This window comes from Sus scrofa, chromosome 1 (genome assembly GCF_000003025.6).
Source record: "Sus scrofa isolate TJ Tabasco breed Duroc chromosome 1, Sscrofa11.1, whole genome shotgun sequence".
In the NCBI taxonomy this organism is placed as follows: Eukaryota; Metazoa; Chordata; class Mammalia; order Artiodactyla; family Suidae; genus Sus; species Sus scrofa.
In genome coordinates this window covers 66,194,351-66,338,529 of record NC_010443.5, presented here as the reverse complement: position 1 = coordinate 66,338,529, position 144,179 = coordinate 66,194,351, and the positions used below count along the sequence as shown (strand labels likewise).

At 43.4% G+C, this 144,179-nt stretch overlaps 2 protein-coding genes and 1 pseudogene across 5 annotated transcripts in view; all 3 read left to right on the top strand.

Annotated features, from left to right (window-relative positions):
• Positions 1-17,242, top strand: part of COQ3 (coenzyme Q3, methyltransferase) — a 25,801-nt gene extending 8,559 nt beyond the window's left edge. For both annotated transcript variants that reach the window (XM_021090298.1, XM_021090304.1), the window contains exons 3-7: positions 1,958-2,110; positions 6,360-6,459; positions 11,071-11,313; positions 14,289-14,448; positions 16,878-17,242. In XM_021090298.1, the coding sequence (XP_020945957.1) occupies positions 1,958-2,110; positions 6,360-6,459; positions 11,071-11,313; positions 14,289-14,448; positions 16,878-17,095 (874 nt within the window). In that variant the 3' untranslated portion in view covers positions 17,096-17,242. The remainder of the gene's footprint in view (positions 1-1,957; positions 2,111-6,359; positions 6,460-11,070; positions 11,314-14,288; positions 14,449-16,877) is intronic.
• On the top strand, positions 28,730-114,604 carry FAXC (failed axon connections homolog). 3 transcript variants are annotated; one of them, XM_021090292.1, is made up of 7 exons: positions 28,730-28,904; positions 29,660-29,781; positions 35,711-35,846; positions 47,335-47,531; positions 57,346-57,569; positions 96,704-96,820; positions 105,850-106,367. In XM_021090292.1, exons 2-7 carry the CDS (start codon positions 29,675-29,677, stop codon positions 106,137-106,139), a joined length of 1,071 nt encoding a protein of 356 aa, XP_020945951.1. In that variant the 5' UTR covers positions 28,730-28,904; positions 29,660-29,674; the 3' UTR covers positions 106,140-106,367. The 3 variants fall into 3 exon arrangements, with proteins under 3 accessions (XP_020945951.1, XP_020945944.1, XP_020945933.1); XM_021090285.1 differs by lacking the exon at positions 28,730-28,904 and adding an exon at positions 28,921-29,184; XM_021090274.1 differs by lacking the exon at positions 28,730-28,904 and having other exon boundaries at positions 29,413-29,781; positions 105,850-114,604.
• LOC100737862 lies at positions 63,175-64,269 on the top strand (annotated as a pseudogene).

The following is a 144,179-nucleotide window of genomic DNA, read 5'->3' as shown; positions in this document are numbered from 1 at the left end:
ATGTATTCATATATTATAAACCAATCTAACGTTGTGAAAAATATTACATAAAGTATGAGCTCTGTTTTCCAAATGCATGCTTCTACTTCTTGTAGTTCCTTTAAGATTGGATATATGTGAAATCATTCTTAGTCAACTGAGCAACCATCCATTGTGCATTAGTCGTTCATACTGACTGAGGCTTTGCATGAAGCATGAAAAGGAGGATAATATTAATAAGATCCTATTAAAGAAGAGTGACATTTAACTCTTAAAACAATAATAAGTAATCCATATAGAATGTATTGTATGTAGCTAAGAAAAACATAATAAAAATTTAAATGGCATTACCTATGCTAATGTAACAACCTATTTTCTTTTACCCAAGAACCTTTGTAGGATTTTCCTACTATGTATTTTTTTTTTTTTTTTGTCTTTTTAGGGCCGCACCCATGGCATATGGAGGTTCCCAGACTAGGGGTCTAATAGGAGCTGTTACTGCCAGCCTATGCCAGAGCCACAGCAGCGCCAGATCCGAGCTGTGTCTGCAACCAACAGCACAACTCATGGCAACGCCAGATCCTTAACCCACTGAGCGAGGCCAGGGATCAAACCCAAAACCTCATGGTTCCTGGTCAGATTCATTTCCACTGCGCCATGACGGGAACTCCCTTACTATGTACTTTGAAATGGAAGCTGGTATAGTGTCTGTCTGATCTGTTTAGTCCCTGTTTGATTCCACTTGAGTGTAAAAAAAAAAAATTGGGGGGTGAATTATAAACTTTTCCAGGCCTTCTCCTTCAGATTGTTCATTTGACAAATGTTTCCTGAGCACCAACTGTGTTTCAGGAACTGCACTAAAATGGTAAGCAAGACAGTCTATGCCTTGCCCTCATAGTGCTTATGTTCTAGTGGGGAGACATGATCCACTAATCACATAGCCCCACCAAGGAGCACAAAAGTTGTAAAGGACTTAAAATAGGGGACTATTAGGTGATATTCCATTTCAACTAAGATCTAAAAGATGAAAAGGGATGAATTAGGTGTGTACAGGAAGGAAGGGGGAATGTGAGAAGAATATTCTGGTCATTCGATGTCAGTTGACATATACAAAGTACCTGGGGAACGATCGAGCATGGTCAACTCAAAGAACTGAAAGAAGGCTCATGTGGCTGGAGTGGGAAAGATGAGGAAAGTGGTGGCTTTGAACAGGGAAGAAATTGGGAACCAAATACTTCAGAACATTGTAGGCCATGCTAAGGATTGATCTTTTTTCCTAAGATCACTGGAAAGCCATGGAAGCATTTTCAATGGGAAGATAGCATGATCATATTCATATTTCAGAACAATCCATCTGGGTGTGTTGTGAACATTTGGATCGGAGGGGGATGAGGTTGTAAGCAGGACGAAAGTTCAGGCAAGAGATGATGCAATCTTGGAACAGAATGATCAAGCAGTAGAAATGGAGTCAAGGTGGGGACATCTGAGTTCAAATTCTGGTTCTACCATGTGATCTCTTTGAGCCTTTCTTTATCAGTGCACTAGAGATAATAATAGTACTTACCCTTATAGAGTTGCTGAGAGGCTTAAATAAGATGATCTGATGTCTGACACATATGGAGTTCTTAAACAAATAATACCTGGGATTTAGTAGGTAATCAGTGAACAGTTACTACTACTACTACTGTTACTGTTATTAGGTGACCCCAAAGCTCAGGCTTTATAATTTCACTTTTGTTGTAACCTACTTCGAAAACAAATTAATTCATTTCATCTGTGAATCTATATGTGTATATTATTTATTTATAAGCTATATATATATATAAGGAATGTGATTATAAGAAAACTTGTTTTGAAGCATCAAAAATGAGCAATACATGTATTTGGGATCTAATAAATTGTAAATTAGAATATCTTTCTACTTAATACATTTTTTTAAATGGCAGTTTTTGCTTGACTTTTCCTTCTGACCTCTTAGGCTCCCTTGGATAAGACCATACAGTACTTCCCGGTCCACTGTAGACAGCAATGAGGTGAAGACCTTCCTGGCCTTGGCTCACAGGTGGTGGGATGAGCAAGGAGTGTATGCACCTCTTCATTCTATGAACGACCTGAGGGTGCCGTTTATTAGGTAACATTCCAGAAATCCTAGACCTTTTAAATTACAACTCTTTTCAATCATTTCTTTTTTCTTTTCTTTTTTTTTTTTTTTTTTTTTGTCTTTTCTAGGGCCGTTCCTGCAGCATATGGAGGTTCCCAGGCTAGGGGTCGAATCTGAGTTGTAGCCACCGACCTATGCCACAGCCACAGCAACGCTGGATTTGAGCCGAGTCTGTGACCTACACCACAGCTCACGGCAACGCCAGATCCTTAACCCACTGAGCAAGGCCAGGGGTCGAACCCACAACCTCATGGCTCCTAGTCGGATTCATTAACCACTGCGCCATGACGGGAACTCCTTTTTTTTTTTTTTTCATTTATTTTCTTTTGAGTTCACTTTTCCCATCATGGTTTATGCCTAGGTTCAAAATGCTGCATTTTAAGTTTGCTTTAGAAATTTGGGATGGGGTTCCCATTGTGGTCAGCGGGTTAAGAACCTGACTAGAATTCATGAGGATGCAGGTTTGATCCCTGGCCTCGCTCAGTGGGTTAAGGATCTGGCATTGCCACAAGCTGTGGCCTAGGTTGCAGACATGGCTCAGATTCCACATTGCTGTGGCTGTGATATAGGCCAGCAGCTGCAGCTGCTATTCGACCAATAGCCTGGGAACTTCCATATGCCACAAATGCGGCCATAAAATAGGAAGAAGGAAGGAAGAAATTAGGGAGATTGTCTTCATTGTTTGAAACTATTAATTTTTTAATAACATCACCCAAGTTCTAGGCTGCTTTCATTAAGTTAACTTGAAGTGCTTTTGGACATTATCAGTAAATCTGTATGGAGAAGGAATTAGGGTTCTATTGCATCAAGGTCATTTTATAGCAACTTTGACCTTTAGGCAGTTTATTTTATTTTATTTTATTTTTTTGTCTTTTTTTTTTTTTTTTGCTATTTCTTGGGCCACTCCCGCGGCATATGGAGGTTCCCAGGCTAGGGGTCCAATCCGAGCTGTAGCCACTGGCCTACGCCAGAGCCACAGCAATGCGGGATCCGAGCCGTGTCTGCAACCTACACCACAGCTCACGGCAACGCCGGATCCTTAACCCACTGAGCAAGGGCAGGCATCGAACTTGCAACCTCATGGTTCCTAGTCGGATTCGTCAACCACTGTGCCATGATGGGAACTCCTATTTTTTTTTTTTTTTTTGTCTTTTATAGGGCTGCAACTGTGGCATATGGAGGTTCCCAGGCTAGGGGTCTAATCAGAGCTGTAGCTGCCGCCCTACACCAGAGTGACAGCAATGCCAGATCTGAGCCACGTCTGCAACCTACCTCACAGTTCACAGCAATGCCAGATCCTTAACCCACTGAGTGAGGCCAGGGGTCGAACCTGCAACCTCATGGTTCCTAGTCAGATCCGTTTACCACTGAGCCACGATGGGAACTCCTAGGCAGTTCTGATAAAGGGAATACTACTGAGGAGTTCTTGTTGTGGCTAGGTGGTCGATGAACCCAAGTAGCATCCGCGAGGACGTGGGTTCAATCCCTGGCTCGTTCAGTAGGTTAAGGATCCGGTGTTGCTATGAGCTGTGGTGTAGGTTGCAGATGTGGCTCGGATGCCATGTTACCATGGCCATGGCATAGGCCGGCGGCTACAGCTCTGATTCGACCCCTAGCCTGGAAACCTCCATATGCCATGGGGGTGGCCCTAAAAAAGACCAAAAAAAAAAAAAAAAATGGTGGGGGAATACTTCTGAGACAGTTCAATTCAACAAATATTTTTTGGGAATTTACCTGGATTATATAAAAGTTACCAAGATATTCATCATTCAAAACAGTCTGGGGAAAAAAAAAAAAAGGGAGAGTTATTGCTGTGGCATGTCAGGTTAAGGATCCAGTGTCCCTGCAGTGGCTCAGGTTGCTACTCAGGCACAGATTTGATCCCTAATTCAGCACAGCCTTGACTGTGGCTCAGGTCACAGTTGCAGCTCAGATTCTATCCCTGGCCCAGGAACTTCCATGTGCTGTGGGTGCAGCCAAAGGAAAAAAAAAATACAGCCTTTGTGCCTAGAGTTTGCCATGGGACATAAAGGCAAGGCTCATCGGACTCCACTTAATCAAGGAATTGTTCATTCTGTCCATTTATTTATTTATTCATTAAATTGTTTGAGCAGCCCATATGGGCAAGGTACTGTAATAGACACAGAATATCAGATTCAGACTTTCCTCAAGGTACTTCCTGATTGGTTTTTGCTGATTTATTCAGAATCAATAAAGCAAAAAGAAAATACTGGCACCTTTTTTTTTTTTTTAAATCACTGAATTAGTAGATTGTTGAGACACTAAAGCAAAGAAAAGCAGAAATGTCATTCTGTTAGGCTAGATCAGTTGTTCTCAGAGTTAGCCCTAGACTAGCAACATCAGTATCATTTGTGATCTTGATAGAACTACAAAACTCTCAGGTATTACCCTGGACTTGCTGCTTTGGGGTGTCAGCAGCCTGTGTTTTAGCAAACCTTCCAACTATTCTCATGCACACTTAGCTTGAGAACTATTCTATTCAAAATACTGACACTATTATTTATTTATTTACTTAGGCCACGCCCACAGTATGCATAAATTCCCAGGCCAGGGATCAAACCTGTGCCACAGCAGCAACCCAAGCCGCAGTAGTGAAAACACTGGATCCTTAACCCACTAGGCCACCAGGGGAATCCTGTGGTACTAATTATTTAGATATTGCACTAAAAAAGACCACCCAGGGCTGTGCACATATGATTAAACTTTGGATTTTATTCTGATCATAAGTAAAACCATTGAAGGGGAGCCATATGATCTAAATTAAGATATAAAGGAGTCATTTTGGCCAATGCGTGAAGAGTGGATTGGACGTCATTTGAAATGAGACCTTTCTGTACAACATTCTGAAGTTATCTACTTAACCACTGTCTAGGTTTTTCTAGAAGTCCGTTTTTAATAGCAATAAAAGATATCCTAAGTTATCCTTATTATATATAACATTTATTTTAATGTAAGTATAATTAGAATTCATGTATAGTCCAATTTAAAGTTTTAGTTTACAATATTATTAGCTATATGTATCTTTGTGTGTATATGGATATGTATGTGTGTGGCTTACATTTGTGAATGTGGTAAAGTACTAGTATGATTATGTGATTTCTTAGAATTAAGTTTACTTGATTTGGATGCCTGTTTACACGATCATGAAAACACCACTAACTTAGATTAAAAGAGACTCAACTTAGAAGGGAATACAGGCAAATTCTGAAAATATAGCTCCCTAGTTGGCTTCTTCTGAGCCATGTAAAATAACCTGTTTGTTGCTGATATGAAATTGGTCTAGCAAGCAGTAACAACATAGCTAACAAATGTCTCAGGTGACATGACATCTCAAGTGAATAAAATTAGGTTAATCTCTACAGGATTGTTTTTAAAGTTTTTCTTTAGATTATTACTAACATAATAATTAAATCATAATTATTACTAGATTATTTCAAGTTTACTTTAAACCTCCTGCTTTTGATTACTAAAAATACAAATTAAGGACAAGCTGAGAATAAAAAAATCTTTTTGGAGTTCCCATGTGGCTCACTGGGTTATAAAGCCAACTAGTATCCATGAGGATGCAGATTCAATCCCTGGCCTTGCTCAGTGGGTTAAGGACCCGGTGTTGCTACAAGCTTCAGTGTAGGTCGATGACATTGCTCGGATCCCATGTTGCTGTGGCTGTGGAGTTGGCCAGCAGCTGCAGCTCCAACTCAACTCCTACCTGGGAACTTCCATATGTTGCAGGTGCAGTCCTGAAAAGCAAAAAAACAAAAAAAAACAAAACTTTATACTCCTCAAATCAATAGTCCATTTAAAAAGAGTTTAATAAATCAATTATAGTTTAATAAAAAATAAAATAATTATATTTAAAAGACTAAAAAAAGTTTAATACTGCTTGAAAATGACACATTTTTAAGACTTTATTGATAAAATTAGCAATTCGTTTTCAGGAGTTCCCGTCGTAGTGCAGTGGAAATGAATCTGACTAGGAACCACGAAGTTTCGAGTTCAGTCCCTGGCCTCACTCAGTGGGTTAAGGATCTGGTGTTGCTGTGAGCTGTGGTGTAGGCCGGCAGCAATAGCTCCGATCAGACCCCTAGCCTGGGAACCTCCATATGCCACGGGTGTCGCCCTAAAAAAACAAAAAGACAAAAAAATCTGTTTTTATATGTTTTGATTTGTGTTTTTTTTTTTTTTTTTTTTTTTTAAGAGACAATCTTTTAAAAACAGTTGCTAATCACCAGCCTGGAAAACCTTTGTCTGGGATGAAGATTCTTGATGTTGGCTGTGGTGGTGGATTGTTAACAGAAGTAAGTAGTTTATAACTTTCTTGCCATTTTTAACTGGGGAAAACAATTGAGAAGAAGTGGGCTTATGCTTCTTCTGTCTCTTTAACAAATAATATTGTTTATTTTAAATAAACAAATGTGTAATGTTATTTGCTTTTAATGTTTTAACTATTATAAAAGTTATACATGCTTTGCACATGTGGCATATGGGAGTTTCCAGGCTAGGGGTTGAATTGGAGCTGTGGCTTCAGGCCTACACCACAACACTGAAGCCATATCTTTGACCTACACTGCAGCTTGTGGCAGCACCAGATCCTTAACCCACTGATTGAGGCCAAGGATCAAACCTACATGACACTATTTCAGTTTCTTAAACCGCTGAGCCACAATGAGAACTGTTGATTTTTACTTTCTTAAAAACATATAAGGAGTTCCCGCTGTGGTGCAATGGGATCAACAGTGTTGTGAGAGCACTGGGTCACAGATTCAATCCCCTGCCCGGCACAGTGGGTTAAGGATTTGGCACTGACGCAGGCTACAGCTTAGGTCACAACTATGGCTTGGATGTGATTGCTGGCCTGGGAACTTCGTATGCCACAGGGTAGTCAAAAAAGAAAAAAAGTCTATACCTATATCTATCTATCTGTCTATCTATCTATAGAGAGATATTTATTTCAGAAAATGACAGAAATTTTTTATTCAAATTTCAGAAAAATTTTTTTACACGAAATTGAGGACACTGGTAAAAATAAACAAATGGGACCTAATAATACTTAAAAGCTTTTTCACAACAAGGGAAACCATCATCAAAGAAAAAAACAACCTAAGGAATGAGAGCTAGTACTTGCAAATGCTGTGACTGAAAAGAATTAATATCCAAAATATATAAACAGCTCAAACAACTCAATGTCAAAACAGAACACCCAATTTAAAAAATGGGTAGAAGACCTGAATAGACGTTTTTCTAAAAAAGACACATAGATGGCCAAAAAACACATGAAAAGATACTCAGCATTGCTGATTATCAGAGAAAGGCAAATCAAAATTATAGTCAGATTTTACCTCATATCTGTCAGAACGGCTGTCATCAAGAGAGTTCCCATTGTGGCTCAGTGGAAATGAATCTGACTAGTATCCATGAGTGTGTGGGTTCGATTCCCGGCCTCACTCAGTTGGTTAAGGATCAGGCTTTGTGAGCTATGGTGTAGGTCATAGATGTGGTTTGGATCTCATGTTGCTATGGCTGTGATTTAGGCCAGCAGCTGTAGCTCTGATTCAACCCCTAGCCTAGGAACTTCCACATGTCTTGGGTGCAGCCCTAATAAGGGGAAAAAAAAAAAAAAAGAATGGCAAACCCTGGTACACTGTTGGTAGGAATGTGAATTGGTGCAGCCACTATGAAAAACAGTATGGAGTTTCCTCAAAAAACTAAAAATGTTGGAATTCCTGCTGTGGCACAGTAGGTTAAGAATTTGGCTGCACTGGCTTGGGTCATTGCAGAGGCACAGGTTCAATCCCTCGCTCAGCACAGTGTTGCTGGAGCTGTGGTGTAGATCACTGCTGAGGCTTGGATTCATTTCCTACCCAGTGAATTTCCATATGCTCCGGGTGCGGCCATAAAATAAAAACAAACAAATAAATAAAAATTTTAAAAGACCTAAAAATAGGAGTTCCCGTCGTGGTGCAGTGGTTAAAGAATCCGACTAGGAACCATGAGGTTGCGGGTTCGATCCCTGCGCTTGCTCAGTGGGTTAACGATCTGGCGTTACCATGAGCTGTGGTGTAGGTTGCAGACGCGGCTCCGATCCCGCGTTGCTGTGGCTCTGGAGTAGGCCGGTGGCTCCGATTAGACCCCTAGCCTGGGAACCTCCATATGCCATGGGAGCGGCCCAAGAAATAGCAAAAAGACAAAAAACAAACAAACAAACAAAAAAACAAAAAAAAAGACCTAAAAATATAAATATTGTATGACCCAGCAATTCCACTCCTGGGTATATATCTGAATAAAACAAAAACACTAATTTAAAAAGATACATGCACCCCAGTGTTCATAGTAGCATTATTAACAAGAGTCAAGATATGGGAGCAACCTAAGTGACCATCAACAAATGAATGGATGAAGAAGATGTCTCTCTCTCTCTCTCTCTCACACACACACGCATGATGCATAAAATGGCATATTTCTCTGCCATATAAAAAAAAATCGCCATTTGCAACAACGTGGATAAACCTAGAGGGTTTTACACTTAGTGAAATAAAATGGACAATGACAGTTACTGTATGTTATTACTTATACATGGAATCTTAAAAATAAAGCAAATGAATGAATATAGCAAAACAGAAACAGATTCACAGATACAGAGAACAAACTAGTGGATACTAGTAGGGAGTGGCAGCATAAGGGTAGGAGGATTAAGAGGTACAAACTACGATGTGTAAAATAAATAAAAACAACAAGGATATATTGTACAAGACAGGGAAATAATAAATTTAAATGGAGTGTAATCTATAAAAATATTGAGTCACTATGTTGTATACCTAAAATTAGTATTGTAAATCAACTATACTTCAATTTAAAAAAAAGAATAAGAAAAAAAAAGTACTGGTCATTTGAATAGCTTTGGAAATTTTATCTCTTCTCTCCTTAAATGCACTGATAAGCTGTCCTTTTGCACTTGCTTCAGTGTCAAAACCTAACAGAATTTTGCCTGCTTTGGGGTTCTTTACTTCTTAGCTGCTCTAGAATACTTGGAAAAATATTCATTTTCCCTGTGAACAATATGTGCTTTAGCTTTATAGTAAATTTATACCCTGTAGCTCTATTTAGTAATCTTCTATCAACACAGTAACTTTTTGTTTCAATCCTGCATCATCATCTGACCTTCAAAAGATATTTTAAGCAACAGTATAGGATACAAATGTAAGTAAAGATACAGTATGATGCTTACTGTCAAAGTCCTTAACAGCCAAGTTAACAGTGAGGCTAACAGAGGCCTTTGATTCACAGCCAAGTTTCCATATGCAGAAACTGTGTTCTTCAGGCAGCAGTGGACTGGTTTCTTTTGAAACAGTTATGAAGTTTCAGGAAATGTAAAATATGTGAAAATATATTCCTTAGAATCAAGAATATGTGGTTATCAAATTATAAATGAATATGATTTTGTTGTATGTGTTCTATAATCTCAGTATAACAGATTTTATATCTCTAAAGTAAAAATAATTTGATTTATACTTTTAAATTATTGACTAAAGAGTTATAAAATAAATGTTATGCATTTTTTTTCTTTTTTTCTTTCTTTCTTTCTTTCTTCTTCTTCTTTTTTTTTTTTTTTTTAGGGCTGCTCCTGAGACATATGAACATTTGTAGGCTAGGGTTCGAATCAGAGTTGAAGCTGCCAGCCTATGCCACAGCCATAATAGCAATGCCAGATCCAAGCCGTGTCTGTGACCTACACCACAGCTCATGGCAATGCCAGATTCTTAACCCACTAAGCAGGGCCAGGGATTGAACCTGCATCCTTTTGGATACTAGTTGGGTTTGTTACTGCTGAGCCATAATGGGAACTCCAATGCTATGCAGTTTTTTGGGTTTTTTTTTTTTTTTTTTTGTCTTTTTTTTCCTTTTCTAGAGCCACTCCCTCAGCACATGGATGTTCCCAGGCTAGGGGTTTAATTGGAGCTGTAGCCACTGGCCTATGCCACAGCCACAGCAACACGGGATCCAAGCCGTGTCTGTGACCTACACCACAGCTCATGGCAATGCCATATCCTTAACCCACTGAGCAAGGCCTGGGATCTAACCCGCAACCTCATGGTTCCTAGTCAGATTCGTTAACCACTGCGCCACAATGGGAACTCCACTATGCAGTTTTGATTAAAATTAAGTCTGTGTTGAAAAACTTGGGCATGTCATCGGAAGTGGTTGAATATAAAAGTTAAAAGAAGAATTAGTTATGAAGAATTGTTTCTAGTCAGTCACAGGAGAAACTATGGAGAAAAAAATTTTCTTTAGAGAACTTGAATATTAGAAAGTTCTGCTCTTTTTATAATGACATGTTACATTTATTGTACTTTAAATACGTTAATACTGGAGTTCCTCTTGGGGCTCAGCAAGTTAAGAACCCAACTCGTATTCATGAAGGTGCAGGTTCAATCCCTGTCCTTGATCAGTGGGTTAAAGGATCCGGTGTTGCCATGAGTTGTGGGGTAGTTCACAGACATGGCTTAGATTTGGCGTTGCTGTGGCTGTGGTGTAGGCCGGCAGCTGTGGCTTCGATTGAACACCTATTCTAATTAACATGTGCTGCAGGTTCAGCCTTAAAAATAAAAGTTAATACTATACTGTGTGCCTATAAGTGTGTCTAGAGAATGTAGATAGAAATTTCCTCACTATTGTCAAGTTGCTCTTGATAAGTTTTTTGTTGTTGTGATTATTCTCATTTTTAAGCTTTTTTAATGGAATTTTCAAATGTGTACAAGCTAGAGAATTTGATATATTGTACTTTCACGTACTCACAACAATCTCCAATAATTATTCCCTCGTGCTTAGTTATATATTCTTTTTGAGAAGCTTTTTATTGCTAACATGGGTTCTATCTTCTTCCTGAGGGTAACAGCTTTTTATGCCATTAGCCTCTAGGGCGGCTTGGGGCATCAGTTATTGGAATTGATCCTGTGGATGAGAACATTAAAACAGCACAGCACCATAAATCATTTGACCCAGTCCTGGATAAGAGGATAGAGTACAGAGCATGCTCCCTGGAAGAGATTGTGGAAGAAACTGCAGAAACATTTGATGCTGTTGTAGCTTCTGAAGTTGTAGAACATGTGATTGATCTAGAAACATTTATACAGTGCTGCTGTCAAGTGCTAAAAGTAAGACTTATGGGGTTTACTTATTTTTCTTTTGAATGTAGTTGTATAACAATAAATGTTTGTAATACTCGAAACCAGGAATATTACTTCTGCTGGAGATTACTTCTACCTCTCAGCTTGCCCTGAATACCAAGGTTTTCCAGATCCAGTATCTTGATGTCCAGGGATCTTGAAAAATGTTGGCGCTGAACATTATAATACAAACCATAGATTTATAGTGGTATTTTTCCATTGAAATAGTCTGAATTAAATATCTAATAGACATTGAATGACAATTACTAAGAAATTGATTTGGATTAATACTTTAAAATATCATTATTATCATAAATTGGTTAGATAGCATTTAAGTCACTCTGAATATGTAATATGCGCAACAGTTTATCATCTCTGTTGTTTATATATTCAAGAGGTATCTTCCTAAGGTCACCAGCTAAAAGAGTTAAATGTGGCAAAATCCTTTTAACCCACTGTGCTGGGCTGGGATGGAACCCGAACCTCCTCAGCAACTCAAGCTGCTGCAGTTGGGTTCTTAACTCACTGTGCCACAGCAGGAACTCCTAAATAGAGCTTTTAAAAAGTGTCTTTTCAGAGTTCTCCTGTAGTGCAGAGAGTTCAGGATCCAGTGTTGTCACTGTGGTGGCTTGGGTCATGCTGTGGAGCAGGTTTGATTCCTGGCCTGCAAACTTCCACACGCTGCGGGTGCAGCTAAGAAGAAAAAAAAAAAATAACCAAAAAAAAAAAAATGGCAAGCAGATTTGTCTTTTAAAATCATTTAAGATTTCTAGGAGCATTGCAAAGGTAGTATGGTGTTCCCATGTGCCCTTGACCCAGTCTCCCCTAGTATTGATGAGGCAGATGGCACCTGGGGCACAGAGTGCAAGGGGGCGCTCACTCTTTGGTACCAGTCCTGCATTTACATGCCCCAAGAGTGCTTGCCCTCTTCAGCATCTTGCCCTTGGCATCTCACTTGCCTCACTGTTGTCCTAGCCCTGTATATAGCCCATGGGATATTTCTTAAAACTACAAAGTTTTTTCTTGTGTTGGGGGGATTAGATTGTATTTTTTTTTTTTTTTTTTTTTTTGGCCACACCTGCAGCATGTGGAAGTTCAGAGGCCAGGGATCAAACCCACGGTGCAGCTACAGCAATGCCAGTTCCTTAACCCGCTGAACCACAAGAAACTTGCTTTTTTTTTTTTTTTTTAATTTTATTGGGGTATAGTTGACTTACAAAGATGTGTTAGTTTCAGATGTACAGCAAAGAAAATAAGTTATCTTTGGTAGCCATAATTTTGGTTTCAAAAACCTTTGAGTCTGCTTCTGTTCAAAACTACAAAATTAACGTTGACGTTATACTATCAACTACACCATAGACTAAACCCTTTTAGATTTCATTAGTGTTTCTACTAACATCACTTCTCTGTTGGAGGATCCAAGCCAGGATTCTCCATTGTATTTAGTTGCCACATCTCTTTAGTCTCCTTCAGTCTGTATAGTTTCTTGGTGGTGTTTCCTTTTTTTTTTTTTCCTTCTCCATTTTCGGCCGCCCCAAGGCATATGTAACTCCAGGACCAGGAATCAGATCTGAGCCACAGTTATGACCAAAGCTGCATCTGCAGCAATGCCAGATCCTTAACCCACTGTGCTGGGCCGGAGATCAAACCCACGTCCTAGCGTAACCAAGATGCCTCTGATCCTGTTGCGCCACAGCGGAAGCTCCAATGTTTCCTCTTAATGAGTTTTATTAGGTTTCACTTCTATTTCCCAAGCAAAACTCCTCAATTATTTCTTTCTGTTTTATGTCTCAGTCAGTATGTATGGATGGAGGTTCTTTCACACAGATGGGAATACTTGCTTCATAGAATTTAAAAGTAATTTTTGCTTTAATAGAAAGCCTATTTTTAAAAAAAGAAATGATGATTGCTCACCACTATTTCCTTAGAATAAGATCTTGGAAGCACAGATTAGATATTTATAAGTGATTTTTCCCCCTTAGCCCTACTGAGATATAATTCATATATAAGTGATTCTTAATATGACAGAGTACTAGAGTTTTACAGAGAAAAGTTATAATGTGTAATAGTGTCTGATGTTTTGGTTTTAAAACCACATCCCAATATTTCAGGGCCTTCTCTTACTGCTTTTATTTTTGGTTTCGGGTGGTATTTGAGGTATAAATATATATTTTTCATAACTATATACATATCTTAATATGATTGTTTTGGAGGGGGTCTTCAGCATTTTATCCCCATCAGGTGTTAACGAAAATGTGTTAAAGAGGGAAGAGGCATTAATCTTCTTGCCATATGTGGGAGTAAATGTAGGAAACACCATAAATATAGTCATTGAAAGATGACAGACTAAACAATCCCATAAATGGTTTGCATCATCTAAGTACTTATCCTGATCTCTTTATATTCTTTATACTAGTGAAATCAGAACAACAACAACAAAAAAAACTGCTTTCCTACCTTAATCATTAATGCTTTTGTCTGAGAATACTTCTTGGCCTTGCTCCCCTTCATGAGCTGTGTGGCTATGTGCTATACCAAACACGTGAGACAGGCTTGACACCCAAAGAGAAAGTAGTGTTGATATATTAGGACATCATGTGGACATGTAACAAGGAATAGCAGCCTGACCTCATTTCTATATTTTTACTATGAAGTATTTGATAGGTGCAAAAGAATGTATATAATACAAACATGTCAGAGTAATGTATGATTTTAAGAGTTAGTTGTAAGCACTGTTGCATAAATTCAGTAAGCGCATCTGTAGTGAGCTGCCTATAACAATGAATTTCCTTAGAGAAAAAAAATACTGTTTGGTAAACTATATTTTATTCACACTTGTGTATTTTAACTGCACTTAAATTATATGGGAGGAAGGAGAAGGGTGGGGGAAGCCAAGCCTTTTTCTAACTGATACTCCTGACATTTAAAATTTTACTTCTGTACACACTTTTTTTTTCTTTTAGCCTGGTGGTTCTTTATTCATTACTACAATCAACAAAACCCAGCTATCTTATGCCTTGGGAATTGTTTTTGCAGAGCAAATTGCAGGTATTGTACCAAAAGGTACTCATACATGGGAAAAGTTTGTTTCACCTGAAAAGCTAGAGAGCATTCTGGAATCAAGTAAGTATTAATTTTTTTTCCAGTGTTCAAGGCCTGACTGAACCTTTAATGTACCTATAATTACTAAGCACATAATCTAACAATTAAATAGGCCACTATTCTTTGGATGTTTGTTTTCTCTCCCCAACTAGATTATAAACTGCTTGAAGTTAGGACTAAGTGTTAGATACCATTGTCTCTCATCCATGCCACCTGACCCAGGGCCAAGCAAATCATAGATGATCAAGGACTACTTGTTGACTGTTTAATCCTCACTTGTTCAAGGATGAGGTACAAATGTCTTTTACTTTACCTTTTTTTTGGCTGCACTCGTGGCATATGGATGTTCAGAGGCTAAGGATCAAACCTGAGCCATGGCTGCGACCTATGCCACAGCTGGGGCAACACTTTAACCCACTGCACCAGGGATTGAACCTGAGCCTCAGCAGTAACCCAAACCTCCACAAAGACAATGCTGGATCCTTAACCTGCTGTGCCACAGCGGGAACTCCTCTTGAGGCCATCCTTGAATCAGCTTATATTGCATACTATTTTTCCCAGTTCCTTCATAATCTGATTTGTTTTAATCTTGACACTTTTTATGTAGTGTTGTATGCTAGGTATAAGCATGCCTTATAGTATGTTTTCATGTTTTTAAACTTGTTTTTTGTTTTTTTTTGTCTTTTTAGGGCTGCACCCATGACATATGGAGGTTCCCAGGCTAGGGGTCAAACTGGAGGTGTAGCTGCCGGCCTATGCTACAGCCACAGCAATGCCAGATCTGAGCCACATCTTCGATCTACACCACAGCTCACCACAACGCCAGATCCTTAACCCGCTGAGTGAGGCCAGGGATCAAACCTGCAACTCATGGTTCTTAGTCGGATTCGTTTCCAGTGCGCCATGATGGGAGCTCCTATTTTCATGTTTTTAATCTCTTTCTGGCTATAAGCTCCTTGAAGGCAATACTGTGTCTCTTCTCTGTACTCCCTACAATGCCAAGCTTTGCTTTACACCTCGTGTTGAATTGCTCTCAAGTAATAACACTTCTCAGTTCATTTATTTAGTATTTGGTATTCCTTTTTTTTTTTTTTTTTTTCTTTTTGCTTCTTGGGGCCATACCTGTGGTACATGGAAATTCCCAGGCTAGGGATCAAATTGGCCACAGCCACAGCAATGCCAGATCCAAGCCATGTCTGCAACCTACACCATAGCTCAGGGCAACACCAGATCCTTAACCTACTGAGGGAGGCCAGGGATTGAACCCAAGACCTCACAGATACTAGTTGTGTTAGTTTCTGCTGCACCACAACAGGAATTCCTATTCCTTTTGAATACTTTGACTTATGTGTCTAATGCTTTTTGTTCATATAACAGTATATCAATAAACTTAATTTTACTTGGAATATCATCCATCTAATGAAATATAGTAATTTCTTATCTGCAAATAACCTTTTTGAAAATAGAGTATACATTTTTTTTCTATTTAGGATCTGCCTGCAGCATATGGAAGTTCCCAGGCTAGGGTCTGAATTGGAGATGCAGCTGCAGGTCTATGCCACAACCACAGCAATGCCAATTCCTAGCTGTGTCTGAGACCTACACCGAAGCCTGCGGCAATGCCGGATCCATAACCCACTGAGCAAGGCCAGGGATCAAACCTGCATCCTCATGGATACTAGCTGGGTTCTTAACCCACTGAGCCACAATGAGAACTCCGAGTAGATAAGATATTTTAAAGATGCTTTATTGGAATAATCACTTGTTGGCAGGTATTTTCTAATAACAGCTAATGTTTATCAAGTACTTACAAATTCCAAACTCTGTGCTAGGGTTTATGTTCTGCTGCAGTAAAGAATGAGCTATACAGGTGTTCCCACTGTGATGAAAGGGGGTTGGTGGCATCTTGGGAACTCTGGGACAAGGGTTCGATCCCTGGCCCAGTGGTTTAAAGATCCAGCATTGCTGCAGCTGTGGCTTGGGGTGAGACTGCAGCTCAGATTTGATCCGTGGCCTGGAAGCTCCATATGCCGAGAAGCGACCAAAAATGAAGAAAAAAAAGATGAGCTATACAAGGTTACAAAGTATTTGTACCATTGAGGTAGGAATCCTTTTTTAATATGGAGAGTTGCATGAGACTCTTGGCACTTGGAAGGTAAACATTTATTTATTTATATTATTTTTTTTCACTTTTTAGGGCTGCACCTGCAGCATATGGAAGTTCCTGGGCTAGGGGTCTAATCAGAGCTGCAGCTGCCGGCCTACACCACAGCCACAGCAACTCGGGATCCAAGCCATGTCTGCAACACCAGATCCTAACCCACTATGTGACGTCCAGGATCCAGCCTGCATCCTGATGGATCCTAGTAGGGTTTGTTACCTCTGAGCCACGACAGGAACTCCTGAGCATTTATTAAATCTCCTTTCTATCAATTTTTTTTTTTTTTCAGATGGTCTTTCAGTTCAAACGGTGACAGGAATGCTCTACAACCCCTTCTCAGGTTACTGGCACTGGAGTGAAAACACCAGCCTTAACTATGCAGCTTATGCTGTGAAATCCAGCGTCCAGGAACACTCAGGGCCTGAGTTTGCTTTAAAGGGAGAAAGAGAAGAGCTTCGAGCTGAAGCCTCCACCAATTCAGGTGTGCGTGAAGAGTTGAAGAAATAAATTGTTTCTAAGGACTGTAGTAAAACGGCTTGAAAGTCTCATGTTTACAGTAACACAAAATATACTGTTTGTCTTTTGAGACAAGATCTAAAGAAAGGAAAGTCAATAAAAACTAGATAAAGTCAATAAAAACTAGCTTAAATAAAAGCTTTTGTTATTTCATTTAATATCTCCCTTCAAGGGATTATTCTACAGATTAAAAAAGTTTGGTCCAGGTATTATGTGACCTAGTTTAAGTTTCTCAGCCTTTGTTATGTAATTAGAGTATACATATTTCACTTCATCTTACAGATTATATAATGTTTTTCCAGCAGGTATGCACATACATATATACTGTAATAGGTTTTAAAATAACGGAATCTATGTTGGAGTTCCTGTCGTGGCTCAGTGGTTAACGAATCCAACTAGGAACCATGAGGTTGCAGGTTCGATCCCTGGCCTTGTTCAGTGGGTTAAGGATCTGGCATTGCCATGAGCTGTGGCGTAGCTTGCAGACACAGCTCGGATCCCACATTGCTCTGGACCTGGTGTAGGCTGGAGGCTACAGCTCTGATTAGACCCCTAGCCTGGGAACCTCCATATGCCGCAGGAGCAGCCCTAGAAAAGGCAAAAACCAAAAACCAAAAAAAAAAAAAGGGAGTTCCCGTCGTGGCGCAGTGGTTAACGAATCTGACTGGGAACCATGAGGTTGCGGGTTCCATCCCTGCCGTTGCTCAGTGGGTTAAGGATTCGGCGTTGCCGTGAGCTGTGGTGTAGGTTGCAGACGCGGCTCGGATCCTGCGTTGCTGTGGCTCTGGCATAGGCCGGTGGCTACAGCTCCAATTCGACCCCTAGCCTGGGAACCTCCATATGTCGCGGAAGCGGCCCAAGAAATGGCAAAAAGACAAAAAAAAAAAAAAAAAAAAAAAAAGGAATCTGTGTCATCTATGTTCTTATTTATTTGGTTTTAGCTAAAGGCAGTTATGCTTCTGACTGATGAAAATCAAATACCATTTCATACCAGTTATATTTGGGAAGATAAATATATTTTTTTCCTGGAGTTCCTGTCATGGCACAGCGGAAACGAATCTGACTAGGAACCATGAGGTTGCGGGTTCAATCCCTGGCTTCACTCAGTGGGTTAAGGATCTGGTGTTGCCATGAGCTGTGGTGTAGGTCACAGATGCAGCTCGAATCTGGCATTGCTGTGGCTGTGGTGTAGGCCAGCACCTGTAGCTACGATTTGACCCCCTAGCCTGGGAACCTCCATATGCTTTGGGTGCAGCCTTCAAAAGCAAAAAGAAAAAAAAGAAAAGTATTTTTTCCTTTAAATTTTGCTTTTTTAGAAAGCAAATTTATTGTTAAGTTTATACTGAATTTGTCAAGAAACTCAGATTAGGGAATTCCCACCGTGGCCTAAAGGGATCGGCTATGTCTTGGGAGTGCTAGGACTCGGGTTCCATCCTGGGCCTGGCACAGTGGGTTAAAGATTGGGTGTTGCTGCAGCTACAGCTTAGGATCTGATCCCTGGCCTGGGAACTCCATATGCTGTGGGGTGGCCGAAAATGAAAAAACAAAAACAAAAACCCAAAGAAATTCAGATTATATTGGACATACTTCTCTGTACCGTTCTATGAATGTTTTGTGGTGCTCTCTCTCTCTTTTTTTAAGTAGAAAGGATTTCTTAAAAAATCAATTTAAAAATTCAGTTATGGAAATTTCCTTTTTTTGGCTAATATATTTGCAGTTAAAGGGACTGGCCTGAAGTATATTTTTGTGCTGCTAGAAGTATGTCATTCTTTGGCTTTTCCTGAAAGTCCAGAATGTATAAGGATTTTCATGGAGGATGTTGACCCATGATAAACAGGTTGAATGCATGTGACTCACGTAGAAAGCCAGCTTCTACTTTCTAGCCTTTCTACTTTTATTTTATTTATTTATTTATTTATTTATTCTTTTTAGGGCCACACCCGTTGGAGGTTCCCAGGCTAGGGGTCTAATCAGAGCTGCAGCTGCTAGCCTATGCCAGAGCCACAGCAACGTGGGATCTGAGCCAAGTCTGCGACCTACACTACAGCTCATGGCAATGCTGGATCCTTAACCCACTGAGCAAGGCCAGGGTTCGAACCTGCAGCCTCATGGTTCCTAGTCGGATTCGTTAACCACTGAGCCATGACGGGAACTCCAAGCCTTTCTACTTTTAAGCTTATATGATTTCTGTATTTTTTAATCAATGACTGTTGGATTGGACTCACCAGGCAAACACTTCCCAACCATCTTAGCTTATCATTTGTCTGTTCTCAGTGGCACTTCCAACAGGAAACTGAAATTTAAAGATTTAAAAAAGAAATTTTAACTTTGGTTTCTGATGTCTAATTAGGACAGGAATTCCCACTGGATTCTGTTTAAAAGTTTGATTCTTAGCCTGAATTTTAGTAGTTTTATTACCAAAGCAAAGCTTCTTCATTATATCTGTTAGGGGAAAAAAAATGTTGGTATTAAAGATTAATCTAATTATAAAACCAGAAACCAGAGTTTTGCTCTAGTGCGGCAGGTTGAGGATCTGGCCTTTTATATGCAGTGGCTGGGGTCACTGCTGAGGTGTGGGTTTGATGCCCAGCCCAGCACAGTGGGTTAAAGATCTGGCACTGCAGCAGCTATGGCATAGCTGTGGCTCAGTTTTGATCCCTGGCCCAGGAACTTTTATATGTTGTGGGTGCAGCCAAACAAAACAAAACAAAAGAAAACCACCAGAAACCATAAAACTCCTAGAAAAAAACAGAATCTTTGCCATAGATTGTAGCCATATATATATATGTATTTGCCTCCTAAAGCAAAGGAAACAAAAATAAATGAATGGGATCCAATTAAACTTTAAGTCTTTAGCACAGCAAAGAAAACCATCAAAAAACAAAAAGACAACCTACTGAATGGGAGAAGATATTTGCAAATGATATGACTGATAAGGGATTAATACCCAAAATATATAAACAGCTCATACAACTCAGTATCAAAAAACCAAACAGGAGTTTCCGTCGTGGCGCAGTGGTTAACGAATCCGACTAGGAACCATGAGGTTTCGGGTTCGGTCCCTGCCCTTGCTCAGTGGGTTAACGATCCGGCGTTGCCATGAGCTGTGGTGTAGGTTGCAGATGCTAGTCGGATTCGTTAACCACTGTGGCTCTGGCGTAGGCCGGTGGCTACAGCTCCAGTTAGACCCCTAGCCTGGGAACCTCCATATGCCGTGGGAGCGGCCCAAGAAATAGCAACAACAACAACAACAACAAAAAGACAAAAGACAAAAAAAAAAAAAAAAAAGAACACAAATAACAAATAACAAGTGTTGGCAAGGATGTGGAGAAAGGGGAACACTTGTACACTATTGGTAGGAATGTGGATTGTTATAGCCACTATGAAAAACAGTGTGGAGTGGCCTTAAAAAACTAAAAATAGAACAACCATATATTCCAGCAATTCCTCTCCTAGGTGTATATCCCAAGAAATAAAAACATTAATTTGGAAAGATATATGAACCCCAATATTCATAGCATCTTCATTTACAATAGCTAAGATATGGAAGCAACCCAAGTGCCCATCAACAGATGAATGGATAAAGAAGATGTGGTATATATACACAATGGAATGTTACTTAGACATAAAAAAAAGAAGGAAAATTTGCCATTTGCAACAACCAGAATGGAGTTGGAGAGTCTTATGTTAGGTGAAATAAGTCAGACAGAAAGACAAATTCTGTATATCACTTATATGTGGAATCTGAAAAATAAAACTAGTGAATATAACAACAAAGCAACAGACTCACAGATCCAGAGAACAAACTAGTAGTTACCAGTGGGAAGGGGAAAGGAGCAAGAGAAAGAAATACAAACTACTATGTATAATACAAATAAGCTACAGGCATATATTGTAAAACACAGGGAACATAGCCACTATTTTATAACAGCTATAAATGGAGTATAACCTTTAAAGTTGTGAATTACTATGTTGTACACCTGAAACATATAATATCGGACATGAACTATATCTCAAAAAATTTTTTTTTGAAAAGGTTAACCTAAGAACTGTGTAATGAAATTGATTAAAAGGCTGTCCCCTCAACAAAGTGCATTTATTTTAGAAAGAACACTCAGTTATTAGAAATATACATTATTGGGAGTTCCTGTTGTGGCTCAGTGGTTAATGAACCCGACTAGTATACATGAAGACACGGGTTTGATCCCTGGCCTTACTCAGTGGGTTAAAGTTCTGGCAGTGCTGTGAGCCATGGTGTAGGTTACGTACATGGCTCAGATCCTGTGTTGCTGGGGCTGTGGCGTAGGCCAGCAGCTTCAGCTCCAATTTGACACCCAGCCTGGGAACCTCCATATGCAGCCCTAAAAAAAAAAAAAAGGACGGAGTTCCCGTCGTGGCGCAGTGGTTAACGAATCCGACTAGGAACCATGAGGTTGCGGGTTCGGTCCCTGCCCTTGCTCAGTGGGTTAAGGATCCGACGTTGCCATGAGCTGTGGTGTAGGTTGCAAACGCGGCTCGGATCCCGAGTTGCTGTGGCTCTGGCATAGGCCAGCGGCTACAGCTCCGATTAGACCCCTAGCTTGGGAACCTCCATATGGCACAGAAGCGGCCCAACAAATAGCAAAAAGACAAAAAAAAAAAAAAAAAAAAGGACCAAAAAAAAAAAAAATATATATATGTATTATTGGGGTTCCCCTTCGTGTTACTCAGTGGTAATGAACCCAACTAGTATCCACAAGGATTCGGGTTCTATATCTGGCCCTGCTCAGTGGATTAAGGATCCAGCATTGCTCTGAGCTGTGATGTATGTTGCAGATGCAGCTTGGATCTTGTGTGGCTGTGGCTATGGCTGGCAGCTATAGCTCTGATTTGACCCCTAGCCTGGAAATTTCCATTTGCTATGGGTGTGGCCTTTAAAGGCATATATATATGCCACACACACACACACACACACACACACACACACACATTAAGTGATGGAAATTCAGGATGATTCAGTAATAGCTGATTCTTTGTTTCACTTTAAAATGAAAAGTGTAGGTCGAGGACACAGCTTGGATCTGGCGTTGCTGTGGCTCTGGTGTAGGCCAGCGACTACAGCTCCGATTAGACCCCTAGCCTGGGAACCTCCATATGCCGTGGATGCAGCCCTCAAAAAGACAAAAAGATAAAAAATAAAAATAAAATTCCGTAGAATAATGAGATGAAAATTTCATGCCTGTGTATAATCTAGTATGATCTTTTAGGCCAATTTCAACCAAATTCCAGCGGAAATTGACTCAGAAAAAACACTACAAGAAAAAAAAATTTTTTTTTTTATTTTATTTTTTTTAGGGTTGCACTCTTGGCATATGGAGGTTCCAGGCTAGGGGGTCGAATTGGAGCTGTAGCCAGTGGCCTACGCCACAGCCACAGCAATGCAGGATCCGAGCTACGTCTGTAACTTACACCACAGCTCATGGCAGTGCCTGATCCTTAACCCACTGAGAAGGCCAGGGATCTAATCTGCATCCTCACTGATGCTAGTCAGATTCGTTAACCACTGAGCCACGATGGGAGCTCCCCAAATTTTTTAAATGTGTATTTCTAGAGTAAAGATTGCCCAGGTGAAAAATTTTAATTTTGAGAACTACTTACTTTTGAAAAGTAGGAAACTAGCAATTAGGGATATGGTGGGGAATTTAATTTGCAAATCTTCCCTTAGGAACTCAGAGTTCATGAGAGTCCCCTGCAAGAAATAATGATGGAGTGGAGTTCCCTTGTGGCACAGAAGGTTGAGGATCCAGTGTTGTAATGGCAGGAGCTTGGGTTACTGCTGTGGCATGGATTCAGTCCCTGGCCTGGGAACTTCCACATGATCAAGAGCACAGCCAAGACAAAAACAAAAACAAAAAATGAGAAAAGACATAATTGTGGATATTTTGTAGCTGATAGTCCAGCAAAATAAATTGTAAACTTGCCTTAGGTCAAAACAGAGCAAGAATGTGAATTTGCTCAGGATCTTATATCTGGTGAGAGGAACAGCTGTGGGAAGCTGGGTTGTGGCCTTGACCTTGAACACCTGGTCCTCTTGAAGGGTGTGAGAGTGCTCAGTGAGGCTATAATTATAAAAACTACTAAACAGTTTAAGGTTGGCTTAGAGAGTTATGAGCACTAGAAGACCAAATCTTTCATCACTCCCAAGTTGTAACTAAAGATGGTAGGAAAGTTCACACTGCAAGGCAGGTGGGGACAAGGGAGAAGTCAAGTGGTATGCCTTTTTCTTTTCTTTTTTTTTTTTTTTTTTTTGCTTTTATGAGGGCCGCACCCACAGCATATGGAGGTTCTCAGACTAGGAGTCCAATTGGAGCTGTAGCTGCTGGCCTATGCCAGAGTCCCAGCAATGCAGGATCCGAGCCACGTGTCCAAACTACAGCACAGCTCACGGCAATGTTGGATCCTTAACCCACTGAGAGAGGCCAGGGATCGAACCTGAGTCCTCATGGATGCTAGTCAGGTGCGTTAACCACTGAGCCACGACGGGAACACCTTCAGCTTTTTCTGAAACTTCTTTAAGGAACGATGGGATCCAGCACACACACAAAACTCATAGAACCTGGAGGAACCTTTTAGAAGCAGAATTCCAATAACCATCCTGGTTAGGGGACTAAAATGAAAAGCAATTGCAATTGTTACTGAAGTTTTGGTCTTTCCCAAAGTTGCTATGTTCTGGAGAAAGTAAGAGTTACACATGTATGTAAAACATTGCTCTCTGTGCGTGTTCTGTATTTGTCCCTCAGGAGCCTCCGTATTGGTTCCCCAGTAATGACTTCTCAGTGACCCTTTTGACCATCTGCCCCAGTAAATAGACATGGCCAAGGCTGAAGGCTGTCCCTTAATTCTCTTCTTCCCTTTCCTGGTTATAGAACCCTTTATTTTAGCTACATTTCTCAACCTTCCTTGCACCTAGATATGGCCCTGGAACTCAATAGTGGCCAATGAGAAGTGAGTGGAAATGATAAGTGGTATGTGTAGCTGCCAGGAAGGGTCATTAAACAGAGTGTGCACCTTTCCTTCCCTTTCCTCCCTCCTGCTGGTTGCAAAAGAGACATCAGGACGAACTGGAGCAGTCATCCCAGACTGTGAGGTGGAGCCTTGAGACAAGGCAGGAGGGACAGCCTGATAAGGTGGTGGTGAGACTACATTGGGGTGAGGCTATTTCCACACTCTGGACAAAAGGGATGAGAGAATGAGAATAGCAACTTATTCAAGCTACCGCTGTTTGGCTTTTCTCTTACCTATAGCCAAATCAAATCTTAATTTGTCATAGTTTGCCTTGCCATAACATCCAGGCCTAGATGTTGATCCATTTATCGCCACTCAATGAGCAGGGATAAATAACATGAACCCCATGTGTTGAGTGGAGGATCCCACACAAAGGAAAGCAATGATTTAGGGATCCTGGTAGGAATGGCTCACTTTAGGTCTAGAGTGTCAGAACTACAGGAGAGAAGGTAACAAGCCAGACAAAGAGAAAAGACAGACAATCCCCAAAGGTTTGAGTCATTCTACAAGTTAACTCACCTGATAGGAGATGCAGGTGGAAAATGCCCAGTGCAGTGCAAGAAACTTGATTGGATTCTGGATAGGAAATCAAAAACAACAGCAACAATAAAACAGCTATAAAATATTTGCGAGACAATTGCATAAGTTTGAATATGCTTTGGACTAGATAGGTGATAACTTTATGGAATTATTAATTTTCTTTTTTTTGACCTGGAAATTTATTTATTATTATTATTTTTTAAAGTTTTATTGAAGTATAGTTGATTGACAATGTTGCGATTGAACTTTCTTTTATGTGATAACATTGTGTTAATGAAAGAAAATGTCATTCTTAGGAACTGCATATACTTTGGAACTTAGAACTGAAGAGTAAGATAGTTACCACTTACATTTGAAAAGTTTAAAAAATGAAAACAAGCTATATTGTTAGAAAAGGATAAAGGGAGAATGAGAATAGAGAAAGACAGATTAAATACTTTTCAGAACATCAAGAAAAGCTTTTTTTTTTAGGTTTCTGGGAGTGTGTGTGTGTGTGTGTGCATGCACGTGTATAAACACAGAGAAAATAAATGTAGAAATATGTTAATAATTGGTGAATTTAGATGTAGGGTACATGGTGTTCATTCCTCCAGCTTGTCTGTAACTTTGTAATTTTTCAAAATAAAAATTAGCAGAAAGTGTTAGTGAAATTATAATGTTAAATTGGCTTAGAGAAGAAATTCTACATGAATTAATGTAAAATTCTGTCGTATACTGCTTTTTAAAAAGGATTCATAAGTAATATTGGAGACTTATTATAATCATTTGTGTTTATGGAGTTTATGGAGTGCCAGGCCCGGTGCTAAGTGCTTTGCAAGCATTATCTCATTTAACCTTCGTAACAGCCCTGTGAGGTACGGACTGCTATCCACTCCATTTCACAGAGATTTTCAATGTGTTCAGCCTCATACAACTGGTACACAACCGGTACGATGCAGACCCAGGCAGTCTGACTGCTGAGCCCAGGCCCTTCACCTCTTTGATACTTATGCCTGGTGTCTTTGCCATCATGTGATCATTAGAGTAGTAGAATCCACACACAACTGGATTGACATTACTTATCTGAATTGTCTGTGTGCTTTGACATATGAAAGCATTAAAAGTAAACAACTTCACAATGTCTAGAGTCTGGGTAATTTGCCTCCATTCTCTGAGAGTTTCTTTACCTTTCTATGACTACACCAACTACATGGTACTGATTGCAACTTAATAAAATGCTTTAAAGACCCTGAATAGAATTATGGCCTCACTTTCTATATTATAGTTAGAGGTTTTACTATTGTATTAATGATAAACTGAAGAAAAGTGTTGAATTAAAATATTACACAGAGAGTTCCTGTTGTGGCTCAGTGGGTTTAGAACCCAACAAGTATCCATGCAATTTCAACTACATCTCTGATTCGACCCCTAGCCTGGGAACTTCCATATGCAGCATGTTATGAAAAAGCAATTAAAAACTTTCATACGCAGCAGGCCTAAAAAGCAATTAAAAAAATACTACACAGCAAAAGTATCTCAGTCAAGCAGAAGAGTTAAAAAAAATTTTATGTGATTTGAAACATCTTTTTTATAAGTGCTAGGGACACTCACGAGGGCTTCTATGCTGCTGCTGACCTGGAATACACAACACTGAAAGGCATCGAGTAAAGATTTAGAGAGACTGCTTAGTAACCAGGCACAAGGGTAAGTCATGCTTACTGGAAATTTTTTTTTAAACCCGGATTGGCAAGGTCCCTGCAATTTCCATAAAACATACTTGCATCATTACAGGCTTACAGACATTAGGTACAAAAATCTAAGAGTCCTAAGAAATCAATGGAGAAATAAAGATGGAAACAAAACCAAATGGAAGTGTTAGTATAGCCAACAAGTAATTGCTTTCATTAACTTACAATGTGACTCTATTAAAAGGGAAATCCTTACTTGACTGTTACTAATGGGATGCAAATGACATGCAAGCTTTGTCTGTATTAAAAACAAAAAAACCCTGACACTGATGAGTTGCATGAAAATCAAGCAAAAGAATTTACTGTGAGATCAATAAACCTCTTGTATCCCAGCAAGAAAAGGAGGCAGCACATATATATGAGCCACTGTCTAGGAGCTAAAAAGGCACCAGTTGGACTCAAAGAAAAGAAGTATGTTCTCAAGATGATGTGAGCAGAGCTGAGACTATGGGGGTGGAAAGTTACGAGGTAAATATGCACATAAGGTGCTTCCACTTTTTAAATCCTTTCCTGTTAACACAGGCACAACTGACCCCACCATGCACTGTCTTGAGACACCCTCTTCCCTTGCCTGCTGTGGCCCCACACCTGTCCAGCTTCCCTCCTCGCCTCTCTTTCCTCCTTGGGGTTTCCTGGATGGGCCTCTCCTCCTCTGGCCATCCTCTAACTGCTGTTCTCAGGGCTCTGTCCTTGGTCCCTCTCTCCTCTCACTCAGCATGCACCCTTACATTCTCATGTCTACTCCCCTTCCCTTTAATGACCTCCACTCATCTCAATCCCAGGCCCAAATCTCTCTCTCTCTTTGTTTTGCTTTTTAGGGCTGCACCTGCTGGCATATGGAAGTTCCCAGGCTAGGGGTCAAATCGGAGCTAAAGCTGCCAGCCTACACCACAGCTCACGGCAATGCCGGATTCTTAACCCACTGAGCAAGGCCAGGGATCGAACCCTCATCCTCACGGATACTAGTTGGGTTCGTTACCACTGAGCTCCAATGGGAACTCCTAAGATAATGTATTTAGCTTCTCTTACCGGATTTTATTTGACCTCCACCTGCTTCTTAAAGACATTCACTCAGGGTACCTCTGAAAATTAAAACTGTACTTGAACCAAAGGCCAGAGAATGTTCAATGATTATCTGATAGTCCCAGGGACACAGCAGTGGGCACTGGTCTCCATGGGTAGGTGGGGTAGCTTTGCCTACAGGAGAAGTTGTGAGAGTGAAATGCACTTTCTAGGATCAGAATATTGAACTTCCTCTGGTTTCTAGCTTGTTTTCTGGGCGTAGAGTTTGTTGGTGTTGATTCTCCCTTTTGCCTTCCATATTCGTCCACTCAAGATAATAATTTATGCCCATCCTCACTTCTGGGTCTAGACAGGCAAATAATTCGGTACCTAATATCAGATGGATATTCCTTAAGTATTGGCTCAACATTTAATGAGAGAAAAGGCTGGGTGCTGTCTGGGAAAGACAGAACCAAGGAGAATCCCTGGTGCCAGTACTCTTTATCCTCTCTCTGCCAGAGTATCCCTGTTCTGATCCCAAACCTGCCCACTCTGCTTCCTACGCAGCCTCCTGGTCTCTCTCCCCAGAAGGCGGTGGGGTGACCACCTCTGTTTCTCTGGGAGGTCCTTGGATTCCATTCCTTGCAACATGCTCATGGAAGGTTAACTTCCAACTCCACACACTGCTTCTTCCTGAGAGGTCCGGCAAACGTCTACAGTGGTGCTTGGGCCCCTCATATGCTAGTGCTTGAGCACCAGCCTGGCTAGCCCCTCCCATTATCTCATGGGGACTGGTAACCCGCCTGTATTTTATCAACTATATGACCACACACTGCTGTTGTAAGGGGCTGGTGCAGTAGGAGAAGGGAGTCCCCTTTACTCCAACCTCGGTTCCCTCACGCAAAACCCCGGAGCGTTCCCATAACCATCCTTTCACTTCAAGAATGATAAACACCCTACTTGAATTCTTTTCAGCTCTTTCAAACAATTTTAAACTATCCATGTTCGTACTAAAATTTGTGCGTACATCATATATTTCTATGAAGCACTGTCCTATTCCTTGTACATATGAACTTTAGAAAAATGAAGTTAAAGGGAAAAAATTGTTACACACAACACACACACACACACACACAACGTTTGATAGTTTGCACCGAAAAGGAAAGGAAAAATACCACCCCATAGCCAAGAGTTCCCTGGTGATAATTTCCTAGGGGAAAGACTTGGACTTGGGCTGGATCTGTCAGAGGGGAAATCTCTTTAGAGTACATTTTTGTGGTTCTTTATCAAATCAGACATCTCTCCTTGAGCACATGGCCAAGACCTAGGTAACTGTGTAATGTAAGAGGAGTGTTTTTATAAGTTTTGCAAGGGCAGGGCTTTCCTGGTGGCCAGAGCTGTGCAATTCGCGACCTAACCCGGGCCCTGGCCCCCAGCCCCCAGCCCCCGCGGGGCGGTGTTTCTGCCGGAGCTCCGCGCGGCCCCAGGTGAGTCCTGCGCGCGCCCTGCTCTCGCGTCTGCGGGAGGGGCTGGAGCGGAGGAGGAGGACCCGCCGCGGGTTGGGGGGACGCAGATCCGGGCCCAACTGCAGCTTCCTCCTGGCGGAGCTGCATTTCCAGCCACCTCCGCAGCCCTGCCCTCGCGCGCCGAGCCGTTCCGGCGGTGCCGCTGGAGGCGCGGAGCCCGCCCGGCGCGCCCAGCCCTGCAGCTCCGGCCGGGGCGGAGGCCGCCGGACCGCGGAGATGCGGGGCGGGGGCAGGGCGCGGGGTAGGTGACTTTATCCCGCCTCTGGTTCCCTGCCCCGGGGAGCAATGACATCACGCGGCCTTCTCCAGGCTCCGACACAAAGAGCGGCGCGGAGAGGCCGCTGCGGGGGGAGCCGGCGGCCGCCGCTGCCTCCCAGGGCGCCGGGGCCCCGCCGGCCAGGCCAGCCGCCCGCGGCCCGCGCCCTCCCGCCTCCTCCGCCGCCGCCTCGGTCGCTGCCGCCCGCGCCGCCCGCGCCCCCAGAGCGCCGCTGAGCCCGCGCCCGGCCGTGCCGGCCCTTTCCCATGCGGGCGGCGCGGGCCCTGGGAGGGGCGCCCGCAGCCAGCCGCGCAGCATGCACTGGGGGGTTGGCTTTGCCTCGTCCAGGCCGTGCGTGGTGGATCTGAGCTGGAACCAGAGCGTCTCCTTCTTCAGCTGGTGGGCCGGGTCCGAGGAGCCCTTCACCTTTTATGGGGACATCATCGCTTTCCCTTTGCAGGATTACGGTGGGATCATGGCAGGGCTGGGCTCCGATCCCTGGTGGAAGAAAACCCTTTACTTGACCGGGGGAGCTTTGCTGGCCGCAGCTGCGTATCTGCTCCACGAACTCCTGGTCATTAGGTGAGCCGGAGAGAGGGCCCCGCGAAGGGGCGCAGAGAGGGGCACCTGGCCAGGGCAGGGCAGGCGTGGGGATTGGGGGGGACACCCATGCCAGCTCCTCGGTCGCGCCGCCCAAACGCCCGAGTCCTGTCCTTACCTGTCGCCAGAGGCAGTTCGTGGTCACCTGGCCGTGAGGGGCAGCTTGGAGTTAACAGGAGAATTAAACTGGTACTGGGAGGGAGAAAAACACTTGTCTCCCAATCATTCGGTGCTAAAAGCAAAAATTCTCTGGGTTGTTATGGAGCATAGCATAATAGTCTATTATGAAGATCCTAAGTGCAGTGTGTTTGCAACAATAGACTTAGGCCCGGAAGAAATACTAAGTTCCATTTTTTGTGACATGCCCTATTTGTTTATAGATGATAATGCTGGAAAATTAACCACTAACCTTATCTTTCGCTTAAAGGTTAGTACTCCACTATCCTCCCCAAGTGTCAACATCATCAAAAAGCTGAAATTGCAAAAGCTCCAGAGACCTCTGGGTCCCTGTTAGTGGTGTACAATTTTGATGCAGCCTTAACCCAGTTATCCGCTGATCTGGTATTTAAAGCTAAGCACCTTCTTCAGGTTTACATGCCATTGTTGTGTGAGCGGTAGGAGGAGAGCCGAGGACAGGATTAGCACATGGGCGTGCACGGGAGTTGCCCAGTGCCGTAAACACTTGCCTCTGCTGCCTGCCGCAGAATGTTTACAGGATGGACATGGAAATACCAGAAAATGGAGGCCCCTGCTGTTGGTACATCCAGCCAGACAGGAGATCTTTCTTTGAGTAGAATAGTATAATAGGCTGCTGCCACCAGTGGTTTGGCTAATTTATGGTTAAAATTTCCATGCGTTTGAGGCCTCTGTCCCTGGGAGATGACCAAGAAAGAGCAGTTTTCAATAGCTCAGAGTGTCCCTCTTGGCCAATATTTTCTAAAGAGTGCAAAAATGTGTCTCCACTGCCTTTTTTCAGTGGGGGAATCCTACACAATAGGTTTATAAACAAAGACAGGTATGGGTGACCTTTAACAGGCCTGTGGGGATTCCAGGAGGACACTGTGACAGCTGAACAGGTATTTTAAATATTTCTAGTCTCTGAGAGGGCAGAAATCATTTAGGTCGGGGGCTGTGTCTTGGCTTTCATACTATATGGCTATAATTGACAAGAATGATTTTAAGCTTATCATTGAATTCTCTCAGCACAGTGTCTTGAATCTAGTTCAACCAAATAAAGATTAAGTGAATTATTTCTCTAGATTTTTAAAAATATATTTGCTAGTTTTAGAACTCTATTTCAAGTTAGGTTTCAAGCTATATGAAAAGATGAAAACATTTGTGCAGTGATTGAAATGGTAACCCATTTGTTTCACGATTATATACCCAGCCTTTTGAGGATCCCAAACCATGTGGCTTCTCACCAGTCCTCCACGTTGTGGAGAGAGTGAGAGAAGTGACAGCTTCACAGGATTGAGTGTAAACCTTGCTGAAATGACCTTGCAGAAGTAGGGAGGGGGGACTCAGAGCTCACCCTGGCAGCAGGCCACACCCTGCTAGGTGTGATCTCTGCTCTCAGGAGAGCCTTCTGCCCACTTGGATACTTACTTGAAAAAGTGTTTTTAATCCTTGGTTTATTCACTTTTGTTTCTTGACATGTGTTTAAATTGAGTTGGTAAACCCTGTCCTAATGCAAATAATACACTAATGGCTGCCTATTTTTGAGCCCTCAGTGGGGGGGCTCTGTTTAGAAGTGATTTACCTCTGTGATTGCATTTATCCCTCGCAACTGTCATTGGATGCTTGACCACCATTGCTTAAATTTTGGCTGGGGGAGGTTAATCAATTTGCCCAAGATCACACAGTAAGAGTAGTAGGACCCAGATTCAAATCTGAGAATGTGTGTCTCTGGGGGCCGAGCTTTTCAACCCTTATGTCCTAACAAGTACCAATTCTCGAGTAAGTTATGATGGCACAGGGAAAGAGGAACGTGGAGTACTGGGGCATTGCTCAGGGAGTTGAGCGGGGACCTGAGTTTTTGTTTTTGTTTTATTTTTTGGCCTCCCTGAGGCATATGGAGTTCCTGGGACAGGGATCAGATTCTAGCCAAAGTGGCAATGCTACATCGCTAGCTCACTATGCTGGGTTGGCGATTGAACTTGTGTCCCAGCACTCCCAAGATGCTTCCGATCTTGTTGCATCACATTGGGAACCCTGGGACATGAGTTTTTGAAAACCTCTAGGGCCACCAAGGGATCCTGGAAACAGACTAAGGGCAGTGGGGCTGAGATTTGCTGGTTACATGATGGAGACCTTAACTTGACATGAAATCTAAGTTTCAGTTGTCTGTGTAGTTTAGGCAAAACACAAAACCATCTGAAATATGTGGAATGGAAAATCCACTTTAAAGTGGCTACACTGGCAGGGTTCACCCGCAGTGGTAGTCTTCGCTGCCATAATGTGGATTTCCTGCTGCATAGATTTAACCTCAATCTATAGGTACCTCTCTAGAGCGGACAGTAAAGTTGACACGTGAGAATTATAGGAAGTTTAATGAATGAGTATAATCAACGTAGGTATTTTGGATTTTATCTATATTTTTTTTTCCCACGACAATAGTTTTAAAGAAATATAGTCCCAACACTCTACTTTATTCTCTTCTAGTGGAGAGAGTCTTGCAGCTCTCTTAAATTCAGTCCAGAGTTCGAAAATATGTTGTTTGTAAATTGAAAGACCCAGGAATGTCTTGTCACCCATAGCATGTTTGCCCTTCGGGCATATGGGCTCAGCCTGCCCTGGGAAACTTAGCTAGGAAATCTGTCTCTGTAAACTATCAGCTCACTAGCCATGTACAAGGCAAGGTCATTCATGATACCCATCACCACAGGAGGAAGGACTTATCTTACTGCTACAGGTGTTCTCTTATACGATCCTCATTATAAGGGCACTTTATAAAATATAGCTGTCCAGGGAACAGATTACCTGCTGCTCTGATCCTAAATTAGTCAGAGAGCTTCCTGACAGATGGAGGAAGGGCTCTGGAGCCAGATTGGGTTCAGATTCACTCTGCCTTTCAGCAACCTTGTAAGTTTCGACCTGAAAGTAGGCTTGGTTACTCAGTTTTTCTCGTCTGTGAAATGGGGATAATAATCATAAATTTCTTTTTAGAGTTGATTGCATGAGTTAACACACCTGAGATGCGTAGCACAAAGTGTGACATTATAGTGAATATTCGATAAAAGTTGGCCATCATAAGCTGTTATAGACTTTGATCAGAAAGTTTCAGGCTTGAGGGGTCTGAGTCAAACTGGCTGCTTTAATAAAATTAACTGAGGAGGAATTGCCCATTTTGGTGTAGGTGACGTGCTTAAGAGCTTGGGAGCTGGGGTTATTAACAACTTGATCTTAAATTGATATTCCTTGGGCAGTTATTTTACCTCTCTGAGCTTCAGTTTCCTTGTCTACTGTGAAATATTAAAGTATGGTATAATATACTAAATTTAAACTATAATAATATCCACCCTGTAGTGTTACTTTCAGAATGAAAAAATTTAACATGCATGATGTATACGAAGTCATTGGTGTATGCTGGTCGCATCCATTCTTACTATGACATGGCCCAAGTTAATTATGAGAATTAGATTGTTCTGGCCAGTGGAGCAGGGATTTTTACTTTATCTCCTCTTCTTTCAGTTCTTAAATTTTTGCCTAGCTACTTTACACAAAATTACCAGTCTTACTTGAATTACTTGACTGGACAAAATCAGTTAATTGTTAGATCTATAGTTTGCACTTTCTAGGAACATCGTCTAAATGGCTTTTAAATTTAATTTTTTGTTTATTTATATATATATATATATATATAAAATTTTTTTTGTCTTTTGTCCTTTTAGGGCTGTGCCTGTGGCATATGGAGGTTCCCAGGCTAGGGGTCAAATCGGAGCTGCAGCTGCCGGCCACAGCACAACGACACCAGATCCAAGCTGTGTCTGCAACCTACACCACAGCTCATGGCAAGGCCGGATCCTTAACCCACTGAGCAAGGCCAGGGATCAAACCCAAATCCTCATGGGTTCTAAGTCAGGTTCTTTACCCACTGAGCTATGATGAGAACTCCTGGCTTTTTAATTTTAATGTTTGATCTAAACGAAATAGTTCATATAAATGAAAACCTTCATTTTATAGCAAGTATTATTAAAAGCCAGCAAATATTTTTATTCTTTTGATCATTCTTTTTCTTTTAATGGCACGCATGGCATATGGAAGATACTGGCCCAAGGGTTGAATCTGAGTGGCAGCTTTGACCTATGCTGCAGTTATGTCAATACCAGATACTTTAACCCACTGCACCGGGTTGTGGATTGAGCCCACACGTCCACAGCAACCCTAGCCATTGCAGATGGATTCTTTTTTTTTTTTTTTTTTGTCTTTTTGCCATTTCTTGTGCCGCTCCCACAGCATATGGAGGTTCCCAGACTAGGGGTCTAATCGGAGCTGTAGCTGCCAGCCTATGCCAGAGCCACAGCAACGCAGGATCCGAGCTGCGTCTGCGACCTACACCACAGCTCACGGCAACGCCGGATCCTTAACCCACTGAGCAAGGGCAGGGATGGAACCTGCAACCTCATGGTTCCTAGTCAGATTCGTTAACTACTGCGCCACGACGGGAACTCCGCAGATGGATTCTTACCTCACTGTGCCACAGCGAGAACTCCTTGACCAGTATTTATGAAGTGAGTTCTTAAGTGGAAAGGGCATGCCGGTGATAAACTTCTACAAAAGAGTTTGTTTTACTGAACAGAGATTCTGCAGGAAGTAGACATCCATGTGACGATGATATGAAGAGCTTGCCCTTGCTTGCTTGGGTAGAAGGATACATGGGATTAAACTAGATATTATCTTATTTAGTTCTCATGATAATCAAAGCAGAATTGGTACTGTCCTCACTTTCCCAATGAGAGAGGAGAGGTCTAGGGGTGATGTGGCCAGTAGGAAGCAGGGCTTGCCCTTGACCCCAAGTGTCCAAATGTGGAATCCAGCATTCACTCTACCGCATGGTGACTATCGAGAAACTATAGCAGGGAAGTCCACCCCACCCCAAAAAGTAGCCAGAGGAAAAGACAGATGTGTGGCTGAGCAGAAGAAAGGGAAAAGGCTGGACTACTAGGATATATGCTGGGAAAGTAGAGAGGAGGAACGAGCACCCAGAAGCCAGGTTCCTTGGCACTCAGGTGACAGGCCAGGTCAGGGCATGGAGAGTTTGGAAGAGGGACCAGAATATTCAGTCTCAGATTCCCTGCAGACTTGAGTTGTGGCTGAGCCAATCTGCAATGTTATTCCAAGATCCTGTGGATGAATAGATGGTTTCAGTGGACAGTCTAATGGTCAAGAACATAGGCTCTGACTACTAGGTGTAGTCCAAGTCCTGCCGTTTCCTAGTAATGGGACTTTGGGCAAGTTTATCTGCTGTGCCTCAGTTTACCTACCTCATAAGGTTCTTGTGAAGATTAAATGAGATAATAGCCGTGAAGCCCTCAGAACCATGCCTGACACACAGTAACCACAGAATATCTTTTTTATCCATCCACCCTGTCCCTGGCATGTAGACTTGGCCCGCTGGAGAAGAGATGGGCCTATAGCAGGAAGTACACTTCCTGCCCAGAGGCAGATGCCAGAGAGATTCTCTTGGAGCCTTATAGTCATGGGAACATCAGGGTTTGTAAGGTTCTCTTGTGTTCTGACCAGGCTTTTCCTTCCTGAATGCTCCTGGGTAAGGTTAGCCCCTGTGACAAACAGATCTGTTTTGCTCACTGAGAAGCCACAGCCCAGCTGGGACCTCTGGGGAACTAAGGGAACTGAATGTCTAACACGTGTATTGTTATTATTATTATTATTTCTGTTTTGGTTTTAACAGGAAACAGCAGGAGATTGACTCCAAAGATGCTATTATTTTGCATCAGTTTGCAAGACCTAACAATGGTGTCCCCAGTTTATCTCCGTTCTGCTTGAAAATGGAAACTTATTTAAGGATGGCTGACTTACCCTATCAGGTACTTTTTTTTGTTTGTTTGTTTTTTTGCTTTTTAGCAGCTTTTGTGAGAATATGTTTTATCCTTGTGGCAGCAATGTTGGCTCACGGGGGCTAGGTACTTAATCTCACACACTGGGAGGAGCTCACTCCTGGTGCTAGAGGGCGTGGCTATGAGAGTAGCGGTGCCCAGTCCTTAGCAGATACTTAGGAGACTTGGTTCCAGGGTCTTTTGATTTTTTTTTTTTTTTTTTTTGTCTTTTTGCTATTTCTTAGGCTGCTCCCGCGGCATATGGAGATTCCCAGGCTAGGGGTCTAATCAGAGCCATAGCCTATGCCAGAGCCACAGCAACGTGGGATCCGAGCCGCATCTGCAACCTACACCACAGCTCACGGCAACGTCGGATCCTTAACCCACTGAGCAAGGGCAGGGACCGAACCCGCAACCTCATGGTTCCTAGTCGGATTTGTTAACCACTGCGCCATAACGGGAACTCCTCTTTTGATTTTGACATCCAATTTAGTGGGTGATCAGAAGGATTCAGGGCCATGTGGTTTTTTTCTTGATGTGGAATATCCTTTGGTTCATAGTTTGGATAGGCCTTGTGGGCAGCTGTTAAATAAAGGTGAGTTCCTTTAGGTTCTTTCCTTTAGGTTTCTGTTTATTGGAAGCATTATATTTATGGCTCATGAATCCTGGGGGGAGAACTCCCAACAGGTCACCAGGAAGATGTTTGTAAATTTTGTGAGAGTTTTTTCTTAGTGCTTTGTGTTCTGTTTGACTTACAGGGAAGTACTTGCTCATTTCAGCCTTTGAGAGAGAACAGAAAAATGCATTTAAAATACACATTTTGGAGTTCCCGTCGTGGCTCAGTGGTTAACAAATCCAACTAGGAACCATAAGGTTGCAGGTTTGATCCCTGGCCTTGCTCAGTGGGTTAAGGATCTGACGTTGCCATGAGCTGTGGTGTAGGTCCCAGACTCGGCTGGATCTCGAGTTGCTGTGGCTGTGGTGTAGGTTGGCAGCTACAGCTCTGATTAGACTCCTAGCCTGGGAACCTCCACATGCCACAGGAGCAGCCCTAGAAAAGGCAAGAGTAAGGCTTGAGCTGTTTCTTACAAATTTGACAGGTTGGTTTTCATTGTCATTTAATTCTATTTTGTAAAAATTCCCTCATGCTTTTTTTTTTTTAACCTAAGTTCTAGTCATAGGCAGTAAAAAAAAAAATCTTTGATTTTTGTTACTGTTTTTTTTTTTTTTTTTTAATTTTATGGTCAAAGCAAGTAGTCTTTTTGATGTTAATTCCTTGGAATCTACTGACACGTCAGCCTGCTGTGTGGCTACTTATTATAAATGTTGAAAATCAATACCTATTTTCTGTTTTGGAGTAGAGCTCTCTCGGTGTCTACTTGTTTGAGCATGTTTAGTGTATAATTTGGACCCGTTATATCTCTGCTTATTATTTTGTCTGCATCTCCTAGCAGTTTCTGGAAGCAGTGGGTGAAAATATTCAAGTGTATTTGTTGATTTGTCTCTTATTCTGTCAGTTCTTGCTTTATGTTAGAGTATGTATATATTCAGTGTTATATTCTTAGGTCTGTATAATATGAAAGATCATGTTTCTTACTGTTTTATTTCTTTTTCTGGTATATAACACTCCTCTCTGTCCCTTATGATATTTTAAAATCTTGAATTATATATTATCAGATAGTCAGATTGATTCTCTAGCTTCCTTTTGATTCATATTTGCTTGAGATATCTTTCTCCACCCTCTTTCTCTCTCTCTTTTTTTTTTTTTTTTGCCTCTTGTAGGCAATGTCTTACTTAGAGCCAATCTGAGAGTCCTTAATTGGTGAGATTAATTCATTTTCACTTATGATTATTATTTTATTAGGACCTATTTCTAATATTTCTAATATCTTATTGAATATTTTTTCCTCACTACGTTTTTTTTTTTTTTTTTGGCTTTTTGCCATTTTTTGGGCCGCTCCTGCGGCATATGGAGATCCCCAGGCTAGGGGTTGAATCGGAGCTGCAGCCACCGGCCTACGCCAGAGCCACAGCAACTCGGGATCCGAGCCGCATCTGCGACCTACACCACAGCTCACGGCAACGTCGGATCCTTAACCCACTGAGCAAAGGCAGGGACCGAACCCGCAACCTCATGGTTCCTAGTCGGATTCGTTAACCACTGCGCCACGACGGGAAATCCTCCTTACTACGTTTTTAATTTTTTTTCACTTCCTGCTTTCTAATAGATAGATAACAATTTTTTTCTTGTCACTTAAAACAAATTCTCTTTTTGATGTTATGGTGGTTGCTCTTAAGATCTGAATTTGTGTTTAATCCCTACTCATTTTTTATTTGTGTCAAAATCTGTGTTTGCCCTGTAATAATACAAGTCCGCTAGTAGGTTCAGTGAACCTTGGTTCTCTTCTTCCCAGGACTCATCCCAGGTGTGTTGCTATTGTCTAATCTTTTAATTCTGGAATTTTGGAAATCCTTTCTCTTTACAGTCCTTTTTAAAGCCAGAAACCTTACTAAGTTATTTGACTAGGCTTATTCTCCTTATATCATATCCTACAGGATTTGTTTATCTTTTTCTTTGGGTACTTCCTTGATGAATATTTTCAGAGTGAGCCTTTATGTGGCCAACCTTCAGTGGCTTGGGATGCCTGAGAGCATCTCTATTACACCACTGTGCCCAAAGTGCTTTTCCTTCAGTTCTTTAAAAATAGTATTCTATTGTCTTTTTTACATCAGTGTTGTTATTGAAAAATCTGATGTTAATCTTATTTCTTTTTTCTTTCTCTCTGGGAGCTTGTAGGATTTGCATTTATGCAGCATATGGAAGTTCCCAGGCTAGGGGTCAAATCAGAGCTGCAGCTGCCAACCTATGCTATAGCCACAGCAGTACAAGATCCGAGTCTCATCTGTGACCTACACCACAGCTCACAGCAATGCCAAATACTTAACCCACTAAACAAGGCCAGGAATCAAACCTGCATCCTCATAGTTACTAGTTGGGTTCATTACTGCTAAACCACAGTGGGAACTAGTAATCTGAGTATTCTTAAATATAATCATACTGTGATTTATATTTGGTGTGAGTCTTTATGTATCTTCTTTGAGCCTTTATAAATTCTTTTCATTTGAAGTCTTTAAGCTCTTTCTTTTTTCTTTTTTTTAGGGCCGCACTTGCAGCATATAGGAGTTCCTGGGCCAGGGGTCTAAGTGGGGCTGCAGCCACCAGCATATACCACAGCCACAGCAATGCCAGATCTGAGCTGCACTGGTCACCTGTGCCACAGCCTGCGGTAATGCCAGATCCCTAACCCACTGAGAGAGGCCAGGGATCGAACCTGCATACTTATAGATACCAGTTGGGCTCTTAATCCACTGAGCCACAATGGGAACTCCTCAGCTCGTTTTAATTCTGAGAAGTTATCAATTTTCTTCAAAGATTTCTTTTTCTTTTTTTTGTGTGTCCCCTTCTTCTTTCCTGTTCTTGATTATCTGGATCCTGGGATTTCTGCGTATCTGAACCTGCGCCTCCATTTTGTTTTTCTTCTTCCTTTTAGGATGATTCGTTTCTCTGAGCTTCTCTTGATCCCTCTGTTCTCTTCATATAGCCGTCATACTATTTATCTCATCCATGAAGTACAACTTGTATTTTTCTTCTTAATATTTCCCTTTGGTTTGTATTACAATCTCTTCCTTTATTCCTTGAAAGATATTTCTCATGCTAATTAACTTTTTTTTTTTTGTTTATCCTAATCATTCTGCCTCCTTTTGTATATATCCAGTCTGTTGCCCTTCTCTTACAGTAATTGTACCCTGCAGGGGTCTTGTTATTTTGGTTTGAGGTCTCCTTTTACCAGGGATGTCAGCTTCCCTGCCCAGGAATTTGTACTGGGCGAGAGCTGAAGCTTAGGCCACAGAACATATGCCTTCAAAGGAACTTAAAAGAAGTAAGGAGATGTTCCCTAGATCTCTCCATATCTGGTGGCTCTCACTGGTCACTTTAAGTTCTCACATAGTAGCAGCTTGGGAGGAGCTGGTCTTCTTTACAAGAAACAGAGCAGCTGGAGGTTGGAGGGGCTTTCTGATAACCCATTACACTTCCAGCCCCTGCCTCCTCAAGGCCAAATCTTTCTGGGCCGGTTTCTTTACAGAAGAAGGCATGGGAGCAGCAATGGACTCCCTCAGGCAGTTTGTGGACAGATGACTGACATGCTCAGCTTGGTAAATGGTCCTCTGGGAGTATGGCACTGAACTTGGGCCTTGTGTTGGGGATCTGGGAAGGCATGGGGTGTTTGGGGGACAGAAAGAGGGTCTTTATGACTGAGAACTGGAATGCAAGGGGTGAGTCTGGAGACAGAAGCAGGGAGAAGATTATTCAGGACTTTCCAAGCCAGCATCGGAGGAGAAAATAGCAAAAGACCAGACGAGGCTTAAATCATCGAAATGCATTGGATCAAATTGGAAAGATCCTTGTGCAGCTGGGCGTTGGCAGTCAGCTTTTGAAACTGTGTATCACTGAGGGACTCACACTGAAGGAAAACACAGCTCCCCAGGGGCTGCTTCTGTTCTATCATTACTCCTTCTCCAGACCCCATGTTTTGTCATGACAATCAGGGGCAGTTAGGGGCTGCCTGGCTGTGCTGCTATTTCCTTTCTTGCTTGCTTCAAGTCATCAAGCCCTGATTCCATCCCCCTCTCCCCCCAGCCCTGTCTCTACCAGCAGCCCAACCACCTTTCTTCACATTTCAGATTTTAGTTATTGTAACTGGAGCAGTTGGACGCATACCTCGCTATGAAGCCTGAAGAGGCCTTTGAGAAGGGGACTGCTCTTACCCTTCCAAATTTATTATTTCTTTTTTATTTTTGGCTGTAGCATACAGTGGCTTGATATGGGATCTCAGTTCCCAGGCCAGGGACTGAACCCAGGCAGCAACAGTGAAAGCACCGAGTCCTAACCACTAGACCACTGGGGAACTCCCCCAAATAATTATTTCTTGTTAAGTTTATTCTTTTAAAAAGGGAATGATATAGGAGTGTTTTTTCCTTCTGTGAGGTCTCTGTGGAAAATATGAAGGGCTGTTCAGTAGGGAGGCCATGGACACTTAGGCAAAGGAAGATGGTTCTAAGGTTTAGAAAGGGATGCTCTGTGCTTGCAGGGGCACAGGGGGAGGGGCAGGTTGCCTCCAGACCCAGGTGCTGTCAGCAAGGGTTTATCCTGATGCAGGCGGGGCCTGGGGCCTTAATTGCTTGGAGGATCAGTAAAGAGCTGTTTTGTCATAGACCTGGGGAGCTCTACACTCTGCCCTTTCTCTGCCCTGTGCCTTTTAAAAAAAGATTAAAATGCCATGTTCCTAAGAGCATGACTTTGTAGTTGAAGCTCTTTTATTTTTTAACTGAAATGAGACTGGAATAAATATTTGATGACCATTAGTAGGAACTCACAAGGGTTTTCTTAAAAAGCCTGATGTACTGGTTACAGTTATTATCTTTTTAAAATCAGGATATAAATATTGGTAGGTTAATTTAAAAAACTTTTCATTTAGTAATAATTATAGATTCGTGGGAAGCTTGCAAACAGAATGTGCAAGGAGGTCCTGCCAATATGGCTGATTTTTTTTTTTAAAACAAAAATAGCTTTATCTTTTTTTTTTTTCTGATTATATATAGATGACCTATGGTCCTTATAAGAATTTCAAATGCAAAAAAGTGGAAGTGGAAAATGAAAATCGCCTGACCTCTCACTAGCTGGAATGATCATCACTAATATTTCTGACATCTTTCCATACTTGTCTTTAGACATACATGAAGATACCTACATCATTTGCCATAGCTGGTTATAGTAGAAGTGTGTATTTAACACAGTCATTCTTTTCATGTTTTATTTTTATTTTTTATTTTTTGTGTGTTTTTAGGGCCATACCCGTGGTATATGGAAGTTCCCAGGCTAGGGGTCTAATCGGATCTGTAGCTGCTGCCCTATGACACAGCCATAGCAACGCAGGATCCAAGCCTCGTCTGCCACCTGCACCACAGTTCACAGCAACCTGGATCCTTAACCCTCTGAGCAAGGCTGGGGATCAAACCCGCATCCTCATGGATACTAGCCAGGTTCGTTACTGCTGAGCCACAAGGGGAACTCCACAAAAAAGAAGGAAAATGGCTCCTTTGGGATGCTCTGCTCTGGCTCTTAGCCGCAACTTCTGATGTTCTCTTTATTTGCCGATTTTGTCTGAACACTCCCACCCCCATGATCTTTTGGTTTTGGGATTTTCTAAGCTACACACAAGTAAAAAGAATAGTATAGTGACCATCCATACGCCCTAATCTAGATTCACCAACTGTGAACATGTTGCCTTCCTTTATTTTTTTCTCTCTCTCTTTTAAAAAGTTTTGTTGATGTATAGTTAATTTATAGGGCCGTGATAATTTCTGCTATATATTTCTCTGTATATATACATTTATTAACAATTTTTTTTTTGGCCGCTCTTGAAACATACATCAGCTCCCAGTCCAGGGATGGAACCTGGGCCACAATGCCAGATCTTTAATCGCTAGGCTACCAGGGAATTCCCTATGAACAGTTTTTTTTTTTTTTTAATAAAACATTTGAATACAAGCTGTAGGGATCATAACACTTTACTCCTCAGTACTTCAGTATGCATCTCCGAAAAAGGAAGCACATTCTTCTACAAAACCACAGTGCATAGTTGTCCAGGAAAGTACTCAGGTTTTTCCTTCCTGGGTAGGAGAAACCCAGTTCTTCCCTGGGGTGTGTTACTCTGCCTGAGTCTCCTTGCTACTCACACAAAAGGCTTCATTTCTGACACATCTGGTGAAACGTGTGGAGGCTTTTCCCCACACCAAGCAATTCTCTTTAACACCAGCTGGAGGTCCCAGCATTTAATTCACTTCTGACACCCTCTCTGCACAGAGATAGCGTCAGATCCCATGGGCTAAGGGCTTAGTCCCACAAGACTGCTCTCCCTTCTCCCCACTTCAGAGGCCAGTTGCAAGCCCACCCGTCCTTCTGACCACCTGGCTCTAGATCAGAGGTTCTAATGATCCCTCCTCAGCTTCGATTAATTTGCTGGGACAGCTCACAGAACTCAGGGAAACACTTACTTCTATTTACTAGTTTATTACGGGCTATGGTAAAGGATACAGATGAACAGCCAGATGGAGTTACAGAGGGCAAGGTCTGGGAGGGTCCTGAGCACAGGAGCCTCTGTCCCTGTAGAGTCGGAGTGTGTCACCCTCCCAGGGTAGATGTGCTCACCAACCTGGGAGCGCTCCAGACCCTGCACTTTGGGGACTTTGTGGAGGTTTCCTCATGTGGGCAATCCCATGTCCAATCTCATTCTCTGCTCTGGAGGGTGAGGGGTGGGGTTGAAAATTCTAAGCTGCTAATTGTGGCTTGTCTTCCTGGTGACCAGCTCACCCAGGGCCCCACCCAGAGCCCTCAATAGAACAGAAGCTGTTCCTAGTGCTCTTACCACCCAGGAACTTATGAGGGTTTTAGAAGCTCTGTGCTGGGAGCCAGGGGAAGAGATAAATATTTGTATTTCTTTCTTTCTTTTCTTTTATTTTCTTTTTTTTTTTTTTTGGTTTTTAGGGCTGCGCCCATGGCATATGGAGGTTCACAGGCTAGGGGTCGAATTACAGCCAGAGCCTGGGGGATCCAAGTTGTGTCTGCGACCTACACCACAGCTCACGGCCATGCCTGATCCCTGACCCACGGAGTGAAGCCAGGGATTGAACCTGCATCCTCATGGATAGCAGTTGGATTCATTTCTGCTGTGCCACAATGGGAACTCACTAATATTTGTATTTCTTATTCATAATAATGGATGCACAAAATTTTTTTTCAACATGTTATAATGTATAAAAATAGCTCAAACTACCTCAAATTTACCCAGTGGGAAACTTTTCAAGATGGTCTCCAGAGATGCAGTGAATGTAATGGATATAAATTTAGCTGAAAAGCTGGGGGCACCGTGGCCCGTGTGCAAGTCAGACTTCCAAGACTCTGGGATTTCTTTTTATATAGATGAACGAACTAAGGCCCAGGGAAGATTAAGGGAGACTCAGGGAGGTCCAACCTCACACTGTGACTAAATGATGGAGCCATATTTTAAAACCCAAAGCCTATGGCTTTCTTGGCTGTACTAATAATGTAATGTAAGTGTAGATATGTTAATTTCAGCTAGGATAGACTTGCAGGCAGGAACATCAGTTTGGAAAAGATGAAAAGGATTTACTGCTTCATCTTTCTCCTCAAAATTACTTGCAGGAAGTACCCCCATTGAGCCAGTTAGAGTCCAAGTGCCCAAATAAAAATAGACCAGGAGTTCTTTAATACTTTTAAGGAAGTTCCAACCTCAAATGCTATCACATGTGGAATCTAAAAAAAAGGACACAGTGAACTTTGCAGAACAGTTACTGACTCACAGACTTTGAAAAACTTATGGTTTCCAAAAGAGACAGAGTGGGGGGGGTGGGGGGATGCACTGAGGGTTTGGGATGGAAATGCTATAAAATTTTGTTGTGATGATTGTTGTACAACTATAAATGTAATAAAATTCTTTGAGAAAAAAATAAAAAATCTGTTTAAGGAAGTTAAGGAAAATTAAGTAATATTTAAAATGTATAGAAGTTCCTATCATGGAGCAGTGGAAACAAATCCGACTAGGAACCATAAGGTTTCGGGTTCGATCCCTGGCCTCCCTCAGTGGGTTAAGCATCTGGCCTTGCTGTGAGCTGTGGTATAGGTCGCAGACGCTGCTTGAATCTGGCGTTGCTGTGGCTGTGGCATAGGCTGGCAGCTACAGCTCGATTAGACCCCTAGCCTGGTAACTTCCATATGCCACGGATGTGGCCCTAAAAAGACAAAAAGACTATATATATATGAAAGTAATATAACCTCATTCAGAAAGATTGAAATTCTTGGAAAAAGATCACCTGCATATCATACATAGTCTTGCCAATGACTTGGACATTTTTGTGTTTCTTTTTAAAAATATTTTTTCAATTTATCTAATTTTTAGATATAATCACAGTGTAAAATAATGTCTCCTGCTTTTTATCTAGTAAGCAAAATAAAGGTTTTGATGATGAAAGCCCATAAGAGCTTTCATTTCCATAAGTTGATCACTTATTTTTACTATTCTGATTAAAAAAATGTTCTAGATAAAAATGTACCAAGTACTCAGGAAAGGGATGGTCTGGAGGAAAGGCAGATGTATAAATAGTAATTTTCTCTCTCTCTTTTTGGCTGCACCTGTGGCATGTGCAAGTTCCTGGGCTTGGGATGGAACCTGAGCCACAGCAGTGGCAATGCTGAATCCTTAACCGCAAGGCCACCAGGGAACTCCTAAACAGTAATTCTATAAGGAGGGGAATATCCACTGTACAGTGGAAGTGTGGAAGAAAGGCAGATAATGGTTGTACCTGAAAGAAATGGTTCAACAAGGTGAATTTTGAACTTAATTATTTAGGATGGAGAAGTCTTTGCAGAAGATGGGGAAAAGGATTCCTGTACAAGGTTAAGAGTGTACAAAGTCAGAAATATGGCAAGACTCTGACTTTGTTGGGTGTGGGCAGCTGGAATCCAGGAGACCAGAGGAACTGGTGGCTGGAAGGCTGGGCATGTGGGCGGCTAGATGGTATAGGCTTAGCCCGCCATGTGAAAGCGTTAGATTAGACTCTTTAAACTGTTGTGTGATTTTGAGCAGCAGAGGTCTTCCATCTTATTTGCTTTGCAGACAGTTCCCTCTGATGTCCGTGTGCAGGATAGAATCCATCTGTGAATGACAAGAGTCTAGAAGGGGACATGGCAGGATATGGGTGGTATCGACAGCAAGCTGAAACAGATGCTATGTTATATGATAAATTTACATCTTTAGTGTACACCTTACAAAAATGTCAGCTGTACTAGCAACTTTTTTTCTTTTTTCTTTTTAGGGCCACACTTGTGGCCTATGGAAGTTCCTAGGCCAGGGGTTGAATTGGAGCTGTAGCTGCCAGCTTATGTCACAGCTATAGCAACACTATATCTGAGCCTGATCTGTGAACTACACCACAGCTCAGGGCAATTTCAGATCGCTCTCTCTCTTTTTTTTTTTTTTTTTTTTTTTTTTTTTTTGTCTTTTTGCCTTTTCTAGGGCTGCTCCCGCGGCTTATGGAGGTTCCCAGGCTAGGTGTCCAATCGGAGCTGTAGCCACCAGCCTACACCAGAGCCACAGCAACGCGGGATCTGAGCCGAGTCTGCAACCTACACCACAGCTCATGGCAACGCTGGATCCTTAACCCACTGAGAGAGGCCAGGGATCGAACCCGCAACCTGATGGTTCCTAGCCGGATTCTTTAACCACTGTGCCACGACGGGAATTCCCAATGCCAGATCCTTAACCCACTGAGGGGCCAGGGATTGAACCACATCCTCATGGATGCTAGTTGGGCCCTTTACCACTGAGCCACAATGGGAACTCCCAAATAGAAATTTTTAAGACTTGACATTTCTCAACATCAAGGGTAATGCCTTAGGTTCCCATGTATTGTTGTGTAGGTTGTTCACTGCACAACAGTGCATGCCCAAGGAGTAGGGGCAAAATCTGGACCCACTTCTAGCTGCCAAGCAGTGAACCCTGGCATGGACTATATCCACTCCAAATTGCACAAAAACAGTATGGCTAGCAGTGGCCACAATAACTCGCTTTTCCAGCCTTAGGGCCAGAATACATTTCTTTAGAAATAGCAATGAGATATCAAGACACCAAGAGACCGAGACCAGTTAAAGTCCCCATTATTCTCTTCCAAAGTCATTGCGTGTGTCAGTAGTTCATTCCTTTCTATTGCTGAGCAGTATTCCATGGTAAGGCTATACTGGAATTTGTTTTTTCATTTACCTCTTGATGGGCATTTCAGGCTTCCCCCCCACTGTTTTTGACAATTGCAAATAAAGCATCTGTGAACATTTTGTGTACAAGTCTTTGCATGGACGTGTATTTTCTTTTCTCTGGGGTAAATACCTAGAAGCGAAATGGCTACATTGGGTGGCATATGTGTGCTTAACCTTTTATGAAACTGTCACGTGGTTTCAGAGTTGTCGTGCCGTTTTACATTCCCAGCAGCAATGTTTGAGGGTCCAGTTTCTTCCACAGGAACCAACACTATTAGCTGACAGTATCTGACTTGTGTAAAGTGTGAGGAAGAATTTGTAATGATCTGATCAATTTAGGCTGTGTAGATGACCCAAAAATGAATTTGGATTTAAAAATCAGCTTTGGGGTCAATACAATCCAGTTTTGTTTTTTTTTTTTTTTCCAAGAGTAACCGTTTATTCCCCTAACAGTTTACATGCTGAGTTCATTCACTTGAATAGTGCGGTCACTATCAAATATACCTTTGGAATGCTTGTTTTTGTTAATCATACAGTGAAATTTAAATAAAATATTGCTTTTCTCTTTTTAAAATTTACTTTGCTTAGAACTATTTTGGTGGAAAACTCTCTGCTCAAGGAAAAATGCCTTGGATTGAATATAATCATGAAAAAGTTTCTGGGACAGAATTCATAATTGACTTTCTGGAAGAGAAACTTGGAGTGAATTTAAACAAAAACCTTGGTCCTCATGAAAGAGCCATCTCCAGGGCGGTGACTAAGATGGTGGAGGAGCATTTCTACTGGTGAGTGTCCCCTGGGTGTCTGGACGGGTGTCCAGGGCCTGTCCCTCTCATTGGAATAAGCCAAGTTCTCTTTCATTTTTCAGACACTCCCTTTACCTTTTCCAAAGTGTTCTACACTCTGACTGACTTAGGGGTCAAAGTTATGACGATTAAGTTTCCAGGTGTCTAGAGAAGGGTCGGCAATTTCAGTTGAGGCCCAACTAGTATATTTTAGGCTCTGCGAGGTATATGTGTCTGTGGAAACTACTTAACTCTGCTTATTTAGTGCAAAAGCAGCCATAGATGATACACACATGACTAAACATGACTGTTTCAATAAAGCAGCAAAAACGCTGAAATTTTAATTTCATTTAGTACAAAATATTATTCTTTTAATTTTTTTTTCCTCAGCCATTTACAAATATGAAAACTACATAGCCCATGGGCTAGAGATGGATGACCCCCGATCTAGGTCACTAAAGTGAGGGAGAGATTTCAGTAAACTGGGCTTTTTACCAGCACAAACTGCTGAATTAAAGTAATATTACATCAGGCGCCCAGAGGAGGGAACAGAAGACAAAGTCAGGACAGATGTCTCAGGTGAAATAAATTATGCAAGCTTTGGCCGAGTACTGTCAGTTTTCCTTGGATGACGACTTTCTCTGTGGTCCAGAGAGAGGTAAAACATACTACTGTTTTCTGAGTGCACCCGCAGTGGTCGACGGCTAGCCTGTACTTTGCTCTGATTGGCTAACGCTTAGCCTGTCCTTTGCCCTGATTGGCTAATTCCTAGCCTGTGTTTCCTGACACGGCAGAATCCCACACACCGTGTGAATGAGGCGCCCCAGTTCCGCACGTGTCGTGCTGGCTGTGACATCCTGTGGGTTAGGTGGACTTGGTTCCTCTGGCTTTACAAACTCATTCAAAGGTGGCTTTGTTTTCTTTTTCTTTCATCCATCTTCTGGAGTTTTAGCACCTTTCTATACACTCCAATAGATCAGAGACGCTTTCTCCCTGATTTCTTCAAACTTTATCTTGTTCCAAATATTTAATTAAGAATTGCTGAGGCCACTTTTTTCGGGGTGGGGTGGGTAGGGGGCATTAACTGTTACCCCTGGGTCATTGCTCATCCAGTAGCTTTTATCTCTTCCACCAAGAGATAAACTTAGTGTGGGGCTGATTGCAGAAGGTTCTTCCCCTGTCACCTTCCTGTTTCATCCATTCAGCTATCTTTCTAAGTGGAAAACTTGTCTCTCGGATTTTGTGACCTATTGGTCCCTTTTCTCTTGTTACTTTCACTTCTTGCCCACTTTAGTCCAGGGCTGACCTGAAGTGCCACTTCCTTTTCCTTCTCACTACAGAGGTGAAGGTGGTGGGAGGAAGGAGGGAACCTGGCAGAGAGTAGAGACAGGGATGTTGATCGGTGTGTGAGTGGTCACTGACTCCCTGCCTGGAATGACCTGGGTCTGTTCCTCAGTAATACCTTTGGAGAACTGCTGGCCCTCCCATCTCAAAGAGAGCAGGGATTGCAGTGTGGACCAAAATGCATGACTGAAAGTGACATGTTTAAGCTCAGGGAAGGGTCCTTGGGGACAGTCATCTCACCTGCTTGCCAGGTTCCAGTCCTGGCTTTGCAGCGATCAAGGGAAATGCAGACCAGCATGACTCCCCCTCCCTCCCCACCCCCCAACTCCAGCCCTCTGTGCCTTCTCTGGCTGAGGCACCCCTCCCTCAAAGTGCTGCCTCTTTTGATAGATGGACCCATTAATGTGGCTTTGTCAGCTGCCCGAAAAGCCAAGAGCCTTACATTTTAGTTGATATTTTTACTCTAACTCTTTGATTTCTGTAGTGACTTACAGAATTTATGTTCTGGTTAGAAAGTCTTTGGTTCACCAAGATTCTCAAGTACCACCTGTCACTGCTTCTTGTTCTGGGTGTGAGTGATGTTTTATATGTGTTTACTTCCTGGTGGAAATTCATCTTCTGCTCTTTGCTCCCCTTTTCTTCTTAATGAGAGGGTGCCTACTAATATGTGATGGGGGCAGGGTGTGGTGGGGAGCAGTGGGAGGAAGAGTTGGGAGGTGGTACCCCAGAGCTAGGGGGGGGATCGTAATTTTTTTTTTTATCTTTTCTAGGGCTGCACCCGCAGCATATGGAGGTTTCCAGGCTAGGGGTCTAATGGGAGCTGTAGCTGCCGACCTACGCCAGAGCCACAGCAACGTGGGATCCGAGCTGCATCTGCGACCTACACCACAGCTCATGGCAACGCCAGATCCTTAACCCACTGAGCGAGGCCAGGGATCAAACCCGAAACCTCATGATTCCTAGTTGGATTCATTAACCCCTGAGCCATGATGGGAACTCCTGGATTCTTAATTTTGCGGACCACAGTTAATGCCAAGGTGCTTGGGAAGTTGCTTAGGTCATATGTAGATTCTTCTCTATTATTTAAAAAAACCCAACTTTTTGGGGTTAGCTACTCTTTCTCATTTGTGTCTTCTCAAGGGTTAATTTGAGAAAAAAACAGTGAAAGTGGGTGGTCAGGTCTTGATTGAAATACAAACATCTAGTAAATTCTCAGAAAAGATTTCTGAATTCCTCCAATTTCCTTTGGCCTCTTCCTTTCTCTGTTTCATACGGTTTTAAAAGCTTTAGCCAATTTCTTGCTCTGGGGAAATCCTGAACAGACTTTTCTGAGAGTTCTAAATCTCAGTGGAGAAAAGATCCCCCTCCTTCCTCTCCCCTCCCTTCCTCTCTCCTTGGTCCCCTAAACCCTTAAGAAAATGTGTAACTGTGGAAACCAAGGGCCAGCATAGGGAACTGGCCAAAATATGTAGGAAAATATTACAGGCATGAGCTTTCCGTGAGAACTTGTTAAATTCTGACCATCAATGAGCTCTAAGGTTGTGTTTATACTTGTAGAAGTAGAAGAGTTGGAATTAATTGTTTGACTCAGTTGACTCAATTATCTAGAGTGTTCAGGTATGATTATTTTGGTCTGAAACTTTAACTTCAGGTATGATTTTCTGTAAAACAAAGACAGTGGAAAGCTGTCATTATATAACATCACATAATTCTGAAGTTCTGATTTAGGTCTGTTCAAGTAAGTACACTCATCTATAAAGTGGTTTTGCTTGCACTTGAAATCCATACAATTATGTCCCATTTGCATTATAAAGCTATTATTGAAGATGAAGGAGACAGGTTTCTAATCCCCTTTGTTCCATAGATTGCTCAAGTTAGGTCTAATGCTGGTCTCCTCAAAAGTGAAGAGACAGGGTCAAATTACTGGAAAGAAAGCAAGTTTTGGGAAGACACTGTAGTTTCTTCTGTGTGGCATACTGCCCCCTTGTGGACACTAATGAAAGTCTTAAGTCTCTTCAGCCCTCTAGGGAAGTGGGCGGGACACTGCTGTCAAACTAGTCCTAACAGTTTCACCCAAAATGTAGGCATTAGAACAGGGAATTCAAATTAGCTTTCAGCTTGTCCATAATATTTAAATTTTTAATTTGGCTTTTGGTAAATGGGAGAGATGGGAAGCTTTAATAAAATGACTTACGCAAGATCTTCTGTTAAAGGATCTGATTACAACTTGATTGGTGTGGTCCTCTCTCCTTTCTTTTTTCCCCCGCCCCCTAGTTTTAGATGTAGTGATGGCTTCTGTTTGGAGAGACTAATGCCGGTGAAACATGGTGAAATTACAGAAGCATATTATATGCTCTCACACCTCTAAGAGCACAAACAAAAGATGGTGGGGTTGTAGCATGATATGGAGAAAGGGTTCTCTTGGTTGAGAAGGCCACGTGCTAAGAGTCATTCTGGAGTTCCTGCTGTGGCCCAACAGGATCAGCGGCCTCTTGGGAGCACTAGGACGCAGGTTTAATCCCCAGCCAGCACAGTGGGTTAAGGATCCCGTGTTGCCACAGCTGCAGCTTAGGTCCCAACCACCGCTTGGATCTGATCCCTGGCCTGGGAACACCATATGCTTTGGGGCAGCAGAAAAAGGAAAACAAACAAAAAAAAGTTCACCATAGTTTGCAGTTTCTCACATATGTACTAATATTTCTTTCTGCTAGGGACCAGGCAGCCTCATGTTAGGTTATAACGAGAGATATCTTCATTAAAACATCAGCTTTGTGGCGCAGTAGAAATGAATCCAATTAGTATCCATGAGGATGCCGTTTCGATCCCTGGCCTCGCTCAGTGGGTTGGGGAACCGGTGTTGCCGTGAGCTGTGGTGTAGTTTGCAGATGCAACTCGGATTCTGAGTTGCTGTGGCTGTGGTGTAGGCTGGCAGCTACAGCTTCGATTTGACCCCTAGCCTGGGAACCTCCTTGTGCTGCAAGTGCAGCCTTAAAAGAAAAAAAAAAAAATCAGCAAATCAGTTTTTCTTTCCTGGTTTTCTAATCTCCTTTAAAAATGTTTGAGCAGGCGGTGGGTTAAGGATCCGTCGTTGCCCTGAGCTGTGGTGTAGGTCGCAGACTAGGCTTGCATCTGGCGTTGCTGTGGCTCTGGTGTAGGCTGGCAGCAACAGCTCTGATTAGACCTCTAGCGTGGGAACCTCCATATGCTGCAGGTGCGGCCCTAGAAAAAAAAAGACAAAAAACAAAACAAAACAAAACAAAAAAATGTTTGAGCAGGGTTTACTCTTCTGTTCTAAGATAATCAATATTGGAAAAAAAAAAACTCTTTGGCCTCATTTTGCAGGAGAGATCAGGTACATCAGTTGTGATAAAGAAAATGAGTATCAACTTCCTAAAAGAGGCTCTCAGAATGATAAATTATTTTAATTGCTCAGCCTGGTCTTGTTTCCAGATTGGCCCTCCCTGTCCTCTCCAGTTAATAATTCATGACTCCTTGTGCGGAGAGCTCTCCCCAGGGAGAGTAAAGAGGCAGATCCCAGAAAAGAACAGTGGCAGCCCCTTCTCATTTCTCCAAATGTGTCTCTCTTTCCATTTTGCTGTATAAATATTATCAGCCTTTAGACTCACTACTTGGCTGTAGCTGGCTTGGAATGTAAAGGCTCTTCATTCAACCAATAATTCATTCTATCAGCAAACGTAGTGACTGAAGGACTACCAGGGGCCTGGCACCATGCGGGGTGGGGCGGGGAAGCAAGGCGGTGAGATGCCCTCTCTGTCCTTAGGTGGCTCCCGGAGAGGGAGACGTCCAGCCTGCACAGTGGCCAGAACTGGGGGAGAGTTTCAAGAACAGAGGATAGGCAGCCAGCACCTGCTGGAGCCATGCGGGGAAGGCTTGCTGGAGGAGATTTTGTCAAAACAGAATCTAGGGCCAGTCAGAGGGGCAGGTGGAGGGGCTGGGCAGTGGGGGAGATTGGGATGTCCAGGAGAAGGGAGCAGCGTCTGCAAAATTTAGAGGCAAGAGAGGCGCTTGGGGAGGCTCGCGTATGGTGGGTGTGAGGGAGGCAATGTGGATTTTGGGGTCAGACCGTGAGAAGAATGAGGGGCTGGCCTGCCAAGCTGAGCAGCCCTGGGGAGTTAATGAATGGCTTCTCAGAGAAGCTGCATGATACCATTAGATTTGTGTCTTAGGAAGCTTTTTGTGGGTGCTTTGGGGAAAGTGGACTTCTGGAGGGGACATCAGGGGACCTTCTAGGAAGTCACTGTCCTCAGGGTGGAGAAGTGATGAAGGCTGAACTACAGTATTGAGTTGGAGGAAAGGGCAAAGCCACAGGGTGACTGGCCATCAAGATTGATGGATGGGGCCAGTGAAGAATACGTCCTGCGATTCTCTCTGGCTTGTGTAAAGAGTAGCAGATTGGAAAGGAAGGAAAGTGATGAATCCAAGTTTGGAAATGTTGGCTTGTAGTTCATGTGGATCTGTGGATCTCAGGACAGAGGTCTTATGGCTGGATGTGGAGTTGGGAGTCCTCAGTTTGAAATCATGAATGGGAAAACTAGATCACCGCATGAGTGAAGCGTAAGAAGGGGGAAGGAATAAAAATAAAAATCTTGGCAACATGTAAGAAGTGAGAGGAAAAGCAGCAGGGGTGTAAGCTAATGGAGCATCCTAAGAAGGGGGCTTTTTAGTGTTGGATGCTGAAGAGAGTGTAAGAAAGATAAACATGGAAAAGAAACTTTATTTGAACTTTGCAACAAGGAGGGATTTTTGGACAAGAGTAGTTTTGGTTTCTGCCACGTGGAGAGTTTGCTGGAAGCTTGGGTGTCGAGGACATGGATTTGTGTTATTCATCATGTAGATGTGTGTGGAAGTGAGGTCTTTGACCTGTTGAAATTGATTTAGGAATCAATCCATGAGGCATCCAGTTTCTTTGGCATCGTCGTTTGCCCACACTTTGTGGGGCTTGACCCTGAAAGAGCCTGCCTGGCCCTCATTTGCTTCTCTGCCCTGATATTGGTCTGGAGTACTGGGCACAGGGAGTGAAAGAGAGGCAGGAAATCAAGAGCAGGGTGGGAAAGAGAAGGGAGGAAGGCCAGATCATTTCTGAGGTTACTTTTAGCTGCAAAATTCCAAATCAACCCGGTGTTCCTTCTGTGTCCTGTGTCTCAGCAGAAAATGCAGGTGGAGAACCGGGGGTCTCTTGTTGCTTAGCTATGTGGCCCAGGCAGCTGCCTCTTCCATCCCCACTGATCCTCTAAGCCCTTAGTCTTCTCAGACTCTTCTCCCACTGCTGTGCCCTCGTCTTCTGCCCCCAGAGGAGGCTGTGTTCATCAGGCAGGAGCTCAGAGCCTCTCTGCAGCCCCTCCCCTCTCCATCCCACAGAAAGCCATGTCCCTACTTCTCTCCAAGCAGGCCCTTCAAGTCTGGCCTTCTTGTTTTCTCTCTTGCCCTTGAACTAGGTTTTCCCCAAACCACTCCTTGCCCTAGAAACTTTCTTAGGTGACCTCATCTCCTCTCAAAGCTTTAAAACTGCCACTACCATGGCCCTGCCCATAAACTCTTTATCTTGAGTCTAAACCTATCTTCTGAATTCTCCTCCATCTGGACACCCTCCCTAGAAGGCTCCATGGGACCTTCAAACGCAGCAGGCCAGCTCATCTTTCATCACCTAAACCCATCCCACCTTGTGTATGCGGGTGCTAGTTAAGGGCATTACCACCCACTCAGACCAGGCGCCTAGGATGTCTTCCTCTGACAGCTTCTCCACTTCCAGCCCTTTCCTTGTCTTGCCACACATCTGATTACGTTTCTCGTCTGCTTAAAACCTTTCAGTAGTTAAACTTTGCTCTCAAAATAAATTTTAGCAGTCTTTGCATCAGACCCATCTTGACCTGATCCTTGCCCACCCTTCCAGCTTCAACTCATGTAAATTTCCCCATCATCCTGGACCCCACTTGCCTGTCCTGAAGAGGTTGCATTTCACAGACCAGCCAGGGCTCCTCCCCATACCTTCTCCTTCTGCTCTGCCTGGTGGACTTCTGCTCATCTTTCAAGATCATTTGTGCTTGGGATAGAACCTGTGCAATTTGTCTACAGAGAATGAATTCTTTTTTGCATCAGTCCTCGTTTTTACACTTTCCTCATTTTTACATTTTCAGTGCTTCCTGGATGCTTTTATTACCTGGTCATGTTTAACTTAGGATAATTTAGTTTTATTCTCAGATTGCTACCTTCCAAAATTGTCAAGGATGGTATCAGCCTTTTGAGTTAGATCTAGTATAATTAGAATCAAAGTGCTGGTTAGTCTAATGGAATATGAGAATTGACACCCTATTTACTGCAGGTGTAAAAAGAAAAGCAAATAGAAAAGCATTTCATTTGCATGTTTATAAAGAATCTCCTAGAATAAATGTGAAATCTTTTATAGCAAAAGCTTCGATTCTGCACACAGCAATTAGTCACCATCACACTGTACTTTTTCCTCTTTTCAGTCAAAATTTCTTGACTCCTCAATACTTTATTTTGAGAGACTTACAAAAATAGGTGCACAGAGTCTTCTAAGATTTGCAGGCCTCTCTCAGAAACTAATGAAGAGATTATGGTTGCAGAACGGAGAGTGTGTTGAAATTGGGTGTAGGACTTTTCTGTGAAAATCAGAAAAACTTAAAACATTTAGAGAAATCTGTTTTTTTTTTTAAATTTTATTTTCATCTTTAGAGGAAAAAGCACTGAAAAGAAGAGAACTATATAAAGTAGTCAAGGTTTCAGGATCTTCTTTTCAGCCCCCCTCGCTCTCCTTTTTTCTCCAGGCAGGAAGTAGCTACAATTTACTATCACCCTTTGGATATTTTCACTTTTCTGATGTTTTCACAGTAGCCAGTATTGTTACACCAACCAACACTAGGAGTGGAGATGACTGCCAGGACAGTTTTTATTGCTCATTGTGAGGAAAAAAGAAACTATCTTATGCCTCTACACCCACAGCTACATTTTTCTCAGCGTCCAGTGGGAAATCCTTTTAATCTCTCTCTACCAACACTATATATATTGGTTTTTAGGGCTGCACCCACAGCATATGGAGGTTCCCAGGCTAGGGTTCAATCAGAGCTACAGCTGCCGGCCTATGCCACAGCCACTGCAGTGCAGGATCTGAGCCACGTCTGCCACCTACACCACAGCTCACGGCAACACCAGATCCGTAACCCACTGATCGAGGCCAGAGATCGAACCCGCAACCTCATGGTTCCTAGTGGGATTCATTTCTACTGCACCATGACGGGAACTCCCACCAACACTATTAACCATAAAAACATTCCTGCGATTGTGTGGGTTCAGAGAATGAAATCAGCAAAGGCCTGGATCTTGCAGCCAACATGTCAATGAACAGCAAACAGCTGCCTAATTGTCCACACGTGTGACCCCAGAGCCCCGGACGGGTGTCTGCCCCAAGCATCCCACCCCAATGGGAGGGATGAACCAACCAAGTTCCTTTGATGTTTCCATTCACTTTAGAGTCCTGGATAACAAGCCGAGGCAGAGAGTTGCCTTTCTGGAGACTGGATCTTTTATGTACTATTTATAATTTATGTGTTTTATAGTAAACATGGACAGCTGTACCTACTTCCTAATCCTCTCAAAAAGGCGAAAGGAGTTCCTGTTGTGGCTCAGCAGTAATGAACCCAACTAGTATCTGTGAGGATGCGGGTTTCATCCCTGGCCTTGATCAGTGGGTTAAGGATCCTGCATTGCCGTGAACTGTGGTGTAGGTCTCAGACATGGGTCAAATCCCGAGTTCCTGTGGCTGTGGTGTAGGCCGGCAGCTGTAGCTCTGATTTGATCCCTGGCCTGGGAACTTCTATATGCCGCGGGTGTGGCCCTAAAAAGACCAAAAAAAAAAAAAAAAAAAAAAAAAAAAGGCAAAAAGATTTCTTTTTAAAAAATCCTTTTATGTCAGGAAAGAGAAAACACATACATAGAGTATACAAAACAAAAACGTGCAGCTTGATTAATTAACAAAGAGCATAGAGCTGTGTAGCTGTTACCTTGACCAAGAAAGCATAAAGTCAGCACCCCACTCACTGCTGCCTCCCCAATGCCCCTCACCCTTGTAGATACTCATTGTCTTACCTAAAAGCCTTTTAAAGCAGGTTTCTACTTGTTTTCTATGGGGTTACCTAAGAAGAGGCAGAAGCATGGCTTTGGGGAGGGATGGGGGGGGTCTGAGGGCAGGTGCAGGCAAGGGTCGGTGGCACAGGTGAGCTATCTGAATTTGTCACTGTTTTTCTCGAGGCCCAAGTCCAGGCACAGACCTGAGCCTGTTGTAATATCTGCCATGCCGACTGCTCTCTGCCAAAGCTGCAATGATCCAGTCCCTCCAGAGTGTGCTCAACTCTCAGCCACTCACTGGAGATGGACTCTGTGGAGCTGCTTTGTATCTAATGCACAGTAGTAACTTGTTTCCACGCAATTCCAGGACCTTAGCTTATTGCCAGTGGGTGGACAATCTCAATGAGACCCGGAAGATGCTCTCTCTTAGTGGTGGCGGTCCCTTCAGTAACCTGCTGAGGTGGGTCGTGTGCCACATAACGAAAGGAATCGTGAAACGCGAGATGCACGGCCACGGCATTGGCCGCTTCTCAGAGGAAGAGATTTACATGCTGATGGAGAAGGACATGCGGTCGTTAGCGGGGCTTCTGGGTAATGTACCACGCCTTCTATTCTATATTTCCTCTCCTTGCTTTTTGCATGATTAGTAAAGCACTGTTAGTTGACTGATTTCAAGTTTTCTTTTGGTTGGTTTCTTTGCTTCCACGTGTAGGTTACAGTCCCACCATGTAACCAGATCCCCTCATTTTCAGAAGCACAGGTCTCCCTCCTTAATCACTAGTGTGTGACTGTTTCTCATGTGGCAAGGCTCTGGGTGATGAGAATGTGGTGCAGCGTTACTAACTGGCTATAGGTGATGCTGGGTTTCTGAACGTGCTGTGAGCCAAGTCATATGTGAAGCAAGGAAGCTCTTCTGTTTATAAACAGGTTAGGGTGAAAGGCTGTTTATAAACACATCTGCTTGGAAGATCTGACTGTGTACCATCAACATCAAGAGAGATGCTGACCCACCCAATGCCTGACATTTTCTCACCTCTTTTGTTTCCCTTTGTCATCTCAAGCCTCTTATTAGCATGTTTATCTCTTCTGATTTTGTGTTTACTGCCCCCAGTGGGTTTAACTGTGCTTGGGAAGTGCTCAAAAAGAAACACAGAAGGGAGTTCCCGTTGTGGCACAGTGCAAAAACGAATCCAGCTAGTAACCACGAGGTTGTGGGTTCGATTCCCGGCCTCACTCAGTGGGTTAAGGATCTGGCATTGCCATGAGCTGTGGTGTAGGCTGGCAGCTGTAGCTCTGATTCATCCCCTAGCCTAGGAACCTCCATATGCTGCAGGTGCAGTCCTAAAAAGCAAAAAAAAAAAAAAAAAAAAAAAAAAAAAAAAAAAAGAGAGAGAGAGAGAGAGAGAGAGAAGCATGTAGGGGCATCTGCCTGTGGGTGAGTCAGGATGCTGAAATGAGTGATGCCCTTGCTCACCTGGTTAGCTGGAGGTGGCTGGGTTGACTTGACTCTGTACTAGGTAGAGTTTGAGTCTTAGCGCTGACAGTTCACCAACAGATCATTTCAATACAGGAGCTTCAGCGTGTGAAATCATGGCCTCTCTTGGGGACAACTCATGTTTAGGGAGCCAAGGTCATAGGACCTAGTCCTTCAGGGCTGCCGATCTTGTCTGGGGACAGTGGGTTTTCACTGACCTTCTCTCGGTACCCTCATCTCTATTCTGGAATGCACTCAGTGCCTCGCCTCTTCCAGGAAGTGGGGTTTGGGGTTTGTTTTTTTGAAACCTACCTGGTGCCTAGGAACTGAGGGCTGTGCCGGGTGGAACCTGCCCTGTGCAGGGTGACCCACTCTGGCTCCTTCCAGCTCCTCACTCCAGATGCTTACTGGACCTAGAGTCCTTCCCTGAACCTGGCCTGCAGGGGGAGAACCCAACAGAACAGCCAGCTCTTGGCCAGCTCTGTTATGTGAAGGCTTTGATGCTGCCTGAGCCCCTGACATTCAAATCCTTGTGCTTTGCCTCCCTGACCAGGTGGGCCAGCCTGATGTAGTTATGAGTGGAATTAGCCTCAAGTTTGTCTCATTCCTTTGGAAACTTAGTACTGGACTCTTGGCCTCCCAGTGAGGGGAACAAAGGGCCGTTTCCTCCTTAGCAATGGCTCTGTCTGCTCCTGGCTTCCTCCCCAGCTCACGCTGCAGAGAGCCCCAGAAAACCTGGAGCTGAGCTCTGGAAGGGATGACAGCTCACCTCTAATCACTTAACACTGTTGGTTCCTTAACCAGAGAGGGCTGATTGTGTCCTTTCTAGGGCATTTTTGTTTGGGAGAACCTGGGAGCAGGGTGATAACAGTAATAATGATAGTGCCAGTGTTTCTCTGGTGTTTAATGACTTAGAGAAATGCTTTCTCCCCAGAGATAGCAAGATAGGAGGCAAATGAAGCACTTATGGCTGGGCTAGGTACCTGGCAAGTATTCCAAATGGCATCCCAAGTCCAGATAATTTTCTAGGATGAGAAACTGAATGGGTTACTTAAATAGCTGGTGTTTACTGGATTGGGGCCCTGGAAGCAGTCCAGCTTTGAACTCTCATTGGGGAAGCACTTTGCCTGCATTCGTGAGGGAGAGCTCTCTGGCTGAATACCATAATTTTTCTTGTTAAATGAGGCAGAAAACACCTCCTTCCCCTTTCATCTGGGGGTATGGCTTACTTTTAATGTCCAGCTGCCTAAGAGACTCAAAGTGCAAAATGACTTTTTTGTTGAGATATTTGAAGATTTAGGGAAATTGTCCAGGGAGTCACTTGACTCGTCAGGATAAATTAGTTATTGCTGTTTCAGTTCGGTTGACTTTAGTGATTTGACACCTCTGTGTCAGGAGCTGGGGAACAGAATACACAGATGAGTTAGAGATCGTTGCCGTTCTCAGGTGCTTACAGCCCAGTGGGAGATATGAACCTGTAAGCCAGGAGCAGGGAGATTACACTCCATAGCTGGTGGTCCTTCCCTTCCCTTCCCTTCCCTTCCCTTCCCTTCCCTTCCCTTCCCCTTCCCCTTCCCCTTCCCCTTCACCTTCCCTCCTTCCTCCCTTCCTTCTTTTTTAGGGCTGCACCTGCAGCATATGGAAGTTCCCAGCCTAGGGGTCAAATGGGAGCTGCAGCTGCTGGCTTACATCACAGCCATAGCAACGCCGGATGGAGTCACATCTGCAACCTGTGCTGAAGATTGAAGCAACATTTGATCTTTAATCCACTGAGCAAGGCCAGGGATGGAACCCACATTCTCATTGAAACAATGTTGAGTCCTTAACCCACTGAACAAGGGGAACTAGGTTTCTTTCTTTTTTTAATGGCCTGTGAGCTAAAAATAGTTTTAACATTGTTGAAACATAAGGGGGAAAAATGCCACAGAGATCAAATGTGGCCTGGAAAGCCTAAAGTTTTCACCACCTGGCCCTCCATAGAAGTTTGCTCTAAAGGAGTAGCCATGCGTGAGTGTGTAAGTTAGGCTGCGGCAGAGCCCGTGATGGAGGTCTACACTCGTGCTCCAGGGACTCAGCAGAAGCCGGGGTGACAAGGCAGGAGAACTGGGTAGGGCCACAGAAGAGGCGGCAGCTGTATTGGCCCCCAAAGTAAACAGTTGTCCTGGTGCAGAAAATAAGGAAGGACCTTCCAGGCAAATCATGAGAAAAGAGGCCTTGGGTGAGGGGTATTTGGGGCTCATGGTTGAAATGAAGAACTGAAGTTAGTTTGAGGCTACATTATAAAGGTGATAATAACTCTTATGCACAGAGATGTGCACTTGATCTGAAAACATGGAAATGTTGCAGATTTCTGAATATAAGAGAAAAAGAGCTGTATCTGTGATTTAGAAATTTGGCTCTGTTTTTGTCATAGAGGATGGATTGCGTCTGAGGGGTAGGTGGTAAAGAGAGACCAAAGACAGGCGGTGACTATCTGTGGATGTAGTTTAAAGTTTCTAATTAATTCAAATTCAAATAAAAATTAAATTTAAATAGAATCAATTAAACAAAATGAGTGAATTTTAATTTTGGCGTATTAAAAAAAATCTTTAGGAGTTCCTGTTGTGGCTCAACAGTAACGAACCTGACTAGGATCCATGAAGATGTGGGTTTGATCCCTGGCCTTGCTCAGTGAGTTATGGATCCAGCATTGCCATGAGCTGTGGTGTAGGTTGCGGACACAGCTTGGATCCCACGTTGCTGTGACTGTGGCGTAGGCTGGTAGCTGCAGCTCCAATTTGACCCCTAGCCTGGGAACTTACATGTGCAGCAGGTACGGCCCTTAAAAACAAAACAAACAAACAAAAAACCAAAACAGAAACCTTTACAATCAGATCAAGGAGAAACTGAATAGAAAATATGATTTAATGATATAAAATACACTAGGAGTATTGATTACGAATTGCTAGGAGGAAAATTATAATTCTCTCAGGACTGAAACGGCATTTGCTAATGAAATTCAGGATTCATTCCCGATAAAAACTCTTAGTAGAAGACCCGAAGACTAGTTCTTTAACGAGAACAAGGATGTTAAGCCAATAGCAAATGTCATACTTAATGATGAGCCACCAGGAGCATCTCAAAGTAAAATATAGGATAAGGACGCCCACTCTCATGATTTAATGTAGTTTTGGGAGAGCCTTTCAGTGTAGTTGGACAACATGAAAAAGAGATGATATCTTCATGTCAGAAAGGAGGAGACAAAATTATTATTTGTAGAAATTAAGAGATTAAGTAGCTAAAATAATGGAGATCAACTAGAGTTATTATGGATGACGGGAGCATTCATTGTGTTTGCAAATGTTACAAGCATGCAGATACCTACAGTTTTCTTGAATATCTCAAATAAGCAACTAGAAAATATAATTTAAAAAATCCCAGTCACAGTAGCACTAGAAACTTAAAATGTTAGAAATATAATTTCTTAGAAATAGTCAGTACCTGCAGAAATAAACAGTCCTAATAAGAGAGAGAAGTTTTAGCAAACGGAGGGTGTACTTTCATTCACTGACTGATGCATTCGTTTGGGAGTGGTGACTCGAGAGCCAGAGGCAAACCCCAGCTCCCTCACTTACTAGCTCTGCGACCCTGGGCCCATTTCTTAACTCTCTGGGTCTTAGTTTTCTCATGTATAAAATAGGGACAATCACAGTGAGAAAGAAAGTCATACGTGAAGTGCTCCGAACGGTGCCTGGCACGCAGGAAGCAATGTAACAACAAACATATTAAAGTACAACCCTGACAAGTGTCAGGAAGGAGAAGTTCAAGGTGCCATGAGAGCCAAGAAGGGGGTCGCCTAGAGGTCAGGGCTAGTCTCTGTTTAGTTTTGCGTGGTCCTATGTCCCCTGTGGGAAGGTACGTGTTTGAAGCAGGGATACCCCATGCAGTGAGTACCCGATTTGCACCTCAGGCAAGAAGGGCACACATTGTCTAGTTCCACTCTCCTCCCCAAAGGGTAAGAGTCAGAAGAGCATGGAGGAACAGAAAGGTTGGGTGTTTTGGGAAGCAGTGTGGGTGGAGGCAGGCAGCCTCATGGCCAGCCCATCAGAGGAGTCCTGGAGTCAGATCCCTGGGCTCAGACCTTGGGCTCCACCGCTGACCAGCTGTGTGACTTAATATGAATGACTCGAGTTTTTTCACCTGCAAAATAGGTGCACCTGTAGAGTAGGTACAGCCAAGAGTGTGAGGACTAAATGATTGATGATTGATACGACATTCACTACAGTGTTTGGCACATAATAAATGCCAAGTAAGTATTAGCTATTTTACCAACTTTACAGGTTTTGTATGTAATGCCATTTCATTAGGAACATTATTTCCTGGGAAAAATTACTTGTGAGAAAAACCTTTTTTTCCCCTGATTTTTACATTTATTTGTTAAGTTTAGAAATTCGGAAGGGTTCAGAGTCTCTTCATATTCTCTGTCCGAGTGGTGAATCCTCCGTTTATAGCTGCCATCCTGGCCCTGGCTGTGCCGGTTTTGAAATTCTCAGGAGGAGGACCCTTGTGGTTTCTGATTCCTAACTAGTGGCGGTGTCCCTCTGTGAGGGAGACGTATCGGAGTCACCAACTTGGCGCCCCGATGCTGTCGGGGCATGATGGGCGGTAATGGGGGTGATGGAGGGACAGGCAGTCTGTGGTCGGTGCCGACTCCTGGGGTCCAGTGTCTCACAGTGACCTCTAAAAACTGCCCAGGCCATTAAGGGTGTGCATATCTGAAAAGCCACCAAGTATCTGAAGGATGTCACTCTACAGAAGCAATGTGTGCCATTCCGTCATTACAATGGTGGAGTTGGTAGGTGTGCCCAGGCCAAACAGTGGGGCTGGACATAGGGTTGGTGGCCCAAAAAGAGTACAGAATTTTTATTGCACGTGCCCGCAAATGCAGAGAGTAACAGTAATGATGAACTTAAGGGGCTGGATGTAGATTCTCTGGTGTTTGAGCACATCCAGGTGAACAAAGCCCCCAAAATACTGTGCAGGACTTAGAGAGCTCATGGTTCCATCAACCCTTACATGAGTTCTCCCTGCCACACTGAGATGATCCTTACCAAAAAAGAGTGATTGTTCCTAAGCCAGAACAGGAACAAGTTGCACAGAAGAAAACGATATCCCAGATATCCCAGAAGAAACAAAAACTTACGGCCTGGGAATAAATTTTGCAAAAATAAATGCAAATAAAAGTAAAAAAAAAAATTTGGAAAGATTCAGAAAAGCACAAGAAGGAAGATATGTCACTGAAATCTTATAGTGTATTCCTAACCACAGTTGCCATTTTGGTGTATACCTTTTTTTTTAAATGTGGTATGTATCTTCTCAATATTTTAATACATAACTTTGAATCATATAAGATTTGTCAACCAAAACCCCACTTTGCCCTCTGCTCCCTTTATATTTCTGTTCTGTTACTAATCCCAAGTCTACAGGCATGCACTTGAAGTGGAGGAAAATGAGACAGAATGAGCATAAGAAATACAAAGCTGTATCCCCCATTAGCACAGAGATGCTGGAAGAGAAGATAGAATCTAGTGCAAAGTCATGTCACCCATTTGGCAGATGAGGAAACCGAGGCTCAGGAAGGTTGAATAACTTGCCCACAGTCAGACAAATAGTAAAATGTGGAGGCAGAAATCAAATCCAGGCTGTCTGACTCTAGTTCTCTGCTATTTTCTGGCCCAGCAACTACCTTGAAGTTCCCCGGGAGCTGTGACTGAAAGGGGATCATGTTATGTCAGGACGACTCCTTTAGAGCATTTTCTGAAGTTGCCAGAACTTCAGCTGGCAAGGTAAAATGTAATCTTCAAGGTAATTTTACAGTTTCTTTTATGACATTGCTCCTGGAGGCTGAGGGCAGCAAGAAATAGGAGTCTTATCATTGATGTTGGTTTCCTGCACTTTGTGAGTTAAAGTCATAGTCGTCCTTAGGAGGCTAGCTCCCAACAAAGAGATAGATGTGTTAAGACTCCAGGTGGAAGCGCACAAGCAGTTGAGGAGAAAAGCTCTCTTTTTTTAGGAACTGCTATTGAAAGAGCCAGGTAATAAATTGGAATTTGTAAATGAAAGTAAGAAAACAAGCTGATTTCTAGCCAACTGTACTTGACTGATACAAAGTGAAATGCACTTTTTCCTCCCAGTCTGGAACCTTCTATTGAGTCATAAGAATGGTTTGAGGAGTCTTTATTTTTCAGACATGTGCCATTGGATTGGCACATGTCAAAGAGCCAAACCTACTGTTATTTTAATAAACACTAGTATGTGATCTTGGCTATTTAATAAAGAGGAAGGGGATGCAAAGTGGTGCTTCCTTTCAAAGGGAGCAAAATGAGTCGCTTGCCATGTGTGCCTCATGTCACTGTATCAGCACCTATAGTTACAATGTGATATGGTTTTTCAGAATGACTGTATTTTTGCTATTGAACTAAAAAAATAAAATCATTAAAATTTTTGTTTTTCAGTTTGCATAAATAGTTTTGTTTTTATAATACATAGATATTTGACTGATCAATTAGTTCTTAGTTAAATAATACATAGAAGAGTAAAATAGGCTTTTGTGATTAGTAATAGAAAATCTCTAGCTCATGCTTAACCAGAAATGCCTTTGGAGTTTCATCCCTCCCAGTCTGAAAAGCCTTGCTATGGAGTAAAAGCAGTGATGCAGTGTATTAGTCTTGAATCTTGCATCTTTACCAATTTCATTGATGAGCTCTAGGAGTTTTCTGGTGGCGTCTTTAGGGTTTTCTGTGTATAGTATCATGTCATCTGTAAACAGTGCCAGTTTTACTTACTTCCTCCTCTCCTATTTGGATTCCCTTTCTTTGCTTTTCTTCTCTAATTGCTGTGGCTAGGACTTCCAGTACTCTGTTGGATAAAGGTAGTAAGAGGGTCTTCCTTGCCTTGTTCATTATCTTAGGGGAAATGCTTTCAGCTTTTCACTGTTGAGTGTGATATTAGCTGTGGGTTTGTCACATATGGACTTTATTGTGAGAGAGCTGGTCTCAGTGAGCTGGGACTCTGGAGCAAGAAGCTGGGCTTGGTAAGAAATGGATTGAGGGGAGTTCCCATCGTGGCTCAGTGGAAACGAATCTGACTAGCATCCATGAGGATGCAGGTTCAATCCCTGGCCTCGCTCAGTGGATTAAGGATCCAGCATTACCGAGAGCCATGGCGTTGCTATGGCTGTGGTGTAGGCTGGCAGCTGTAGCTCTGATTTTATCCCTAATCTGGGGACTTCCATATGCCAAGGGTGCAGCCCTAAAGAAAAAAAAAAAAAAAAAAAAAAAAGATTATGGCTGGGATCCTGTAGCTGTTGCACAGGAGCTACCCTCTATGGAGTTTATGACTTAGGTTTTTGCCAAACCCTGTCTTTCTTCTTCTTCTTCTTTTTTTTTTTGCTTTTTAGGGCCACACTTGAGACATATGGAGGTTCCCAGGCCAGGGGCTGAATTGGAGCTGTAGCTGCCGGCCTACACCACAGCCACTGCAATGAGGGATCCAAGCTGCGTCTGCGACCTATGCCACAGCTCACAGCAATGCCGGATCCTTAACCCACTGAGCGAGGCCAGGGATCAAACCCCCAACCTCATGGTTGCTAGTCAGATTCATTTCCTCTGTGCCATAACGGGAACTTCCCAAACCCTGTCTGCCGTTTTATACTCCCTGTCTTGTGGTTCTCAAGCTTCCCCCAGTCACAGTGCAAGATCTGGATTTGATGCATTTGGAAAGCAGCTTTTGTCAGGTGGACCAGATCTAAGGGTTATTAAGGAAGGTTGAGGTGGCAGTGCCTTGTATGTGGGCAGTCGGGATGGATTGAGACTGGGCCTAAGTTTCTTTTCCTGTCTCTAACTGACCCTAGGGCTCAGCTGGGGAAACAGGCTGCAGGATGGGGGTGTTGGTGGTGGTAGTTCAGACTATTACAATGGGGTCTTAAGGATGCTGTGCATTTATCTGGTCATGATGAAGCAGCACAGATGACTGAAATTTAATATTTCTTTGCCTTTGATTGGACTTTTATAGACCCTGCCTGGTGACACAGCAGTTACCTCATGGGAAAAGCAAATGAATAATTGGCACATAGAGTTGGTTTGGGAGACATAAGACATAAGATAATAAAGATACAATTTTAGGAGTTCCTGTCATGGCTCAGAGGAAACGAATCTGATTATCATCCACGAGGACACAGTTTCGATCCCTGGCCTCACTCAGTGGATTAAGGATCTGGCATTGCTGTGAGCTGTGGTGTAGGTCATAGATACAGCTCGGATCTGGTGTTGCTGTGGCTGTGGTGTAGGCCAGCAGCTGTAGCTCCAATTCAACCAACTCCTTGCCTGGGAACATCCATATGCCAAGGTGTGGCTCTAAAAAGACAAAATAAATAAATAAATAAATACAGTTTCAGTTATGAGGCTCAGCTGGGCACTGTTGGTGGGCAGTAAACACTTGCTAGATGAATGAAGGAAAGAATGAGTGAATTCAAGACACATTTAGCCGACAGTCAATGCGGCACTCTGGGATCTGTGGATCTGAGACTTTCTGAGCCAAAACCTGAAATTTGTGAATGCTTTTAAGATGTAGGAACAGAAATAGTGATGGGTTGTCTAAGTGGAAACTGCAATTTCCTACCAAGGAATGTTCTTTTTAGCCATGATGAGAGGCCTTAGGGGGAGTATACCTTTAAGAATTAGAATGCAGGGAGTTCCTGTTGTGGCGCAGTGGTTAACGAATCCGACTAGGAACCATGAGGTTGCGGGTTCGGTCCCTGCCATTGCTCAGTGGGTTAACAATCCGGCGTTGCCGTGAGCTGTGGTGTAGATGCAGACGCGGCTCGGATCCCGCGTTGCTGTGGCTCTGGCGTAGGCCGGTGGTTACAGCTCCAATTCAACCCCTGGCCTGGGAACCTCCATATGCCGCAGGAGCGGCCCAAGAAATAGCAACAACAACAACAACAACAACAAAGACAAAAAGACCAAAAAAAAAAAAAAAAAAAAAAAAAGAATTAGAATGCAGACAGAAGGGTAATGCCTTTGACTTAGGACTGTATGAGTTGACTGTGGGTGAACGTACATGCATTCTGTTCCTCCTGTGAGGGGCTGGGAACAAGTTGGGCACAGCCCTGGCCCTTAGCACTGCTGCCGGAGGGAAATATTGTCATAACATTTGTAATAGCAACATTTGTGAGAAGTAGCAGGTTCAACCGAGAGCATTTTTGTAGAGGAAACTGACATGCTGAAAGGAGTTTCGAAAGGCTTCTTTGAGAGGGTGACATTTAAGCTGGGCTCTGAAGATAAGCTGGAGTCGGGTTGGCATGTGTGTGGAGAGAGGAACTGGGGTGCTGCAGGGAGGAGATGAACTTGGAACGTAGAAGGAACATCACATGTGAAGGCTCTGAGCGGAAAGGCAGCTGGGAGCCTTCAAGCAACAGGATGATGGCCAGTGTGTCTGGAAAGCTGGTGAGAGTAAGAAGTGTGGTGTGAGGTGGAGGTAGGTGGGGCCTGGATCCTACAGGCCTTCCATATCACATAGATAACTCAGCCTTTTATTTTTTTTAGGGCTGCCGGCAGCATATGGAAGTTCCCAGGCTAGGGGTTAAATCAGAGCTGCTGCTGCCGGCCACAGCCACAGACACAACACAGAATCCGAGCTGCGTCTGTGACCTACACTGCAGCTCACAGCAACACACCAGATCCTTAACCCACTGAGCGAGGCCAGGGATTGAACCTGCGTCCTCATGGATCCTAGCCGGGTTCGTTACTGCTGAGCCACAGCAGGAACTCCATAACTCAGGCTTTATTCCGAGAGCAGTGAAATCCATCAGAGGTTGAAAGTAGGGAAGTGGTGAGGACCTCATTTATGCTTATGATTCTAGAAGGGCCAAGAACAAATCTGGGCCTCTTGAGGAGCCTGGAAAGATAAGGTGGTTTTTGGACTATAGCCTTGGCAGTAAATTTAGTGAGTATATATGTGTGTCGGGGGAGGGAGGTGGTGATGGACGGGGCAGGGGGTGATGGACGGGGCAGGGGGTGAGGATTGACCACGTTCTCTGTGTGAAAGTTTAGTAATAAGCAGAGTAGCCATTCCCAGAGCCGGGGACCCCTGGAGAGAAGAGGAAGATCATGAATTTCAGTTGTGGACATACCGATTATGTGATCCTGAGACAGGGGCATGAGTGGAGAGGAAGTGTATGAAAAAATACATACACTTTCAAATCAGTGGAGAAAAGACCAATTAATTCAGTCAAATGGTCTTAGAATAGCTGGCCAACCATCTGGAACAAAATAAATACACCCTGACTTTACGTCATACCCCTGAATAAAATCCAAACAGATCAAGCATTTCAGTGTAAAAAATAAAACCACAAAGGTGCCAGGATAAAATATGGGAAACTTTTATATAATCTTAATTTGGGAATATTTTTCTAATAATGGCACCAAAGGGGGAAACTAGAAAAAGAAAAATTGATGTGGTAGCTTACGTGAGAAAAAGAAAACAAACCTCCTTTATGTCAAAAATCACCATAAATAGGAGTTCCCGTCATGTTGCAGTGGAAACGAATCCGACAAGGAACCATGAGGTTGCCGGTTCGATCCCTGGCCTCGCTCAGTGGGTTAAAGATCTGGCATTGTTGTGAGCTATGGTGTAGGTTGCAGACGTAGCTCGGATCTGGTGTTGCTGTGGCTCTGGTGTAGGCCGGCAGCAACAGCTCCGATTAGACCCCTAGCCTGGGAATCTACATATGCCGCGGGTTTGGCCCTACAAAGACAGAAAAGACCAAAAAAAAAAAAAAAAAAAAAAAAAATCACCGTAAGTAAAGTTAAGATTGAAGTGGGTAGGTTGAGAAATGTTCATGACATGTGACAAAACAATTCATATTTCTAAATTTATGAAGAACTTTTACAAATCAGTAAGAAAAGTGAGTACCTAAGGAGAAAATGGGGCAAAAGACATAAAAAAGTTAATTTGCAAAGACAATACAGATAATCAACAAACACTTGATTATTAATGTTCAACTTCTTTGGTAATCAAAGCAACACAGATTAAAAAATCAGGTAACACTCTGTCCATCAAATTAGCCAAGTTTTTTTTTTTTTAATTTAAAAAAACATGTGAAGTGTCTACAGGGGTGTGGAGGAATATTCCTCTGCTGGTAGGAATAAAAAACGAATACTTTCTGAAGTTGAGTTTCACAGTTTCAGAAGTCATAGAATTTTACATATTTACAGTGGGCCCTCTGTATGCACCTGGGTTCCGCGTCTATGGTTCAGTTGAGTGTGGTTTGTGTACTCTGTTTAGGATCTGCGATTGGTTGAATCTGTGGATGCGGAACCTGTGGATATGGAGGGCTGACCAAAATACTTAAACATCCGCAGAGTTTGGTATTTGCGGGAGTCCTGGAACAGATACCCCAGGAGTGACTGTATTTACCAAATATCAAAGCCTTTGGGGTTTCTTCCTAAGAAAAGTATTTCAAAGATTTTATTTCTTTAATCTATAAAGAGGATTATAATACTGAAACATTGAAATGTTACTCATTAATAGTATGGATTTTTTTTTTTTTTGTCCACAGTTTTTGGCTTTTGTTTAAGATGTTTACAGGAAACTTAAGGTACTAGGCTCTCCCCATACCCCCATCCTCCCCCCCCCCCTTTATATTGTCAACTTTCTCTTCTTTCAGAGCACCTGAAGGTTTCACCATGGCAGAACACATGTAAATGATATATCCTTAGTTGCCCACTTGTGGATCCTTTGTAAGTAATTTGCACTTCTCTCCAGAATGAGTGATACATTTTATCAGTTCTCTTTGGTCACAGCCATACGCAAGTTATTCCTATTGCAAAGGATGTTCTAATGAGTCCACAGATGCTCAAATCCCAGGGTTGACCCACAGATGCTGTAATGTCAGGAGGTTGATGTTTGTGAGAGAGCTCAGGACTTTAAAAGTTCTTTTTTTTTTTTATTTTTGTCTTTTTGTCATTTTCTTGGGTCGCTCCCTCGGCGTATGGAGGTTCCCAGGCTAGGGGTCGAATCGGAGCTGTTGCTGCTGGCCTACTCCAGGGCCACAGCAACTCGGGATCCGAGCCGTGTCTGTGACCTACACCACAGCTCACGGCAACGCCGGATCGCCAACCCACCGAGCAAGGGCAGGGACTGAACCCGCAACCTCATGGTTCCTAGTCGGATTCGTTAACCACTGCGCCACGACGGGAACTCCTAAAAGGTCTTTTTTTTTAAAGGATACAAAGCGACAGCAAGGAGAAAGCCTTAACACTCAGCTCATAACTTGCTTCTATATAAGTAAGTTGAATTAAAGTCTAAGCTAGATGAGAAGGTCAAAGAGCATTTCAGTATTTTTAAACAACCAAAGACTAAGAAGCAAATTATTTGAACATTATTAATTACTATTTAAAATTTTGTTTTTATGACCATATGTGTGGCATATGGAAGTTCCTGAGCTAAGAGCTGAATCAAACCTGCAGCTGCAGGCCTGCATGCCACAGCTTGCAGCGACATCAGATCCTTAATCCACTGAGTGAAACCAGGAATCCAACCCACATCCTCATAGATACCATGTCAGGTTCTTAACCCACTGAGCCACAATGGGAACTCCTGAACATTGTTTTTGTGTCACTTATGCCTACCGGGTGCTTTGCTAGGCTCTTGGAAACAACAATGAATAAGAATGGTCTCTACTTTCAAGAAGGTTATAATATAGTAGAGCTCACATGTCTAGGTTCAAACAACATCTTAGAATGTGAAAAATTTCCTGTGTGATCTTGGAATTCCATTTGTAATCTTTCAGAAATGGGGAGCCAGGAAATATGTCGGAAGATAGAGATAGGAAATCATCTGTTTCCAAAAGGGGAGGGAGAATTAGATTCTCATAATGCGATAAAACACTAGAATGAATTATTGGATAGATGGCTGGTTCTCTTGAAGGACTATTACTGGTTCATTGTGAATAACCAATAGTGACTGCAGTTATCCCTCAGTGTCCACTGGGGATTGGTTCTGGGACCTGCTGCTTTACCAAAGTCCACAGATGCTCAAATCCCAGGGTTGACCCTTTCTATCTATGGGTTCGGTGTTGTTGGATTCAACTAACCTTGGACAGTGTGTGTATACAGTGTATTTATGGAAAAAATATGTATAAGTGGACCTGCAGCAGTTCAAACTCATGTTGTTCAAGGGTCAACTGTACTGTATTTTCTTGACTTTCCGGACCTACTAATTGGATAGGCAATCTCTTGATTTCTTCAGACCATTGGAGACCATCTCTCATGATATGCTTGTCAAGATGGCAGATTTTCAAAGGGGGCCTCATGGATGCATATGGTGCCCTAAGCTGTCTTGAGGGGACTGGTTTGGGGGAGGCGGGAGGGAGCCATCTCTGATTGGACTCTCTCTACCCTTTCTTCACCTAGAGAGGCTCTTCTGTTATCTGTTTATGTATTGGGAATCTGTTGTATTTTGTTTGTTATAGAACTTCCCTGACTAAAGAAAAAAGTGTGAAATCTCCTGGATTAATTGGTGGTGGATGCCTGCTTGGTTGAATAACTGTATGCATGAAGGGTGCCCATTAATGAATTGATATTACCTGAATCTCCAAGGACACTGCCCTTGACTTTTCTCAAAGATCTGTTGACAACTTCAAAGACTTGCTTAATGATTTTTTTTTTTTTTTGTCTTTTTTGCCATTTCTTTCGCCTCTCCCGCGGCATGTGGAGATTCCCAGGCCAGGGGTCTAATTGGAGCTGTAGCCACCTGCCTACACCACAGCCACAGCAACACCAGATCCAAGCCGTGTCTGCGACCTACACCACAGCTCACGGCAACGCTGGATCCTTAACCCACTGAGCGAGGCCAGGGATTGAACCCACAACCTCATGGTTCCTAGTCGGATTCATTAACCACTGCGCCACCACGGGACTCCCTTAATGATTTTTAAATAATAGCTAAAAATTGGATAGAGAAATCAGGAATCAAAGCTGTCAACCTTGGAGTTCCCTTTGTGGCTCAGCGGAAATGAATCTGACTAGTGTCCGGGGACACAGGTTTGATCCCTGGTCTTTGCTCACTGGGTTAAGGATCCGGCATTGCCATGAGCTGTGGTATAGGTCGAAGACATGGCTTGGGTCTGGCATTGCTGTGGCTGTGGTGTAGGCCGGTGGCTACAGCTCTGATTAGACCCCTAGCCCGGGAACCTGGATATGTCTTGGGTGTGGCCCTAAAAAAGACAAAAAAAAAAAAAAAAAAAAAAAAGAGAGAGCGAGAGAAAGACTTAAGGCTTTTGGTTGATTTCAGTCTCAATATGTTACCAGCATGATGGGCTTCCAAAGAAGCTAATAAAAACCAAAAACCTAGCCTGTCTAAAACCAAGCATAATGTCTAAGCTTAAAAGTTGTTTCCTCAAGGAAGCCTTTCTGGAATTTTTTTCTAGAGTATGTTGGGCAGACCTGTACCATGCTTCCAGGCACCTGGCCTTTCTTCCCCAGAGCACTCCCTGTACTTTCTCTCAATTATTTGATTGTTATGGTGGATTCGTTTGGATCTCTAGGGCCTGACCAAATGCCTGACACACAAACTTTCAGCAAGTGTTTGTTGAACAAAGGAGTCCAATATTCAACTCCGGGATCTATCTTTTAAAAGGAATGTGGCCAAACCAGGAGGTAAAGAGAAGAGTGGTTAGCAAGGTGATTAGTCTCAAAATAATTTCATATGAGGAATTTGGGGGTACCAGGCATAGATCATCTGCAGAAACGAAGATGTCGGGCTCACATAGTAGCTTTTTTCGAGTGTTGAAAGTGGGTAGTAATTAGGTGTTGCTGCAGGTGATTGGCATATTTGGGCAGAGGAGAGGAGGAGAGAGCAGCGGCTGGCGTGTCCAAGTGGCGAAGTAAGAAGCGATGGCAGATCAGGATAAGGTGGCACTTCCAAGCAGACCCCTGAGAAGCCGGCAGGGCTCACCCTGGGATGTGGTCTGTGCTGCCATTCTTTGAAATCACTCTGAGGTGAGGGTGAGGGTAGCTGAGGGTTTTTTTTTTTTTTTTTTTTTAACAGACAAAGTGGTGTTTAACTGCAAATGGTCCCTGGGAGTCCTTCCATTTCTGATGGTTTTATGATTTTATATTCTTTCTCTAGAGAGAAGAGCAGAGCTGATTTTTTAAGTTTTAAGAGGAGGCAGAGTCCCAAGGGGAGATTCACTCTCATGTCCTGGCTGATCTCTTGGATTGTCTTGTGTGTTTGGGCTGCCACTCATGCCTTTGGAAGGCATGGTGCTTCCAATGACCTCTGTGTACTCTGTGTCCTTTGCTATTAAATCTACTTTTTTGAACAATGATTGATTTCCAATAAACCTCCCTTTTAATCTTCCCCTTCTTTTAAAGTCATTTTTACTCAAAGACTTTTGGGCAGTAGCAAGTGTTATTATTATTTTTTAAATTAATTATTTTTTTAATAGTTATTTCCCCAATACAGTTTTTTTGCTCCTGTACAGCATTGTGACCCAGTTACACATACATGTACATATTCTATTTTCGCATATTATCATATTTTTTAAGAGAGCTTGGGAATAGGCTTTTTTTTTTTTTTTGGCTTTTTAGGGCCACATTCAAGGCATATTGAGGTTCCCAGGCTAGGGGTCAAATCGGAGCTGTAGCCATTGGCCTACACCACAGCCACAGCAACGCCAGATCTGCGCCTTGTCTGCAGCCTACACCCCAGCTCATGGCAATGCCAGATCCTAAACCCATTGAGCAAGGCCAGGGATTGGACCTGAGTCCTCATGGATACTAGCTGGGTTCGTTACCACTGAGCCACAATGGGAACTCCAGAAATAGGCTGTTTTAATAGCTGCTCTTCCTACCCTGTTTAATTACATCGTGTGAGCAGCACTGCATTCACATAAGGCATTTAGGCCGAGGCTGGGAGCCACCTGGCACCCGGCAGCCACACACTGTGCCTCCCAGGAGAAGGGTTGGGGGGCGAATCTTCCAAACTAGGCAGCAGACAAGGATGAGAAACATTAGGTTATAGCTATGTAAATATGAGCATATTTAGCATATGTTGTGTAACTGAACAGAGGGAAGAGGAGGAGAATAAAGACAGGGGTAGTTATGCCTGTCAAGCTAACTGGTAAGATAAAACCCACAGATAAAGAAGAAGATAATAGACACTAAAATGGATGTTCTGGAAACTCAAAGCTGTGTTTTCTAATGCAGGTTCTAAGCCCTTTCCAAATTACAGGACCTGTCTAGAACAGTGGTTCTCAGCCCTGATTACTCGTTAAGATCACGGCTGGGACAGGTACTTTTAAAACTTGGGAGGTGGTTCAGGCATGTTTGTCAGCTAACACAGGGCAGCTGGAAGGGCTGGCATGGCTGCTGGAAGGAGAACGAGGTGGGTAAAGGGCCATGGGAGGGGTCACATGAGGGGACTGTCTTGGTTTGGGTGACCCTGGCTGGTTGTCTGCATGGTCCTTAGTCCTTAACCTTAGTCTTTCCTATTTCCATGTCACAAACCTCTTATGTACACTGCAGGGTGTTTTTTTTTTAATTTAAAAAATTTTTTTAGATACTATTTTTAACAGCGTCTTGAAGATGTTGTAGTCTTACAACACCCCTGAGACTAGTTATTTTCCAAATGAGAAAGGCAAATGAGGGTCAGAGAGGCTAGGGAACTGGTCTCTGGCGAGCAGCTAGTGACAACACGTTTCTTTCGCTCCAGGACAACTTCCGTATGTTTGCATTGGTGGTTTGTTAAAATCACCTGCAAGAATAGTAATAATTTGACTTGGAAACCATAAATTCTATTTTTATTTTTATTGATTGGGTTCCCATGAGAGTGTATGCTTTTCATATGTTCATACCGGAGTCTGATACTGACTGAGGTGAAGTGATTTACTCTGAAAGATCTTTTCATATTATACAATAACTGCAAGCTGCTTGCAGCTGCTAGTAGAGAGGGCCCTTAGATCAGATGCTCAGAGAGCAGCCACTCTTCTGTTCAGGCACTGCCTTCATTCCAGACTTCCTGAGGGAGAGGGGAGCAGTGGATGGTCTGGGGCCTGGTTATCTCAAATAGCCAGGGGTCTTGGGGCCAGGCCCTGCTCCTGTTGAAAGATTTGCATCCTTCTAGGGATGAGTCATGCGTGGCCTTCCAGTTTCATTGTTGCTATCTCAGTTGGTAAAAGTTGGTAAAAATATGTCGGCTATTCATGAAAGCAAAAAAGAAATTACTTTTATCAGATTAAAATGAAATGTTAATCAGAGCCGAGTTCTTAGAAATTGTTGTGGCTTATTTAGCAACACAAATGGGTTGATGTGATTCTGACGGAAGCAGCCTCGTCTCTGCTTTACCCTGGGGGTATTCTAGCTGTTTCTTCCCTGAGAAAAGTGCTTTGTGTTTACATTTTTAGGGTTCCAATTCCTGGATGATTAAAATAAAAGAAAAAAGAGAAATATTCACAGGATAGTGTCATATAGACAATAAATTTTTGGGGGTCTTATTTGGTATAGATTGTTGTTGTTTTTTGTTACATTAAAAAATTAAACTATAGGTAATTTACAATGTTGTGCCAGTTTCTGCTGCACAGCAAAGTGACTCAGTCAATCATATATGTACTTTCTTTTTTTAATATTCTTTTCAATCATGGTGTATCCCAGGAGATTGGATATAGTTCCCTGTGCTATACAGTAGGACCTTGCTGTTGACAATAGTTTTTTTTTTTTTTTTTTTTTAATGCTTTTAGGGCCGCACTTGAGGCATATGGAAGTTTCCAGGCTAGGTGGAATTGGAGCTGTAGCCACTGGCCTACAGCAATGCAGGATCTGAGCCGCATCTATGACCTACACCACAGCTTATGGCAACGCTGGATCCTCCATCCACTGAGCAAGGCCAGGGATTGAACCTGTACCTCATGGATGCTAGTTAGGTTCGTAACCCACTGAGCCACAACAGGAATCCCAACAATAGATTTTTAAATCTTATCTAGGTGTGTATGTGTTGGAGATGAGACCAGAATGAGAAGACTTTTGGCACTTTTCCCGTAATGCCAGATGTGGAAGTCCTGCCCATTTGTGCTGTTGGAGATGGGAAATTTCCCCTCTATCCCTCTTGAGTTCTTGTGTCTGGACTACTACATATGACAGATTAACTGAGAAAAAGAAACAAATTTTAATTTGTGAACATGCAGGTCTTATAGAAAGGCTACCCAGGAAGTGGCCAAAAGCTGGGGGCTTTTATATTTTTTAGAAAAAGAAACAATAAATGTGTGAGGAACTGACAGGACAAAGAAACACAGGCTTTGGGTGCTCAATTAGTGAGGAATCTAAACAGAGTTTGGGCTTGGTGTAGTAAATTAAAGACGTAACAAGGTTTGCTTATACAGGGTTCTCAGCACCGAATTCCCTACCTCTGGTGGTAAGGGTCCTTCTACCTCCAGATGCAGGGAGGGCACCTTCCACGTGGGGGATTTATTCCTGTGGCCAGAGAGACAGAGAGGAGGGTCAGCGTGTCCTCTTGCATTGGCTGTTAAGTAGTTTTAATTCAAGATTATCAATATGCCGTATGACATCTAGGGGTGGCCTGAGTGTTCTTTTGGGCTCATTTGCCTGGATAAAAATTCATTGAGTATGAAGTTCCCTTCGTGGCTCATCGGTTAACGAACCCAACTAGGATCCGTGAGGGTGAGGATTCAATCCCTGGCCTCGCTCAGTGGGTTAAGGATCCAGCGTTGCTGTGAGCTGTGATGTAGGTCGGCGCAGATGCAACTTGGATCCTGCATTGCTGTGGCTGTGGTGTAGGCTGGCAGCTGAAGCTCAGATTTGACCCCTAGCCTGGGAACTTCCATCATATGCTGCAGGTGCGGCCCTAAAAAGCAAAGAAAAAAAAAATTCATTGAGTAGATAGCCTAACTCTGGGAGGAATTGCAATGGAATGATGACGTGATGTATTCTAATATATTAGGTCAGTCATTTGGTCCTAGGTGAACCCAAAAACCTATTGTAGTCTACTTTACTCCCACACTTGATCACGGATGCCTCCAGACTCCAGGCGTCTTCCTCCTTCCTCCTACCCCTACCCCATCATTTTATCAGCTCCTCTCCGAATTTCCTTCCCTCCCACTCAGCGTAGCCAGAGATCCATCGTGGAAGCTACTGTCTCCCCCAAGGTCCCTCATCCGTCATCCCTCACGGTCCTCACCTCACAGTGCCCCAGTCAGCTGGTTGGCCTCTCTCACCTCATTGTGCTCAGTTCCATCCCTTCCACCCTCTCCCCTCAAATTCTTTCTTTCCTCTCTTCAGCCCTTATTTCTTTACAGCCTCCTTCTGCTTACCTACCTTTTTAGTCTATCATATCCTAAAAAAATACCTTTCCACGCCTGTCCTCTCTCTTGTTTTCCCTTTACACAGAAGCTTATAGGAATTGTAGCAACAATCGTTCTCTTCACTTGTCTCCCCTTTACATCATGAACCAGGGCATCCTGATCCCTGACCCTCATCCCATCCTGCCCCCAGATTGCTCTTGAAAGGATGAAAAACACCCTTCCTTATTGCCAGATGCACTTAAAAGCCTTATTTTTATTTTGGCCTTTTATTTATTTTAGTTAGTATTATTTTTTTTTTCAAGAGCCAAGTTTGTTGTTGTTGTTGTTGATTTCTTGCATTTGAAATAGTCCTCAGTGACATCCTTGGCCTGACTGAGGCTCTTTGCTGTAGTCCTTTGCCACTGCACAACTGCAACAGCCACTTTAAGGGGCTTCCCTCTCTGTCAGCTTTACAGAGGCACATCCACTGCCCTGGTTTCTCTTTATCATCAACTTTAATTAGGTTGACCCGATGTTCAGCAAAAACAGCCTCTCCCATCTTGACACATATAGGCTTAGCACCCAGAGATGGATGCAAGCACACCAAGATGGGCTTGGCGCTGGTCTAAGGTTTCCGCAGCTTCTCGAACTCCATGTGCTAGGCCGTTAGCAGATGAGGGTGGTCTGAATTCAGGACCTCCTGTAACCAGTGTTCATGTCTGTTTCGCCACCAGCAGTAATGGGCTCTGGGGGTGGGTTACCGGTGGAGCCAAATCTTGAATACCCCCTCCAGGTCCTCAGCAGCAGGGCGAGAGCACCTTTTATTTATTTTAGTTCTTAATTTTGAGCTTTTAGAAGTAGGGAACTTCTACTTGAAGGAGAGACTCTGAGGAGTTTCTCTTCCTTGCTGTAAGGCTGATGGAAATGAGATTGCTTGGGTGTTCAATGCAGAGGGTTCAGGCTTTCTCTTCCCCTGGAGTCTTCATCCTCGGTTTCATCTCTGCAGATTCCTGGGCGCGAGATGAGGAGGTGGTAGTCTCTTGCCCTTTCAGGTGTAGCCCGGTTGTTAGTTGGTGAATGTAGTCTATGAATGCACCGTAGCTTGCTTTCCTTACGTTACTCATTTACTGCTCACAGCGCTCCTGTCCATGAGGAAAATTTAGGCACAGCGAGGAAACTTGTCCAGGGACACCCAGCTAATAAAGGGTGGGGCTTGGATTTGAACCTAAGTAGTCTAGGAGAAGCCAGAAGACATTGCTGAACACTTTTTAGCCTTTATCTTACTTATTGGAAATCTCTGCCTCTTTTTCCCTGCTTTTCCTTTTCAGGTTCCTTAAATATTGATCATCCTCAGGGTTCGCTCCCTCACCCTCTTTTTATTTCCTGAATCTTGCTGTTTTCTGTAGCTTCACTTAAATATCCTGCAACCACCTCACATTCAGCACATCCCCAAACTCCTCGCCTTCCACCACAACAGCATCCCCTCCTGGTCTCTATCTGAATGGTAGTATCATTCATTCAGTTATTCAGGTTAGATGCCAAAAAGTCATTCTAGATTGCTCCTTCTCTGTTATCTTATGCCTGGCCTTCAGAGCTCAAGATTCCTGGGGCCTGCCTTCTTTCCAGTGTCATTTCTTTTCTTTTTTTTTTTTTTTTGTCTTTTTAGGGCCGCACCCACGGCATATGGAGGTGCCCAGGCTAGGGATCAAACTGGAGCTACAAATTAGCCTATGCCACAGCCACAGCAATGCAGAATCTGAGCCACATCTGTGACCTACACCACAGCTCACAGCAATGCTAGATCCTTAACCCACAGAGCAAGGTCAGGGATCGAACCTGTGTCCTCATGGATGCTAGTCAGATTCATTAACTGCTGAGCCACAACGGGAACTCCTCCGGTCTCATTTCTTAATTCTCACCCCTTGCCCATCCTGTGCCAGCCACCCTTGTCTTCTCTCTGCTTCCCAAGTGCACCAATCTTATCCTGACTTTGAAGTGCTTATCTCAGATGTTTCCACTGCTTGGAATTCCCACTCTCTAGATCTGTGCATCACTAGAATCTTCCTGACATTCATATCTCTGGGTAAATATCACCTCCACAGAGAGGCCTTCCCTGACCATCCAGGCGATGGTAGCTGTCAGTCACTCTATCACATCACCTCACTTAAATTCTCTGCAGTGCACTTCTCACTGGCTGATGCTTTCTTCTTTATTGATTGATTTGTTTATCATCTCTTCTGGGATGTAAACTCCATGAGAGCAGTGACCTTGTCTCTTAGTCCCAGCATTGCAAGCCGTCAGAAAGGTATCTTGCATATAATAAAAATAGTACTGGAGTTCCCGTCATGGCTTAGTGGAAATGAATCTGACTAGCATCCATGAGGACGCAGATTTGATTCCTGGCCTTGCTCAGTGGGTTAAGGATCCAGCGTAGCCGTGAGCTGTGGTGTAGGTCACAGATGAGGCTCGGATCTGGTGTTGCTGTGGCTGTGGCATAGGCCAGCAGCTGTAGCTCCGATTAGACCCCTAGCCTGGAAACCTCCCTGTGCTGTGGGTGTTGCCCTAAAAAAAAAAAAAGGCAAAAAAAAAAAAAAAAAAAAGTAAATCAGAATTGTAGGCTCTCAGTTCTCTTAGACTAAAATCCAAGGTCCTTTCCTTCATTCCCTGAATTCTCCTCACTCTACCCTCATTTCCTACTCATCCCTCATGTGCACCTTCATTCCTAATGCACCAAATTACCTTGGTTCCCTGCGGCACACCATGCTGCTTTGCAGTGTTTTGCCTTCACACAGGCTGCTTCTCTGGCCTTGCTTAATTTGATCTCAAGGCTTGTTTCTACTTAGAAATGTTCTTAGCGTACTGCCCAGCCTCCTCCAGCCCCCTGGGCTACCTGCACTGGGTGTTTCTCTTCTCTCCTGTTTCACTTTGTGCATATTCCTTCATGGAAGTACTGTATTGTACTCATTTGAGCTCCTGTGCCCCCCTCACACTCCCCCCCCCCCACCTTCTTTCAATGTTTTCTGTGTATATTATCATTTTGACTGGCTTCCCTGCAACCCTGGTACCTAATAGAAGACCTGGAAATAGTAGGCACTCAATAACTATTTGCTGAATGAGTGCTAACTTCCAAAAGGAATTTGAGGCAATCCATATATAAGACAGGGCAATATAATATATTCATTATCAGTAAAAACTTTCAGAAACCAATTGGTAAAAAACTATGTTCTTAGAATGAGTTTTGTTTTTTTTTTTCCCCCTTGGAATTGGGCATAATTTAACTTGAGTTTTTTGGTGACAAGATAAAAATGGAAGCATATGGGGCAAGTTATTTATTTTCTAGGAAAAGGAAAAGCAGTTTCTTTAATCGCAACAAATTTTTTTCTTGGTACTGAATTCTAGGATGAGATTCTTCCATAAAAGGTAGATTAAACTTCCTTATGGGCAGTGTTTTTTTGCTGTTGGTTTTTTTGTTGTCTTTTAGGGCTGCACCCATGGCGTATGGAAGTTCCTAGTCCAGGGGTTGAATTGGAGCTGCAGCTGCCAGCCTACACCACAGCCACAGCCACAGCAACACCGGATTCAAGCTGCGTCTGCGATCGACACCACAGCTCATGGTAATGCCAGATCCTTAACCCAGTGAGCAAGGCCAGGGATTGAACATGAGTCCTCATGGACACTGGTTGGGTTCGTTACTGCTGAGCCATGACGGGAACTCCTGTTTGTTTGTTTTTGTTTTTGTTTTTTGTTTGTTTTCTCTGACGGTGCCTGAGGCATTCAGATGTTCCAGGGTTGGGGGGGTGGAGGGATTGACCCTTCACCCCAGCAGTGACCTGAGCTGCTGCAGTGACAATGCCAGATCCTTAATCCACTGCACCACAAGGGTACTCTATGGACAGTATTTTTTTTTTTTTTAATGGCTGTATCATGGCATATGGAAGTTCCTAAGCCAGGGATTGAAGCTGAGCCATAGCTGTGACCTATGATGCAGCTGCACCAGCACAGGATCCTTTAACTGACTGTGCCAGGCTGGGGATCGAACCTGCACCTCTGCAGTGACCCGTTAGCATTCAGATTCTTAACCCAACCCGCTGCACCACAAAAGGGACTCCTGGTCACTGTTGTTGTTTTTTTTAAAGTAAATATGTAGTTAATTTACAGTGTTGTGCCATGAACAGTGTTTTTGAACATGAAAATGTGTAAAAAAATTTCCTTAACAAAAGCTCAAAGTTTAATGTTGAATTGCAGCTCCAAGGCATTTGTTTGGCGACCTACTTTAATACAGTGCCTATATTTTTTATTTGGATTTAATTTATTATGGTGTGGAGGTTAGAGAGCCTAGAAGTTTGGATAACTTGTCCGCCAATCACAGCCCAGGCACCTCCTAGATTCACACACACACATATGTATATGTGTGTGTGTGTGTGTGTATAGTTTTTGGGTTTTTTTTTTTTTTTTTGGCAGGGGGAGCAGGTGGTTTAGGGCAAGCTTTGGCAAGCCCTGAATTGGCTATTTTACATTTAATTCTTTGTTGACTACCTGGAGTCCAGCTCTTCCATGTTATTTGTTAAAGAGAGTTCTCCTTGAAAAGAGAACCCTCCTACACTGTTGGTAGGAATGTACATTGGTACAGCCACTATGGAAAAGAGTATGGAGGTGCCTCAGAAAACTAAGGATAGAGTTGCTATATGATCCAGCAATCCCACTCCTGGGCATACATCCAGACAAAACTGTAATTCAAGAAGTTACATGCAGCCCTATTCACAATAGCTAAGACATGGAAACAACCAAAATGACCATCAACAGATTAAGAAGAATGGATCTGAGTGGATTGAGAAGATGTGGTACATATACACAATGAAATACTACTCAGCCATAAAAACAAAATAATGTCATTTGCAGCAACATGGATGCAACTAGAGATTTTCATACTAAGTAAAGTAAGTCAGAAAAACAAATACCATACGATATCACTTGTATGTAGAATATAAAATATGGCACTAACAAGCCTATCTATGAAACAGAAACAGACTTACAGACAAGGGGAACAGACTTGTGGTTGCCAAGGCAGAGGGGATGCGGTTAGCAGATATAAGCTATGGAGTGGATAAACAACAAAGTCCAACGGTATAGCAGAGACAATTGTATTCAATATCCTATGATAAACCATAATGGAAAAGAATATGTATAAAGAAATAAATATATATATAAAAGAAGGTGTATATACAGCTAAGGCTACCTGGCTTCTTATATATTTGTTCCTCTTTTTTTTAGGGCCACAGGTATGGCATATGGAAGTTCCCAGGCTAGGGGTTGAATCTGAGCTGCAGCTGCCAGCCTACGCCACAGCCACAGCAATACTAGATCCTTAACCCACTGAGCAGAGTCAGGGATTGAACCTGTGTCCTCATGGATACCAATCAGGTTTGTTACCGCTGAGCCACAACAGGAACTCCTGCCTGGCTTTTTGACTCACAGAAACTGTGAGGTAATAACTGTTTGGCATGTAAGCTGCTCAGTTTTGAAGAGATCTGTTATGCAGCTATCAATAACAAACACACCTTGGGAGTTCCCATCGTAGCTCAGTGGTTAACAAATCTAACTAGGAACCATGAGGTTGCGGGTTCGATCCCTGGCCTTGATCAGTGGGTTAAGGATCCGGCAGTGCCATGAGCTGTGGTGTAGGTTGCAGATGCAGCTTGGATCTGGCGTTGCTGTGGCTGTGGCTGTGGTGTAGGCCGGTGGCAACAGCTCCAATTAGACCCCTAGTCTGGGAACATCCATATGCCTCCAAGCGGCCCTAGAAAAGGCAAAAAGACAAAAACAAACAAACAAACACACCTTACATAGCTGCAATCCTCTAATCTTGGTGTGAGCCTCCTTCAGCAGCTGCTTAGCTGTGAAGAGTACAGCCAGGTTGTCAGCAGCAAACAGTGCTTATCTTTCGATGTGGGCGGCAGGTACCGATTCTCAGTTGCCTCAAGTTATGTAGGTAAAACATTTTGCATCTTTTAGAAGTAGAATCTTATCTTTTAGTCTCTCAAGAGACTCTTATTACTACTCATTCTGATTTTAGCAGTTGTCTTGGCTGTGAAGAAACCTGGATCTATTTCAAGATTACAGAGTTTGGTGCCCAGGAGGTTTCTGTCTCTGGATTCAGTGATCTTTGAGAAAGTAATGCATGTATGCTGGGAAGAGAGTTATCTGGGACATTCTTAGCTATTTAGTGGTCAGGTTACATGGACAAGAGTGTTCAATAGGGGACTAAGAAGGCCACCCACAGAGTAGGAGTTAAAGTCTCAGTCCTGTCTCGGGAAAGAGGCATCACACAGAGTTCTCATGTGATACCCAACATACACATAGGCATATCATTATTTATTTATTTATGGCTGCTCCCAAGGCACATGGAAGTTCCTGGGCCAGGGATTGAATCCAAGCCCCAGCTGCAACCTATGACACAGCTGCTGCAACACCAGATCTGTTAACCCACTGTGCTGGGCTGGGGTTCAAACCCGCTCCTCTTCAGTGACCCGAGCCGCTGCTGTTGTATTCTTAATCCATGTAGTCTGATTCTGAACCCACTGCACCATAGCAGGAACTCCCTGGAATTCCATTTTTAAAGATGAGTTCGGTATCAATTTGATTTCATTCCAAGGGACCTGTGCCTATGGAGGGAATCTGAGGAATATCCACCGCTCTGGGCAGGTGCTAAACAATTCTGGGGGTTAAAGATCTTCACCGGTTTTTGGTGATTGCTCAGCTGTTTGAAAGTGGTTGAAGATCTTGGATTCCCATTAAGGTGAAACCTGGGGTCCATAAAATGAAGCCAAATCCTCCAGGAATGTGGAGCCTGCTTGCATGGCTTTGATGGCCAAACACAAAATCTGCCATTACAATCTACTAATATTGGACTTCCTGTTGTGGCTCAGTGGGTTCAGAATCCTACATTGTCTCTCTGAGGATGCAGGTTCGATCCCTGGCCTCACTCAGCGGGTTAAAGCCCTGGCACTGCCACAAGCTGCAGTGTAGGTTGCAGATGCGGCTTGGATCCGGCATTGCTGTGGCTATAGTGTAGGCTGGCAGCTGCAGCTCCATTTCAGCCTCTAGCCTGGCAACTTCCATCTGCTGCAGGTGTAGCCATAGAAATAAAAAAATAGAAGAACCTACTACTATTCAGCTTTCTTAAGAAAAGGGTAAATTCCTTATAAGAGAATTTGATTTAAATGTCAGCATGATACTGAGTTTGGTCTAATGTGTTATTTCATTAACTAAACCATATTTGGAGGCTACCAGATCGTCTTCATTGAATAAAGAGACAGAGCAGCTGGTTCCTCTGATTGCCCCAAACAGGCCATCCAGGACAGAAATGAAATTAAGGAGAAAGCCTTTTTTGGGTTGTAGTTTGGGTTGGGTGCTCTATTACTCTTTACCCTCAATGGTGTACTTGGGAAAGGAAAACTGGGGAAACCTAGAGAACTTGTATACCCCTCACATCTCACTATTTCAGTTGAAAGTCCAGATGGTCCTAAAATCAGCAACATTGCAGCAACTTCAAGAAGAGAGACAAATAAGAAGGCCCATCATCATGAGTCAGTAATACTACATCATCATTAGAGATGATGGTTCCTAAAGATTCCAGGAGCTGCTGTTTTAATCACATTAAATTATAGTAATAAGTGAGTCTAAGCAGGCCTTTGCCTCCTCCTGAGAAATACTTTCTTAATCTGGATATCCTGTGCGTGAAGTTTTTCCACAACTGGTGAAATTCCTTCATCCACATTTCCTGAAATTACAGTATATGCCCATGAATGCTTGGAGTGTCTGGAGTTGAGAAAGTACTCAGATGTGCTAATACAACTGAGGTGCAGAAGGGCACATGCAACCCAGTCTTTGTCGTGGGAATGTCTGTGCAGCCTTGTCTCATTCATAGGGAATTTTGAGAGCTGGGGCGTCAGCAAAGAGATTGGGAGGAAGAGATGCGATGACTGGTGTTGGTGGTCATTGAGGAAGGGGTCGAGATAGTTCAGACAAGCTGAAAAAAATCCTTTTTTGTGTGTTCTTCCAGAGAATTTTAGGAGTGTCTTGTTGCTTTCCAGAATGAAATCTGAGGAGAGATTAAATTTAGGGGCTTCTTTTGCTATGTCCCTCCACCCACCTTTGTCTTTTCCAGAGTGCTGAGGCAATTGGTGCAACCAGTAAATGTCAGAAAGTTGTTGGTTTTAATTCTGATATTTACTCATAAGGACCATTAATAACCTCACCTATAAGATAGCAATGCTCCCCCACCCCCAAGAGTTGAAAGAATCACATACTCACTTATTTTAGAGAATATGATTTTATGGGAATATGAACAAGAGCTGTGTGTGTGTGTGTGTGTGTGTGTGTGTGTGTGTGTGTGTGTGTGTGTGTCTTTTCAGGCCCCCACCCGGGGCATATGGATGTTCCCAGGCTAGGGGTCTAACCGGAGCTGTAGCCACCAGCCCACACCAGAGCCATAGCAACGCCAGATCTGAGCTGAGTCTGTGACCCACACCACAGTCTCATGGCAATGCGGGATCCTTAACCCACTGAGTGAAGCCAGGGATCAAACCTGCGTCCTCATGGATGCTTGTCAGATTCACTTCTGCTGAGCCACGACGAGAACTCCTGAACAAGAGCTCTTTAAAGGAAATGACCTGTCATATGATTTCTGACAACGAGAGGTCTGACCAGGAGTGTCAGAGAGACCAGAATGTAGAATTCCTGCAGCTTTGCCCTCTGGGAGAGACACATGCAGAAAAAGAGCTCAAAGTGTGTGTTCTTTGAAGGTTGGCTGGGAAGATTACTGTGATCTGTGTTATCCTTGGGGAAGAGACTCAAAATCTGTTTCTCAGTTGTCCTTAGAGTCCCAGTTAGTTAATGGTTGGGAGAGGGACAATTAGAAATAGGAATGGTGTGGAATTCTCACTGTGGTGCAGTGGGTTAAGGATCCAGCCTTGCCATGGCTGTGGCATAGGTGGCAGCTATGGCTCAGATTCTATTCCTGGCCCAGGAATTTTCATATGCTGGGGGTGAGGCCAGGAAAAAAAAAAAAAGAAAGAAAGAAAGAAGGAGGGGGAGGTCCCATTGTGGTTCAGCAGAAATGAATCAGACTAGCATCCATGAGGACCCAGGTTTGATCCGTGGCCTTGGTCAGTGGGTTATATCCAGCCTTGCCGTGAGCTATGGTGTAGGTTGCAGATGCGGCTTGGATACTGCGTTGCTGTGGCTGTGGCTGGCAGCCACAGCTCTGATTTGACTCCTAGCCTGGGAACCTCCACATGCCGTGGGTATGGCCCTAAAAAGACAAAAAAAAAAAAAAAAAAAAAAAAAAAAAAAAAAAAAAAAAAAAAAGAGAGAGAGAGAGAGAGAGAGAGAGAGAGAGAAAGAAACAAAAAAAGAAAGAATGGTGTTCACATTCTATCAGATCAGTTCCCTCAAGTATAGGGAAGGCTAGGTAGGGGAAACACATAATTACTCTTTGTTTCTTAGACTAATAGAAAGATGATTGCTTGAAAATCTTCTGACTATTAATCTTTCATTTCTCTCTAGGACTATATTTTCTCGGTCTTTTTAGGGCTGCACCCGCAGCATATGGAGGTTCACAGGCTAGGGGTCGAATTGGAGCAGTAGCTGCCGGCCTATACTACAGCCACAGCAACGCCAGATCCAAGCTGCATCTGCGACCTACACCACAGCTCACGGCAATACTGGATCCTTAACCCACTGAACGAGGCCTGGGATCGAACCCACAACTTCATGGTTCCTAGTTGGATTTGTTTCCGCTGAGCCGAGACGGGAACTCTCAAGGACTATATTTTCCATCACAGCCAGTCTTTTCTCTTCGGTTACTTATAGCACTTGGAAATTTAGCTAAATGGCAGAAATGGAGCTGACAGTGGCCGGTAAAGGCTGGCAATAGAATTAGTAAGGGAGAAAGTGGACATAATTCAGAGGTTCATTTCTGTAGTTACTTCCACTGCTTTGAGATAAACTTTCTGCCCACTATCCCTTAGTGATATATGTGAAAACAAGTCATTAATTTTTACTTAGAAGTGTGTTAGGAGTTCCCATTGTGGCCTAGCTGGTTAAGAACCTGAAACAGTGTCTGTGAGGATGCAGGTTCGATCCCTGGGTTCGCTCAGTGGGTTAAGGATCTGGTGTTGTGAGCTGCAGTGAAGGTCACAGATGCATCTTGGATCTGGCTTTGCTGTGGCTGTGGTGTAGGCTGGCAGCTGCAGCTCTGATTCAACCCCTAGTGTGGGAACTTCCATATGCTGCAGGTGTGGCTCTAAAAAGGAAAAAAAAAGGAGTTCTCGTCGTGGCTCAGTGGTTAACGAATCTGACTAGGAACCATGAGGTTGTGGGTTCGATCCCTGGCCTTGCTCGGTGGGTTAAGGATCCGGTGTTGCCATGAGCTGTGGTGTAGGTCGCAGATACAGCTCGGATCTGGCGTTGCTGTGGCTCTGGTGTAGGCCAGTGGCTACAGCCCCGATTAGACCCCTAGCCTGGGAACATCCATATGCCGAGGGAGCAGCCCTAGAAAAACACACACACACACACACAAAAAGACAAATAAATAAATGAAAAGGAAAAAAAAGTGTCTTGGTGGAGATTTACTTTCCTAGGAATGGGTGCTGTGTAACGGCCATAAATTCTTTGTGTGATTGCAGAGGAAAGAACTGGGATCAGTGTTAGAAGCTCTAAAGAGATGTATTTTGTCTCAATGTAAGGAACTATTTAACCATAGTTAAATAGCGGGCCTTGTCTACAGGGGTTGGGGTTGGGGACTCTGTGGTAGGGAAATAAGAGAAAGGATTTCTACCCTGGGAGGGAGGCTGAACTGTTCTGCCCACAGGTAGTACTTGTTCTATTATTGCTGATGAGTGTAAAGTACTTCCTTATGTGAAAGCGACACCTTCTAGTCTGCAAAATGCTTTCACATTATCATATTTAAAAATTTTTTTCTTTTTGTGTTTTTAGGGCCACACTCGAGGCATATGGAGGTTCCCAGGCTAGGGGTCTTAGAGCTGTTGCCACTGGCCTACACCAGAGCCACAGCAATGCCAGATCCGAGCCGAGTCTGCAGCCTACACCACAACTCATGGCAATGCCGTATCCTTAACCCACTGAGCGAGATCAGGGACTGAACCTGCAACCTCATGGTTTCTAGTCGGATTTGTTTCGGCTGCTCCACGACGGGAACGCCAATATTTTTTAATCTTTATAACAGCTCTCTATTCTAAGAAAGGACAGACATCAAATGTACTTTAGACTGTCAACACCTTAATTGATGGTTTCTACTGTGATAGGTACCAGATGGACAGAAGAGTAAAACAGAGGGTTACTTGCCCTCAAGGAGCTTAAAGACAACCTGAGGAGACAGGACATGCACATAAGTAAGAGCAGGAAGTGGCAGGTGTGAATTACCTACGGGTCATCTAGGCCAGTGGCTCTCAAAGTGTGGTCCCCCTGGACCAGCAGCATCAGCATTACCCAAGAGCTTGTTAGAAAGGCAGATTCTTTGGTTCCATTCTGTACCTACTGAATCAGAAATGCCTGGCAGGAGGGTGAGTGGGTGAATCAATCGGTGTTTTTATTTTATTTTAATTTTAATTTTTTTTACAAGAAGATCAATTGCTTTATTTATTAAAATTAAATAATAGTTGATTTACAGTATCATGTTAGTTTCTGGTGTACTGCGTGGTGATTCAGTTATATACATACATATATATATATATATACACATACATATATGTGTTCTTTTTCAGATTCTTTTCCCTTATAGGTTGTTACAAGATATGGGGTATACTTCCCTGTGCTGTGCAGTAGGTCCTTGTTAATCAGTGTTTATTTATTTACTTATTTATTTTGGGGGGCTGCACCCATGGCATATGGAGTTCCCAGGCTAGGGGTCCAATCGGAGGTGCAACTGCTGGCCTATAGCACAGCTACAGCAATGCAGAATCTGAGCCATGACGACTGTGACCTGCACCACAGCTCTTGGCAGTGCCGGATCCTTGACCCACTGAGCAAGGCCAGGGATCGAACCTGCATTCTCATTGATACTAGTTGGGTTCTTAACCCGCAGAGCCACAACAGGAACTCCTCAATCAGTGTTTTTTAAAAAGCCCTCCAGGTGGTGATGGTGCATGTTCGAGTTTAACACCATTGATCTACTCTAGTCTAGACCAGTGCTTCTCAAACTTCAGTGTGCATAAGAATCATTGGAATAGTGCTTTTCAAAGCGTGGTCTAAGGACTGCAGCCTTTTCAGGAGATTTTTTTTTGTTTTTGTTTTTTAGGGCCACATCTCTGGCATATGATATTTCCCAGACTAAGGGGTCCAATCGGAGCTGTAGCTGCTGGCCTATGCCACACTTGGAAGCAACACCAGATCCTTAACCCACTGAGCAAGGCCAGGGATCGAGTCCACATTCTTCATGAATACTAGTTGGGTTTGTAAACCGATGAACCACAATGGGAACTCTTGCCAGGTTGTTTTTTATGCCTCCGAGGTTTAAGAAACACTGACCTGGAAGCTTGTTGAAACACACATTCTCTTCCAGTTTCACTTCCAGGCATTCTGATTGAGTAGGAGGGACCTGAGAGTTTGTGATGCTGATGCTGCTGGTCCCAGACTCTCCTTTGAGAAGTCCTGCTCTGAGCAGTTGTGCCATTGGCGTTTGGCAGAGGAACAGGCAATGAGAGGCGCTAGTGGACTAGACAGGGCAGGAAGCCTTCCTGGAGTGGAGGAGGGAGCACTTGGTCTGAGTCTTTAGGGAGGGGTTGGTTTAGTTAAGTTGGAGGTTATTTGAGATAGGAGGGGTGGGCCGAGGGGTGGGGATGGATGAGCACCTGGCATGACTGACTGAGGTAGAGCATTTGTAGGTGGTAGACCTTGGGTTGTCCTGCCAGGGCCTGGAGAGACTTACCTGCTGGCAGCCCTTATGCAGCCTCCTCAAGGAGGAGCCTCAGAGACGGGGAGCCCACAAACAGCCCAGACCAGGAGTGCTTCCTCAGTTGTGCTGTTGTGTGGTGCCAACCTCTAGTGGGACTTTTGAGACCTATATCGCTCTCTGCTTGTCCACTCCTTATTCCTTCACCAGGGCCAGCTTGCTTCAACTCTGTAGCTTGCTTGTTCTCTCACTTTGGCCTGAATCTTCAGCCTTGGGTTCTGGCCACCCTTCTCAGCCTCTGTGTTGGTTTAGTTCTTCCTGGGCAACCATGCAGCTTTGCTCTCCCTACGTGCCCTTCCCCTCTGCATCTCCCGGGGGTCACCTCTGTCCGTCCTAATGGGAGGGGGGCTGGTAAGGGGAGTGAGGGATGTGGCTAACATGAGCATTCTTTCACACATTCTGTCTTTTTGCATTCTGGAGTCTTCTGATCAGTCCTGTGTTGCTGCCCATGACAGAAGTAGAGGCAGTGTGGGAAGGGCCAGAGGTTGGGCTTGGAGGTCAGAATAAGCAGCTTTGAGTTCATGGGGCCACTTAAGGTTTTGACCAGCAATATATGATAAAGTCCATTCACAGTGAGCTCAAGTCCGGGGTACAACTCCTGCCACCCTGGCATGGGCTCTCCTTCTCAGGTCCGTGTGGCCCCCTCCCTGTTGTTTGGTGACTGTCCTTGCATTTCCTCGCTGGTCTGTGCTCCCTGATGGTACTTGAAGATCCAGCTCTGATGAAATCACCCTGAACACCTAAAGTCACCCTGCCACTGTCAGAATACAGACTTATCCTCACAGTGGGTGGGGCTGAGCATCCTCAGGAAAGGATCCCATGGTTTTGGAAGCTGGCCTCTTGCAGACCATCCCTCAGGGAGTCTGAGGGACCCTGGGTCCCTCACCTCCCAGCATTTCTGATATTTTCAGTTTTTATTTGCTTTCACCAATAGTTGTGGTCCATACGCCCAACGTGGGGCTGTTGTAGGTGCTCAGATACCCCTGAGCTATCCCTAAAGAAGCCACTGGGGGGAGTTCCCGTTGTGGCTCAGCAGAAACTAATCTGGCTAGCAATTATGAGGATGCAGGTTCAACCCCTGGCCCTGCTCAGTGCGTTAAGGATCCAGTGTTGCCGTGAGCTGTGGTGTGTAGGTCCCAGACCCGGCTCCGATCTGGTGTTGCTCTGGCTGTGGTGTAGGCCGGCAGCTATAGCTTCCAATTCGACCCCCTAGCCTGGGAACCCCCATATGCCGCGGATGCAGCCCTAAAAAGACAAAAAACAAAACCAAACAAGACAAAAAACCCCACAAAAACCAAAAAGAAGCCGCTAGGGTGGTTCCCCTACAGAAAATGAAGCTTGAGTCACCTTGTGACCCAAGCTTGCTCCCTCAATGCCCTTCAGAAGTGCCCTTAGTGTTTTATTTTTGCTAAAACCCTCCAGCAATGTGAACTGGACCTACTCGGTAAAACCTGGGCATGCTGCAGACTTGAGATTTTGGCTTGGCCTCTTCATCTCTAAGCAGAGCCTAATCTAAGTTCATTCTTCCTATGGAGTTCCCTTGTGACTCAGCAAGTTAAGGACCAGGCGTTGTCACTGTTGTGGCTTGGGTCACTGCTGTGGTGCAGGTTTGATCCCTGGCCTGGGAACTTTGGCATGCTGTGCATGTGGCCAAAAAAAAAAAAAAAAATTCAGTCTCCCTCTTAAAAATACTTCTGTCCAAGCTCAAAAGGCTAAAGCTCAAACAATTTGAGCAACAAAAGAAATAATGAGAGTACTGGATTATAGGCCATAAATAAAATAAATATGGGCAAGTGAGCACTTAAATAAATAATTGAATACATCAAATGGGGGATGAAGGAAACAGTAGAATTTGAATCAATACATGCAGAAGGAGTGAGAGAAGTAGAAAACCCTTATAGGCAAACACCACAATTTTCAGATAACCTCTACCAACGGATGCTAAAATTAGTGGGGCAGAAGTTTGGGGAGAAACAGGATGTTTATACAGTCTCAAAATTTCTCTCCCAAGACTATTGATTGCAAAGGAAAAATGGTAACATTACAGTGAAGAAACTTTACAGACGCCACCTTTACCACATGGTCAAGGTTAATATCACCAGTGATAATGGACATTGTGGACCCTGACATGATGCCTTGAGAGAGGGTATTAGTCAGGGTTCTCCAGAGAAGCAGACACATAGGAGACACAGATAAAGATATCTTTATCTATCCATATCTGTTTCTCTTATATAATACATTTATATTTGCTCATATAATTACAGAGGCCGACAAGCCCCAACATCTGCAGGGTGAGTGGATAAGCTGGAGACCAGGAAAGCTGCTGGTGTAGTTTCAGTCCAAAGGCTCAAGACCCAGGAGGAGCTAGTGTTTCCATTTAAGTCTGAAGGCAGGAAAAAGCCCACGTCCCAGTTCAGAGGCACTCAGGCGGGAGGAATTCTCTTACTCCAGGGAGAGTCAGCCCTTTTGTCCTATTAAGATCTTCAACTAATTGAATGAGGCCCACCCCCATTGGAGAGAACATTCTGCTTTACTCAGTCTACCGCTTAAATGTTAATCGCATCCAAAACATCCTCATAGGAGCACCCAGAATAATGTTTGACCAAGTAACTTAGCAGCCTGTGGTTCAGTCAGGTTGACACATAAAATTACCATCACAGAAGGGTCCATAAAAATACATGAATACTCAAATTATTAAGAACCTTAGACAAACCCAAGTTGGTGAATGTTTTACAAAATAACTGACTGGTATTCTTTTCTTTTTCTTTTCTTTTCTTTTTTTTTTTTTTTTTTTTTTTTGTCTTTTTAGGGCTGAGCCTGTGGCATATAGAAGTTCCCAGGCTAGGGGTTGAATCGGAGCTACACCTGCCAGCCTACACAACAGCCACAGCAACATAGGATGGAGCCGTGTCTGCGACCTACACCACAGCTCACGGTAATGCCAGATCCTTAACCCACTGAACGGGACCAGAGATCGAACCTGCATCCTCATGGATACTAGTTGGGTTCGTTATTGGTGAGCCAAAATGGGAGCTCCTGACCAGTATTCTTTAAAATGTAAAGGTTATAAAAGACAAGGAGATCATTCACAGATTGGAGGAGACTGAGGAGACATGCAGCTAAATGCAGTGTGGGATCCTAGCTGGGATTCTGGAGCAGAGATGGACATTGGTTGGAAAACTAATAAAATTTGAATGAAACCTATAGTGCAGTTAATCATATTAATGTTAATTTCTTAATTTTTATAAATACTGTTGTTACATAAGACATTAATATTAGTAAAAGCTGGTTGAAGGGTATACAGAAACTGCTGTATATACATACATATATATGTGTGTATATATATATATATATTTTTTTTTTTCTTTCTCTTTTGGCCTTTTCAAGGCACATGGAGTTACTGGGCCAGGGATCAGATCTGAGCCGCAGTTGTGACCTATGCCACAGCTTTGGCAGTGCTGGGTCCTTTAACCCACTGTGCCAGGCCAGGAATCTAACCTGCATCCTGGCACTGCAGAGACATTGCTGATCCCATTGCACCACAACAGGAACTCCCAGAAACTATTTTTGCCGCTTTTCTGTAAGTCTAAGATTTTTTAACTAAAAAAATGTTTAAAAAGTTTCCTGCTATTGGGTACTCCGAGAACTTCTTAATAAGTCTTTAAATTTATAACTGTCATGTGTGTCTATATACATATAATTTTCTATCTACCATGAATGCTAAATTCTATCCTTTTTTTTTTTTTTGGCAAGTATTTTTAAAAACCCTTAGATACTTGTTCTGTTTTCTTCTTCTATATTCTGTATTCCTGACTAAAGCATCGTTTTGCAAACATTCACAGCTCAAGCCTCCTGCTGTTCCATGGGGTGTTTATCTCTGAGATGATGATCCTTGGGACACGCTGTGCAGAGCAAAGAGCATCGTGATGAGAGGCAGGAGACCTGGGCACCAGCATTTTCAGTCTGGTTCTTCTGTTACTAACTCAGTGTCCTTCCAGTTTCAACATTCTAAGCCAAATGGCAACTTTGAGCTGAACGTTATACATATTAGTTGATAGATGGATTCAAATGATATTTATTATTTTTCTCTTTATCAAGGTCTTATGCGCTCTATTTTTAGGTTTCCTAAGCTTTAAGCTTTAAAAAAAAAAAAAAAAACCTCAAGTCTGGAGTTCCTACTCTAGCGCAGTGGATTAATGATCTGGCCTGTCTCTGAGAGGGGATCTGGCATTGCTACCCCTGTGACATAGGTTGCACATGTGGCTGGGATTTGATTCCCTGGCCTAGGAACTTCCTATATACCACAGGTGTGGCCAAAATGGAAAACAAGACGAAAAAACCTCGAGTCCATTTTTTTCCCCTTGCCCCCCAAAGTCTTTGGAGTCTACAATGGACCTCACAATATACTCTGGCATTTCCCTTAGACTCTTTCCTTTTAGCAGTGTAAGGAAACCAACATTTTGGGGGGCCAGGAAGCTGTTGCAACTCTCCTTTATCTTGTTTTCTTCTCTCCAAAACTGGGTCTTATGTGTAAAAGTGAGATTTGAACTCAAGGCTGTCTGAACTGAAAGCTTCCGTTGCCATGAGACAGCTTTGAAAGGAGGCTTCTGCTGGAAAGATGGATAAAATCCACCAGATGAAGAAGTGGGGGGCACATATAGGTTTGGGGTTCAGGGAAGGGGGTGGGCAGGGCATGAGCAGAGGTGTAGCAGTGGGAAGCCTGGAGTGTGCTGGGGACGGGGTTGCTCCTGGATCTGCTATGTCAGGGAAGACAAGGGATAAAGCTGGGACCCGAGTGGAAGCAGAGTGTGATAAGCCTTGAAGACCGGGTTGAATTTGGACTGGATTTCCTAGCCCATTTGGTGAACCGTGGAAGGTCTTTGCGAAAGAGAGTGCCACGATGAAAAGCATGTCCTAGAGATTTCAGCGGGGGTGGGATAGGACTGGAGAAACAGAGGGTCTTATCAAAAATGCTGGTGTTTGATGGGTTACCTGGGTACGGTGCTAAGTGCTTTGCATGCATTATGTCATTCAGTCCTCACAGTAGCCCTAAGAAAGATACTTGATATCATCCCCATTTTCCACGTGGGAAAACTGAGGCTTTGAGAACTGGGGTAGTGACCAGGCTTTAGTGAACGGTCATATAGTGAATGACAGCGGTGCCAGGAGGTGAAGTAGGATGGATCCAGTGCCACTTGGGCTACCTCTTTATGCTGCAGCACAGTGGCCTGGAGACAGCCTGGGGAAGTTTTAGTAGGTCAGCTGTCATAAGTCCAGACGAGAAGGGCTGAACCAGGTCAGCCCTGGTGGAAAGGAGAGATGGGAGGAGCCCTGTGAAACATCCTTGTGAGTGAGTCTGATCCCAGGACTTGGCTTGTCATTTTAAAGCTTCTCTTTATGTTTGTTTCCTGCTGGTGCTCAGCAGTGAGAACCTTGCCAAGAGCTGGGAGACATCATGGAAAATCTTGCCTCCCAACTTCCTAAGTAGCTTAGGTATCTTGTTTTTCCCAAGGAAATATATTAATTTAATAAAGTAAGTGCCAAGGCTGGGTGTGCTTGGCTTGGGTTACTCTTGAGATGGTGAAAGCAAACTTCCAGGTGTTCTCAAGCATCTCAAGCCTTAATTATTAGAGTTGGAGACAAGGAGGTGCCTCTGGAGGTCTGTGGGTGATCAGTTCTCTTTTTTTTCCCCCATAGAGGCCCCTCCCTCATCTGCTTGTCTTGATGTGTTCCCAGGTACTTCCCTGATTTGCTGTTTGTTTAATTTGTTTTACTTTTGTTTTTAGTTTCAGGCAAAAGGGGTGCATGCATTTTGGTTTTGCAGAGCTTTGGATGCACACTTGGTGGATGTATGATGGGAGCACATCAAATGCCATTGTGACCTTGTGGGACAGCCCAGTGACCTCTCTCTCTCTCTCTTTCTCTCTCTCTCTCTGATGCAGGTGATAAGAAGTACATCATGGGGCCCAAGCTTTCCACTCTCGATGCCACTGTGTTTGGACACTTGGCACAGGCAATGTGGACCTTACCTGGGACGAGACCTGAGCGGCTGATAAAAGGCAAGCCCTACGAAGCTCTTCCAGTTTGGGGAGTTGCTGAGGAGTGGAGGATGGGGCAGCACAATGGAGAATTCTAGGCCAATGTCTGTAGGCTTGGCTGTGCCTTTGGAGGCACCAGTTTGTGATGTCCGGGTCCAGAGTCTGTTTTCTGTGGCCAGGATATGTAGAGGTGGTGGAGAGACTGGGCTTCTTGCCTCTCATCTTGCTCAGACCATGTTCATAGTGAGGTTGCTAGAAACCCTATCACAGGACTTTTCTTCCAGCTCCTTACACAGGGGACTTAATACTTGTCCCTGAAACAGGGTTTGAATTCCCTCCAGTGCCCTATTTTACTGGTCTTCCTTAATCCCGCCCCCTTTTTTTTCCCATTATGGTTGATCCACAGCATATGGAGTTCCCGGGCGAGGGATCAGATCGAGCCCCAGGTGTGTAAATGAGATAATTAGTGAATAGCATATAGGATGCTCTTAATTAATGTTGGATGGCCGGAACCAAGCAAGGCAAAATCGTATGAAACTGAGGATGAACATATGTGAGTGAGTGGTCATGTGTAGTGGTTGTGAGTGGGTGCCGGAGTCCAGCTCCAGCAGCCAAGGTACTCCCTCCAGGGATGGACAGTGTTGGCGAAGCACACGGAGACAGCCTCTTTGTCCCTTCTTTCAGGGCGCTGGACTGCTCAGTTTTTATTAGCATAAGTAGCAGTTTATATAGACAGCTTAATTATAACTTACATCACAGTACTTAGGTCGTATTTTCAAAGGTTAAATTTTAGACTACATGGTACAGTAGATATACATTGTGTTCTAAGAATTTTAATTAAAACTAACAGATACAATGCATCATGTAAAATTATAATGGGTACAAAACATTATGTGGAAAAATCATTACATGAAAATAAGGCAATTCGGTATAAAACGTCTTGTGGTTACTCTTAGCGAGTGCCACCCGTTATTGTTTTAAGCTAATCTTTAACAACTACAAAGGTCACAAGCACAAGAATTTAACATTTATAAAAACTCATTTTTTAGATTAAAGCTTGGGGTACTAACTTCAAAGTGTTATGGTCAGGGGGCAGTATGAGAAAATATTTTTTATATCAAAGCAACTTAATTTTCTAAAACTTAAAAGCTCCCTACAAAACTTATTAAAAGTAAGATTATTATTTTTTCCATCAAGAATAATGTGTGTCTAACCTATTCTAACCTATTGTACACTCCACAATGACCTAACTCTAAAACCTATTCTTACTTGTAACAAACTAATGAATACTTTGTTTTTACCTACATTAGATCTGAATAGGGGGAATTTCACCAAGGTGAAACTCTTATTATTTTATTACTGTTCCAATTTTCGTTGTTCCAATTTTATTGAATCACAAAACAATACAGAAAAATAACAAAGAATACAAACAAATAGCAGAAAAAGCTGATTAATAAGTAAATAACAGGAAAGACTGAATTTTCCAAAAAGCAATTTTTATTCTTCCACTATTGTGCAAAGCCTTCATTTTGTTATTGTTGCCGTTGCTGTCAGGTTAGCAGGTGAGCCTCATTATTTTTATAACTTGCCTTTGGAACTATGCCGGTGGGTAGGCTTTTTTTCCTTGGTTAGGAACCCTGCCTTCGGAACGGTGCCGTCAGGCTAGTTCCCTTCCTTGGCCTCCTGTATCTCCTCGGCTCCCCGCAGGTGGGTAGGTGGGGAGGTTGGTGAAGGCTGTAGCTCTGTGTGTGTGTGTGTGTGTGTGTGCGCTCGCGCACTCATGAGCATATCCAGAGATTCAGACCAGGCTAAAGGCAGCAGAAGGAGTGTTCTAGATTGGTGAGGACTGGGCTCCAGATACATTATCAGACTTGGTTGGACTGGATTGGAGACTGATTAAAGGTCGTCTAGAACCATAGCTAAGTGGGGCTTGGGAGAGTATGGACTTAAATAATTTCCTACATGATCAGCATGGAGAGGTTCTTTGTCTTGCAATGAAAGTGTTAAAGGTTGTCTAAATTGAATATGTTATCATATTGGTGATGTTTTTAGTGCTTAAAATAGTTTCCCTTTATTATAACCAGATTTTCCATGGTGGTCTAAAAGATATTGATGCCTTTTAGTTCATTTAGGGGTGCTTTGTATTTACTGTTGCTTCCTGTTACTTCCTAGTCTCTCCTTCAATTTCCCTACCACACCACCCTTACACACCTATGAGCACACACACACTCAACGTCTACTTGCATGCTTCTAAACACACATACCCTATATACACTCACTTGTAAACGTACACTTACATTTCTACCCAAGTGCATGCACAAACACCCACACCTACACCCACACACACTGCAGTTGACCCTTGAACAACACAGATTGGAACTGCATGGGTCGTTTATACCTTATAGTAACATGTAGTAACTTATACGTTGTAGTAATAGCTACAGTACTGCACCCATGAATGCAGAGGAACCTCAGATACAGAGGGGTGACTGTAAGTTACATGGGAATTAGCTCCGTGTTGCTCAAGGGTCAACTGTATTGAGGTCATCTGTTATTTAGTCAGAAGGCTTTAGGTATCCACTCTCAGTAGAAAACCTCTGATCCTGCAGAATCCCTTCTCGCAGAAATAAAGCCTCTCTTGTTAATTTATTTATGACTTAGCCTTTTCCTCTCTTACTTCCTGGAGGGCCTTGAGGTATTTAGTTTTCTTTTTAAAGAAATGTTTAGTCTTTTAGGAGGATTGATTTTGAGTCCTACCCAGAGACACAGACATTTGGGGGAACCCGATGTCTTCATCTGAGGGGACTCTGGCACGTGGTTGCAGGTACTTTGATTCTTAAAACAAGCTAGTAGCTTCTAGCTCTCGATGGGGACTTGAGCATGAATCATTCAAGTCGTCAGAGTGTCTGAAGCTCACTTCAGGAGTACCTGTTATGGCACAGCGAAAACAAATCCAACTAGTGACCAAGAGGTTTCAAGTTCAATCCCTGGCCTTGCTCCGTGGGTTAAGGATCCGACGTTGCCTTGAGCTGTGGTGTAGGATGCAGACATGGCTCCATCCTGTGTTGCTGTGGCTGTGGTGTAGGCTGGCAGCTGTAGCTCTGATTAGACCCCTAGCCTGAAACGTCCACATGCTTCGGGTGTGGCCCTAAAAAGCAAAAAATAAAGATAAAAATAAAAGTAAAGCTCACTTCATTCAGTCATGCTTTTAGCCCCCTTCCAGACCTTTGCATCAGAGCTGCTGATGCAGGCAAACTACTAATCTGGACTCAACTTCTTTCTCTGACTGCGCTTCTGTGGTGGAGACTTTCCCAAGAAATAACAAGGAGAAGGAACAGGAGGAACAAACAAGCTGGGGCCTGGATTCTTTAGAGCTGGCTCATACCCAGGAGTGTGAGTGGCTTGAGCCTGGCAGTTTTCTGCCTTTTCTTTGGAGCAGCCAGGGCACCGTGGTCCTTGCCATCTGTGTGAGTGTGTGTGTGTGTGTGTGTGTGTGTGAGTGTATGTGTGTTTGTGTGTGTGTAAATGTTAGCTTTTTGGACCTGGATGTTAATTGATAACGTCTAGCCACACAGGCTGTTTCAGGAGCCATCCAGAATAGTGAGAATTTTCCTTAATTTAGGTGAGTAGGAGGACAGGCATTGAATAGCCAGCAATTCTTATTTATTTAAAAATTTTTTTTTTTTGCTTCTTAGGGCAGCACCTACGGCATATGGAGGTTCCCAGGCTAGGGGTCAAATCAGAGCTGTAGCTCCTGGCCTACGCCACAGCCACAGCAAGGTAGGATCCGAGCCACGTCTTTGACCTACGCCACAGCTCATGGCAATGCTGGATCCTTAACCCAGTGAGAGGCTGGGGATTGAACCCACAGCCTCATGGTTACTAGTCAGATTCGTTTCCTCTGTGCCACAATGGGAACTCCTATCCAGAAATTCTTAAAGTATATAGAGTGTCTTTGTGTATAATATGAAATGTTTCCTTAATAGAGAAAATTTAGAAAAAATAGAAAAATTAAAAAATAATTAACTTATGATCCCATCGCCTACTGAGAACTTCTGTTAACGTTGTGGTGTGTTTCCTCATCTTTTATCAAGTATGTGCATGTATGTATTTTTAAATATTAGGATCATCGTAACCTACAGTTTTTAATTAACCATGTATTATGGCCATTTTCCATTGTCATTAAAGTCTTCAAATCAATATATTTAGTAGTTACATAATATTCTATCCTATGGCAACATTATAATTTTTGTGATTAATCTTTTTCTGGATTTGTGGATTGTTTCAAATAATTTTTACTAATATTCTATAGTGACTATTGTATAAATATATATTTCTGCTTATCTATGGTTATTTCTTTAAGCAAAATTTCTAGTTGGGCATTACTGTCTCAAAGGGTATAAGCTCTTGTTCTGCACAGCTCAATGACTTTCTATTAAGACTGTAGCAGTGTTTATATTCTCATGAACCAGTATCTGAAAGCATATCAAATTATGTTCCTCAATTAAGTTTGAATGTCATTTTTTTCTGAAAATTTTCCCCTTTTTACAGTAAAAAAAGAATCTCAGGTTTATTATTAGCAACATTAAAACAGTTGAAGTATAATTGACCTACTGTATTATATTAGTTTCAGATGTACAATAAGGTGGTTACTTTCCCAGAAAGCTTGTGACAATTTCTACTTCCACCGGCCATGTAGGACAATGCCTGACCCTCTACAATGGCTGGTATCAGACTTTAATTTTTACCAGCGTGATAGGTGACATTATCTGATTGTTGAGTACACTTTGAAAAAAATTCAGTTTTAGAATCACTTCACAGAGTTCCTGTCGTGGCTCAGTGGTTAACGAATCCGACTAGGAACCATGAGGTTGCGGGTTCGATCCATGGCCTCGCTCAGTGGGTTAAGGATCTAGTGTTGCCATGAGCTGTGGTGTAGGTTGCAGACATGGCTCTGATCCCACGTGGCTGTGGCTCTGGTGTAGACCAGCAGCTACAGCTCCGATTAGAGCCCTAGCCTGGGAACCTCCATGTGCCCAAAGAAATAGCAAAAAGACAAAAAAAAAAAAAGAATTATTTCACAATGTTAACATCTTCATATAGGCATTTATGTTAACATGGGTGTATCACACACACTCACGTATTACACACAACCTGTTTCCACTGCTGACTTTTCTTCATTCCTTTGGCCGGTAGCGTGTTGAGTGAGTGGGTCAGCTGATGGAGGATCCAGGCACAGGAAGGGATTGGCACTGTACGTTTTCACTCTCTGTTTGACTCTTTCTGTCAGGGCAGGGTGTGAGGATGGTGTGTGAGCTCTCAGCCTCGCTTATCAAAGCCAACCCTTTCTCGGCTGCATGATAGAGGCATCACTTTGTCATGGCAGCCCATTATCTTTGAACAGAAGCACCTCTCCCTTCAGAATTCTTGAACCTCAGAAAGAAGTACGGAAAAATATTTTGTGACAGGGAATGGGAAACTTTTAATTCCCAGGCTGTTAACTCATCCTTCAAGGCAGAGTAGAGAGAGAGTCATGGTGAAGGGACTGGAGTCAGGAGACTGCTTGTGTTTGAATCCTGGCTCTGCCACTGTCCTACATGACCTTAGGGAAGTCAGTTAACCTCTCTGTTGCTTCCATTTGCCTATTACAGATGGAGACAGTAATGGTTCCTGCCTCCTAGGATTGTTGCAAGGACTGAGGGATGGGAGTTAATATGAATTCGACAAATAAAGCACTTCAAATAGTGCCTGGTACACAGTAAGGCTTGTGTACATGTTTGTTGTCATTACCATTAATTTTTATTATTACACACTGATGGGGCTCTAATATCACAATCATGAAGGGGGCAGCTCTCCTGGAAGAAAAGTGAAGAAAGAGGCTGTAGAGAGGAGGCCTCAGAAGAAGTGGGTATAGTCATATATCAGGTAGATCCCCTGGACATTGTGAATAGATCCTGACTTTCTGGTGATGGATTTGATTGAGGCAAACAGTTATCCCCGGGGCCTGCTGTGAAGTGACCTCAATCTTTGATGTTCCCTGCCCCCAGTGGCCCCTTGCTGCTGCTTCCACATCTTTAATTCCTGGTTACCAGCAATACCTGGTGAGGTGTTTCATAACTACTTCCCTGGGGGAGAAAATCAGTCAAAGTTTTGCATGCATCTGCCCAAAGAGAACAATGATGTTGGCTTCTCAGCTTCTGGCTCCTGAGTGTGTACAGAAAATCTTCAGGTCAGGGAGTTTCTGTTGGGGCGCAGTGGTAACGATCCTAACCCAATTCTTTAGGATGCAGGTTGGATCCCTGGCCTCGATCAATGGGTTAAGGATCCATTGTTGTCAGTGAGCTATGGTGTAGGTCATGGATGATGCTGGGATCCTGCATTGCTGTGGCTGAGGCATAGGACAATAGCTGCAGCTCCAATTTGACGCCTAGCCCAGGAACTTCCACATGTTGCAGGAGCGGCCCTAAGAAAAAAAAAAAAAAGCCAGTCTTCAGGTTGGGGGCCATCAGAATGGAGTCATATTTTAGTGTGAGTTGAACTCTTGATCTGAGAAGACTGAAAATGGTGACCTGGAACCAGTACAAACCCACTGGTTTACAGGATCCATGATGCAGGGGGATTTGCCTTATGTTTTGTAGGTATATGCTTAGTTAAGCAGAACAGCAATCAAGTGTTGAAAAATTTTAGTGGGTTGGAATTCCCATCGTGGCGCAGTGGTTAATGAACCCCACTAAGAACCGTGAGGTTTCCGGTTCAATCCCTGGCCTCGCTCAGTGGGTTAAGGATCTGGCGTTGCCATGAGCTGTGGTGTAGGTCGCAGACGCGGCTGGGATCCTGCGTTGCTGTGGCTCTGGCGTAGGCCGACAGCTGTAGCTCCGATTAGACCCCTAGCCTGGGAACCTCCATACGCTATGGGTGTGGCCCTAAGAAGCAAAAAAAAAAAAAAAAAAAAAAAAAAATTCCCACTAAAATTTTTTTGGTCTTTTCTAGGGCCACACCCATAGCGTATGGAGGTTCCCAGGCTAGGGGTCTAATCGGAGCTACAGCTGCCGGCCTACGCCAGAGCCACAGCAACGCAGGATCCCAGCCGCGTCTGCGACCTACACCACAGCTCATGGCAATGCCAGATCCTTAACCCACTGAGCGAGGCCAGGGATTGAACCGGAAACCTCATGGTTCCTAGTCGGATTCGTTTCCTCTGTGCCACGACGGGAACTTGGGGAAGATGTTTTCATGCTACAGGTAGTAATAGGAAATTATAATAATGACAACGAATAAATAGAAAAAAATACAGAAAGAAATTACATTAAGATGTTTATTGTGATTACCTTGGATTGGTGACTTATAGATGCTTTCGTTTTCTCCTTTATGTACATACATGTGTATTGTGTGTATTTATATGGTTTCTATATTCAGACTTCCAATTTTCAAAATGAGTGTATATTATTTCCTTTGATATAAGATAAAACAGAATAGTTACAGACTATAACCAATAGAGCAATTAATCTAGAAATAACCTAAATAGCTATGATAAGAGGTTGGTAAAAACAAAATGAAACTATGGTACATCTGTATAATGAAATATTATGTAATTATCAAGGTGGTCATAGAGTGAAATTAAAAGGTTTTCATTATATGTTGTTAAGTGGGAAAAGTAGCATAGGAAACAGAATAGTAGTTAATTCTACATAGCAAATGTAAATATATGTAAATGTATATTTAAATATATAAGCTCCTGGAAGAATATAAATGAATGTTATTATGTTAAATTGCATCATTGGTAATTCTTTTATTTGTTGCTTATCTATATTTGCTGATTTTCTGCATTGAAACACGAATTACCTACATATTAAGTGAATGTTCATATAACTTAAAATATAAACATTCAGGAGTTCCTGTCATTGCTCAGTGGTTAATGAAGCCAACTAGGAACCATAAGGTTGCGGGTTCGATCCCTGGCCTCGCTCAGTGGGTTAAGGATCCAGTGTTGCTGTGAACTGTGGTGCAGGTTGCAGATGCGGCTCGGATCCCGAATTGCTATGGCTCTGGTGTAGGCCAGCAGCTGTAGCTCTGATTAGATCCCTAGCCTGGGAATCTCCATATGCTGCAGGTGCAGCCCTAGAAAAGACAATAAATAAATAAATAAACAAACAAACAAACATTCAAAGAATATTGTTAGGGCAATAAAATCCTAAAAGACAGTGACAAATTATATACTTATGAGCAATGTTGCCATCTGGTGGATCAAAAGCAAAAACACACCCTGTTTCTTCATTTCCCATTTGAAATTAGGAATTGCAAGCCAAACACTGTGTCATGTGTCAGATGAATGCCGGGGCAATTTTAACAACCTAACCAAAATATTCCTTTGATTCACGGGAAAAAGAAGGAGCTCAGTGACCAAGTGAGAACCCAATAGTGGGTGCAGCTGTTGAATTTTATTTAAAAAATATTAAAAATTAATATGAAAAATGTCCGTGTTACTATATGTATTTTCATCATGCTCATCCATAAAGACAGTTCTGACCCATCCACTTTATGGATTATTCAGGGCAAGATTTCCATCCGCTCCTAATTGTTTTCAACTACTTGGCATAGTAACCAGCTGTAATGACACTACAAATATTTGTGGAATGAATGATCACTTCTGGCTGACTTAATCCAACTGACAGTTGGTGTGTTTTCATGGACTATAAATTAATTTAGCTGTAAACCAGCTGAAGGACTAGTTCTTGATGTGCAAACATAAAATAATGAAATGCCTCACAAAGCCAAATGACGGCAGTTTAGCTGCCATTTTGGATAAGTTCCCCTCTCACTTCTCACCACAAGATTCACTCCTAAATTTCATTCAGCCCACTCGCTGGAATTATCTTCTCCCATTCAGTTTTCTTCTTCTGTGTATACAAATCTAAACATTTGGACAGGGCTTCTGTGGGAAAACATGGTTAATGCCGGCCCTCCCATGCTTCTCAGTTTTCCAGGAAGCCAAGTGGCTGGTAGACTGTTGCCTTGGAGAACTAACCCTGTCTTTCCTTAACACCCTGCAGGTGAGCTGATCAATCTGGCCATGTACTGTGAGAGGATAAGGAGGAAATTCTGGCCCGAGTGGCACCATGATGATGACAATACCATCTATGAGTCCGAGGAGAGCAGTGAAGGCAGCAAAACGCACACGCCCCTGCTGGATTTCAGCTTTTACTCAAGGACAGAGACCTTTGAAGATGAGGGAGCAGAGAACAGTTTTTCCAGGACCCCAGATACAGATTTCACTGGACACTCGCTCTTTGATTCCGACGTGGACATGGATGACTACACAGACCATGAACAGTGCAAGTGATGTTTGGCCTCGCTGACCCTCTTCTGTTGGAGCTACCCCTCCCTGGGGTCGGTCCAGCTTCCCAGGTAGAAATTCCTCCGAGCTGGGAGGAGGTCATCGTGCTTGGCACAGTTCTCCCAGACTAACTGGACTAGAGCAGCCTTATTTCTTTTGTTTTTGTACAAATAAAACACAGAACCATTCCAATGGCTCCATTGAAAACAAACAGGCAAAAAAAAAAAAAAAAAAGTCAGCATGGTTTCTGAAGTCCATTTTTGTTTTCATTAGAAAACTAACATTGTGTGGTAGAGCAGGTGCAAGAGCGGGTCACCCACAGACTGTGGTGACATTGATCCCCTTCAACCCGAGGGCTTGGTTGTGAGATGGATTCTTGAACATCCTTCATGCAGCAGGGTTCAAAGTCATGGAAGAGGTCATCAGAAGAAATGTAGGACATAAGTGTTCTAAGGTGGCTGCTTGTATTTTATGTGTGTCTATTGTATATTGAGATACAAGTCAAATAAAATCCATAGGTATTCAGTGAACACCTGCTATGTGTAAAGCACTGTGCTAGGTGCTAACCAGTATCAGTTTTATTCTAAGCCCTGCCAGTGACTAGCTGTGTGATTTCGGGCAAGTCCCTTAATTCTTGTGTGCCTCATTTCCCCCACCTGTAAAGTGGGGGTGACAATAGTCTCCACCTACCTACCTCACAGGGGTGTTGTGAGGATTCATGTGGTAACATTCGGCGCTTCAAACCTCTGGGAAGAGGTGTGACATAAACACGTTTTACTCCTTGACGGGCTTCATACGTGTGAAGATTGGAGGGCAAAGGAATTCCATCTCCAGCAGCCATAGTCACTAGCCAAAGCCAAGCTGGTGGAACACACACCATGACATGGTTAGGATTCTGTCATCGTCATCTCTGTGATCTCGCTTGAATGGAAATCTTTTGTTGAGAGAACCTTGGAAATATTTTTACAGATCATCAACAGCTGCAAACAGTCTTCAATTCCACTGTATATTTGCAAAGAAGACTTTCTTTCGTTGCCTGAACGCAAGCCGGCACATTGTCCTTTGTTGACTCCAGACTGTTAAGTTGCCTACGTTCGCTTTACTCGGAGGGAATAAAGCTCAGGAATAGGATGGGTTTAATAGACGTGAAGGGAAAAGGATTTGGTTTTTGCAAGCAGAAGCTTGCCAACTTGTAATGTCTTTTTTTTTTTTTTTTTTTTTTTTTTTTTTTTTTTTTTTTGGCAAACAAATCTTGCAAGATGCATTGAAAAGATGAGGTAGGAAGAGGATCGTGTAACTGGTATCAAAGCACTTTGTGCAGTGTAGACTCTATGCAGTTTTCTTCATGCACCTTTTCTGGTATTCTCAGCCATTGTCCAGTGAGGGGAAGACAACGCTGAGGAAAACCTTAATGTTTCTTAAGGGTTTCTCCTTGCCTCCCTGTATCCCTCTTCCTCCCCTGGAACACCTGAACTCTTGGGGATACTGTTGTGATGAAAGCTCTCTGTCTCTGAGCTTGTAGTTTTGGTTGACTTACAGTGACAAATGGGGTGATGGCTGTGCATTTGGGCTTCTTACCACAACTTGACTGGGTAAGGGTTGTACCTTATGGGGTTAAAGAGGAACTTCTTAAAAGACAGTAACTTCTTCTGAGAAGTCCGTGTACTTTACTTGAAAAAGACTCTCTTCGAATATGGTTTTGGCAAAACAATCCTAAAATGTGGCTTCCCAAAGAGGTAAAGGGGAAGAGTTTTCGAAGCTATTTACCATTTAAGCAACTGGGTAGGGTGTATGAAACTGGGAAGAAATGCTGAAATACTCTAAGTTAGACATTTTTATTTTACAGAAACTCAATTGTTAATATCTTATTAAGCACCACCATCTTTGAGAGGACTGTTTGATGCCCAGTGAGAATGTGTTGGGGAATATATGAGTGGATAAGCCTCTCTGTTTCCAGCATCGTTTGGACTCTTCACCTCTTCTTGCTCTAGCAAGCGTGTTCCAAGGCCAGCTGGTGGTAGTTCTGTGTGACCAGGGAAACTTGTGGCCCGAAAATGTGAATGTAATGAACAGATATACTGTGGACCCAACTCCACAAAGGCTGAGCTGCCCTTTCCCGACCTTCAACTGGAAAGAGCTGTGTTGGGAATTTTGTCTACAATATATTCTTTCTGTAGAGCACCAGGTGTGATGTAGCTTCATGCCAAGAATGATTGAATTATGACTATGTAGAGTCACATATATTTTAAAAAAAATTTAGTATTTCGTTTATTCAGTAGAAATGAAATTAATATCTTCATGGATGGTATATAAATCCCATACATATAAGCCCATAATTAAAAACACCCCTTTAAAAACTGTTGTGTTTAAGGAAATTTAGAGTATTCCATTTTAAAGAACACCCGACTCTCCTCTGCCCTTAATTTTGGTGATAAGAATAAAGGACCCTTCATCTAGCTGGCATTGATTTTTTTTGGCATTTCATGGTGATTTCTTTTAGAAAACGAAAACTTCTCTTTAATTACTATTTTTAAATTGCTAATTTGAAAAAGTTACTAGTAGGAGTCACATATATTTTTTATTGTGTGTTACTTAGAGGGCAAGTCCATGGAGAGCCAGCGTTCAAAGTGCGGTTGTGAATCCTTCCTTCATTCTCTCAAGGCCCCTCCCACAGGAACCTGAATAAACATTGCCGTGTGGAGCCCTGGGTTCTGCCTGGCAGCTTATGACCAGGTACCTAGCATTTTGTAACTTGATTTGGAGCCCTAGAACATACCCAGGTTTTACTTTCCCTAGGTAAGGTATGGAAATAAACTGATCAAGACAAAAACCACCGTGATGTGGGTGACTGATGCGGTCTTGACTGAAAGGGCATTGACTGTATGTGCTTCATTCCTGAGCTACCCAGATTTGAAGTGTTCTCCAATTTGATGAACAGGTGCTACTTACAAGAAACATTATAAGAAAGTAGGGGATATTTTGGTCCTCTGGCTCACTTGTTCAAGACCTGCATTTCTTTTTTGACTAGAGGGTAATGTAAGGATATGTGGTCTTTAATGTTCACAGATGCTTTTGGATGGAGAGAGGATCCATGGGCCATCTGTTTTTTTTTTTTTTTTTTTTTTTTTTTTTTTTAAGCCCTCATTGTAACATTAAATTCTGCCCCTTCTCTCCACTTCCCTTTGCCTCACCCCACCCCCATCCCACTTATCAGGATGAAGGAGCAGCATGCTGCTTTGCTTTGCATATGTCAGAGTAGATGGGATACAAGGATGATTTCAGTTTCTGCAGAGGTTCCCATTTCTTGTTGTAACATCATGGTTTGTGAATAATGACACTGCCCAGGCCACAGGTTACCCAGCCGACTGATCACAGACTTAGAACAACCGGACTTGAATCACGCCTGCAGTCTTGCCCTCACCTGAGCCATGCCTGTGTTCACGGAGGGCTGAGGTATGTGTTTGTGAAATGGCTGGGGTTCAAGGAAAGGAAGCATTAAGCTTCGTAGTTGCAGGGCTCTTGCTTAGATTCTTTGAGAGTGTAGACACATAGAAACAGATAGCTGGACTGGGATTAGCTCTGAAAAGCTATCTTTAGTTGGAGGGCGGGCTCAGAACTGAGGTCTTTGACCTTGCCTTACATGGTTCTTGCCCTTACATCAGCTTGACTTGGTTTCCTTTTAAAACCCACTTTCCTGAGGGGTCACTCCATGTTTACAGAACCAGCACCCCCCCCCCCCAACCTCTCTCAGAGAGTGTTGGAATCCTCCACTCTTCTCCCCTCTAACAGCTCAGCCTAGTCCAGGCCAATTCAAGGGAACTTTCTTCAGTATCTACTCTGTGCAAGGCGCTGCCAGACTCTGTGAATGGCACCAAGATGGACAGCCAAATCACCAAGACTTCTCATTCTTGGATTATATCTTTTAAGAAATCCGTGCCCAGATGCTGTCTCCCTGCATGTTCAGTTACTCACTGGTATGTTGATAGCCACTTATCTGAGCCTGGCCCTGGGATCCACACTGCATAGAGAGCCATGAGTGGAACAGACATGGCACCCTGGTTTTAGGGCATTCTCTTTTGCCTAAGTGTCTGTGATAGCCTCTTTTGCATGCTTGGCCACTTCCCTGATCTATTCCCCACATCACCACTAAGTATTTCTGAAAAGCTGAGAGGATGCTGCATTGCTTCAGGATGAGGTTTCCCTTAGTGCCTGCTGTTCTCACCTCTTTACCCACCCTGTTGCTCCTCAAGAGCCTCCAGTGCAGCGAGGCTGGTCCATTTGCTGTTGCCTAAACACGTCTCACATACCCCCGTTGGAGCCTCTGTTCCTGCCAGCCCCTCTCCACGGGCCCACATCAGAGACACCTAACAAGTTCTGCACAAAGAGGTCTCAGCTCATTATCATCTCCCCTTCCTCTAGAAACACAGCATGGGAAAGGGGTGCCCAGAAATTGGGCCAATTCCTGAAAAGTAATGGTTTTTAATTTTGGTGTTTGCACTGATAATCCAATTCAAATCCTATGCCCCAGTCCCAGAAGAATACAGACATGCAAATATGTGAAATTTTACATGTAAGTTCAGGAGACTTAGAGACATTCTGAAGTGATCCATGGATTCCTTGAGGGGTTCATGGACTGCAGTTGAAGAAAGCCTTCTTCTAAAGGGTTTTCACAAGTTCCTGTTGTTGGTGTTCTTTCTTGCCTTTACCACAGCCACAGGGGAGACTAATTGCAAGCCAAAGGAATCTCTGTTGTTATCCAGTGGAGAATGTGCTGAGTGACAGGGCAGGAAGAAGAGGTGTCATATTAATTGAGAACTTATCTTTGTTTTGACAAGTGTGTCATTTTTTGCAAGAGATAGGGTTTTGTTGTCATCGTCATTGTTGTCATCTACCTTCTAACACTCCAAAAGGTTGATTTCAAAAAAAAAAAAATATGAGTTTAGGACCAGGGGAGCTTCTGCATGGATAGGCTGACCAACTTGGGGCTTAAGATGAGAGAGAAGAGGCAGGATTTTTCCCTACAGGAGAAAATTCTGCACAATCAGGTTTTTCTGCATTAGTTAATTAATTACTTCCTAGAACAATTGTTGAGTATATTTTCAGTGAAAGGATGGTGCCTTTGTTGATAGAGAACTACTCAGGTTCTTCTTTCTCCTCCCCCTCCTCCTTCTTCCTCCTCCCTCCTCCCTCTCTTCCTTCTCCTCCTCTTCCTCCTCCTCTTCTTCTCCTTCTTCCTCCTCTTCCCTCTCCCTTTCCTTCTTCTTCTTCCTCTTCCTCTCCTTCTCCTTCTTCTTTTCTTTTCTTTTATAGGGCGAAGCACTTTTGTTGCTCCTGGCTATGCCCCATACCCTTTGTTCTCCTTTATGTGCAGTTCTGTTTAAGATTAACAAGGGCTGATGAAAGTACATCCGGTGACAAATACTTCTTGAGTCTAAATGCTGATCTCCAGCAACCCAACTTGAGCAGGTCCAGGATCAATTGCCTGTGGCCGTGGAGTGCTTGACCTTTTTCCACTTGCTTTTGGTGGTCTGGATGCCACTTTTGAGGTTCCAAAGGATTCCCTTGGTGGGGAATCCCTCTTGCCTGCAGAACACTTGCTAGTGCCAGGACTAAATGCAAACATGGGCCTTTCCTCATCTAATTTCCTTTCTAGAAATTTAGGCTTTTAGTCACTGACTTTAAAGAATATCTTAAAGATATTTGAAGTTCTTTAACCTTTAAGACAACTGGAACCAGCAACATATTGGCCTTGCCCCTTGGAGAAGGTTACAAAGAATACTGACAAATAGCATAAAAGAAAGCCACTCACTGTTTTGGGGCTGACAATGTGACCTCCCCAACCATTCTGGCTCTCATCAAAGCAGGGAACTCATCCCCAGACCAAAACTCTCTGAAACTTATGCTCATGGCTAGATCATTAGGATGCTCAAATTGCAAGAGGATTATTGCCCCTAACTGTCAAATTTGTAGGCAAATAAGGGGGACGGTTGCAATAATCAAACAGTGGCTTTTGGATGTGGTCCAACCAGCACCAACACTCCTGATCATATCTGTGGGGAAACAAGTTATCTAGAGCAAAAGATTGGTACAGTACCTTGGTGTTCCATTCACAGTGAAATAATTTCAGCAATGAACTTGATGGCCTTCTTGAAGATTTTTCAATTGCTGTTATCCTTAATTACAGCTTTAAAGATTTTGAGACAATTCACTAACTATAGAGCAATATATATTTACGATGATATTTCACTTTGTGAAAAGTAGTCTAAATATGACTAATTCAGCTCCCACTCTCACTGGCAAGCATCCCCCCCTCCCTGGTTTTTTCTTTTTTTTTTCTTTTGGCTCTAGAATAGAGTGCTTTCTATTTATTAGTAAAGTTGAAACCTTTTTTCTTCTTTAGTATTAAAAAAATTACCCCATGGCTTTGAAAACAATAGAATTCAGTGCCTGAATTGCCAAGTTAACCAGTAGTGGCTACATAGATAGCAGCAGGAATGTAATATAATTGGAGGCTGGAAAAGAGTAATTCTTGGGGTACTTGCTACCCCTCTCTTCTTAAAAAAACAGCAATCCTTGGACTTTTTAATAGTTGTTTGCAGTTGGAAACATTCTCTCATGTTTGCTTCTCTCCCCCAACTAGAGATCACATTGGACTTTATTAAAACATCTACCATGTCCAAATGATTGTATTTTTATCTTCAGCAAATTATATCTGAAATCTTTTGCAGCAATAAGACTAAAGATGAGGCTCAAATTTTTGGAGGGATCTCTGCTTCAGTAGGGGCAACGTGTTTGTGTTACTTCTGTCAAAATGGTTTTACCTCAAATAATCCATTTCATGGGATCATGCTTACTGTAAACATATGTTTTTCCCAGCACCCCGTGTCCGGCTGAGTGTCTGACAACTGCAGCGTTGATGAGGGTGATGGCTCCTCCATAGTAGCGGTTGAAAAGATGTGGGTCTGAGTACTTTATCGGGAGGTATTTGAATTTCACTGAGTGGGAGGAGAGAAGGAAAGAGAACAGATACTGGCTTCGAGCAACCATGTGGTATGGCTGTATTAGAGATGTGTCGGCACGCTGGAAATTTTCTAGGTAGTGGCATCTTACTAAAACAATGCAGATGACTACAGGTTTAAATAAAAAACAAAGGCCATCTGTAGGGAAGGCTTGTCTGTGAATATCCCAGTGGCTGGTGCAGCAAGCATTGGAGAAATGTTGAGCATTGCCCTGGTTTCTGGCTTGTTCTCCTGAGCTGTCCCATCTGAGGCTGGGCCTGGGCACAAGAGGCGTAGCCCCAGGGTGTCCACTCCTTTGATTCTGGAACTTACTTCTGGTCTCTCAAAAACGTTTGTGGCATATAGTTTCCATTTTATAATATACTATGTAAAGAATGTATTTGTATATTTGTTTTATAGAAACTGTCAGTGTTTGGAGACACGCCAGATCATCCTTATGTAGGCAAGTGGTCTCCAAACCTTTGTAAAACTTTCTCAGCATGCCCTTCAGCGTATTTATTTATAAACACATACACACACTGCTCTATTGATATGTTATGAACGTTAAAAACCATAGAAAACATAGAAATTTACAAAGAATTTTCTCCTCGACAATAGAGTTTAGAGAATGGGGCAAGGAAGACTTAAAAGTTGACACCTAGAAAACTGGTTAGTTAACGAATGTGTGTGTAACATTGGCGGGAAAGTGGATGTAAAATAGGCATGGACGCATGATTTTAGGTCAAGGTCATTCATTCATTCATTCTTACAATACATTTTTGGTTGGGGAAGAGAAGAATGGCTAATTAGGTATGATCTTTACAAGAGCTCTTTTAAATTCTGTTTTGGGGACCACTTGATCTAGAACGTCTTGTACATTCCTGAACAATTACTCAGTACCTTGACTTAGCAAAACCAGAAAAGAAAGGAAGGGAAAAGGACCTCAACAATGCAGATGCTGACTCTGTTGCCTGAGAATTTCTGAATCTGAAAGTCCTGCTAAGCATCATCTCACTGATTGTGCGTCTTTCTTCTCTTTGTTTATAATATCCCATCTCTAAATGTGTGGAAGATGTAGAGGTGTATTTTCCAGATCTCTGAGATGGGAAGGACCAATGTTAGTGTAATTCGAACCCACGTTTCAGCGGCTTGGGGGCTGATGGGTGGACACTGCCTGCAAACATTTACCTGCACCATCTGTTTTGCAAACACAATGATGAGCATCTTGCTGAACTTTGAGGGCCTCCATGTGGAGGCGGCATTCCCAGTGTTTATTTCTGGACCTCTGAGTTACTTTAGCACAGTTATTGTTCGTAGTTTATAAAGCCATATCTAAACTTGTACACTTGATTGTAAGATAGATTTGAATTGTGCACTATGTTGATTACTGTATATAAATGTGGAAATTCTGTATATTTGGTCTTAATGCTGTATGTATTTGATGTGTAAATGATAACTAATGGATATGAAATAGCTTGCTGTGAATGTCTTTATTCCCATTTGCTTCTCTTTTGCAAATTTGAATGTTTAAAATTTACACCCATGGGGAAAATCTGAAATTTTTGCATCTAATATACTGTTAAGTGGTGGTCTCTTAGGTGATTGGGAGAATATTTTAGTTGTAAGGCTCTTGTATAATTAGAACGGAGGTAATGAATTTTTTAGGCATAAGACTTTCTGATAGAATTTTAAATGAATGTTTTTTAAGTAGAAAAACAGCTTTCTGGCATATGCTGTCTCACCCTCTCCTGCCTTTGCTTCATGCCAGCGTGTCTGTTGGAGCCCCCTGAGGGCTGATGTCCACTGGCAGAGAGAAGAAAAGGAGGTGGGGAGAGTGAGAATTCTCTTGTTAAGACCTTCACTGGGGCTGCTCGGCCTGGCCTGACGGTAGACCAATTCCCCTTCTTTGTCTCAGTTAGTTTTCCCAGCTGTTAAATGAAGAAATTCTGAGTCCCATTTTACAGATGAGAAAAGAGACCTGGGGAGGTAGATGAGGGTGATGCAATTAAGAGATGCTCAGGTCATATATTGGGGTCAGAGAATCACATCAGGATTTTAGAAATATGAATCTTTTTTTTTTTTTTTTTTTTTTTAAGGGCTGCACCAGCAGCATATGGAAGTTCCCAGGCTAGGTATCCAATTGGAGCTACAGCTGTCGGCCTGCACCACAGCCACAGCAACACTGGATCTGAGCCACATCTGTGATCTATGCTGCAGCTTGCGGCAATGCTGGATCCTTAACCCACTGAGCGAGGCTGGGGATTGGACCCGCATCCTCATGGATACTCGTTGGGTTCTTAACCTGCTGAGCCACAATGGGAACTCCTGGAAATACAAATTTATGACTAAGTGTTTCCCACACATGTGCCTGGCAAGAACAGCGAAGCATAGGTGGGCCTGCGCACACTTCCTGATCAGCGGAAACAGTCAGGAGGTTTGAAATCGCATCCATACATTTGACCACCGGTTATTCAAATGTTAGCTTCTTACCATTTAGAACAAACCACAGTAAGGTAACATCCAAAATCCCAAACTTCCCAAACTACGGGAATATCTATTAAATAGAAAATGAGAGGACCCCCTAGTTCCCCATTTGAGAGGTAATAGTTTGGTTTTTATCCTTTTAAACCTCCTTTTTCTCATGACCTTAAATCTAACCATTCAGCTCTGCTTATTCATAACAAAGACCCCCAAGTGGAAGTGCTTTGGGACAAATCTGTATCTACTTCAACTTAAGTGGGCTCAGACCCCTCTAGAACTTGTGTGGGGGTCCTGGGATCAGGCCTGGTGTCTATCCCTTTAGAGAAGTTTCTCTCTCTTTGCTTTCAGAAGGAAGGGCTTTTTTTTTTTTTTTTTTTTTCCTTTCCAATGCACTGTGCTCTCAAAAATGTTAAGAGAAATGCTTTGTGACCAGTTGTACTGAATATTCCATGATGCCATTTTCTTTCTCATTTTCTGCCCTTCCCTTTTAGAGGAGAGGCAGAACAGTCAGTTTCCTTGTTCTCTCCAAGGGCTGCCTGTTTTGTTTATAGATGATGCCACTGTCAGTACCCATTAAAGTCTTCCCAGCTGGGCTGGTACCCATTAGCAACAGACTTTTCTTTTAAAACCTGCCAAGGTTAAAGTAGCTTATCCTTTGGATGAAAGCAACTTTGAAAAGAGCACCAGCTTCCTTCCTTATGGTGATGACTCTGTTGCTGCTTCATGTATCTCCAAGGTACCTGGTCTATTTGAGCGGCGATGTTCTTGGTGTGAAGACGTGGGGGGCATCTCCACGTGAGGTACTGGTCAGGACTGGAGGTTCACCTCTCCGGGGGCCTTCGGCCTGAGCAAGCACAGTGGGGAACTGGCACTCAACACGTATCCGGGAAAACTCAGATTGAAACAATATCCCAGGCAACCTTGAAAGGGAGGAGAGTTGATGGAGGGATGTGTGAGACAGAGAAGCCCTGAGCCTCTTCCCAAGCCTACTGTGTCCAAAACCTGGCTCCTGCTTCATCCTCATAAGCCTCCTCCAGCTTTAGCTGGTGCATTTGCAGGAAAAGAAAAGAAATTTTAAGGACTGCTCAGGGGTGTCAGTAGACCTGATTCGCTGGTGGCATAAAAATGGGAAAGGGGTTGAGTGGGGAGGAAGGATCCCAGGCCACACTGTTTGGAAATCATCCCTTTGGGGGTGAGGAGAGTTACTGAGCAGGGGACTAGTGTGAGGAAAGAATATTTAAATGAGATTCATCTGATGATTGCCTGGATGCAGGATTTAGTCAGAGAAGAGGCTGCAGCAGAGCAGCTGGACCCAATCTCAGTGGCTCAGAGCGAAGTCAGAGGCCTGAAATGGGGAGGGGGGAGAGGATAGCCATTGTGCACAAAGACACACTGAGACTGGATGTGGGGGGCCCCCCGTGGGTGGATGGGGGGTAGATGATGAAGGTACTGCTGAGAGACTGGGGACGTGATGCTGCTACCAGATGTAGGAAAGGTAGAGGGGAACTGGTTTGGAGAAGAACAGTGTTTGGTTTTAGCCACCCTGAATTTGAGGAATCCATAGGAGATGCAGAATGGAACTTGTGAAGGGGGGGGTGGTAAGAATGAAGCCACAGCCCCTGCAGGAAAAAGAAAAATTATTAGCACCTTGCATTTGCGTAAGAAAAATTATTAGCACCTTGCATTTGCGTAATGCGTGTCTCTAAGATACTGTTAAGTCAGTAACACTTTGAACCATGTCACTTTGTATCCGTATTTACAAAATGAGAATTCCTCTTCTTCTTTTTTTTTGTCTTTTTAAGTTGGCGGCGTATGGAAGTTCCCAGGCTAGAGGTCGAATTGGAGCTGCAGCTGCTGGCCTATGCCACAGCCACAGCAATGCCAGATCCCAGCTGTGTCTGCTACCTATACCATAGCTCATGGCTGCGCTGGATCCTTTAACCCACTGAATTAGACCAGGGATTAAACCCCCATCCTCGTGGATGCCAGCTGGGTAGGTTACTGCTGAGCCATGGCTGGAACTCTTTTTTTTTTTTTTTAATGTCTTAGCATTAGCAAAGTCAAACCCCTTCTCCTTAAAAGCTGCCTCCCCAGGTCAGTGCAGCTTTTTCCTGTGCGCAGAGCCTGGGAAACTGTGTAGACAGAGCCCCAAGGATGGTGCTCTTGGGAACTCCACCCCCAGACCCTTATGGCTTTATCTTTCTTAAACATTTGTTTCACTCTTTTGTTGCTGTTGATGGGTATTTACTCCCCAGGGCTTTCTCCATGGTCTCAAGATGTCTAATTTCAGGTGTTGTATAACTTTAGAGTGTGCAGCAGCTGGAGGCCTGCAGGAGAGAGGCACAACACAGCAGTCCCCACAGCATGGAGCGTGTAGTAAATGATCAATAAAAATCAGTTACAGGAATGGACAGATTCTCAGATAAAAGACAAACCACATTGCAAAAAAATATCCAATGTATGAAGTTTGACAAGACAGACTGTGTAAAGGCAGCCCGTAAATTACCCATAGAACAAACCACAGGTGACTGAAATATGGGGCAGTAATTTCTGGAGGCTCAAGTGGTTTACGCAGTCCTCAGCATCCCTCGATGGAATTATAGCCCCATAATTCAACAGCTCCCATTCTCTTGACACACATATACCATGCATCTGAATCCCAAATCCTGCCCACCATCGGGTTTCCACCCATCTTCTTCTGCATCTGTGCACTTTTATGCTGCCCAGTAAATGCTTTTGTTCGAGCCTCTGGTGTTAGGTACATTCACCTCCTCTTTGTCCTATATTGTTCTATGTGTTATAGAATATTTAACTTATCAATGAAATTGCATACATTAAAAAACTCTGTATATAGTTTTATTGGGGGGTTTTGGAAGCTTATTCCTTTTAGCTCTCAATTGTTGCATCCTGTAGGAAGCAGAGTGAGGTTAGCGATGTATTCTTTGGATTTAGCCTGCATTCTGGACATCACAATAGAGGGAAATTCCTGGGAGGAAAGAGAAATTTTCTTTGATTTTTTCCTCCTCCTTCTCCAACTCTTTTCTTATATTATACTATGAATTTGAATTCATAGTAAAATGCTACTGTTCTTAACCCTATTTCCTATACTGGTTTGTGAATATGTAACTAGTACCTTAAAAGCTGACATGTCAGGTACAATTACAAATAAAATTTTTTTTGGGTAACTGCCCCTGCAAAGCTGCCCTGCGGGGTTCATTTTCCCCCTAATGCTGGATAAAGTTTTAGACAAGGTTCATTATTTATCTGCTCATTCTTAGACAGCTGAGAGCTGGGGATCCCTTTAGTCCCTCAAAACAGTTGCAATCCTATTCTTAACATGTATTGTCGAGGGTCATAATAAAAATTCGGAATTGCTTTCAGCCCCGGAACTGCCCCTCTGATGTATGGGTCTCTATCAGAAGAAGCGTGTGGTTCTTTTCTTTTCCTTTTTTTTAGGGCCACACTCACGGCATATGGAGGTTCCCAGGTTAGGGCTTGAATTGGAGCTGTAGCTGTTGGCTTATACCACAGCCACAGCAACACTGGATCTGAGCCCCATCTGCAACCTACACCACAGCTCACAGCAGTGCCGGATCCTTAACCCACTGATCTGGGTCAGGGATCAAACCTGCATCCTCATGGATATTAGTTGGCTTTGTTATCATTGAGCCACAACGGGAACTCCTTAATTTACTTTTTTAAAAGCAATTTTTAAATTTAATCTTCAACTTCATTTGTGTGTGTGTGTGTGTGTGTGTATTTCGCTGCACCCAAGGCATGCAGAAGTTCCTCAGCCAGGGATCAAACCTGTCCCACAATAACAACCCAAGCCACTATAGTGACAACAATGGATTCCTGACCTCTGTGCTACATGGGAAGTCCCTTTACTTCCTTCCTTCCTTCCTTCCCTCTTTCCCTCCCTCCTTTCTTTCTTTCCTTCCTTCCTTCCTTCCCTCCCTCCCTCCCTTCTTTTTCTTTCCTTCCTTCCTTCCTTCCTTCCTTCCTTTCTTTCTTTCTTTCTTTCTTTCTTTCTTTCTTTCTTTCTTTCTTTCTTTCTTTCTTTCTTTCTTTCTTTCCTTCCTTCTCTTTCTTTCTTTCTTTCTTTCTTTCTTTCTTTCTTTCTTTCTTTCTTTCTTTCTTTCTTTCTTTCCTTCTTTCTTTCTTCCTTTCTCTGATTTTAGGACCACACCGAAGTCATATAGAGTTTCCCAGGTTAGGAGTCAAATTGGAGCTACAGATGCCAGCCTATGCCACAGCCATAGCAACGCAGGATCCGAGCTTCATCTTCAACCCTACATCACAGCTCATGGCAACACCAGATCTTTAACCCACTGAGCTGGGTCAGGGATCAAACCTGCATCCTCATGGATACTAGTCAGATTCGTTTCTGCTGTGTCATGATGGAAACTCCCCACTTTCTTTCTTATGTCAACTTCTTTTCCCTCCCTTCTCCTTTCCACTTTATACATGCATCGGCTAGCTGCAGTGTCTGACCTTCTGAGGATAGAGCAGGGAAAGGCAGGAGTTTAGAGGGCATGTTTGCCTTGACTGCCCCCCAAAATGATGGCAATACTTGCAGATGTTTAAGGATGACTCTCTTGTGAGCACTTTGGAGACCTCCCGAGTACTGGGGAATCTTTCCCCTGGAAGGTCCCATGATACGGGCAGATGCATCTCCTCTGGCTGACCCCCTAGGATTCTGCTGTGGCCCCATGGTTGGAATTCTAGCAGTCTTCCACAGGTCCTTGTATGCAAAGTCTCTTTTATTTATTTATTTTTCTTTTTCAGCTGCCTCCTAGGCATATGGAACTTCCTTGGCCAGGGATCAAATCTGAGAGGGAGCTTCGACCTATGCCACAGCCAGAGCAACGCTGGATCCTTAACCAGCACCTCCACAAAGACAAACCACATTATTAACCCTGTGTACCACAGCAGGAACTCTTTGAAATCTTTTAGATAGGAATTCCCATCATTGCTCAGTGGTTAACAAATCTGACTAGGAACCACGAGGTTGCAGGTTTGATCCCTGGCCTTGCTCAGTGGGTTAAGGATCCAGGTTGCCGCAGACGTGGCTCGGATCCTGCATTGCTATGGCTGTGGCTGTGGCTGGCAGCTGTAGCTCTAATTCAACTCCTAGCCTGGGAACCTCCATATGCCTTGGATGTGGCCTAAAAAGCAAAACAAAAACAAAAACTTTTAGATAGTGCTGTTATCTCTGTCTTTGTGGTAAAATGTAGACCTCCACCAAGCCCCACTCACTAAGCTTGAGGCGGCTGGAGACTCCCCCTACCCCTCACTCACCTCTAGACCTTCGTAGGTCCTAAGACCCCACCGCAGAGTGGGCTTAGTTGACGCCTACTGTCTTGGGGTCTGGGTGGAGGGTGAGGGTGCAGTCCTGCAAACTGTAGCATATACATGTGGATGAGGATCGAATAATTTTTTTCTTTTCAGGGCCGCACCTAAGGCATATGAAAGTCCCAGGGCTGGGGTCGAATTGGAGCTGAAGCTCCAGGCCGACACCACAGCCATGGCAACTTGGGATCCAAGCCCCATCTTGCAGCAACGTGGGATCCTTGACCCATGGAGTGAGGCCGGGGATAGAATCCAAATCGTCATGGATACTAGTCAGGTTCTTATCCGGCTGAGCCATAACGGGAACTCTCAAATGTCCTTTACTTTTAGTAACCTAGAATGAAGTGACAACCACATGTGAAGTTCCTCTTATGAACACCGTTCTTTACCCAGACAGCTGATTTATTCAGAACTGTCAAGCTTTTGGCCACTTTTATGCCTTGGCTCATGGGATTTCCATCCTGTCTGCTCATCTGTGCCCTGATTCTATGCATTATGGCCATATCAGATTCATCCTTCTCCACGAAGTCTTCCTGCTCTGAGAAATGGCCCTTCCTTTTTAATTCCTGAAGTGATCCTTATTCATCTGCTCACTGAGCACTAGCATGTGCTGCCATGCTCTCCTAATCACCCCTGTGGTATACCATATTCCACTTTCCAGGTTATAAATTTCTTGAAACAACACCCAAGTTCTTGTATTTAAAAAAAATTTCCTGTGAGGCTTCAATAAACTTATGCTGTCCAAAATAAGGACATTGGAGGAGTTCCTGTTGTGGTTCACTGGATTAAGAACCTGACTAGTATCCATGAGGGTGTGGGTTCAATCCCTGGCCTAGCTCAGTGGATTAGGGATCCACTGTTGCCATGAGCTGTGGTGTAGGTTTCAGATATGGCTCAGATCCCAAGTTGCTGTGGCTGTTGTGTAGGCCAGCAACTGCAGATCTGATTCAGCCCCTAGCCTGGGTGCTTCCATATGCCACAGGTGTGGACCTAAAAAGAAAATTAAAAAAATGAAGAGGATGGAAACAGAGGGGAAGAGACAGAAGCATGAGAGATTTTTTTTTTTTTCTTTTTATGGCCACACTTGCAGCAAATGGAAGTTCTGGGGCCAGAGTTTGAATCTGAAGCTCAGGTGTGACCTACACCCAATCCTTTAACCCACTGTGCTGGGCCAGGGATCAAATCCATGCCTGAGCTGCTGCAGTTAGATTCTTAACCCACCGTGCCACATCAGGAACTCTGCATGAGTGCTTTTGAAAGAAGAATTCACACAACTTTGTGATTACTGATTTATCTAAATCCTTCCTGGGGACTTATTTTTATTTGTATGCTGTTCAAATTCTTGAGATAATAGGTTCCATATACATCCATACTCCTGTGCAAAGAAATTCTTCCTTTTATTTATCCTAAATTGCCCTTTATACTGATGATCCTATTTAAAGCATAAGGTCTATATGCCTTTTAAAGGTTAGGGCACTGTTTAGCCAGACACCCAAATATTTATATACTGAGACCTACAGGAGTGTTGTCTGATTAATACCTGTCTTCTTGGGAAAGCGGTGAATAATGTCAACATGAACTACATTATTCCTGCTAAAAATTCATCCATTTAGTTTAACTTGCATGTAACGACACCTGAAAGTCAGGAGCTGTTTGCTGAGCGCCGTTGCAGTACTGTTGTAGCTCATTCATAACGAAGGGTGATGAAGTACCTTCAGCATACCAAGTGGGAGCATCAGCATAAATTGGAAATTTAGGGGCTCCTGGAAACCTTTAATATGTGATGAATATAAAGGGAAAAGGCACTGGGTCTCAGAGAAATCCTTGTTTGGAAAAAAAGAGACGCCGTTAGTAATAAAATTGAATTGGGTGTTAAAACTATGGTATTAACCACATGCTTCATGTTAATGCCAGTTGAAATTTATCAAGATAGCTGAACAATAAAGAAGGTGGAGATGGAGCTATTAAATAGGCCGATGAGGGGCTGGGGAAGGCAGAACCTCTCCAGCTTCTTTTCACCTCTCTCTCTCCTCTTTTTTTGATTTCTTCTTTCGCTCCTGGTCCATAACTCTGGTGAAGCTTTTTCTTCCCTCTTGAAAGCCTTTTTTTTTTTTTTTACTTTGGTCTTTCATCAGAGTCTCCTCTTTCTTCTAACTGACGATTCCTTTCTCTGCTCCTTCCTGACGTCTTTCCTTCTCTCTGTGAGTCTACCCTTCCTCCCCTTCAGGTGATCTGTTCTGCCTCTGTTGTAAATGATAGAGTTTTTGCAATGAGTGGGACCTTGAGATCATCTAGTTTAATCTTCTCTTCTTATAGGTGAAGCTGAAAAGCCCAAGAGGAATTAACTTACTTGCTCAAGTCACCCAGATAGTGACCACGTCTCAGCATTGAAAGGGACTGAATCTACGCTAGTCTTCCATCCAATGCTGAAGCACTTTCTAAAATGCATGGACATATGTAGCCTGTTTGAGAATATTTCCAGGGAGAGTAGCCTAGTTCTTGTTAGGTATGTTATTCTATTGTTGGAAAATTATTCTGATAGAAAGCCATTGATTTAGATTGAATTCTGCCTCTTTTTAATTTTCTCCCACCATTCCTACTTCTGTCTAATAGCATCACAATGGAGGCTTTCTTTCATGTGTTTGCTCTTTAAATATATCATGAAGCAATTGGACTTTCTTAATCCTTTCCTTCCTGGAACCAAGCCTCCTTGTTAATGGTTCATTGTGTCCCATGGCTTACACATCTCTCATCATTTTAGAGCCCTCCCGCCTTTTTTTTGGCCTCATCCGTGGCATGTGGAAGTTCCCAGGCCAGGGACTGGACCTGTACCACAGCAGTGACCTAAGCCTCAGCAGTAACAATCCTGGATCCTTAACCTGCTGAGCCACCAGGGAACTCCCTAGACCTCTCCCCTTGAACATCCCAAGTCAATGTCCTCTTTATAGGATGAACAACAGATTTAGACACAATTCTTCAGCTAGTATTGAATCCATATCTCAGATTGCAGGGTTATTAATACCTACCATGATCTGGGAACTCATTATGTTGGGCCCTTATAGTGTTAGCTTATCCTGAGATTAGACTCAGCAGAAACCCTTAGGTCTTATCCATTTATACTGCCAATAAGTCAGAGATTCCAGGTCCTCTTATCTGATAATGTAGATGAGTACAGCATTAACCTAGGTCTTAATTGTTATTGCTATGCCTACACATTTAAAGAAAAATTTTAAGCCTGCACCTGTAGCATGTGAAAGTTCCCGGGCCAGGGGTCAAATTGGAGCTGCAGCTGCGGCTGATGCAATAGCCACAGTAACACGGGATCCAAGCCGTACCTGTGACCTACACCACAGCTTGTGGCAATGCCAGATCCCTAACCCACTGAGCAAGGCCAGGGATAGAATCCACATCCTCACAGAAACAACATCGAGTCCTTAACCCAATGAGCCACAAAGGGAACTCCATAAATTTGACCGTTTTGATTTTATACCATTTTCCCCCAGCAACCCAAACTCTTTCCAGGCTGGTAATTTTCATCCATGTTTTTGCACTTTACAGCATGCTGACAACTTCCTGCTGGTGAACAACTTTGATCAGTGTATAAATTTATGTTAACTGTAACCAAGTGTCCATAGATTACAGTGATATCTGCCAGATAGAACATTAAGTGATGGAGTTGTGTGCTGCAGAGTGGATTGGAGAACTCATCACTTGTATCAGTTAAGTTTCCTTTGACTACAAGCAGTAGAAATCAACTGGAAGAACCCTTGCATCTCACAAAGCTAAAGGAAGTACAGGACAATCAAACCTCAGGTTGGGCAATTCTACAGTAAGCGTTCAGGATGTTTTTCAGAATTGGTGACTCCATCTCTGGGTCTTTCCATTTTACCTATCGAGATTCTTGGTGGAAAAAAAAAAATCTGATTGCTCCAACTTGGGTGCCACTGAGGTCCCTGGAGCTGTCCTGGTTTCTGCCCTCCCACGCTTGTTGGTCTCACTTTGCCCCGGGGTCATGTAGTCGGAGGTGCCAGGTTTTGTTACAGATACTCAGAGCCCTCAGGACCCAAGTCTTGTGTCCTGGACTTCCTAGAGAAGGGAGAATGGTATAAGCTAGACACTCCCAGCGCTGCCTACCAAAGGCATAGCTAAGTGTGAAGAGAGTGCCAAAGGAAGAGAGTGCGTTGACTAGAACATGAGAACGGAGCCTCAGTACGAGAGCAAGGTCCAGGCAGTAAAGAGATTTTCACAAACAGCAACACAAAGATGAAGGGCAATCACAGAAATACTGAGAGGATTAAAGACATGGCAAAATGCGGTTATACTGTAGGAGAGATTCTGCCATGATTTTTGCTGACCTCATTTGCTCATCACATAGTCATCACATACTTATTCTGTGTCTACTATGTGTGAATAAGCACATCATCATTACGGGGGCTCAGAAACCATGGGGGCATGAGCCAGATATAGTCTTGCTCTGATGGGGGTTATATTTTAGTGTGTGTATGGGTAAACAATCGATGAGGAAACAAATAAACAAGAAAGATAATTTCAGATGATGGCAACTGTTATAAAAAACTCAAAAAGGGGGTGGTGTGGAGGAGAATGGCTGGGCCTGGTGCATGGCCGGGGAAAGCCTTTCTGAGAAGATGATGCTTGAGTTGAGCCCTGACTATCTCAGGACCCTGCATGTGCTGATTTGGGGCAGCTAATGATAACTGTCTTGTTTACTGTTATTTTGATTTTTTTAGCACATTTTGTGATCCTGAATAATTCTAGTATTTGGAAGTTAATCACAAACACAACAAGTCTGAGAGCCCAGCCCTAGGGTGGTTTCAGTCAAGTGATGATTCTTGACTTGTCTCTAAGAATTATTGCCTTGACGGAGTTTCTAGTCCTTGAAGTTAATCCAGCTTGGTATGAGTGAGAAGAGAATAAGGAGAGGTTTAGATTTAGTTTCTGGGAGCTTCATGATGAAGAGTGGGGTGTTCTGATCTCCCTATTTCACCACCCTGTGTTGTCCACTATTCTCTCATTGGCTCCCGGCTTAGATGTAAGCCCTGGAAGAACTCAGGCAGTTCTTAGAAATAATCAGACTCAAATCTTCTTTTGATAAATGAGAAAACAGAGAGGTTTAGAGCTTTGTCTAAGGTCACACAGCTAGTTAGGGCAGAGCCAGGATTTGACACTAGGTTTCCTGTTTCCCAGTTCAGTTCTTTTTCCCCCAGAGTATCCTGACCCTAAAGATAGAGGAGGTGTTTCTTTGAGAACTGTGTTTCAAACTAGAGTGGGATCAAACCTCACATTTAAAAAAAAAATAGCCTCTCCCACGGCATATGGAAGTTCTCAGGCCAGGGACTGAATCTGAACCCTAGCTATGACCTGAACTGCTGCAGTCAGATTCTTTTTTTGTGTGTGTCTTTTTGTCTTTTTAGGGCCACACCTGCGGCATATGGAGGTTCCCAGGCTAGGGGTCTAATCAGAGCTGTTGCTGCCGACCTACACCAGAGCCGTAGAAACGCCAGATCTGAGCTGTGTCTGCGAACTACACCACAGCTCACAGCAATGCCGGCCGACAGCTGTAGCTCCAATTCGATCCCTAGCTTGGGAACCTCCATGTGCCAAGAGTGCAGCCCTAAAAAGCAAAAAAAAAAAAAAAAAAAAAAAAAAGTGCTGTTCAAGAGCCCCTTCTGTGATCTTGGAAATATTTGACATTTGTATTGTCCAATATGGTAGCTAATGTGGCTCCTGAGCACTTGAAATGTGGTTGGTACAATGGAGGGGCTTTAATTTTAATACATTAAAAAGTAAATTTAGGAGTTCCCTTTGCAGCTCAGAGGGTTAAGGCCCAATGTTGTCTTTGTGAGGATGCTGGTTCAATCCTGGCCTTGCTCAATAGGCTAAGGATCTGGTGTTGCTGGAAGCTTAGGTGTAGGGTGAAGATGTGGCTTAGGTCCAGTGCTGCTGTGGCTGTGGTGTAGGCCTCAGATGGGGCTCTGATTTTACCCCTAGCTTGGGAACTTCCATATGTCACAGGTGTGGCCCCAAAAGGAAAAAAAAAAAAGTAAATTTTAAAAGGCCAGGAGCTATCATATTGGACAGTGCAGTCCTGTAATACATCAGGTCATAGGAGATGCTGGCTAGGTGAGTGATACAATCAAATGTGTATGTTTACTGATGCCTCCATTTGAGGAATCACGACTGTGAAACTGAGTCTGTGCAATGCTAAGACAGTTGATCAAGTAGGGATAAGATAAATTCATCCATGCATTTCTGCACAGACCAGCCTCAGAGTGAAAACAATAGTGATCTTGGGATGGAGGATGCTCATAAAACACTCATGGGATCAGCATGAATGCTGCTTTAAAACCACAACTCCAGGGAGTTCTGTCATGGCTCAGTCGTTAACAAATCTGACTAGCATCCATGAGGATGCAGGTTCAATCCCTGGCCTTTCTCAGGGAGTTAAGGATCCTGCATTGCTGTGGCTGTGGTGTAGGCTAGCAGCTACAGATTTGATTTGACCCCTAGCCTGGGAACCTCCATATACCGCAGGCGTGGCCCTAAAAAGCGGAAACCACCCCCCCCCAAAAAAAAACCAAAGAAACAAAACAAACAAAAACCACAACTCCAGTAATGGTATCCTTAGCCTTTATATTGTGATACATCAATACAAAGATAACAGCAAATAAAATACTGTTTTATTAAGGCCTCTCTTTCTTTAGATTATTAGACTATGCTGCTGCATTTCTCTAAGATTTCTGAAATTTTGTGGATATATTAAGAATGTAATAATTTAAAACAAAAATCCATTCTGGTTCATTTATCTGTCACTAGATAAGTTGCAAATGATGTGTCAGCTAACAGGGAAATCTTCAATCTTCCATTAGCACCGGGGAGTCTTCAGAGAGACAGCAACTTTGACACACATTTTGGATATATTCGAAGCTGTGGACAGTCTTTTTCAACATCCCTAAATTTTTTTTTTATTTTTTAGTTCCTGAAGGGTGAAGGTCTTGTTTGGCCCAGTGGGTATGGGCCTGGGGCTGCTGTGGGGCGTATCGCACCTGCTCTGTGCACAGGCTACCTTCAGCCAGATTCCCTTCCGCTCCAGCTTGGTGGAGACTAGTTTGGCTTCACCATTGATCTAGTCCAGAATTTCATAATGGGCCCGAGCCCTGATCTCAGCTACTCCAGAGAAGATGCAACCCTCAGGACTGAGCCCGAAAAAACCTCACCTATCTAGCTTTTCCCTACCCTGTCACACTTGGCTGGCCAGGGTTAGGCCAAGAGCCTACATCCAGATCTTAGCCTAAGAAAATTATAACCACTCTAAGTCGGGCCTTTTATTTCTCCTTCTTTACCTTTTCCTCCAAGGCTCAATGTCTACCTAAACTTCCCTGGAGTATACTGAGATTTGGCAAGAATTAGACCAATTTCTGGGCACACGTGGGCTGGTCAAGAGCAAGCAGAGGTGCGATTTTTTTCCTTTGCTGAGGAGTGCAGAGATTTTGGACACCAAGTATACTTCCCTCCTTTTGCATGTGTCTAGTCTTGGAAACTGGGGAACAGGCTACCAAATCACCCACAAGAGGGCAGCAAATGATTTCCATTCTTGTTCTTTACTTCTTCCACCAAGCTTCTGGTTAGTCAAGAGGTTTATTTTATTTTATTTGGTCTTTTTAGGGCTGCACCCGAGGCATATGAAAATTCCCAGGTTAAGGGTCAAATGGGAGCTGTAGTTGCTGGCCTATTCCACAGCCACAGAAATGCCAGATCCGAGCTGCATCTTTGACCTATACCACAGCTCACAGCAACGCCAGATCCTTAACCCACTGAGCAGGGCCGGGGATCGAACCCACGTCCCCATGGTTACTATTTGGGTTCGTTACTGCTGAGCCAGGGCCAGAACTCCAAGAGATTAAAATTTGATGCTGATGGGAAGAATGGGTCCTGAGGTTCATTTCCCGGTGCATCTTTTGCACACTTCCTGGGGACCCTTGTGAGTATAGCTTATCCCTGGAGTATGGCCAGTCCTGGCTGGCAGTCCCCCAGTGCAGGCATGCAGGATGGGGAGGGCTCTCAGCACTTGAGGTCAGGGTTTATCACATCCCAGCCCAGCACTCAGTATTTATACATTCTCTTGTCTCAGCATCCCTTCTTCTGAAAGATCCCTCATATTGTGCAAATTTGTGCTCCGTAATCCTCATTAAGTGAGTAGATGCTGCTCAGTTGCTAGCTTGCCTACACAGGAGACTGGACACATAGGGGATGTCTGGAGGGCAGAGGTCTTTGCCTCGCTGGTCATCGAGAAGAAGCCTCTGTGCTGGTGAATGAGGTGTGATCATTCCTGTGTTCCCACCATGGGAGGCCTAAGCTGAGTTGGGAGATTGACCTGCTGTAGAACTCCCGGAAATTACCTCAGAGGACACTCGAGGAAGATGAAGAACAGCTTTATTACACCAGCGGGTCCATGGGGAATCACTTCCCAATCATGGACTCCGAACATAAAGGGGGAGATACATTTTTAGTACTTGCTTATGTGTCTAACATGTTACATTAATCTTTAGTTACATGCAGGGTACAGAAAGATGTATAGCTGTACAGAATCTTTAGTTACATAGAGGGTACAGAAAGATGTATATCTGTACAGAATGCCTTATATTACTTTAATGATTAACCTCAAGCACAATCTAGCTATTTTCAAATATCCTTAGAACAATCGGGGCCCAGAGTTTTCCAAGTCCTAATGACTTTGTTTTTCTCAGAGTCCTATATGAGTCACCTTAAGTTCACCAAGATGGATGGTGTCAGCAAGATGGCTTCACTCTTGCCAAGCTCCCCATTCCCATTCCCTTTTCCACACCCCTACAGACCCTAACCTGTCACCCTTTGATTACCTCTTTCTCTAGGCCATTCTCTCGAAGGAGGGGCTTTCTATAGTCTCCCAATTCAAATGAACAAATATTTATCAAGCACCTCCACTGGCAAGTCACTGGGTAGAAGCTGAAATGGCCATCAAATGACACTAATAATAACAACTTACTTATTGTGTACGCTCAACTCCTTTCATGACCTTCCATAAAGTGCCCTAAGTAACCCTAGAGTAGAGTATTATGGTATGATTCCCAGTTTGCAGATGAAGAAATTGAGGCTGGAAGAAGTTAAGCAGTTTGTCACTTGGTTGGTCAAGGGAAAGAACAGGCATTTGAACCCAGGCTTGGCTGACTCTTGGACCCTAATTATTGGTTTTCTTCCTAGGAAGGACTTTAGTCTTAAACACCTCATAATTTATTGCAATAGGTTTTTAAACTTGGGTCTACATCAGAATCACCTAGAGGGAGTTCCCATTGTGGCTCAGTGGTAAGGAACCTGACTAGTGCTCAGGATGACTTGAATTTGATCCCTGGACTTGCTCAGTGGGTTAAGGATCTGGTGTTGCCATGAGCTGTGGTGTAGGTCGCAGAGGCAGCTCAGAGATCTGGTGTTGCTGTGGCTGTGGCCGTGGCTGTGGCTGGCTGTGCTACAACTATGATTTGACTCCTAGCCTGGGAACATCCATACGCCAAGAGTGCAGCCCTAAAAAAGACCAAAAAATAAAAAAATAAAAAAATAAATAAGAATCACCCGTGGAGCTTTGAAAAATTCCCATGCTAGTGTGTCTTATCCCAGGCTAATTAATGCTGTGTGTCGGGGGGTTGTTTTTGTCCCAGGAATCATCATTTAAAAACATCTGCCCCAGGTGTTTCCCATGGCAACAAGATTTGGGAAGCCCTGCTCTTGTGCTGGGAGCTGGGGGAAGTAAAGTCCAGGCACCAAAATGAGGAGCAGAGTGAATTAGCTTTGGTTGGGATTGCCTGTCAGTGTTCCTGTCAAGGTGAATACCTGTGTCCAAAAGGAGCTCCCAGTTAATAACGGGTATAACAACTAATACGGCTTTGAGTGCTTGTCCGTTGTGGGCACTTTTTAAATTTTCACCTATATTAATTCTTCTAATCCTCACAAAAGCGAAACACAGGAAGTCCTACTTTTTCACAAGTCTAAGGGGTCAGGGTTCCCTGGGGCATCATCATTACATGTACACTAAGAAATAAAGAAACACTGTGAATTCATTAGAAGTCACCATAGATGAGGATTGTTTTTTTTTTTTTTTTTTGCTTTTTTTGTTTTTTTGTTTTTTACAGAGTTATTGAAATGTGAGAAAACTGTGCATCTTAAAACTAATGAAATGTCAGGAGTTCTCTTGTGGTGCAGTGGGTTAAGGATCCAGTGTTGGCACTGCAGCAGCTTGGGTTGCTGCTGTGGTGTGGGTTAATCCCTGGCCCAGGAACTTTCACATGCTGTGGGTGCAGTCAAAAAAGTGAAGGAAATGTGGTTGTATTTCCACTTATACATGAGGAAACAGAGGCACAGAAAGCTTCTCTAATGTGTCCACAAGCGCTCAGCTGGGAAACGTGTAAGTATTCACTGTCATCAATATTCTTCCTAGACATCATTTTTAATGGCAACAGTATGTTTCATATAAATAAACCTTAATTACTTTAATTACTCCCCTAATTTTAGTTGATTATATCTCAATGAAGGTCTTTATATGCGTCTTTTCCCAGGGCATTGCCAACCATGCATTAGGCACTGATTATTTTACAGCTGATAATTCAGTGAAGTCGTCTCCACTGATTGTCCGTGCATGTACTGTGAGAGAGATGCTGAGACATTGCAAGCCTCTCGAAGAACTTTCTCTTTTTCACCGGACTGAGTCGCTGCTTGGCTGCACATTGGCTAGTTTCACTATCCCGCATCTCTAGTCCGTCAGCTTCTGATTGGTCCTCCCCTCTGGACCCACCCAGTTAGCTGCTCTTTGAGACCTAATGATAGTGATTACACAGTACCTCGGGCTGGGGTGCCTTGCTTGTCCTGCAGCTTTGGGAAGTGAGAAGATGATCAGGACCCGAGCGATGAGCACACTTGTTCAGGAAAAAGGAGCTGGGGCTTTCTGATGCTGAGAGATCCAAATGTCTTCACTGCAAACCCCTGAAGACATTGCTCCCACATGATCTGTGAGGAGATGTTGGCCCTTCTACAGGAACCTGTTTTTTGTAGTCTTTCCTTCCCTTCTGCTGTATGATACAGTTTGGCGTTTAGGCACTGCTGGGAGCAGCATTGCATATAGCTTGTGGGGGAAGGTGGCAGTTTACCTCAGCTGCTTGAGGTGTTCGGTTGGTGGCACCTGAAAGCAGTCTCCCATCTGCACCTTGATGTCCCTGCCTTTTATCAATCACCTTCTTTTAGCTAAGTGTTACCGTATTTATTCTGCTAGGATGCAGGTGATGCATCAGCCCGAGTCTGGTCAGTCATCTGAAAGTGCTGGTTATTTTCTTTCACAGAGATTCCTTTTTTCCCCTCTCTCCCCCTTTTCATCTTTTCTGGCCACCCCACAGCATATGGAGTTCTCGGGCCAGGGATTAGATCCCAGCTTCAGTTTCGACCCACGCCGCAGCTGTGGCAACGCCAGATCCATTAACCCACTGGGCTGGGCTAGGGACTGACTGTACGAATTGGCACTGCAGAGACACTGCTGATCCAGTTGCACCACAGCTGAAAGTCCAGATTTTTGATGGGTAGGGCTAGCTTCTTGAGACCCCAAGACTACTTCTGATGTACCAGAATTATGTGGTTTCAGTTATTTGCTGTGTAACAAACTTCCCCAAAATGTAGGGGCTTAAAACAACCACCATTTTATTATTTCTCTTTTGGTTCTGGTTGACTGGGCCCAGTGGAGCAACTCTGCCTGTCACTTTAGTCTCAAGGAAGCACAGTCAGGTGGGGCATGGACTTCCTGTCATCTGGAGGCTCTACTGGGACACTGAGGGCCTGAGCCCCCGTCCTTCTCCAGAGCCTCAGGACTTCTTCTGTCCACTGGTCTCTCCATCAGGAGAGTCATGTTACCTATGTGGTGACTCCCATGAGCAAAGGTAGAAGTTTCCAGGCTTTCTTAAGGCTTAGGCCTGGAAGCAACATAGTGTCACTTCAGTCCACAAGGGAGTCACAGGAGTCTAAATGCAAGGGAAGGGATTAATAAATAACATTAAAAATTTATTTTTTATTGAAGTATAGTTTATTTACAATATTGTCTTAATTTAAAGTGTCCAGCAAAATGATTCTGTTTATATACATATATATATCCATAAATATACATAATGTTTCTCAGATTTTTTCCCTTATAGAATTATGAAATACCTAGTAGAGTTCCTTGTGCTCTTCCTTGTTAGTTATTTATTTTATGTATAGTGTATATCCGTTAATCTCAGACTCCTCATACATCCTGCCCTTTTCCTCTTTGGTGACCATAATAAATGCCATTTTTATGGAAGGTGTTACAAAGACTTTGTGGCCATTGCGACCCTGCCACATATGTTCACAGTTTGGTGGTCTTACTGGTGAAAGGAGGCTAAGAGAGATCTGATCCCAAGGATTTCAGGTTGTGCAACTGCTTCCCTACTGTTGCTTTGATAAAAATGCCAAATGGGTCCGGGGTGCCTTGGCAAGTGTTATAGGAAGAAACAGGAAAGCACAGTGGACAGATACGGTGCTTGGTGGCCTTTCTGCGTTGGGCATTGACCATCTCGTCTGAGTGCAGAAAGGAGAGTTAGGCATTGTTCCTAATTCAAACTGAATTTTTACCTCTAGTAGCTATAGTTTGTTTGTTGTCCTATTTGCTCTGTTTGTTCTTCTCTCAGTTGTTTGAGTCCTGGCAGAGCTCACAGCAGACCTTCTGGGTTGAATAAGAGAGAGTATAGCTTTTCCCGTGTAGACTGTGTCTCTAAAGAAATATTCCTAGGAAAAGAGCTGTCTAGAAAAGAGTGACTCCTTTAACTCTGCCCTTATCGTCATCTCCAAGCTTCACCTACTGGCCTGGAGGACAGGCTTGTCTTGGCTTCCTTTGTAATGATAGCACCGGGCACAGGGTAAACAAGCAATTGATTGGCTTCAGTTGAGCTGCAGGTGTAATGAAAGAATGGGGTTAACCGAGGTAAGGTCAGATAATGAAAGGCACAAGACACACAATAAAAGTACTATCTTCCTATACTTTGCCTCGTACAACATGGGAGATGGGTCAGGATAGCAATAAGGGACAGACTGGGGCCGACATCAGGATGGGATCACTAAGAAGCTTAGGGATGTTAATAAAAAGAGGGAGGACTCAGGAGGGCCAAGTGGGTTGAGGAATAGAGCAAATATAATGTAGCACAGGCTTTTCAGACTTCTACGTGTAAGGAAATCACACGGAGGTCCTTTTAGTAGTTTCGTGGGGCCTGAGAGTCTGCATTTCTAATAAGCTCCCGGCTATTGCCGATGCTGCCTGTCTAAGAAAGAGTTAGTGGAAAGGAGAAAAATGAGAACAGTTTTCAGGATGGAGACAAGTAGGTGAAGCTTGGAGATGACGATAAGGGCAGAGTTAAAGGAGTCACTCTTTTCTAGACAGCTCTTTTCCTAGGAATATTTCTTTAGCAGGACTATGAAAGAGAGTGCCCTTCCAGAAGGCAGGTTTGTGAGAGGGAATGGAGAAAATTGTCTCTGTTTTTTTTGTCTATTTATTTTGTACAATTTCAGCAAGATGAATTCAGATATATTCTTTTGTCCCCCCTTTTTCTTTTTTATAGCCGTATCTGTGGCATATGAAAGTTCCTGGGCTAGGGATCAAATCAGAGCTACAGCAGCTGGCCCATGCTACAGCCACAGCAACACCAGATCTGAGTTGCATCTGTGACTTACAAGGCAGCTTTAGGCAACACCAGATCCTTAACCCACTGAGTGAGGCAAAGGATCGAACTCATAACTTCAGGGAGCCTACCGCACACTCTTAACCTGCTTGGCCAAAACAGGAACTCCAGATATTTTCTTAAACATTCCCCACTCTGCACTCCCCTTCCTAGGTGTATTGGGATTCCATTTTTCTAGCATTACCTGTAAAATGATTTCAGAAATTTCCTTCTGGGGGAAATAGGGGATTTGCTAATCTTGAAACGGCTTTGGGATTATAGACAGATGCCCTGATAGCCCCCAATTCATTTGAAGATCAAAATGATGTTTGAAGACTTCAGATGGTTAACAAAATGAGACATACATGAAAAGTCTATCTAAAGACTTTCCCATTTAAGGATATTATTTATTTTCATTTTTCCTTACCTGGTTAGACTTTCCTTTTCTCAGTTCAGTCTGGTAAACATTTTAAGTAGTACGAGGTTGCTTCTACCTCTAAGAATGTGCTTCTAGGCTCCCAGTTATCCTAGGGGCACTCAATATGGCCTGACTAGAGGGGAGATTACACCCAGGAAATCACTGGCTTCTGCCGTAGCTACACAGAGTTCAAAGTCACCATTCCATTTAATGGGCTCAGAACCTCCCTTCCTTCCATGAGGGTGTTACAGACTGTAGTGGGAGGTGAACACCTCTTCAGATTTATGACAACCTTCCACCCCCAGTAACTGTTCAGATAGACAATATCTCCTCTTATCACATCCTTTCTATCCTAAGCTGGGAGAAGGGGGTCAGGATCCAAATAAATGATAGCGCTAGAGTTCAATCGGTGATTTTTGTATCATAGTAGCAATTTCAGGTGCATACACCCAAGCTCTATGAAATGCAGTCTCATGTCTTTCCTGTAGAGGAACTGTTGATTTGTAACACTCTTTTTCCAGATAATTGTTTTTCTTGGTCCTGTATTGCTGCAAACCACTCCCTAGAAAGCTAATATTGTATCTTCCTCTTCTTTTAAAGTGGTCCAGTTTAGATAAGGAAACATGATTTCAGATTCTTATCCAAAGCTTATGCAAACCACTTTGGTGGAGAAAATTGGTCTGTAAATCTTACCTGGTCCGGGATTTTCTTGGGCACTTGCATGGTTTCGGGTAGTTCAGAAATTGATGCAGCCTGTCCTTAGAATTAGAGCATTGTTCCCTGAAGCCAGCCTGTAACTGCAAATACTGGGCAGTGTTATGAAAGGGAAGGGAGAGAAGTACCTGGATGCTTTGAACTCTGAAAAGGACTTCTGTTTCATTTCCATTTCAGCTTAAAGGTCAGGCCTCTCCAACGGCAACACTCGTCTTCTGGGGCTTACCTCGCCTTGATGACAGTTTGCCTGCTCTTCTGGGGTGCCAGGCTTCAGGCAGCCAGATCGGAACAATGTTGCATCTGCCTGGTGAGGTTGTCTGGTGAGGTTGAGCTGTGTGTGGTACTTGTGGTAGCCAGTGACAGAGAAAGTAACAATGGTATACGAGGTTGCTGATGTGCATGGCTTGTCAGGGGAAAAATGACATCTGCTCTCATTTATTGTATGCCTACTACATACTGGGGCTCTGCATGTTCATCACATCATTTAATTCCCTCACCAGCCCTGTGAGGTTAGCATTATCATGCCTCTTGCCTAGTGGAGGAAACCACAGCTTGGGGAGAAGCTAGATCTTCAATTTTCTGCTAGGATGACACGGAAGAGCCTGTCAATAAAGATCTAAAAGTGGGGAAAATTAATTGGGTTGGTCTCCATCACCAGTCTCATCCATCCCTTTAGTTTCTTTGTCCTGCCTCCCCAACCTGCTTTACCCTTTCAGGAATCCAAGAAGGGCAAGAGGGGAGAAGGAGGAGGAGCAGAAAAAGAGGATGTGGTTAGTGGTTTAAGCTGGGATGAGGACAGTGGAATCTCAAGGAAGTGGAGGTGAATGGAAGAAAGTTGCTCTGTCTTGAGCCTCTAGGCCCTGATACACATGAGGCCCCCCCATCCCCCCCACCCCGCCATGGGAAAGAGGCCTGAGTGGTCCAGTCCAATTCTTCTTTGAAATAACATGGAGGGCAGGGGTGGAGGACCAGCTGCCTAGTGCGAGCATCACTTCTTGACGTCACTGTCAGCACCCAGGGTGATGTGGTGTGGAAGATATCAGAGTCTTTCATTAGTGTAGGGGGTTCTCTCCTATCCTCTCAAGACAAGGCCGGTGGCTGCCATTTTATTAACATTCAGAGTTCAGATGGTTTTTTGTCACTTTCCTCAGTTCAGGGAGTCAGATCTGGGAGAGAGTCTTTCCTTTGTTAGACCTGCACTCTGCCCTGGGGGGTAAGGATGCTGCTGCTGCATGGTGCTTCACAGAGCTGTGGGATGAGGTCCCACAGACCCCAGTTATGGAAAAATGAGTCTTTCTGGAATCCTCCACAGAAGGCTCTGGGTTTGCAAGGCAGCTTGTCTCTGTTCTTTGAAACCAGGGTTATTTGCTAAGCAAAGGCAGCACTATCACATCTTGCTGATGCTCCCAGCGAACATCAGTAGCAAATGATCCTCTTAAGCAAGTGCTTGCTGCTGGAGGCAGTGCTGGGGGCGAAATACACGGAATGGACTCAAACCAAAAACAACTGCTCAGCCTCAATGCACCGGGGCAAGGGACCCCTTCAGCATACTGATGTGGGGAAGGTGTCTTAGAACAGCAGGCTGACAGAGTGGGAGAAGGGCTTCTTTCCATATGCTCAAACTGCTCCCATCCTGGGGGAGTGAGCCAGTGACCTCAGCTCTTCTGCTTTATTTTTCTGGCTGGAGAGAGGCTCAGCCACTGAGGCTGACATGAAAGACGGCACAAGGGGACTGGTCCTGGGCTGGGAAGGGAAGCGCCTTCTGCACACTCCGGCTCTTTGATTGCACATGTGGCATGGACCATTTCCGATCCCTTCAATGGGAGGCAGAAGTCCCAGCTACTTGAATAAATGGTCTCTCCTTTGATTTTGGAAGAGGAAAATCCTTGGCTATTTTTCACATCATCCTTGTCAGTGTTAACATTCCTGCAGGCAGTTTATTCTAAATTAAACCAATTCCCTTTCCGGTTGGAAACCTGGGACAGCCGATCCTTGCCTGGAAGGGAAGTCAGAGGATGTTGTGACTGGTGGGGCTGGCGTTACCAGGTTACCGGTTTAAGAGCACATGGAAGTGAGACCACATGAGGATTCCAGCTCCGCAACCATAGTGCTGTTGGTCTGTATGGCGGATGTGCTCTCAGATGATTGTTGTGAGGGTCTGTGGGAACTGATGTATGCATTTTTCTGGAACCCCATCTCAGTTCTCCTTTCTCTTTACTGAAGACATTAGGGTTTTGTTTGCTTTCCAGGTTGTCTGATTTCCAGTTACTATTGTCTCCTCCCCCCAAGGCTGAATCTTCCTGAACACAGCTGTGGTTTCAGCTCTGTCCTGGGCTGGAGAACTAATCCCATTTACAGGCAGGAGGGATTTAAGGGGTTTCAGGTTTGAGCATCAGGTGGCCTTTGAGGAGGCACAGCCTTGACCTCACGCCCAATTCTGATACCTGAAGTTGTGTGACCATCCTGAGACATCTCACCCTGTGCCTTAGGTCTGAGAACTGGGCTTCAACTATTGGTGTTTTCATGGGAGAGTTTAGTTTTTTAAAAAAATATTATCGGGAGTTCCTGTTGTGGTGCGGTAGTTAACGAATCTGACTAGGAACCATGAGGTTGCGGGTTGGATCCCTGGCCTTGCTCAGTGGGTTAGGGATCTGGCGTTGCCGTGAGTTGTGGTGTGGGTCGCAGACGCAGCTTGAATCCTGAGTTGCTGTGGCTGTGGCATAGGCTGGTGGCTACAGATCCTGTTAGACCCCTAGCCTGGGAACTTCCATATGCCGTTGGAGGGGCCCTAGAAAAGGAAAGAAGACACACAAAAATTATTATTATTATTTCTTTTTAGGGCTGCACCCACGGCATATGGAAGTTCCCAGGCTAGGGGTTGAATTGGAGCCATGGCCGCCAGCCTCCATCACAGCCACAGCAACTTCAGATCCGAACTGCATCTGTGACGTACTCTGCAGCTCATGGCAACACCAGATCTTTAACCCACTGAGCAAGGGTAGGGATTGAACCCACACCCTCATGGATACTAGTCAGTTTCTTAACCCTCTGAGTCACAACAGGAGCTCCTTTTTAAAATTGTTTGCATGCTATAATTATTGTTTCATCATTCTTTTATTTTGCTTTCTTCAGGATGGGGATTTCTGCCCTTATTAGATTACTCTCTACTTTTTTCTCCCTGAATATCCTCTGTCTGCTGATGGATATCTGCTGATGCTTCCTGCTTGTCAAGGCTGCTGAGTTTCTCCTGTGTGCCTTATATCCCCTGATTGGCTGCCTTTTTAGATGATGTGCTATCTCTTTTTAGTCTCTGATTCTAAGTGCCCAGTCATCCAGGCCTTCATCCACCCATCTACCCATCCACTCTTTTGTCTACTCACTTTTCCACTAACCTGCCATCCACCTATCCACTCATCCATCCATCCACCCATCTATCTGTCCATCCATCCATCCATCCATCCATCCATCATCCATCCACCCATCCATCTGTCCATCCATCCATCATCCATCCACCCATCCATCTGTCCATCCATCCATCATCCATCCATCCACCCATCCTTCCATCCATCCATTCATCCATCCATTCAGGACACCTTCAGTCAGGCTCATCTTCTGTGACTATACTGTTTAGAGACAGTGTTTCACCTGGCAGGCCGTGTTTCCTCCCAGTGCTTATGAGTAGGTCTTTCATTCAACTCCACTGAGTGGATTCAGGAGAGGGCATTTTTCCCTGATGTCAGGCCCTTCTGGCTGTTCTGTCTGGTTGTACTTTACTGAGATTTCTTGTTTGCCCATATATGACAGAGACTTCAGTTTTTTTATTCTCTCTCTCTCTCTTTTTTTTTTTTTTTGCTTTTTAGGGCCATACCTGTGGCATATGGAAGTTCCCAGGACAGGGGTGAAATAGAAACTACAGCTGCTGGCCTACACTACAGCCACGGTAATGTGGGATCTGAGCCACGTCTGCAACCTACAGCACAGCTCATAGCCACACTGGACCCCAGACCCACTGATTGAAGCCAGGGATTGAACCTGAGTCTTCATGGATACTAGTCGGATTCGTTTCCGCTGAGCCACAATGGGAACTCCAAGTTTTTTTATTCTTTCTTTTATGATTCTGATCACCATTACAAAAATACATAGTTTAACATTTTACATTCAATTATTATTAACTCCATAGTATTCCTTGAAACGTATTTATTTAGACTCAGGATCTGATCAGTGTAAAAGTAATTCTGTTGTTTTAGATACGCTCAGCTTCCTTCTCAGTTTGTACAGTTAGTTCATATTAACTCCACTCCTACTTTTGTCAGGATAAATTTTAATGTTGTATCCTTCTGGGAAAGTTTATATAATTTTTGTCCAAAATCCCTCATATTTTCAATACACTTATTGAGAAAAATTACAGAAAAAATAAGGTGAAAAAGAATGTGTCTTGCCCAACACAGGCAACCTCAGAGGGCGATGATACTAGAGGGATAGCCGTTCCATGTTCTTCAGACTCTTCAACAGGTAATTATTGCTCAGGTTTGCAAATGAATTGTTGAAAACGGTTTCCTTTGAAGTGGAAGATTTGTTCTGCAAAACAGTAATGTGGTGGAAAAGAATTTAAAAAATTAAGAAGACATGGAGTTCCTGTCATGGCTCAGTGGTAATGAACTCGACTAGTATCCATGAAGACAAGGATTCAATCCCTGGCCTTGCTCAATGAGTTAAGGATCTGGCATTGACATGAGCTGTGGTGTAGTTTGTAGACATGGCTTGGATCTGGCATTGCTGTGGCAGTGGTGTAGGTCAGTGGCTGCAACTTAGATTCAACCCTAGCCTGGGAACTTCCATATGCCAAGGGTGTGGCCCTAAAAAAAAAAGACCCCCTCCCCAAAAATTAGGGAGACATAGTAAAATTATTACATTAAAAGATATTTAATAATCTGAAAATATGGTGAAGGAAATTTTTTGTTTAGGGCCATACCCACAGTATATGGAGGTTCCAAGGCTAAGGGTCCAATCAGAGCTACAGCTGCTGGCTTGCACCACAGCTCACAGCAATGCTGGATCCTTAACCCACTGAGTGAGGCCAGGGATGGAACCTGCAACCTCATGGTTACTAGTCGAATTAGTTTCTGCTGCACCACAACAGGAACTTCAGGAAAAAATTTTTTAACTTAAAAATCAGTGGCCTAGGAGTTTCTGTCATGGTGCAGTGGTTCACGAATCCAACTAGGAACCATGAGGTTGCGGGTTCGATCCCTGGCCTCGCTCAGTGGGTTAAGGATCCAGCGTTGCCATGAGCTGTGGTGTAGGTTGCAGACACGGCTCGGATCCCACGTTGCTGTGGCTCTGGTGTAGGCCAGTGTCTACAGCTCCGATTTGACCCCTAGCCTGGGAACCTCCATATGCCGCGGGAGCGGCCCAAGAAATGGCAAAAAGACAAAAAGACAAAAAAAAAAAAAAAAAATTAGTGGCCTAGATAATAAGTTAGTCCAGAAGCAAGTGATAAATGCACATTAAGTCAGTGAGTAGGTAGAATGCATAAATATCTCAAGGAGAAGAGATTGGTCTTCTTCTATTCTTTTTCTTTTTTTTGCTTTTTAGGGCTGCACCCGTGGCACCTGGAGTTTCCCAGGCTACGGGTATAATTGGAGCTACAGCTGCTGGCCTATCCCACAGCCACAGCAATGACAGATCCTAGCTGCATCTTCTATACCACTACTCAAGGCAACGCCAGATCCTTAATCCACTGAGCAAGGCCAGGGATCGAACCCGCAACCTCATGCTTACGAGTCGGATTCATTTCCACTTCGATACCACGGGAACTCTGAGATGGGTCCTTTTTGAGGAAGATTATTGGAATATGGGTGACATTCTCAGGAAGGTCAGAGATTCCAAGGATTAGGGTGGAGACATTTACAGACAAGCAGACCCCACTGGAATCCTGGCCACTTTCATTTACGCATCCAGACAGTATGTTTCTGAACGAGCACTTGAATAGTTCCTCTGGGCATAGTCCTTAGATGTGGTGGCTGAAAGCCAGTCCTATTATCTCCTCAGTCCTCCTCTAGCTCTTAACTTTATAACAATTCACTTGATTCCCAAATGAAATGTTTCTCTCCCGTCAGGGTCTTTGATCTGGCATGTCAGCATCACATCAGATTGCGTCACCTGCTCCCTTCTCTGCTTGCTGTATCATCTTACTCTGTTTCTTCTGAACTGCATGTCCTTTCACATTTGGATGATTATGTTTGAAAACGCTGCCTCGACACTTTCCCTATTGTATATCATGTGTCTTGCGCTCCCACTCCCTATTGTAATGGAGAATGCACAGTTAAAAGAAACCCAAACACTTTCGTTAACAAGACAGGACAGAAATGTCCCTATGTGTACCATGCACTGGAGCACATCTGAAGAGACACCCTTAAAAAAAGCAGTCTTCCTTAAAGCATTGCATGTAATTCATTTAGTGTAGTTAAAAGTTTAGCAAACTCTAAATTCTGGGTAGACTCTGATTGGTTCATTCTCTTCCATGGTTTTATTTTTATTTTTTTTAAATTTTTTTGCAGATTAAGACATACCGAAGAGTTCCCATTGTGGCTCAGAGGGGTTAAGGACCCAAGATTATCTCTATAAGAATATGGTTAGATCCCTGGCCTCAACTCAGTAGGTTAGTGATCTGGCGTTGTCACAAGCTGTGGGCATGGTTTGCAGATGTGGCTTGGTTCTGGTGTTGCAGTGGCTGTGGCATAGGCCAGCAACTGCAGCGCCATTTCAATCCTTAGCCTGATATGCCAGAAATGTGGCCCAAAAAAAAAAAAAAAAAAAAAAAAAAAAGACCTGTTGAGTCATTTGGTTCTCTCTGGTCTTTATTAGAGCATGATATATATTATTTATTATAGAATAGTGTTACAGTATATTATATGTTACTTAAGTATGATCACAATCACCTGGACCCTCATCGAATTAAGTATAATAGGCCCTGCTTGATTAAGCACATACTATATACAATAGTGGTTTTCAAACTTGGATGTACCTCCTATTACCTAGGGTGCTTTTAAAAATCCCAACGCTGAGGTAGCTCCCTTCATTGCTCAGCAGTTAACAGACCTGACTAGGATTCATGAGGAAGCGAGTTTGATCCCTGGCCTTACTCAGTGGGTTGAGGATCTGGTGTTGCCGTGAGCTGTGGCATAGGCCCAAAGCTCTGATTTAGACCCCTAGCCTGAGACCCTCCATGGGTGCTGCACTCCCCGCCACCAAAATCCTGAGGTTCAGGTCACACCTCCAGATCAATTAAATGAGAATCTCAGGGGTGGGACCCAGTCATCAGTATTTTTTAAGCTCCTTGACCAGGTATAGCCAGGTCGGAGAACCAGTGACGTAAAACCTGGCTACTCAAAGCTTGGTCTGTGTACCAGTAGCACTGGTGTGCCCTGGGAACTTGTTGGAAATCTCATCCCAGACTTAAATCAGAATCTGCGTTTTATCAAGATCCCAAGATGCTTCTTTATGCACTTTAAAACTTGGGAAGCCCTGATAGACACGGAAGGGCACTCCGCTAAGCATATTAAAGTTACTCATTCACAAACAATTTATTATGCCTCTGTAATGTGTTGGGCACTGTGCAAGGCTTAGATTCATCACTACCTGGAAAAATGGTACTTGAGCATTATTTTACAAAGAAATTGAGGCTTGGCCAATTAACTATCTCAAAAGACACTCAGCCAGGATTTGAATCGTAGCTTCTGTTACTCTAAAACACAGCTTTCCCCCCACCACCAAGAGGCTTCTAAGTGTAGTTCTTGGATATTTTCTATAGTAAATGAAACAAACCATATGATAGCTAAATATTTACTTTATTCATATAACATCTTTAATTTATTTATTGAGAACAGAATTAAAGGTAAGATTGTCTGGTGAAAGATGTAGTTTCCAGAAGGGAAACAGTAAGGTGATGGGTTGTTTGTTAGTCATCGATGCAGAAGGCAGGAGGAAGGACAAAAATATACTTTGGTCGTGAGTCTGTCCCAGGGGACACATTGAATATTCATGTTAAAGATGAAACATCCTCTGTTGGTTTTGTGGGGGCTCTAGTGTGCCTGACTTCGAGAAACGGGTTTGGAAGAACCAAAATTGCCTCTGGGGTAGCTTCACGGAATTCAACATGCATTCCTGTCATCTTGCTCAGTTGTTCGCCTCAAGGGCATCATTCTGGGGCTACTTGTTCAAGGATTTTGTGTAAGCAATTCACGGGGACTCAAGTAGCTAGGATATGAGGGATATTTGATATGACTGAAAATGTGCTTGGCGAAGTATATTGTATGTAGGGATA

Bases quoted from the DNA above. Each gene is read 5' to 3' on its own strand.
- FAXC (XM_021090274.1), top strand. From the start codon at position 29,516: ATGCACTGGGGGGTTGGCTTTGCCTCGTCCAGGCCGTGCGTGGTGGAT. The intron at 29,782-35,710 runs GTGAGCCGGAGA...TGGTTTTAACAG, and splicing joins CACGAACTCCTGGTCATTAG to GAAACAGCAGGAGATTGACT. The intron at 35,847-47,334 runs GTACTTTTTTTT...TACTTTGCTTAG, and splicing joins TGGCTGACTTACCCTATCAG to AACTATTTTGGTGGAAAACT.